This window comes from Centropristis striata, chromosome 6 (assembly GCF_030273125.1).
Source record: "Centropristis striata isolate RG_2023a ecotype Rhode Island chromosome 6, C.striata_1.0, whole genome shotgun sequence".
Lineage (NCBI taxonomy): Eukaryota > Metazoa > Chordata > Actinopteri > Perciformes > Serranidae > Centropristis > Centropristis striata.
In genome coordinates this window covers 16,616,156-16,718,998 of record NC_081522.1, presented here as the reverse complement: position 1 = coordinate 16,718,998, position 102,843 = coordinate 16,616,156, and the positions used below count along the sequence as shown (strand labels likewise).

At 40.4% G+C, this 102,843-nt stretch overlaps 6 protein-coding genes across 16 annotated transcripts in view; all 6 read left to right on the top strand.

Moving 5' to 3' along the window:
- Positions 1-1,673, top strand: part of LOC131973021 (uncharacterized) — a 7,547-nt gene extending 5,874 nt beyond the window's left edge. The window contains exon 9 of the mRNA XM_059334857.1: positions 1-1,673. This exon is cut by the window's left edge and continues 1,567 nt beyond it. The gene's annotated coding sequence lies outside the window, so the exon portion shown is untranslated.
- An 18,414-nt stretch (positions 1,674-20,087) lies between these two features.
- Positions 20,088-36,859, top strand: bmal2 (basic helix-loop-helix ARNT like 2). 7 transcript variants are annotated; one of them, XM_059334592.1, is made up of 18 exons: positions 20,088-20,907; positions 22,778-22,858; positions 26,432-26,561; positions 26,665-26,718; positions 26,920-26,958; positions 27,069-27,226; positions 27,639-27,718; positions 28,032-28,124; positions 28,803-28,920; positions 30,709-30,858; positions 31,031-31,274; positions 31,477-31,583; positions 31,692-31,842; positions 31,941-32,011; positions 32,131-32,245; positions 32,417-32,507; positions 33,397-33,493; positions 33,578-36,859. In XM_059334592.1, the coding sequence occupies exons 1-18, from the start codon at positions 20,850-20,852 to the stop codon at positions 33,733-33,735; spliced, it is 1,995 nt and encodes a 664-aa protein (XP_059190575.1). In that variant the 5' UTR covers positions 20,088-20,849; the 3' UTR covers positions 33,736-36,859. The 7 variants fall into 7 exon arrangements, with proteins under 7 accessions (XP_059190575.1, XP_059190578.1, XP_059190577.1 ...); XM_059334591.1 differs by lacking the exon at positions 20,088-20,907 and adding an exon at positions 20,996-21,594 and having other exon boundaries at positions 32,134-32,245; XM_059334590.1 differs by lacking the exon at positions 20,088-20,907 and adding an exon at positions 20,998-21,594 and having other exon boundaries at positions 26,435-26,561.
- A 996-nt stretch (positions 36,860-37,855) lies between these two features.
- Positions 37,856-41,657, top strand: si:ch211-245j22.3 (uncharacterized protein LOC563798 homolog). The gene is made up of 5 exons (XM_059335914.1): positions 37,856-37,926; positions 38,749-38,881; positions 39,527-39,676; positions 39,906-40,011; positions 41,123-41,657. Exons 1-5 carry the CDS (start codon positions 37,856-37,858, stop codon positions 41,257-41,259), a joined length of 597 nt encoding a protein of 198 aa, XP_059191897.1. The 3' UTR covers positions 41,260-41,657.
- Positions 41,658-42,818: 1,161 nt separating this feature from the next.
- On the top strand, positions 42,819-66,386 carry ppfibp1b (PPFIA binding protein 1b). 5 transcript variants are annotated; one of them, XM_059335109.1, is made up of 28 exons: positions 42,819-42,955; positions 48,540-48,621; positions 49,779-49,984; positions 51,404-51,493; positions 51,595-51,708; positions 52,081-52,212; positions 52,983-53,075; positions 53,648-53,740; positions 54,438-54,555; positions 54,748-54,792; positions 55,983-56,044; positions 56,133-56,217; positions 56,835-56,974; positions 57,478-57,575; positions 58,382-58,442; positions 58,736-58,922; positions 60,328-60,360; positions 61,008-61,149; positions 61,280-61,411; positions 61,634-61,784; positions 61,877-61,988; positions 62,160-62,248; positions 62,618-62,740; positions 63,419-63,544; positions 63,636-63,824; positions 64,184-64,348; positions 65,159-65,224; positions 65,329-66,386. In XM_059335109.1, the coding sequence occupies exons 2-28, from the start codon at positions 48,558-48,560 to the stop codon at positions 65,410-65,412; spliced, it is 3,000 nt and encodes a 999-aa protein (XP_059191092.1). In that variant the 5' UTR covers positions 42,819-42,955; positions 48,540-48,557; the 3' UTR covers positions 65,413-66,386. The 5 variants fall into 5 exon arrangements, with proteins under 5 accessions (XP_059191092.1, XP_059191094.1, XP_059191093.1 ...); XM_059335111.1 differs by lacking the exon at positions 53,648-53,740; XM_059335110.1 differs by lacking the exon at positions 60,328-60,360.
- An 889-nt stretch (positions 66,387-67,275) lies between these two features.
- endouc (endonuclease, polyU-specific C) lies at positions 67,276-71,106 on the top strand. The gene is made up of 8 exons (XM_059335606.1): positions 67,276-67,372; positions 67,597-67,653; positions 67,737-67,836; positions 67,917-68,028; positions 68,111-68,232; positions 69,816-69,928; positions 70,079-70,229; positions 70,598-71,106. The coding sequence occupies exons 1-8, from the start codon at positions 67,362-67,364 to the stop codon at positions 70,871-70,873; spliced, it is 942 nt and encodes a 313-aa protein (XP_059191589.1). The 5' UTR covers positions 67,276-67,361; the 3' UTR covers positions 70,874-71,106.
- Positions 71,107-78,101: 6,995 nt separating this feature from the next.
- polr3b (polymerase (RNA) III (DNA directed) polypeptide B) lies at positions 78,102-102,409 on the top strand. Its single transcript, XM_059335756.1, has 28 exons — positions 78,102-78,334; positions 78,646-78,678; positions 79,026-79,082; positions 79,161-79,225; positions 79,344-79,419; positions 80,071-80,171; positions 80,757-80,848; positions 80,946-81,063; positions 81,701-81,809; positions 82,532-82,654; positions 87,381-87,497; positions 87,579-87,713; positions 88,898-89,059; positions 89,389-89,589; positions 90,570-90,732; positions 91,920-92,073; positions 92,567-92,641; positions 92,730-92,828; positions 92,948-93,075; positions 94,191-94,400; positions 94,603-94,761; positions 96,011-96,128; positions 96,272-96,414; positions 98,672-98,775; positions 100,249-100,415; positions 100,616-100,729; positions 100,814-100,987; positions 101,735-102,409. Exons 1-28 carry the CDS (start codon positions 78,266-78,268, stop codon positions 101,862-101,864), a joined length of 3,396 nt encoding a protein of 1,131 aa, XP_059191739.1. The 5' UTR covers positions 78,102-78,265; the 3' UTR covers positions 101,865-102,409.
- The last annotated feature ends 434 nt before the right edge of the window (positions 102,410-102,843 follow it).

Here is a 102,843-nt window from a genome sequence, read left to right as displayed (position 1 = left end):
TTCAGTGATGATGATCCAAGAATAACACTGCGCAACAAAGTATTGCATGCTCAGCATTGCAATGATTTGAAGGCAGATCCTACACTGCCATCAACATTTGGAGTGAAGCGAACATGTTTACTCAATGATCTACAGTACTTTGATGTTTCTGATAACTATGCAGTAGACATTATGCATGACATATTGGAAGGAGTTGGGCAATTTGAGCTGAAGTTGCTTTTTGGTTATCTCTCAGACAACAACATCATATCCAAGACAGATATTTGTAACAGGATATATGCATACAATTATGGCTTTGTAGAGAGAAAGAATCGACCAACCAGAATCAACTTAGAGCAGAATGGAAACGGAATTGGTCTCAATGCCATTCAGACATTTTGCTTGATCCGGAATGTGCCCTTGATATTTGGAGATGTTGTCCAAGAAGGAAATGCACATTGGAGACTCTTGCTGCTTCTGCTGCAAATCATCAACATCATATTTTCTCCTGTCATTACTGATGGCATGACAGTATGTCTGAAACATCTCATTCTTGAACATCATAAACTTTTCAAAGGGCTTTATTCACATCGCAAAATGATTCCCAAACATCACTTCATGATTCATTACCCCAGATCCATTCGAAAAATAGGTCCAATTCTTCATGTTTGGGCGATGAGGTTTGAAGCCAAACATAGGTTTTTCAAGAACACAATAAAAAATTTCAAAAATATAACAAAGTCATTAGCTAAAAAACATCAGATGGCTGTGGCATACCACTGGGAATCAGTGCCATTTAAAAGTATTGACTGTGGTCCAGTAAAAACTGTTCAGCTCAATGCCTTGGCAAATGGTGAAATAATTGCTGAAGAACAGCAGGTTGACTTGGACTGTGAAGTTGATGTGACACCTTGGATCACTTGTTTTGGGACAGAGTATCGCCCAGGTCTTCTGGTTTGTTCAAACATAGAAGAGGATTTCCCAGTATTCAGTCAGATAAAAGACATTGTTGCATTTAATGGAGACTATTTTCTTCTAGCAGAAGATTTTGAGACACTTAGTTTTGCAGAGCATTTTCATTCTTTTCATGTCAGACAGGGATTTTCTGAAAATGTTTCCCTGCTGAAAGTTGATGAGTTGCTCATGTTTAAGCCATTTGATCTGCAGACAACGTATGGTTTTGACAGAGAAGATCAATATGTGGTGCCTGTGCATGTTTTTGTGTAAGAAATGTGTTAAGTGGTTGCACGCTGTTTTTCATCTTGGCAATTATATTTGCAAAAAATTATTATTATTATTTTTTGCACCACGGCTCCATAACTTAAGACAAGTTTTACGTCCTTGTAACAACAGTTGACTGTTCACTTCCATAACAAGACAAGATACTTGTTAGAATATATGGTAATAACTATTATAACAATAAATTTGTTATGTTTTGGTTTTGACAGAGATGATCAGTATGTGGTGCTGGTGCACGTTTTTGTACAAGAAATGTATTACGTAAGTGATTGCCCCCTTTTTGTTTTTCATCTTGACAATTATTTTTGCAAAAATTGATTTTACAGGGGTTTTTTTTGCACCATGGCTTCTAACATAAGATGTTTTATGTCCTTGTAACAAGAGTTAGCTTCCATAACAAGACAAGATACTTGTTGGGATGTATTGTAATAATAAAGATATTATATTTCAGGAAACTTTTGTGAGGACTACTAATTCTTTAAGTGTTAACAATTCACCTCAAAAGTGTTTGGTGTACACCAGTCATAGAGTACATTCTCACTCTGAGTGTTAAATAATCAGCTCTGCAAAGTGCTACAAATTACTAAACTAGAGTATATATTTTACTCTCTGGGAGCTTTAGGATTACACTGCAAGTGTCACAAAGCACTGAAGTAGTGACTAAAAGTACCAGTGACGGAGTACAATTGTACTCTCAGAGGGTTCAAATGTAACTCTTTATTTGGAGTATATGTTTTACACTTTTGATGGAGTTCAGTGAACACCAAACTCTTGGACCTATATAAGCACTGAAACTGGAGTTAAATGTACTCTTATAGAGTACAATGTACACTGGGATTTTTGCTGTGTAGTTGAGCCAGCTTTTAATCACCCGCAGGTGTGAAGCCAATTGGTAAAATCTAAGATTTGGTACATCTAGTCCACCATCAGAACCTGCCATTTGAAGTTTTGTCATCTTGAGACGGGACCTCCTCTTGCTCCAAATGAAGGAGCTTAGCCAGCCTTCAAGCACCTTAATAACCTTGTTTGACAATAATATAGGAATCATCTGCAGTGGATACAGCAGTCTGGGCAGGATGTTCATTTTTATAAGAGCCACCCTCCCTAGCCAGGAAAGAGGGAGAGGGGCCCAGCGGTCTAAATCAGCCCTTATAGCATCCAAGAGGGAGGGGAAGTTGGACTTAAACATCTGACCAAAAGTAGGTGTTACATGTACTCCTAAGTAAATAAAACCGGCGGGAGACCAGCGGAACGGAAAGGGCTCAGTCATATCTGGAACACAAGTTAACGATCCCAGGGGCATTGCTTCGGATTTTGCAAAGTTAATTTTATATCCTGAGAAGACGCTGAATGACGAAATGACTTTAATCAAGCAGGGAACAGAAGTTTGGGGTTGCGATAGATGTATTAAAATGTCATCAGCGTATAAGGTCATTTTATGTTCCCTTTCACCAATGAAAATACCAGAAATTAAAGTGTTTTGCCTTACTGCTTGGGCCAGCGGCTCAATAGCAATATCAAATAACAAGGGGCTGAGGGGGTCGCCCTGCCTATTCCCGCGGTGGAGGGGGAAATTGTCAGATCTCAACCCGTTAGTGAGAACCCTAATCCAATTCACAAAATTATCACCTAGGCCAAATTCTTCCAAAGCATAGAACAAATACGACCACTCGACCCGGTCGAATGCCTTCTCGGCGTCGAGAGACAGCACGAGGGCCGGGTCCTGACGGCTCTGGGTTAGTTGGATAATGTTAAGGAGCCTCCTCAGATTATCACAGGAGTTCCGGCTCTTAACAAAACCGGTTTGGTCCTCCTTGACAATATGGGGCAGCACCTTCTCTAAGCGTGAGGCTAGAATTTTGGATAGTAGTTTTTGGTCAGAGTTAAGTAGGGCTATTGGCCTGTATGAGGCACAGCTTTCGGGGCATTTTCCTTTTTTGAGGATGAGAGAAATGTTGGCCTCCCTGAGGAACTGAGGTAGCATACCATTTTCAAATGAATGATTGAGCATAGACAACAAAGGATCTAAAAGAATATCACTAAACTCCTTATAAAACTCACATCCAAATCCATCTGGCCCCGGGGCCTTACCGGATGGCATAGATTTCAAAGCAAGTAGCGCTTCCTCTCTAGTAATTGGAGCATTAAGTTGTAATTTTTGATCATCTGTAGCTTTGGGGAGTCTCAAATCTGCAAAAAACTGACGCATAAGGGTTAGAGCATTGTCAGGCTGTTCAGAACTATATAGGTTGGAATAAAAAGATGCAAAATGTTTATTAATGGTTCTAGTATCAAATGATCTAACACCATTAGGGTCAGCAATAGAGACTATATTTTGAGAATCTGCCCTCTTTTTGACAAGACTGGCAAGACATTTTCCCGGTTTGTCCCCAAACTCGTATAGTTTCTGCCTGGCTAATTTAAGGGACTGTTCAGAGTCCTGAATCAAAAAAGTATTCAATGCAGCACGTGCAGATAACAGTTCCTTGAGTAAATCAGGACTCGGGCTAGATTTGTGATTTTTCTCCAATTCAGTTAGTCGGGATTCGAGAAGTTTACGCTGCTCATTCTTCCCACGTCTTTTGGATGCGACAAAAGATATAACCAGTCCACGGGAGTATATTTTACACGTCTCCCAGAGGACAGAGGGATTGTCTGTGGATGGTGAGTTGATAGAGTAGAAAATCTTAAATTCTGAGGTAAAGTAGGAGATAAATTTGTCATCTTTGAGGAGATAAGGCTGAAATCTCCAGCGCCGTGATAGTGCCCTGTCCTCAGCGAGAGAATATACCAAATAAAGAGGGGCATGGTCTGATAACACGATGTTGCCTATGGAACATGATAAAGCAAGAGATATTTTTGATGAGGGGATGAAGATGTAGTAGTGGGGCGGATTAGCTCAATATTTTACACCAATCGTTCACTTTGTGATAAAAGCATGAAATTTGGTAGATGTGTTGGTGAATATGTTTCAAACAAATCTGGATATTGGGCCACCTCAAAAGCGCCCCCTAGTGGCCGTGGCAGGCATTTGTTATACGAATAAATCAATGATGAATAAAAACTGCCCTTTTAATAATACCAACTGGTGATGAATTGTATATTGTTGGAAAGCCTGATTAGTCACCTTTACAACGAGGTACAGCTTGTAAGGATCGTGCATTCATGGAATGAGCAACGGGGCTAAACGTGTGGGTAGCACCCCCCAAAAATGTGCATCCCCTGTGGGGCGGATTAGCTCAATAAATCACAAGAATTGTTTATTTTGTGATAGAAGCACACAATTTGGTGGATGTGTTGGTGGATTTGTTTCAAACAAATCTGTATCTTAGGCCATCGCAAATTCCAAGATGGCGGCCATTTTTCAAGATAGCCGACACCTTAGTGGAGCAATTGAATGATATAATGGTTTATTTGGTGATACAAGCATACAAATTGGCATGAGCAGTATCTGTGGGTCACTTGACAATAACCCACCCACAGTTACTTGAAATTCCAAGATGGCGGCCATTTTTCAAGATGGCCGACACCTTAGTGGAGCAATTAAATTATATAATGGTTTATTTGGTGATACAAGCATAAAAATTGGCATGAGCAGTCTCCATGGGTCACTTGACAATAAGCCACCCACAGTTACTTGGGTTGACAAAAAAACACTCCCACTCCCCCTGGATCCTCAAAAGATCAATTTTCTCATAGAAATGTATTGGAATTTAGATTATTCTGGAAAACAAGTTTTAAAACATCATAATACAGTTGTGTTGATTTGTTGATCATAGACAGATTAGACAAGAGTGAGTATCTGCACTACCAGGGCACACTGGTGATATATGACTGCTGTTAAACTCAGAGTGGGGTTCAATGTCAGCCAATTGTAAAATTAATCAAAGAAGAGACGACAACTCTCTGAGTAGTTTGAGTTAACCGGGTGGTGTACAGATCGTACAGGGTAAAAATGGCATTGGATGAACGATTGGACTAAGTGTAGGGTTAAGGCATGAACTTAGTTGTATCCCATACATCAAAGTGCTAATTAAAAGGTGGTAAAAGGATAAACCCTCGGCCTCTGCCTTTGAATTTGCTGCAGACATTTCAGAAGCCATCACAACAGTTGAGAAAACAAACAGCAGGACACCAAGATCATACTGGTTATAATACCATTGCAAGAAATGTTCCATTATTTCATAAAATAAATGCTCTGCCTATCTTACATAGTCCAACCCGACTAGATGAAGGTGATGGCATAGAAAGCACATTGACAAGAAACAGAGCAAAATATCATTCAAGCTGTAAACCTATTTTCAACAACACACAGCTGGAAAGGGCACAAAAGAGAGCATCTACTGCTGCTAAAGACACTAAAGATACCAAAGATATCCATGTCAAGAGGTCAAGAAGATCCCAGACTTCTTCTGAGGCTGGATATGTGTGGGGACAGGCATTGAAGAGACATCCACAAATGCCGAGCCCGTCCGACTGGGGATGGGTTAAACAGGACAAGGAGTGGAAAGTCTTCTGGACTCCACTTCCACCTATTGCAGAGAGTTGTTGGGAGTTGACAAAATGTGGGTGCACCAAGGCTTGTACTGGAAAGTGTAAGTGCTACAGATATGGACTCAGTTGCCCCTGCTAGAACTTATTTGCTTGTTTCTTTTGCCAGTGTTATTCCTTGTTGTCCTTTGTGTTTTTGTGTAGGCCTATGGCTCGGCTTCCCCTCGCCACATCGGCGCATTATGTTCTATTTTGTCACCAGCCTATTACTGTGACATGTTCAGTTTTTACTTTGTAACATTGCTTTCACATTTTCAGTTTAGTTCCCTAGTATAGTTTCAGATACTGTTCCGTGTCAGCCAGAGCTGCTGTTACCTCTGGATCTGTCATTATTGCCATTATTTCAGTATTAACCATTGCTCAATTATTATTTTGGAGCACTGTCCGTTCAGCACCACAGCTGTGTTTCCCCACCCCTGAGTATTTATTTGGCATGTTTAATGGCAGTAGTAATGGTTAGTTATGAAAAAAGTAATTTAAAAAAGTATTTAAAAAAGCCCTCATGGTAAGGGAGCCTGTGTACCTCGGTGAACCCGGAGACCTACGCCGGTGGGAGGGAACTCCTGTCAGGTTTTACCTTTACCTTATTTAACTTTATTACAGTCTAATAGAAAAGAACATTAACTTTGTATATAAATATATTAGTATGTAAATAAAATTTAATATTAGTAAATATTAAACTGAAAATGTGAAAGCAATGTTACAAAGTAAAAACTGAACATGTCACAGTAATAGGCTGGTGACAAAATAGAACATAATGCGCCGATGTGGCGAGGGGAAGCCGAGCCATAGGCCTACACTTGAAAACACAAAGGACAACAAGGAATAACACTGGCAAAAGAAACAAGCAAATAAGTTCTAGCAGGGGCAACTGAGTCCATATCTGTAGCACTTACACTTTCCAGTACAAGCCTTGGTGCACCCACATTTTGTCAACTCCCAACAACTCTCCGCAATAGGTGGAAGTGGAGTCCAGAAGACTTTCCACTCCTTGTCCTGTTTACCCATCCCCAGTCGGACGGGCTCGGCATTTGTGGATGTCTCTCTTCAATGCCTGTCCCCACTCATATCCAGCCTCATAAGAAGTCTGGGATCTTCTTGACCTCTTGACATGGATATCTTTGGTATCTTTAGTGTCTTTAGCAGCAGTAGATGCTCTCTTTTGGGCCCTTTCCAGCTGTGTGTTGTTGAACATAAGTTAACAGCTTGAATGATATTTTGCTCTGTTTCTTGTCAATGTGCTTTCTATGCCATCACCTTCATCTAGTCGGGTTGGACTACGTAAGATAGGCAGAGCATTTATTTTATGAAATAATGGAACATTTCTTGCAATGGTATTATAACCAGTATGATCTTGGTGTCCTGCTGTTTGTTTTCTCAACTGTTATGATGGCTTCTGCAATGTCTGCAGCAAAGGCAGAGGCTGAGGGTTTATCCTTTTACCACCTTTTAATAAGCACTTTGATGTATGGGATACAACTAAGTTCATGCCTTAACCCTACACTTAGTCCAATCGTTCATCCAATGCCATTTTTACCCTGTACGATCTGTACACCACCCGGTTAACTCAAACTACTCAGAGAGTTGTCGTCTCTTCTTTGACCAACTTTACAATTGGCTGACACTGAACCCCACTCTGAGTTTAACAGCAGTCATATATCACCAGTGTGTCCTGGTAGTGCAGATACTCACTCTTGTCTAATCTGTCTATGATCAACAAATCAACACAACTGTATTATGATGTTTAAAAACCATCTTGAAAAATGGCCGCCATCTTGGAATTTGCGATGGCCTAATATACAGATTTGTTTGAAACAGATCCACCAACACATCCACCAAATTGTGTGCTTCTATCACAAAATAAACAATTCTTGTGATTTATTGAGCTAATCCGCCCCACAGGGGATGCACATTTTTGGGGGGTGCTACCCACACGCTTAGCCCTGTTGCTCATTCCATGAATGCACTATCCTTACAAGCTGTACCTCGTTGTAAAGGTGACTAATCAGGCTTTCCAAAAATATACAATTCATCACCAGTTGGTATTATTAAAAGGGCAGTTTTTATTCATCATTGATTTATTTGTATAACAAATGCCTGCCACGGCCACTAGGGGGCGCTTTTGAGGTGGCCCAATATCCAGATTTATTTGAAACATATTCACCAACACATCTACCAAATTTCATGCTTTTATCACAAAGTGAACGATTGGTGTAAAATATTGAGCTAATCCGCCCCACTATATAGCTTTTATGTGGCGCTGAAAAAAAAGTGAACTCAGAATCAGTAGGGTTAAGCTGTCTCCATACATCAGAATATTCAATATCATGACATATATTAGCGAGCACCTTCGCTTGCTTAGAGGGGGGAGAAAAAGCAGATGGGAGTTTGTCAAGAGAGGGATCAAGGTGACAATTAAAATCTCCTCCCACAAAAGAATCCCCTGAAGCAAGTTCCATAAAAACTGCAAAGGTTTTGGTGAAAAAATCAGAGGAATAGGCTGGGGGACAGTATAGATTCATAAACGTTATCTCTTTTCCTGCGAGTATTTCTTTAAGAATTATATACCGGCCCTGGCAGTCTATAAGACAGTCAAGAGACCTGAACGCCAGATTTTTACTGATCAAAATAGCTACACCCCTACTGAAAGAAGAATATGAAGTAGCAAAGACCTGCCCCACCCAACTCCTTTGCAATTTAGCATTATCCTTATCCTCCAGGTGAGTCTCCGATAGATACATTTTCCTTTTTCAAAAATGATAATACTGCCGTCCTCTTGGCGGGTTTTTGGAGGCCACGGATGTTCCAAGAACAGATCTTGATATTATATAAATTAGACATGGCCTTAAGATACTATTATCAAATCCACAGGACAGTTACATTTAGCAGGGACAGAAAACGCCACACTGATAGCCCACATATAACTTATTGACATGTCAGGTCCTGAGCTGAACACATGAACTACATTGAACAAACACAAGAAATGTACAACAAAGAAAAACAAACTGAGGGTCTTTCCCCAAATAAACGGGGACTGTTCACCATACAAGCACCTTTCAAACTCACCAAGAGCGAACTGACAGCTGATGAATAGCGTGCAAAAAAAAAACAAAAAACTAAAAGAGTCCTCCCTCTCCCTGTGGGAGTGATAAAAATAAGGTGGAAACGCAATACTCATGTTACGAGCAGCCGTGCCACTCGGTTAAACAATGTTCAGAATGTTCATTAACAACCAGCATAAGTAGAAAAACTACGGCTGTTGCAGAGTGTCCCAAACCAGACAAACGAAGCTCCGTGCTCCGCAAGGGTGTCATCCGGGCAAGGATTCAATGAAAGCGCGCGCCTCCTCCGGCGTGGAAAATCTCTTTTTGGAGCTCCCGTGTGTCACCTGTAGAGTAGCCGGGAACAGCATAGCATACGGCATCCCTCGCTCTCGCAGCCGCTGTTTCACCGCATCGTATGCCTTGCGTTTCTTTATCACCGTCGAGGAGAAATAGCTGTAAAAAGAGACCCTGGCTCCATTGAAGATTAAGCCACCGTCCTGGCTCATCCGGCGCGCCGCTTCCATGACTCTCTGTTTGTCTCTGAACGCGTGAAATCGCAGCAACAGCGACCTGGGGCTCCTGTTCGGGTCTGGCTTAGGCGCTAGGGTGCGGTGGGCTCTCTCCAGCTTGATGCGGCCAGCTTTCGTGGTCATATTTAGGACGCGAGGTAGCCATGATTCTAAAAATTCCACCGGCTGCCCAGTCTCCGTATTCTCCGGCAGGCCGACGACTCGGATGTTGAGGCGCCGGCTGTAGTTCTCGGCCATGTCCAGACTCTCCGTGAGGGCGCTGACCTGCTTTTCCAGCTCCACGATCCTCGGCTCTTGTGTCGCGGCGGAGTTTTCAACTGCTAATAGCCTAGCCTCTGCTTCATCTAGCCGCTTGCTAGCGGCCTGGATCTCCGTGGCATTCTTGTAGATGGTCTTGGTCAGAGGGCTGAGTTTTTCATCAATAACTTGAATAATGTTGCGGGTCATTACACTCAGCTTTAGCAAGGGCAGGGTCAAGCCCCTCTGCGGCTTCAAATTCGGCCTGGTCGCCATTATGTGTGTCGCCGTCGGGCTCGGTCGGGACATCTTTTTTGTCTTTGTTTCCTCTGGTTCTTCCCATATTGTCGAAAGACTGTGGCCAAAAGTTTTCCAAGGACATAGCCTGTTGTGTTCATAAGAAAATTGCCGGTTGTTGTCAGGATAATGACAAAATTGGCACAGAGTGGGACGGAGCTCTGGCACAAGCGTCTGCTCAGCTCACCGCCATCATGTGACCCCTCCCAAGCCCTGGTTGTCCCACTCACCTATCCAAGCCCTGGCTGTCCTGCCATACCCGTCAGCCCACTCACCCATGCAAGCCCGGGCTGTCCCACCAGTGCTGACGGGACTGGCAGGACCGTCAGTGCTTGGAAGGGTTAACAGGCTTGCGGGACAGTAGGGGCTTGGACAGGTGAGAAGGCTGACAGGGCTAGCAGGACAGCCGCGGCTTGGACAGGTGAACAGGCTGATGGGACTAGCAGGACAGCTGAGGCATGGACTATGGAGTGGGTTGGCAGGAAAGTCAGGGCTTGGTTGGGTGAGCAGGCTGATGGGACTAGCAGGACAGCTGAGGCATGGACTATGGAGTGGGCTGGCAGGAAAGTCAGGGCTTGGTTGGGTGAGCAGGCTGATGGGACTAGCAGGACAGCTGAGGCTTGGACCAGGGAGAGGGCTGACAGGAAAGTCAGGGCTTGGTTGGGTGAGCAGGCTGATGGGACTAGCAGGACAGCTGAGGCATGGACTATGGAGTGGGCTGGCAGGAAAGTCAGGGCTTGGTTGGGTGAGCAGGCTGATGGGACTAGCAGGACAGCTGAGGCTTGGACCAGGGAGAGGGCTGACAGGAAAGTCAGGGCTTGGTTGGTTGAGCAGGCTGATGGGACTAGCTGGACAGCTGAGGTTTGGACCAGGGAGAGGGCTGACAGGAAAGTCAGGGCTTGGTTGGGTGAGCAGGCTGATGGGACTAGCAGGACAGCTGAGGCTTGGACCAGGGAGCGGGCTGGCAGGATAGCCAGGGCTTGGATGGGTGAGCAAGCTGCTTGATGCCTGAGAGTGTGCTCTCTCCTTGTGGCTTCTCCTGGTGTGCTTTGTTAAACTTTGTTAAATAAACTTTTTTGTACCTTCATATTTACCGCTGTCCAGAGTCTGCTTTGGGCTCCAGACTAACCCATATAATGTAATGTTAAGGTTCCCTTAAATGTCCTTAAATGTAATACATTTATAATGTGACATATATATATATAGCATTTACAAACACATTGCTTAAAAATAACAAGACTGTAGAATATGTTGCTACTTGATTAAAACTGGAGGTTAAACTTGTCTTGTTTAGTTTGTTCTGCTTAGAAGGAAGACGGTATAATGTAGTAGATGTTGATGGCAGTTAGGATTCCCCCGTAGTCACAGTAGTCAGAGCCTGGATTGCAGATGACAGTTAGGATTTCCCCAGTAATAAGTATACCTACAGTGGTGACTCCAATATGCCCCGGCTGTCCCGCCAGCCCACTCCATCTGAGCCTCAGCTGTCCTGCCAGTCCTGTCAGCCCATCCAATACCTGGTTATCCTGCCAGACAGTTCACCTGTCCAAACACCAGCTGTCCCGCCAGCCCATTCACCCCTCCAAATACCAGCTGTCCTGCCAGCCCACTCACCCATCTAAGCCCTGGCTGTCCTGCCAGCCCGCTCTGTCCAAGCCTCAGCTGATCTGCCCGTCTCATCAGACTGTACACCCATTTAGTCCCAGGTTGTCCTGTCAGCCCGTTCACCCGCCCAAGGCCTGGCTGTCCTGCTTGACCCGTCAGTTCATTCACCCACCTAAGTCCCAGATGTCCCACAAACCTGTTTACCGGTCCAAGTACTGTCTGTCCTGCCAGTCCTGTCAGCTTGCTCACCCGTCCAAGCCCTTGCCCCACCTGTCCCATCACCCATCCAAGCCCCGGTTGTCCTGCCAGCCCACTCATCCGTCCAAGCCCTGGCTGTCCTGCCTGATCTGTTCACCCATCCAAGTGCTGGCTGTCCTACAAGCTTGTTAACCCATCAAAGCACTTTATTGACAGTCCTGTAAGCCCGCTCACCCGTCCAAGCCCCAGTTGTCCTGCCAGCCCGTTCACCCCTCCAAATACCGGCTGTCCCGCCAGCCCACTCACCCGTCCAAACCCCTGCCCCGCCTGTCCCATCAGCCCGTTCACCCATCCAAGCCCCGGTTGTCACGTCAGCCCACTCACCCGTCCAAGCCCTGGCTGTCCTGCCTGACCCGTTAACCCCTCCAAGTGCCGGCTGTCCCACAAGCCTGTTAACCCACTGACCCGTCCAAGCCCCTGCCAACGATGTCCCATCAGCCCATTCACCCATCCAAGCCCTGGCTGTCTCACAAAGTCAGCCTGTCCCCTCTGGTTCAGTCCAGACCTTCATCCAATGCTGCTTCTGCACCTGGACCATCTTTTGCGCTGCTGGCCATTACTCCACCTCAGCCCGCTCACCCGTCCAAGCCCTGGTTGTCCCGCCAGCCCATTCACCCCTCCAAATACCAGCTGTCCTGCCAGCCCACTCACCCGTCTAAGCCCTGGCTGTCCTGCCAGCCCGCTCTGTCCAAGCCTCAGCTGATCTGCCCGTCTCGTCAGACTGTTCACCTATTTAGTCACGGGTTGTCCTGCCAGCCCGTTCACCCGCCCAAGGCCTGGCTGTCCTGCTTGACCCGTCAGTTCACTCACCCACCTAAGTCCCAGCTGTCTCACAAACCTGTTTACTGGTCCAAGTACTGTCTGTCCTGCCAGTCCTGTCAGCTTGCTCACCCGTCCAAGCCCCTGCCCCACCTGTCCCATCAGCCCATTCACCCATCCAAGCCCCGGTTGTCCTGCCAGCCCACTCATCCGTCCAAGCCCTGGCTGTCCTGCCTGATCTGTTCACCCATCCAAGTGCTGGCTGTCCCACAAGCTTGTTAACCCATCAAAGCACTTTCTTGACAGTCCTGTAAGCCCGCTCACCCGTCCAAGCCCCAGTTGTCCTGCCAGCCCGTTAACCCCTCCAAATACCGGCTGTCCCGCCAGCCCACTCACCCGTCCAAACCCCTGCCCCGTCTGTCCCATCAGCCCGTTCACCCATCCAAGCCCCGGTTGTCACGTCAGCCCACTCACCCGTCCAAGCCCTGGTTGTCCTGCCTGACCCGTTAACCCCTCCAAGTGCCGGCTGTCCCACAAGCCTGTTAACCCACTGACCCGTCCAAGCCCCTGCCAACGATGTCCCATCAGCCCATTCACCCATCCAAGCCCTGGCTGTCTCACAAAGTCAGCCTGTCCCCTCTGGTTCAGTCCAGACCTTCATCCAATGCTGCTTCTGCACCTGGACCATCTTTTGCGATGCTGGCCGTTACTCCACCTCAGCCCGCTCACCCGTCCAAGCCCTGGTTGTCCTGCCTGACCCGTTAACCCCTCCAAGTGCCGGCTGTCCCACAAGCCTGTTAACCCACTGACCCGTCCAAGCCCCTGCCAACGATGTCCCATCAGCCCATTCACCCATCCAAGCCCTGGCTGTCTCACAAAGTCAGCCTGTCCCCTCTGGTTCAGTCCAGACCTTCATCCAATGCTGCTTCTGCACCTGGACCATCTTTTGCGATGCTGGCCGTTACTCCACCTCAGCCCGCTCACCCGTCCAAGCCCTGGTTGTCCCGCCAGCCCATTCACCCCTCCAAATACCAGCTATCCTGCCAGCCCACTCACCCGTCTAAGCCCTGGCTGTCCTGCCAGCCCGCTCTGTCCAAGCCTCAGCTGATCTGCCCGCCTCGTCAGACTGTTCACCTATTTAGTCCCGGGTTGTCCTGCCAGCCCGTTCACCCGCCCAAGGCCTGGCTGTCCTGCTTGACCCGTCAGTTCACTCACCCACCTAAGTCCCAGCTGTCTCACAAACCTGTTTACCGGTCCAAGTACTGTCTGTCCTGCCAGTCCTGTCAGCCCGCTCACCCGTCCAAGCCCCTGCCCCGCCTGTCCCATCAGCCCATTCACCCATCCAAGCCCCGGTTGTCCTGCCAGCCCACTCATCTGTCCAAGCCCTGGCTGTCCTGCCTGATCCGTTCACCCATCCAAGTGCTGGCTGTCCCACAAGCTTGTTAACCCATCAAAGCACTTTCTTGACAGTCCCGTAAGCCCGCTCACCCGTCCAAGCCCCAGTTGTCCTGCCAGCCCGTTCATCTCTCCAAATACCGGCTGTCCTGCCAGCCCACTCACCCGTCCAAGCCCCTGCCCCGCCTATCCCATCAGCCCATTCACCCATCCAAGCCCCGGTTGTCACGTCAGCCCACTCACCCGTCCAAGCCCTGGCTGTCCTGCCTGACCCGTTAACCCCTCCAAGTGCCGGCTGTCCCACAAGCCTGTTAACCCACTCACCCATCCAAGCCCCTGCCAATGCTGTCCCATCAGCCCATTCACCCATCCAAGCCCTGGCTGTCTCATAAAGTCAGCCTGTCCCCTCTGGTTCAGTCCAGAACTTCACACAATGCTGCCTCTGTACCTGGACCATCTTTTGTGCTGCTGGCCGTTACTCCACCTCAGCTGGTTTACCAGTTCAAGCCCTGGTTGTCCCACTCTCCAATCCAAGCCCTGGCTGTCCTGCCAACCCCGTAAGCCCACTTACCCATCCAGCCCGGGCTGTCCCACCACTGGAGCCCATGGAGTAACAGCCAGCAGCCGAGTGAAAGCCAAAGGACAGTCTAAATTTGTGAGACAGCCAGGGCTTGGATGGGTGAACGGGCTGAAAGACACCCGGGGCAGGGGCTTGGACGGGTGAGCGGGCTGACAGGACTGGCAGGACAGTAAGGACAGTCGGTGATGGATGGGTTAACAGGCTTGCAGGACAGCAGGGGTTTGGACAGGTGAGAAGGCTGAAAGGGCTAGCAGGCCAGCTGCGGCTTGGACAGGTGAACAGGCTGATGGGATTAGCAGGACGGACTAGGGAGTGGGCTGGCAGGAAAGTCAGGGCTTGGTTGGGTGAGCAGGCTGATGGGACCAGCAGGACAGCTGAGGCTTGGACTTGGGAGCGGGCTGGCAGGAAAGTCAGGGCTTGGGTGAGCAGGCTGCCTAATGTCTGAGAACTTCCATGTGCTCTCTCCTTGTGGCTTTTTTGGTTTGCTTTGTTAAACGTTGTTAAATAAACCTTTTTGTACATTGATATTCACCGCTGTCCAGTGTCTGCTTTGGGCTAACCCATATAAAATATCATAACTATAAAATGATAGAATGAATAATATATTCATGAAATAGTAATGAAATGTAATACTATTTCATCATTGTATGCAATGTAGTAACAACCAATATTACAAACGGGTACTGGATGGGTAAACGGGCTGACAGGACTGGCAGGACAGCTGAGGCTTGGACGGAGCGGGCTGGCAGGACAGCCAGGGCTTGGACGGGTGAATGGGCTATTACTTATCTTTGTTGTCCTTAAATGGAAAACACATGATGAATTTACAAACACATTACTTAAAAATAAGAAGAACCTCGACTGTAGAATATGTTGTTAGGATTGAAACTGGAGGTTAAACTTGTCTTGTTCAGGTTGTTCTGCTTAGAAGGAAGGAGGTACAAGGTGATAGATGTTGCAGTAGGGCTTTAGCGGGCCAAGCGAGTCACAGAAGTCAGAGCCTGTATTGCAGATGGAAGTTAGGATTCCTCCAGTAATAAGTATACCTACAGTGGTGACTCCAGCATGCAAAGCTACCTTCAGTAGACTTTTAGCATATCGACGCCACAAACTTTTGGTCTGAGATTCACCAGCAGGTGCCTCCAGGAGACTCCTGTGCTCCTCAGGTGCTATCTCAAAGGAGCTGAATGAGCTCTGGCCACCTTGCTCCTCGAGTGCCATCTCAAAGGAGCTGATGGGGTTCTGGCCACCCTGCTCCTCAAGTGCCACTTCAAAGGAGCTCTGGCCACCCTGCTCCTCCAGTGCCACCTCAAAGGAGCTCTGGCCACCCTGCTCCTCAAGTGCAATCTCAAAGGAGCTCTGGTCACATTGCTCCTCAAGTGCCATATCAAAGGAGCTTTGGTCACATTGCTCCTCGAGTGCCATCTCAAAGAAGCTCTGGTCACACTGCTCCTCGAGTGCCATCTCAAAGGAGCTCTGGTCACATTGCTCCTTGAGTGCCATCTCAAAGGAGCTCTGGCCACCCTGCTCCTCAAGTGCCATTTCAAAGGAGCTCTGGTCATATTGCTCCTCGAGTGCCATGTCAAAGAAGCTGTGGTCACACTGCTCCTCGATTGCCATCTCAAAGGAGCTCTGGTCACACTGCTCCTCGAGTGCCATCTCAAAGGAGCTCTGGTCACATTGCTCCTCGAGTGCCATCTCAAAGGAGCTCTGGCCACCCTGCTCCTCAAGTGCCATCTCAAAGGAGCTCTGGTCATATAGTTGATGTTGAACTACCTCGTTTAGAAGTGCCTCCTCATAATCTTCCAGTGTTTGCCTCAACTCTATGATAGCTGCCTGTATTTGAGATTCAACATCGGTTAGCTTCAATATTACCCCATCTTTAGCCCTGTTGTCTTCCTGAACTTCTCTTAATTGACTCTGATGATTACACACTTCTGCCAACAGATGTTCAATAATTTCTTGTTTTTCCTCTTTCAGAGATTCAAGATGGGCCATATTGGTAATCAGCATCTGGTTCTTCTCAGCTATGATTTTCTGAACTTCTGTTCGCAGATTTTCATTCTCTACCTGTTTTTTTTCTGCCAGATATACAAGCAGGACCATCTTATCACTAAAGTACTTACACTGCTTGTTCAGAGAGTCCTCTCTTTCCTCATGATCCTGCACTAATGCCAACAGGTTGTTGATTTTTAGCTGCATTGTCTCTTTCAGGTTTTCATGTTGGGCCACCTTCTGTAATAGCTCATCTTTGTCTTGCGAATCATCAGCCATATTTTCATTATTCTTACCCAAAACCAAATTTTCTTCTTCAAGCTTACCTATGCAACTTTCCTTTGTGGCACTTTGCTCCTGTACTTCTAACTCTACTTGAAGGGCCCTTATTTCTGATTCCAGCAATTTTTCCTCCTCGTTTAGTTTTGCCAGATCATTTGTAACACACGTTTGCTGTGCATTCATTTCCCTTTCCTGCAGTGTTTGCTTCAGGTTTTTGTTCTCTATTTGCAAGGTTTCTGATTCTAGTGTCTTATTCTCCTTGCTTAGTTTTGCAAGCTCAGTGGTAATACTGTTATTATGCTCATGCAGAAAGATCTCCTTTTCCTGCAGTGATATCTTTAGATTATCATTCTCTATTTGCAAAGTCTCATACACACCTTTAAGCTGGGCCAACTCAGCAGTGAGACTTGCATTCTCCTTACTCAAACCTAACTTCTCATCTTCCAACTTACTGTCATTTTTCTCATGAACACAACCCCCCCCTACTTTTTCTAACTCTAAACGAAGCATCTCTATGTCTGTTTCTAGCATCTTTTTCTCCTCTATTTGTTTTGCCAGCTCATCTGTAACACTCATATTCTGCTGTTTCAGAAAGGTTTCCTTTCCATGCAGTTTTCTGTTCCATGAGTTTAAGATCTCATTCACACATTTAAGATCGGCAAGTTCAGCAGTCAGATTTTCATTCTCCTTACTCAAACCTAACTTCTCTTCTTCCAACTTACTTGTGTCATTTTTCTCATGAACACTCCCCCCCCTCACTTTTTCTAACTCTAAACAAAGCATCTCTTTGTCTGTTTCTAGCATCTTTTTCTCCTCTATTTGTTTAGCCAGCTCATCGGTAACGCTCATATTCTGCTGTTTCAGAAAGGCTTCATTACCCTGCATTTTTTCGACCCATGTATTTAAGATCTCATTCACACATTTAAGATCGGCAAGTTCAGCAGTCAGATTTTCATTCTCCTTACTCAAACCTAACTTCTCTTCTTCGAACTTACTTGTGTAATTTTTCTCATGAACACTCCCCACCCTCACTTTTTCTAACTCTAAACAAAGCATCTCTTTGTCTGTTTCTAGCATCTTTTTCTCCTCTATTTGTTTAGCCAGCTCATCGGTAACGCTCATATTCTGCTGTTTCAGAAAGGCTTCATTACCCTGCATTTTTTCGACCCATGTATTTAAGGTCTCATACTCACATTTAAGATTGGCAAGTTCAACAGTCAGATTTTCATTCTCCTTACTCAAACCTAACTTCTCTTCTTCCAACCTCCTTTTGTCATTTTCCTCCTGAACAATCCTCCCCCTCACTTCTTCTAACTCTAAGCAAAGCATCTCTTTGTCTGTTTCTAGCATCTTTTTCTCCTCTATTTGTTTAGCCAGCTCATCGGTAACGCTCATATTCTGCTGTTTCAGAAAGGCTTCATTACCCTGCATTTTTTCGACCCATGTATTTAAGGTCTCATACTCACATTTAAGATTGGCAAGTTCAACAGTCAGATTTTCATTCTCCTTACTCAAACCTAACTTCTCTTCTTCCAACCTCCTTTTGTCATTTTCCTCCTGAACAATCCTCCCCCTCACTTCTTCTAACTCTAAACAAAGCATCTCTTTGTCTGTTCCCAGTACCTGTTTCTCCTCTATTTGTTTAGCCAGCTCATCGGTAACGCTCATATTCTGCTGTTTCAGAAAGGCTTCATTACCCTGCATTTTTTCGACCCATGTATTTAAGGTCTCATACTCACATTTAAGATTGGCAAGTTCAACAGTCAGATTTTCATTCTCCTTACTCAAACCTAACTTCTCTTCTTCCAACCTCCTTTTGTCATTTTCCTCCTGAACAATCCTCCCCCTCACTTCTTCTAACTCTAAACAAAGCATCTCTTTGTCTGTTCCCAGTACCTGTTTCTCCTCTATTTGTTTAGCCAGCTCATCGGTAACGCTCATATTCTGCTGTTTCAGAAAGGCTTCATTACCCTGCATTTTTTCGACCCATGTATTTAAGGTCTCATACTCACATTTAAGATTGGCAAGTTCAGCAGTCAGATTTTCATTCTCCTTACTCAAACCTAACTTCTCTTCTTCCAACCTCCTTTTGTCATTTTCCTCCTGAACAATCCTCCCCCTCACTTCTTCTAACTCTAAACAAAGCATCTCTTTGTCTGTTCCCAGTATCTTTTTCTCCTCTATTTGTTTAGCCAGCTCATCAGTAACGCTCATATTGTGCTGTTTCAGAAAGGTGTCATTAGCCTGCAGTTTTTTGACCAATGTATTCAAGGTGTCATTCACACATTTAAGATTGGCAAGTTCAGCAGTCAGATTTTCATTCTCCTTACTCAAACCTAACTTCTCTTCTTCCAACTTACTTGTGTTATTTTTCTCCTTAACATGTTTTTCCTTCACCTCAACTAACTCTAACCGAAGCGCCCCTATTTCTGAATCTAGCATTTTATTCTCCTCGCTTTGTTTCGCAAGCTCAGAGGTAACACTCCTATTTTGCTCATGCAGAAAGTCTTTTGTTTCCTGCAGTGTTAGCTTCTGGCTTTCATTCTCAGTTTGCAATGTTTCATTCATACATTTAAGCTGGGCCACCTCAACAGTCAGATTTTTATTCTGATTACTCCAATTTAACTTCTCCTGTTCTAACTTACTTATGTATTTCTTCTCTCCAACACTTCTGTCCTTCACTTCTCTTAACTCCAACTCATACGCCCTAATTTTTGATTCCAGTAGCTCCAGCACCATGGCATTCTCAGCCTGGATGTTGGGTAGTTCCAGTATCTTCTTAACCAACTGTGAATTATTCTCCATCCACTGTGCATGGAGTCTACTTAGCTCTGTCTGGGAAAGCTCCTTCAGCTCATGAACCTGTCGTCGAAGCCCCCGTGACTCCTCTGACACATGGAGGTAAGCTGCCTTGTTCCTTGTCTGAGGTTGGCCCAACTCAGCAGTAACATTTTCAGATTTCTTACTACAACCTACCTTCTTCTCTTCCAGATTTCCTATGTCAGTGTCAAGCCTCCTGATAGTTTCAACTGATATTTCCATTATCTTTTCATCAACACCTTGTCTCAACAAGGGACCTTGAAACTCCTCTGAAATACTTCCTCTGAGGAGACGTTCTTCATCCATCTCTGGACAGTGCAGAGCAGATTTGAAATGATCTTGAGACATCCTCTCACACAGTAGTTTGCTGTTATTAAAAACAATACGCCTATATTCCAATTTTTCGAACCTGAAACTTGGAATCTGATATGGAGACAGCTCTATTCACTGATGTTGGTTTGAACTTGCGTGATGTCACAAATGACATCACGCAAGATCAAAGCAACATCAGGGAATAGAGCTATTCCTTGATGTTGGTGATGTCATTTGTGACATCATATGCAGTCTAAACGTGTCATTCGATAATATGACGTCATGGCATATGCACTGACGCTTGCGCAGTAGAATTGTTTTTTTAAGATGCTCATACGGGTCACACAGGCTTGACTTTTGCACTTTTTAGTTGACTAAAATGTTTTTTTTTAATTAAGAATACAAATTGTTTTGGGCCCTATTGGTAAATGAAAAGTTGGAATGTAAAGAAATTACAGTTTCATTTTTTTAAATAATTTTCTTGTCACAGCCACAGGGAGCCGCAGGTTGCCTACCTCTGGACTAGAATCTGTAAGGATTTGGAGTTTAAGAAATGACCCATGGAGGGCAGCAATACGCCTTTGCTGCATCTAGTCTACGGTAAATGTCATAATCAGAAGAAGAAGAAGAAGCGCCCTCCCCCCTTCCCCCAAGGAGCGATGAAGCTGCAGCGGTGACTCCGGGTGGCGGTAGGAGGAGACCGATTGTACCGTGTCTTCCGCATTTCCAACACCGTTTCCAATCCTGGTTGCACCGCACACAGCTAAGTTACCTCGGTGCACGCCTGTGTGCCCTCTCCCTCTTTTTTCCTGGTATAAGGAAAAATAAAACACTTATACACAATTCTGCTGCCATATCGGCTGCCCCACAATCTGTCCTATTAACACAGCAACATCCTGGAGTAGTCCACCGCATCATCCATGCATTGGAGTCCCGGGCCCCAGCGCACCGGCTCCGGCTCAAGCCATGTCGGCCAGGAATGCTGCGGCTGGCGGCGGTGACAGAGCGGGAGGCGAACCGGCAGGTAACAGAAACACTATTAAAGTTATTCACCAGTTTAAATGCTCACACGGGTGGCCCAGCGCATGTGCGGCAATGAGATTTACCAACAAAGAGTGAAGCGCAGTGGTGTGTTTATGATCATGTCTTACCGGTAGACCATAACTTTGCGCTATTCAAAACTAGGTCAGTAGATCAGTAGAGCAAACTCATCCTCTGCGCCATTTATGAAACACTACACGACATTTGTGCTATGGCCAGCGTATTGTGCAGAATATGACTAACGTTATCTCGACATCTCATCAATCATAGCGTTAATTACATTTATGTTTAGTGTTTGCCAACGTTACCCAAAAGACTGAACCAAGAAAATGTTAGCTTAGCATTGGTAGCATGGCCTGTTTAGCGGAGCAACGGCTTCAAATCAATAGTCTGTTAGACAATTTGTTCTGACAATTTAACGTAAGATATTTGACACATTATTAGACCATGCTTTCCGACTGAAATGGTGTCACGGTGTGTCAAGCTTTTTAGGCCTAACGCAAGTTAACGTTAGATAACTGTATGGTCGCTCGCACCAACGAACGTCCTATCGTTAATGTAACGTTTATGTATGTATGTGTGATTTTCATGGTGTTTTTACACAGGGACTGCACCTCTGTACATGTCCACAATCTACTCCGCTGCCATGTAAATCTAACTACTAAAATCAGTAAGTCAAAGACCAGTTTCATCTCACCTGTCAAAACAAGCACGAAGGTTGTAAACAGCAGGGTTCGTACGGCTGCTTGAAATTCTTGAAAATGCTTGAATTTTAATGTTGAATTTCAAGGTTGGAAAAGTGCTTTGATTTTGGATTAAGTGCTTGTAAATGCTTGAAATTCTTACTGTATTTCTCTTGCAATCTGACTATAGATAACCACATTTTGAATGGAATAATATATATAAACTGAATAGCCTGTAGCCTATCTGAAATGAAGACCGTCTCGCCTGCGTCTTCTTGTTTCTGAGATGTTTCTTGTTGCTCTACCCTGTATCTTCTTACTGAAGGGAGTTTTTGAAATTCATAGTGGATGTGAGAGGTCCTGAAGTAGGCCCATTTGTGAGGCTGATGATTTTTGTGAGCTCACTTTTGCTCCTAGCTCCTAGATTCCTTTACCAGTATGTTTTATGAGATTAGCAAACTACTTTTATTTGTTAAAAGTGTAATACCATTGCTGGTGGTATGGTTAAGTGAAATTATCCCTTTTAGGTATCAAAGTACTCATCTAAAACATGCCATTTACAACCGTTGAAAGGTACTGGAAAAGCTTGAAAATGGACCTTGAAAGTCCTTGAAAAGTCCTTGAATTTGACCACTGAAAGAGTGTACGAACCCTGAAACGGTGTCAGCAGTGTCACCGGTCTATCAGGACCTATTTGTTGTTGGTACAAAACAAAATGGCAAACGATTGTTGTTTGTTGTTATGGTGACAACATATGTCAGTGGGTCCTTAAAGTGGGTGATCAGACTGAGATGGAGACAGCCCTAGTTTTTTGTTTTTTTCCCCCCTATTGTCTATGTGTGTTGTTTCTATCTCTGTGTCTTTGCTTGGATATGAACATGAATGGCTGGTGGCAAGTTAGCATGTTAGCACTGCAACCCGCTTTCCTCCTAGTGAAAGAATCACCTAGCTAGAGGGAATGAGGCTGTGTGACCGAACCATCACTGAGTGTTCTGTTTAGCCCATTTTCTGTAACCAGTGTAGCAAGAAAGCTTGATGGATTCAGCATCACTAGTTCAAGAACACCCTTTAGGCTTGCCCTACACATGAAGGCAGTTCTTTCCTTTTGTCTGTCTCTTGTTGCTACTTGTTTGAAGCAAATAAACCCAACAGTCTTTAATTCCTCTTTAGCAGGGAGGCCATGGAAAAGCAACTCCACAAATGACACCTCTCCATGCTTCGTAGACTCCACTGCTGCAAAACATCACCTCAGTGAGTTTGCCAACTTGCAAACTCTATGCTCACAGTTCTTTTGAGTGGCTATGGTTCTTGTAATAATGGCTGTCACTCTGATCATTCTGCTATTTTGAATGCAAATTTATTTTCTATCCTTACTGTATTTGTATGGTTTTTGATAAATGCAGTTTATGATTAATGTAACCTGAGATAACCATCAATAAGCATATTTTAGACGTGCATATTGGATTCATAAATGGGTCTGTCCAGTTTTGAGATACTCCGCCCTGCCTGAATGTTTCATGTTTATTTAAGTGTTTGCCAATCAAGCTATTGTGTTGGCAACAGTCAAAGACTGTTGACGTCCTGGGCAGGTCCCAGGTGTTTGTGTGTGGGTGTATTATTTAATTTATCAATGTGAAGTAGGATGGCACTGGGTAGCTCATGAGTTTGACTGCACAGTTCACCATTGTTGCATAGATTTCAACACTTTGAATTAGGGCTATTGATGCAATTGAATAGTTTATTGTTTTTCTGTGGAATCACATTGTGATGAAACCACATATTGAAATATTGTAATACACAGTGTACGTTGTGTTATGTTGACCAGCACATACTTACGCTAAATTAAACAAAATCTGATGGGAAGTATTTATTGGCAGTTTCATTTGGAGCTTTTTTTGTTTGTTTGTTAATTTGTTTGTTTTTATGTGAGAGACTACATTACCACACAGTTTAATGCAATGAACAAACTGTACTCCCAGCTGGCAGCCTTCCAAGACCTGTGTGCCAGATTTTCTTAATTAATTCAGCTTTGTTTAACTCCATGTCTACACCCAATGATTCAGTTAATGGGAATACCCCAATTTGATTATTCCATATTTGTGTGCATGTATGTACAGAGTCAATGTATAGCTGGAAGTATTTTCTTTCCTCTATAATTTCACTTGAAGCTATTATGTTAATTTCGCACTAAAGCTCTTAAATGAGAACATACTTAGCACTTCTGATTTGTGAAGTATTTAATTTACAAAGGCGCATACAAAAAAAATAAGCTTTTCCGTGTGTTTTTTTTTTCATATTTATAAAAATGACTAGAAAACATGCTATATCCTGATATATATATATATATATATATATATATATATATATATATATATATTGTTATTGTTATTGTTATTGAAATATTAATGGGCCTATATTGGGTTAGAAGATTTTGGCAGCCCTACCTTGAGTAATATAATATACGTTATTTGAATTTTCTAACATGGAAAACCAATCTGCCTTTTTCCTGTGCTGCTACAACTGTGTGACAAAGTGAGTAGGCCACTCAGCACAGCTCGTGGGGTTATTTAGGTGCCACAGATGCTCATTCATGGATTGAGTGAATGAGCAAGTTAATGAACACGTGAGAACAGAAGAGTGGGATTATGGGACTTGGCAGAGGGATATCTAAATGGCCTGATGTCCAGTCATCTAGCTACCTTCACTGTGACCCTGTAATCCATCAGATCTTGACAGGGGGGGGCGGGATTAAAAATCAGGTTGTTGCTGATCTGTTAATGGCTATTTGGGTCACAAGGTCTGGGGAGCAGAGTTGAAAATAGGTGCAATGGGTATCAACCCCATTTGGTCTGCCTCGTGCCGTTCTCTGGAGTTCCTCTCCCACACATACACTGACAGTCTTCTGATGGCATGATTCAATCACAGTCAGACACATTTGACCAATATAGCAGATAGGCTGCATAGAGAGGTAGACGCTGATGATTTGTCTGTAGTCTCTGAACATCTCTACCACAACAGTTTGGGCTTTATTAATCTCTATTAGCACATGCATACACAATAGATACATCCATTAGAATAAATACATCTGTAGGTCGACAACAAATATTCAGGCATCTGCAGCATGCACGTTTCTGTTTAATCGTTGACTAGCACTGATGGGTTGCTTTAGCTGTGGTGAGATGTACGGATGAAAGGATTATTTGATTAATCTGTTAGACTTGAGGCTTTTGATTAAAGAATCATGGAGAGTAAGGTGTAAAGTTTCCATTACAGGTGAGATGGCAGCAGGTGATTTCACTGATTAACAGTCCTTCAGGGAAACAACCTGCTGTAGTGTTTGTCTGGCCTGATGCTTAAGTCTCCATGGCGCATGAGAAAAAGAGCATGGATTAGAAACAAAGCTAATTGTAGACCCCTTTACAGTAATAAATACTAAATTATTATGTTGGTTGCAATAAAATATGAGGATCTGGTTTTCCATTTTATATATTGTAAATGGGATACTCATGGATGTTTTAGCTGCTTTCAGAAAACCCGTGCATTGCCATAAGTATGTATTCATACATTACATGCCACACTACAATGTCTGCAACTCCATAATTCACTTACTTTTCATAAGGTACGCACACCATCCAGCACATACACATTGAACATTGATATTCACTGGAAACTATTTAAATATTATTGGAAAATCGAACCTTGTAGCACACTTTAAAACTCAGAAAGATAAGTAGGCTAAATAGACTTAAAGTTGAGATGAGTCAGGCATGGAAATCCAGAGCGAAGTGGAGCCTGCGGCTTAATTTGACTCAACACGGTAAACCTCACCCGGCCCGGACACGGAAAGGATTGACAGATTGATAGCTCTTTCTCAATTCTGTGGGTGGTGGTGCATGGCCGTTCCTAGTTGCTGGAGCAGAGCTCCCCTAAAAGGCGTCCTATGGGAAACCGTGCGATGCCGCAACACGTCCTACGTAAATAATGATATTTTGAAAAATGAATGAAAAAATCTTCAAAATCGAGGATGCACACCTTCGTGCCAAGCATGCACAAGCCACATACGAAATCTGAGGTCAGTCTGACTAACGGTCAGCGAGAAATGCACTAGACACACACACACACACACTCACACAGTTTATAGATGGATGGATAGCAAAGTGATATTGTCCCTGGTCACTTGTGATGTTTGTTTTAATGCTAATCAATTAATTAAAAAAATACATATATAACAATAAAGTTACCTGTTATTCAAATTCATATTAGAATGTACTGTCTCTAATTAAATACTCTATAAAAAGCTTCCAATTGCATCATATTATCGGCATAAATAAAGAGCCAATGTCAGTACCCACCAGGCCCTCAGAAGAGCGCTTGGCTTTGAAGCCAATTTTCATTGTGGCGAAATGGTGAAATTTATGGGTCCTTCACATGATGCTATTAGGCCCCCAAAACCTTGCATTACTAAAGAGATGTCTGTTAATCAGTGGATACATTTATATGAACATCACAACCCCCCAAAAATGACTCCTTTCGCAACCAGAATTTGATTAATTTGGTCCAAACACATTTGGAAAGTCTAGAAGAGCTGGTGAAATAATGTGTCAATAAACATTGATTGCTGTGGGTATAAATTTATTCTGTAAACATTATTTTTCACATTAGTATTGATAGTAACAATTCAAATGTTGTGATAAAGGTGTTGTGAGAAAAGCTGTACAAATCATGGAGAACGTACAATCTGAAAGATTTCTAGCATTAAATGCAGTAGTGCAAGTCCCCAGTCCCTATTACCAGTTAGAGATCATTGTGTGCTGTGTGTTTCAGAAGATCTGCTGGTTGATGAAAACCAAAGCGGTTCTGTGTCTTTGCCCATCCTGATGACCCCGTCCTCAGCTGTTGGCATGTCCTTGAGCATGGAGATGCCCCGGAAGCGCAAGGGTAGCATGGACAACCTGTAAGTGTTGTGATTGCTTTGATTTGGCCTGCATAAAATCTCTAAAATCCGGTGACCTAAATTGTTGCTAGTTGCTATTGAAAGTCATGATTTTCTTTCATAGGGATACAAAAACTGCTTCCATCCTTGACGCAGACATGGAAGATGACCAAAACGGGTACTGTGTGCTAATTAGGCCTTTCATTGCTGACCTATTTATTTTGTGCATTTGCATAATGTTTCCTGTCATGCATTCATATTAGGTTTTGTACATTGCAAATCATTACATTATTTTGCACAATATCTTTGTCTTATTGTTAAGCTCATGTAAAAGGTCTCGGTCTGTCTAAATGTCAATGTGTGTTTTTCTGCTCTATAGGTCAGATGATGACCAGCATCTCAAAATTAAATGCTTCAGGTAGGTTATATTTGACACCTGAACATTTCACAGATGCAGATACTATCTGAGGTGAAAGGAGAAGTCCTCTTTGAATCTTCTGAATTTTTTCTTATTTAATATGTCTGCAGGGAACCGCACAGCCAAATTGAGAAGAGGAGACGGGACAAAATGAACAATCTCATTGACAAACTATCAGCCATGATCCCTACTTGTAACCCCATGTCCCGTAAACTAGACAAACTCACTGTGCTCAGAATGGCTGTACAGCACCTCAAATCTCTCAAAGGTACCATGTTAAAAATAATCTACTCTGATTTTGTTATCACTGATGTATTCACTATATTTAGGTATAATTCTGGTTTATTGCTACATGGGTTTTATTTTACTAGATTATTGTTATTAGTCTCAAGTAGTTTTTTTTACATACAGCAGTTAGTTAGATTTTTTTCTAACCATGAAACATCCAATCTGGCAACAAATAAGTCACATTTTAGTTCATTGCATTTGCCATTGATCTAATTACTTAATGAGAATGTACATGGTTGTTCTTTGTAGATAAACTATAAAAGACCCTTTAAAGACCTATTTATGGCAGGTATTACATAGAGGATTAGCTTTGAGTTTAAAAAGTATGCAGCAACTCTGATTAAATCCAGGTTTGAATAAACTGTAATTAATCTTTTATCTGTTTTTTTTAGGTTCAGCAAGTTCTTTTTCTGAAGCCAGCTACAAACCTTCATTCCTTCCTGACGAAGAGCTCAAACACCTTGTCCTCAAGGTAAACGTACCCTTGACAAAGCCAACTATACTACAAGGCTAAAATTCTAGTGACAATGCCCCTGCTATGCTTTGGGTTCTGTTCAACCTAAAGTGAATACAGACAGATCATCAACATTCTCATATATGTGTTGAACTTTGAGTTTGAACCATTGTCTATGCTATAATCGATGCATTACATTTTCATGATAATTGAAATGCTTTTCTTCATTTAAAGACTATATTAAATACAATATAATATATAAATCTTTTGTTTTGACCGTGTCATCATATTTGCTCCGCCTATTTCCCCCCCATGTTTCTTTGTTGTGCAGGCTGCAGATGGGTTCCTGTTTGTAGTGGGCTGTGATCGTGGGAAAATAGTTTTTGTCTCAGAGTCCGTCACGAAGATTTTAAATTATAGTCGGGTAACGCTTTTACATTTGTTACTGTATCTGAAGCTTTTTTGTTCATGTAAAACCCCGAACACACCAGATGGGTTGTGTTGTCTTGGCACTTGTGGTGATGGACTAGAACCAACCAATGTGTGTGTGGGGGCTGTTAGCACCATATTTGACATTGTGTGGACAGATTTCAGAGTGCAAAATTGATGCTCATATTTTTATCACGGCATTAAAAAAAGCACATCTTTATATAAATGACTGTGAATTAAATCTAGTTATCTAGTGAAAAATGAAATGTATTGTAGTTTTTCAGTTGCTTCTGCAGATTGTAATCAAATTGTAGTGTCACTAACAGTTCATTTAAAATCCTGATTTTATAAAAATTACAATTCATTACAGTCATTGGGAGTTGGAGCACAGCATAATGTAAATATATCATTTTTGCTTACTTCACGAAAAGGACATTCATATGGTGTCCTTAAAGCTGTTGCTTTTTCTGCCTCGTGCTTACTGAAATCTAAATCTGCTCCATCTCTGCCCCACACAGTATCTGGTGTGCTCTGGGGTCAACAGTCCACAATCATTTTAATTTGCTATTTGTCAGCAGGAACTGTCTTAGATGCAGAATGGTTTTTACATTTCTTTTTATCAGCATGGGAACTGCTTTTAGCTCAGTTTGATAAGCTTTTTGTTTTCATACAGACGGAGCTGATTGGACAAAGCCTGTTTGACTACATACACCCAAAGGACATGGGAAAAGTGAAGGAGCAGCTGTCAGCTTCTGAATTATACCCTCGTGAACGGCTAATAGATGCTAAAAGTAAAGCTTTGTTTGTGTGTGCGTGCGTGTGTGTGTGTGTGTGTGTGCGTGTGTGCGTGCGTGCGTGCGTGCGCGTGTGTGCGCGTGTGTGTGAGAGACACTGGCCAAGAAAGCAACATAAAACATGACAAGTTACAACATTTAAAACACAGTTAACAGCCATCACATCATCAATGAAAGAGCCTCAAGTAGAGACTCATACAGAGCAGTCACACCGACCAAGGGAAATTATTTCTTTATCCTTTAGAATCGATTTAAATTCTCCAATTGTGATCAACTCAGACAATTTCAATTCTTTTTGCAGAGTGGTCCATGATAAAGTGGCGGCGTAACTAAAAGCTTTCTTACCTAATTCAGTTCTCACTCTTGGTACCAGCATCTGTACAATATTTTGTGAGCGTAGACCATGTTTGGTTTGGTTTCGACACATGTATGCACACAGGTAAGAGGGAAGCAGTCCAAGAATACATTTATAGATAAAAACTAACCAATGAGACTGCCTGCGAACATGTAAAGATGGCATTTCAGCCGTGGCATACAGAGTACAATGATGTGTGCGATTTCCCAAGCCAGTAATGAAACTCAGAGCACAATGATCAACACAGTCCAACTTCTTAAGGCTCTAAGTTGTTGCTTTCATGAAAAGCAGATCACCATAATCCAGTAGAAGCAAAAAAGTTGCATTAATCAAATATTTCCTTGTCAGATAGGAGAAACACGACTTGTTTCTAAAGAAGAATCCTAATTTTAGTTTTAGTTTTGTCACAAGGCTTTCAATTCAGCTTCTGACCAATAGCGATCCCTAAATATTTGTAAGCCGTGACCCTTTCAATTTCATCACCATGTCCCGTTGTTATACTTGGCAAATTGGGTGTCAAGTCTTTACCATTTGAAAAGATCATAAATTTAGATTTCTCCGCATTCAATACCAATCTAAGTTCAGCTAGATGGGCCAATTGAACCAATCAAAAGCAGATTGCAGGTATTGAAGGGTCTGAACTAGTGAAGAGGATGGACAATAAATGACTGTATCATCTGCATAGAAATGAAACGAGGCATTTGATACATTATCACAAACATTAACGTACAATGAGAACAAAAGAGGACCCAGGATCGAGCCATGGGGCACACCTTTTGTCACAGGGAGGAAGGCAGACGAAGAGCCAGAAACCTGGACAGATTGTGTTCTCGACAATAAATAATTGGAATACCAACCAACAGCATGTTCAGAAAGACCAATATTAAAAAAGTTTGTTTGCCAAGACGTTATGGTCTACTGTATCAAAAGGCTTTTGATAAATCAATAAAAAGGGCTGCACAATATTTTTTGCAACCCAGTGCCTGGATACAATCACTTTTAAAGCTGCAGACTATGTACTGTGCCGTTTTCTAAAACCTGATTGATGTTGCGATAAAATACTGTTTGTGTCTAAAAACTCTTTAAGTTGCTCACTTACCAATTTCTCATTTTTTTTTTACTAAAACACATAATTTAGGGATTGGCCTATAATTATTAAGAACGATGGGGTCACCTCCTTTCAGCAAAGGAAAAACAAAGGCAGATTTCCAAATAATAGGGATCTCATTATTGGAGAGGGTAAGATTAAAAATATGAGTCAGTGGGTCTGCAATAAAATCTGCAGTAATCCTGAGGAAATGCGGGTCTTTCATATCAGGACCAGCAGATTTGGAAGGATCCAGTTGCTTTAAAGCTCTGTGGACTTCCACCACAGTCAGAGGGATAAAATTAAATTACAATAAACATTTAACACATTGTCATGTCTCCAGCCGGTCTGCAGGTACAGGCTGACCTTCCTGTTGGTGCAGCACGGCTGTGTTCAGGCGCACGCCGCTCATTCTTCTGCCGCATGAAATACAACAAAATTTCTGTCAAAGTAGAGGAGAAGGAATTCCAAGCCAGCACCTCCAAAAAAAAAGGTTGGGGAAAGTAAATCACTTTTGTCCATTCAGGGTTTGAATCTATTTGGTATCATGTTTAACAGCTAAAAAAATCAGGAATCCATTCACATGAAGTCTTTATGTAGACTTAGTCAGACTTTAAACACCCCTCGTACTGTACATTTTGATTTGTGTCTGCATGTGCCTGCAGAGACCCAGAAGTACTGCACAGTTCACTGTACAGGCTACATGCGCAGCTGGCCGACCAGTCAGTTGGGAGCAGATGGGGAAGGTGAGGCAGACAAGCAAGACTGCTCCCACTTCAGCTGCCTGGTGGCAGTGGGACGCGTGCACTCCCACTCATCTCCCCAGGTTAATGGAGAGGTCCGAGTTAAACCCACAGAGTTTGTCACACGCTACGCCATGGATGGAAAATTCACCTTTGTCGATCAAAGGTAGAACTGAATCTGAATTAAGGGGTGGTAGAGGGTCTGTACAATCATTGAAACATTTCAAATATCCTCCATTGATATGTCTAATATCTTTGATACAGATGAAAAGAGAAGACATATTTACAACATATATGCAGTATTTATATACAGTGTTCACACTAACATGGTAGACTTGTTTGATTTTTTTCCTCCTTTCCTCCCACAGAGCAACGACCATTCTTGGTTACCTTCCCCAAGAATTGCTTGGGACATCGTGCTATGAGTACTTCCATCAAGACGACTTACCACATTTAGCAGACAGACATCGAAAAGGTACATTTTCAGTGACCTCACACTGTTTCTTCTAATTCTCTTGGATCCTTTATTAATTATGTAGGCCTATTTAGAGCAAAACTCATCCTCACTGTTTTTCTTCCACAGTGCTGCGGAGTAAAGAAAAAATAGAGACAAACTGCTATAAGTTCAAAACAAAATATGGGTCTTTCGTCACTCTGCAAAGTCAGTGGTTTAGTTTTGTAAATCCATGGACCAAAGAAGTAGAATACATAGTGTCAACTAACACGGTTATATCGTGAGTACATGTTTCAGTCCCTTGTATACATTACCTAGATCATTTTGTTCTGAGATAGATAAGCAGTATATTAACCAGTTTTCTCATCCTGTGACAAGGTATGATCACAGTCGCACTAGTCGGTCGGGAAACAAGTCCGAACAGTCGAGCAATTCCAAGACTTCTGAAGGTCAGTCAGTCTCTAAAGATATTATCTCTGGTACCGTGTGATAATTGAAAAGACAGATTGGGTAGCCATTGCACACTGTAAAGCATGTTATCCTTCACTTCCCTTCACTTTTCTGTTAGAAGATGGCAAGAAGTCCCTCCCTGTTATACCAGGCATCTCCACCACACCTGGAGCTATGATTTATGCTGGAAGCATAGGGACCCAGATCGCAAATGAGCTGCTGGATTTTAACAGGTGTGGCCTCACAATAGAACAAGCTTTATACCTTTTATAACAGTGACAGGGATAAATGAACCTGATGGTTGAGTGCAAAGACTGGATTCAGTCTTTCTTGTTTAACTACTATTGCTGTGCTTATCAGTTGTTATGGACTTTACAGTTTTAAGTTGTTCTGTATGATTTTAGGATGAACTCATCACCCTCCAGTGGTAGCGTCAGCCCGTTCAGTCTACCACAGGATAAGTGTCCGCAAACTCACAATCAAATCGGCAACAATGTAAGTTGGTGTACCTTCATATCTTTGATCATTTGTACCTCTGTCCCAGTAATGAATTAAAGGGGTGGAAATGCTTTCCTATACACAAACCTGCATGAGGCTTTTCCGACTAGCCCAGCCCAACGAAGAAGCAAAAAAATAAATAAAAGGGCACAAGCACACAGAAAGTTTCCTATAGCATGAAGGGCAGCCTACAACACTGCACTGCATCCTTTCATTTTTTAGGCATCTGTAGAGGGCCACTCTCATGAGTTTACCAGTCACTAAGTATAATTCATGAAAATACTTTAATTGTCCATAACTGTCCTTAACTTTCCATAATTTAATTAACCATGAATACTGACAGGGATGATGACCAACATTAGTGTATTTTTTACATAGTAAGTAAAAATAAAATAACTCATATTACATATGAAGTTATTTAGTCAAACAACTTATTGAAATTACACCAAATCAGATTTTAATTATAATGAATTTTTATATCAATTTGCAAGGGATTTGCAAAAGATATGAACACCTCTCTACTGATGTATACAGCTGTTCATCCAGAAATGCTGATAATTTTTTTCTCATAATTAAACCATGCAAAATATTTTCAGAGTAGAGAAACAGTGACTTTCATCATATCTGACTTATTTTTGCAACCAGTGGAATTGCACCATGCTGGCCATTAGAAAAAAAACGCTTTAAGGTTCACTTAAAGGCATCACTTTTCTAGCCCAGAGGTTCCAGCAGAATGTACTAGAAATGTATCTTACATTTTTTTTCAAAAGGTCCAAAGGCATAATATAGGCTTCGCAGATTTGATTCTTTCCTCTTTTTCCCCTCATGATTAAACTGTTGTCATTTTACTGCTAGGGCTATAATTTGCTCCTCCTTTGGTCTTTAGGTGCCAAATGGAGAGGCAACTGACATGGAGATTCCAGGAAAATCCAGTTCAGAGGATGAGCCCCAAGGAGCTGCATTTTCAGGAGAATCACTCATGGGTACTCTTTCTGATCCTTTTGATAAGCTTATTTATAAACTATAAACTCTTATAAATCTGATAACTTGTATTTTTCTCACCTCAGGGGATAATTCCCAGCTGGATTTGGACAGTGTGGTTGGACCGGGCCTTAGTAGTCTTAGCAATGATGAAGCAGCCATGGCAGTGATCATGAGCCTCCTGGAGACAGACACAAACTTGGACGAGGCTGTGGACTTTGAAGAGATGCACTGGTCTTTGTAGGATCTGCTCTTATAGTGTGATAACACTGAAAAAACACTTGGACCGTGATTTTTGTGATGAAAACTGCTTGAATGCTTACTCAGAGACAGCATTCCTTTTTGTTAAAATACTTTTTTTATTTATAAGTTACCCTTTTCCACATAGGCTGTGTAGTAGTTGTGTGGCTGCTCTAACAGGGAGCAGGAGTGACGACAATAGGGGACACCTGCTTTCCCTCTTCAGAAGGAGGATGTGCCCCTAAAGCCTTACAGCGGTCTGCCTGCCCTGAAACGCTGTTCCTAACTGCTTTCTTCACATCTACTGTCCTCCTCTGTCTAACTGAAGAGGCCTGACAACGTTGAAGAACCCTTGGACACGATGACAGTGACATGATGTACATCATGATGGCTCGATATTTTCTCCTCCACCTCCATTTGAACAAAGGTTGGGAGTGACAATGCAAAAAAAAAATTGCACTGAATTGATTTCATGTTTTTTAACGGTTGTGATTTGATTAGGTACTGTACGTTTAATTAAAATTCAAGGAAGACACCTTGACACCTGGCCCATCTCTGTGACCCCCTCAGGATCCAAGCCGTAGGTAGCCAGTGTACCACGGCAGACCACACTTCCATAACCTCTAACTTTGAGAGTCACCTCTCGGTGTGCCGCTCAGAGATTTTCTCTTGTCAGTATCTGAACATTTTCCATGGAAACAGCCCAGCAACCTCCTCTCTTGTGCAATGACTTGGACATACTGTATATGTTGGTAAGATTGCAAACACCATGTCTTCAAGCCATATCTGTCTTAAAGGGATAGCTCGCGTAGGAAGAATATTTTCATTGTTTAATATCTACCCTTCTATAGACCCTTAGCCCTCAATTTGATTTGCCCAATTTAACATTTCGTAACAGAAATTATCTATAAGCATGACATTTCTGCTACATGCAAAGGGAAACACCTCATTTCAGGTGCTTAAATGAAAGTTTGGTAGCAGAAAACCCATTTCTGTGTCATGTTGATCTGAGTCTGACAGTAGAAGTGATAAATCAGGCTGTGATGGAAAAGGAGCTGCCCTCCAGTTTAAGGTTTAACATACTTGCTGACATTAATACAGAGTCTGCACTTCATTCACTTTGCAATATAATCTTGCAAGTAAGCCATATACTCTTAAGCACTGACAGCCTTTCACAAGACATATTATTGTGCTTGTCAGTTGTTTTGTAATGTAGAGCTTTCGTTCCATAAAATTGAAATTTAAAGGTAATGTTCCCTTCTCTCTCCATGTAATTGTCACTCCCACATTGTGTATGACTCAAAAACCTCACAAGGCATAAGACTATACTGCTGACTATTAATATCCCATCTGTTGTTGAAAGCGATCGTATGATGATCTATAGCACTGATTACCTGTTGGAATTTTGATTATTATTTGATATTAAATAAAAAATCATAAAAAAAACTCACAGGATAAGACCATGGACCTGAACACTAATTTCACAGGGACTTCCTTCTCTGCTAAACGGCCGCATCCTGCATTACAAAAGTAAAAACAATGGCCAAGTGTCACTGAATTTGTCAACAAAAGAATCCTAAGTATGTATGATTGAACAACAAGAAATACATAATACAGAGAACTTTATTGAAAATTCTAATTTCTGATGCAACACAGAAATGTGCTGCCCACTTCTCCTAAGCATGGTGTGTTCACTGGTGTGTCAAAAGGATGGGTTAAATGCAGAGTTTGAATTTCCCCATTGTGGGACTAATAAGGGAATCTTAATCTTGACATTCAGAGGACATAATCTGCTTCTTGCTGTTTTTGCCTTCACTATTTGGGTTAATTGTAATTATTAGTTGTTCTGTCCTATTATTGTTTTGCATTGGATATGATATGAAACATCCATAAAATGTGTCATTTAATCAGGGGTCGTCAGTATATTCAATGAAAAAGATTGGAAACCACTGATCTGTTTGTTAGTGGTTGCTGCTGAGAATCATGTGGCTGTCAGATGACCTTTTGGGTTGATGTAAGATTAAAAAATGTAGTTACCCAAGCATGTAAAATTATTGTCACTCTGATATTTCAAAAGATCGGCAGTAAAGGCCTTTCTGATGCCAAATAAACAGACATTCTATTTTTACATACAGATTTTAGAAAATTACGGTTTTGGCTTGTTTAAAAAGTGTAAGCACTTTCATATACTACCCTGTTATGAAAAGAAAAGTCGAAAGAACTGAAACCCAGCAATGTTTTCAGTTGCCACATTGATTTTATGACTATGTTACATTTATTACATTTCTTTTACCTGAATAATTTTGAATGTCGTACATTACTGGAGTCTCAGTGAAAAGAGCAAAGTCTGTGTGTGTTGGCTTGAAGTTTCTGTGAAGTGTTTGGACTGTGTATCTGAATCTTACCCTATGTCATTATTAGTACCTGAACCAGTCAGTCAAATATACTGCCCAAATATAAAATATATAGAACTGTGTAGCTTTTATACCATAATACCATTATAGTCATCTCATGAGGACTGTTAAGTATTTTCCAATAAGAACACTTGAAACGGTTGTTGTGAATTAAGAAGAATACTGTTTTTTCTCTCTGATGCTTGAATTACGAGAAGCCAGTGGATGGAGCAGCTGAACTCAAAAGGACCCTCCTGCCTGTGTCCGAAGTGCCTTTGGGACATATCTGCTCGGACATTCAATAAACCTGTGTTACAAATGGAGAACGCCTCACACCTGGCAACCTCTGCAGACTGAAAGGAGGGATAAAATGTATCATTGGATTATCTTGACGCATACAGTGCACATCGTGAACGAAGCAGAAGCTTGTTCACAGATAAAACAGGAGTTGTACATGTTGGCTTCAGCACTCACTACCTAACCAAACAAGCAGAGCTACAGAGTCATGCCATAGACACAGGCTGGTCTTTTGTTAAAGGCAACTAGTCCATTTTTTTTTTTTTTTTTTAGGGTTCCTGTCCTTGTTCAGTCATTGCACTGTTGTAGTTGTAATTTTCCCACGAAAACTAAAACTTTGCTCCCACTTCAGCTGATTTGGTCGTAACAGTGATGAGAGGTCACATGTTTTTGCTTCTGTCTATGTTTGAAATAAAACAGATTTTGTATACTAGGGAACATTATGTTTTGAATTTATGCTCTGTGTTGAGTTGCATGCAGTTTTTTTTTTTTTTATAATTTATTGTTAGTTTTTGTCATGGTTTTCATCTTTTGACTCAGCACAGCAGGAAGGACAGTAACTTGGTTTATATGGGCTGTTGGGAGCTCGTTACTGCCAGCATTGTACCACTACCTGCCATTTCATACAGTCATTTTTGTTTTTCGATTTGTCTCCATTGGAAGCACTTACTGTATTTGTCTATTGCTGCTACAATCTACATGTCTGTGCAGTCTTTCCAGGTTGTCAGGTTGTTAAATAAATATTAGTTTACTAAACCCTCAACAATAACTTTGGGGCATATTTTATATATATTCAGGTGCATCTCATTAATTTCAATATCATAGAAAAGTTTATATCAGTAATTCAATTAAAAATGTGGAAATAACACATTACATACACAGAATGAAACATTTCATGTCTTAATGTATATAATTTCTTCTCATTATAATGATTATGACTTACAATTATTGAAGACCTAAATTTCAGTGTCTCAAAAAATTTGAATATTACAAAAGACCAATTTTAAAAAGTATGTTTAATATGGAAATGTTGGCCTCTGAAAAGTATCTCCATCTATATGCACTCAATACTTGGTTGGGGCTCTTTGACTTGAATTTCCATGATATTCTAATGTATTGCAATGCACCTGTATATACATAGCACACGTTACAGCCACACTGAATCAAATGTTTCATGAAGCTCTTGCCACTTTTCATTCAGCAGTTTTCTGTCTATAGCAGTAAGTAAGTATAGCTGCAAGTAATTCCTTTTGCCCTCTACTGAACCTACTCACAACCTTCTTTTTTGTCCCCCACTTTGATGAGATTAGCTTTGAGTAATTTGTCAAATGTGATAAAGCAGTGGTTGTTGCAATTAAGAAAGCACTGCATAATCTGGGATTTGTTGTGTATATAAAGTCAGTGGTGCATCCCGAGCTGTTGCTCCTTTACAGAATGGGCCAAGCCGCTACCCTGCCTTGCCGGAGAGGGGGGTCTTATGTTACTGAGCTGTACGAATGGTTCAGGTAAGAGTTTCATTTGGCTTTTAAACTTTCAGCAAAGAAATTGTTCTATAATTTCATGAATTATCTGTATTTAGATATAAGCCTCTGAGTGTGGATCTTTAAGGATCCTGTCTGAGCTGTGAAAAGTTTGAACACAAAGCTGCAACATAGATTCATCTTAAACTTGCAGATTTTGCCAGGTAGCTCCATTAGGGAAAGCAGTAAAAACTTAAGTATTAAAAGACTACAATAATATAACAAACATAAGAACTATATAATACATTTAAGGGATATGGAATATAATAAAATATTAGCAATCAGGTAAAGAACTCAAGCTAAATGGTGGCACATTAAGTTGGGATAAAATATTTTTTAACCTCTTTCCATTAAATGATTGTGACATTGTGTTTAATTCTTTACATATAAAGTGTAAATCTTCTCAAAACTTTTATTTTTTATTTTTTCAAAAAATTCAATTTCTTCCAAACTACAATTAACAGAGGATTGTGTCTTAAAAAAAAATAATTTCAACTTTATGGGCGACTATTTATATACACATTTATATAATTTTAATTCATACTCTGAGGCAGTATTTGGCCTAATTGTCTTAGCACTCAGGTCCCAGGGTGTAAACAAGCTTTCAAACACGTGTAATCTCCACAGAGAGGGGTAGGTTGACCTTAATTCTCTTAATTCTTAATTGAAAAGACACGTTTCTAGAGCTAAACTTCTGACCCTTAAACCAAACTGTCTCCATATGTTTTCTTGTGTATTATAACAACTGACATTGTCATTCTATCTTTATTCAACAAATGTGTTATTTGTTTGTTTTTTTTGTGATAGAAAGTTTATTAATGAATGTCCAAGTGGGCTGATCACTCTACATGAGTTTCAAAGGCATTTCTGCAGTGGAACAGTGGGCAGTGAGTCAGCTGAGTATGCAGAACAAATATTCCGCACATTGGACAATAATGGGGTAAGAAAACCATGAATTACTTTTTTTAATGCAAAAATAAAACAGTTGTGACTTTACAGGAACAACAATGACAGGAATATGGAAAAAAATACCCGTGGACGGATCAAGGTGGAATATAAAAGTTGATAAGATGAGATAAAATAATACATACATACATACATACATACATACATACATACATACATACATACATACATACATATATTTTTTTTAAAAGCAAGTTATCAATCTGGAAACAAACGCACATAAACAAGATAACATCAACTAAAAATGTATTTTAAAAAATCTTAGGTAAATCATTATAATAATAATAACATCTTGCTTCTTACTTAAACTATTAAATATGGCATGTGTCTTATGTGTATGATTGTGCATATGTGTTTGTGTAAGAGAGAATAAATAAATCAAATAATAAAAAAGGAAAAGAAACAAATACATTTTTGAAAAAGTGTTTGATATTTAGAAGTATCAGCTGTAACCGTGTGTAACTGTGACTTTACCCTGTGTATCTGAAGAGTCCTGAGGGAAAACTTTTCCTACAGCCTTAAGAGGAAAATAATAAATGCTCTGCTATTATAATAATGCATCATAAAGTTACAAAAATGATGAGCAAACAAAGATGTTAATGAGAAAGCTTCTCTTCAGGACGGGGTGGTTGATTTCAGGGAGTACGTCATGGCCATCAGCATGCTTATTGAAGGTTCGGCTGTGGAGAAGCTGCGCTGGTCGTTTAAACTCTATGACAAAGATGGAGACGGAGCCATTGCAAGGGAGGAAATGCTGGAGATTATGCAGGTGTGTGTGTTTGCGTGTGTCTGTGTGTGTGTGTGTGTGTGTGTGTGTGTGTGCTTTTCTGTGTCTGAACTCTATCTCTTACTGTACTTATCATGAGATGATGCCACAGATGCTGCGTCTTTAAGTCCAGCTGGTGTGTGTGTGTGTGTGTGTGTGTGTGTGTGTGTGTGTGTGTGTATGTGTGTGTGTGTGTGTGTGTGTGTGTGTGTGTGTTTCCATTTGTTCACAGGCTGTGTATAAGATGAGTGTAGCAGCTGCTTTAACGAAACCCAACCCACTTACAGCTGAAGAATGTACAAACAGGATATTCGTGCGATTAGATAAAGACAATAACGGTGAGGACGTGATTTTCTGTTTTCTGCTTGAAATCTTGTTGTAGTGTAATTTCAACACATAACTGAATTTACAAATAGGTTAACTCGCCCTCAAGGTGATAGGGCACTTTGTGTGTTCGTGGCTATATTTCTATAGATAAAGGTAAATGTACCTATAAAATACCAAGTATATTATATGGTATTTACACTGTAAAACCATAGTGAGAAAAAACTCTGAATAAAGAACCTACATTGGCTTCTAATCTGTTCACAACCCAATTATGTTCAAACCACAAAATATATATATTTTAATGGTGGATTTCCTCTCTAAGTACAATCACAAATCATTAGAAAAAAAATAAGAATAAAAAAAAAAAAAGTCAAATCCTTGACAAAAACACAAGTTTATTCTTTTTTTGTTAATGGTTCACTCATGAATAAAGTGTTGCTTTAAAACTTATTGTTTTGACGGGGGGGGGGGGGGGGGGCATAGCCTACTAAAAAGTAGGCTATGTTCGAAGTCTTCTGAGTTGTACAATTTGAATCTTTAGGATGTACTATCAGCTGATTGTATAATTAGAAAAATCCAATCAAAACAGGCAGAATAAATCAAAACAGTATTTCCAAATTCACTTTACTTTTCTAATTCCCAATTTCCTTTCCTGTAACTTTTCTTAAAATTATATTTTGGCATTATATCTCATGTTGGCTTTAAACACAAGTTATACACAAATGACGAACTTGTGTACAATATCACTAATAAATGTAAAGGTTAATAAAGCTTCCTCATTGTCTCGCGGTCAGCCATGTTTACTGACAAAGGGGGTGTGACTCTAATGCAGTCCCCTATAGATGATGTGGAACACTGGGATTGGTTTATCCAGTTAAATACATTTGTGGGTTTGGTTGAAATTGTGAGGCGACACTGATGTTTAAACTAACGATTTGACTGACTGATTTTGAGTGATCCTTTAATAGGCAGTTTTATTTGAGTTACCTAACATTAAAAGCATTAAGCTGTTTCGCGCTAATATCAACACTTGCATGCAGCATAGTCAAAGATGGGAACTGAACCAAATGATACTAATAGAGTTTGTCCTTGACTCTTTGTCTGTCCCTGTTATGTCTGTAGCCATCATCACTCTGGAGGAGTTCATAGAGGGAGCGCTGGATGATGATTGGATCAGGGAGATGTTGGAATGTGACCCCACCACTGTGAAGGTGGAGAGGCCCCTGAGGAGGGACACCGCTTTGGGGACCCATGGTTGACCCCAAGTTTGGTATTCTGTTCACTGGGATATTAACCAGTTGATGTTTCAATTAAAATATCCAAGAAATGTTCCAGCAACACTTCCATTGTCCAATGACATATTATATCACAGTGACATAGAGGTAGAGAGCACTGGTAAATTTAGATATTGTTTTCATAATATGAAAAGCATTCCTTTCTGCATTGTTGTTTTGTTTTGTCTCATTTTTCTCCCGTGACTTGGACCAGTTGTTTTGTGGATATTTCTCCATTTGTTGCATTATTGGATGTAGTTTTGATTATTTCTGGCTTTCTGTTTTTGATTGCATCTCCTTAAAGAATAAATCATGGCTATGAGACAAAATAAATTGTACTTGTCTTTCTCATTTACATTATTAGATATCCATTTGGATACCTTGTGGCCAGAAGTGTACCAGGTGAATGACCCTAAATCAATTTGAAGTAAATTTATTGTCATGTTTGCTGTGCCTCTAAGTTTACCTTGACTACCCGAGGCCCTGTAACATCAGCATACCCTTAGTATTTATTTATCAGACAGCTTTATCCATTAAATATAATATGGAATTTACAAAGATCCATGCAGCATATTCACTATGTTTACTTTTAATTACTTTTAACTTAAGTAGGAAACACCCTGTTGTGCTTCTGTTCGTTATTTAAATAATACCTTGATTTTATAACTCTTACTTCAATTGATTTTTTTTTTTTGCACAGTAGTGTTGTTACTTTGTAAGGATAAGGGATTTACTTACACCACTGACACTTTAAAAAAAAAAAAGTTTTATATATCAAACAGCAATACAATGCACAGTTACAAAGAAGAAGACATGAGTTTCAGAAAGATAAACAATGCAAAAAATAAAATGGAAGTAAATAATATATTGTTTAAATAGAAGAATAATCAAATGGAAAAGAATGAAACAAAAACAAATAAATAAAAAATAAAATAAACAGATGCAAGATTACATGTTAAAGACATCAGTGCAAGTGCATATGTTGGAAGTCTTCACAGCTTTTTTGTTTTGTAGACAGGAGAGAGTTGAGGTGTACTGTTTAATCTCTGACTTCAACAAAAAGAAATTTGTTTTTTTTTACTTGAAACCTTACATTTGTGTATGTGGTATTTGGCAAAAAGAAAAATTAAATTTCCACCACTGACAATAATACACCACTGGATGTCGCCCATGACACAGAGGTGCCCATCAGACTTTCAGGAATATGCTGCTTTCATGGTGCAGCACAAACATGGAAAATCCCCTTTGTAGTTAAGTGCAACACGTTTAGGCCCATGAAGCGACAGTTGATTGTGGTTGTTTCCGATCATTTCTCGCACAGATGAATTAAGATCCTTCGCATTTAAAATAATCTCCACATCCTGTCCACAGCTGACCTCGAGAGAGCGGTTATACACAACAAGAGTTTCCCATCTCCCGTCTTTCCAATGCAACAGTGAATGCACCAGAACTCCCTGCTCCCGGACCAATCCCGGCAGCAGCGGGGCGGGATTTTCCACCCATGACGTCCCAAGTTTTCCAGCAACTCTGTCACTTCGACATCATGGCGTAGCGATGTGGACGGACTGGGGTCGCAGTTGCGGGCACGGAGAAGTTCAGAAACCAGGCATTGTGGACTTTTTGTATACAATTGAGGAAACATACTAACGGAAATCCCTATTTCTCGTCGAGCAGAGATTTGGTAAGTGAGTCCACTGTGATTTGTGATTTCCACTAACTTCTGGGTCGAAACAAACGGCTGTTGTGGCTCACGCATTTACACGTTAGTTTTTTCCACCGTGAAACTATATTAAAATGTTTTAAAACAGTCCTGGGACTTCGGGAGTAATGTTTCCTATAGGGCATCCCAGCCAGTAAACAAATTAGTTAAGCTTTGCAGGTTATATTTGATTTGTATTCTTCTTGTTGCACATTAGCACGACAAGAAAGCATTAACGGCTTTTATGTTTCACTTACTACTGTCACGTTTAGCCCAACGTTACATTAATAATAGTTTAATCTGGTCAATACAAGACTGATGGGGGTTAAGTTAAAGGTTTCTGACGTGAGAAATTCAGTCTAACGCTGATTTATGACTTTGCCACAGCTCCAGACTCTGCCAGACATTGTGGTTAGTTACTCCCAGTGCCTGCAGCCACGTCTTTTTTCTTAGACTGTACACTTCATCTGGTTTGATGTTGCCTTGAGGTGGTGCTGACTGGTGAAATTAACTTTTGTTCCAAATATGATGGAGTTATCCAAGCAGAAGTGACCCAGATTGCATTAATTAAAGGAGTTCAGAGTTTACTGTCTACGTTTTTTAAGCTATGAAATTTGATCAGCTGTTGTATTGCCCTCCAGTCGACCTCTTTAAAAAGTTTGGCCTTACTTGCTTTCCTAAACAACTGAAAATCAGATACTAGAGAGGTAAAGATTCTGCCCAGCACTCACTATCATATACCTATCAGTTCAGTAATGTTGGTCTTCTGTCACTCTCTGCAGTGTTGAATACTTTTTATGAAGTGACACAGTCAAACTTAACTCTGGTATTATAAATGAGATTTTGTGGTTTTACTCTGGGGATTTCCTTCAAAATGTTAATTATTGTTCATGTTTTAATGAAATCTCAAGGGCACTTCATTTCACCTGCTTCCAGTCTTTGCAACAACAACAAAATCCAGGGAATTTATTTAAGAAGGCTGCTCAATTTTGAAGTGTGCCTGTAAAACTGCAACAAGCACCTTTGTTAATTTTCTCTGTTGACATGAAGTGATGCTGCATAGTATTTTACACAGCAAAACAACAATTGTTTCAACTTTAAGCTGGTTTGATCTATATAGCACTCTTTACCAAGAGTGTACTGCTAAGTGAAGCCGTGAGTAATATGAAAAGAATGTGTGCTGCTGTCCAATATTAATGAAATGCAGCTATTATCTTTTGCATACATATGGGCAGGAAAAATTCCTGCAGATTTTATCACTTGGAAACTCTTTATATCTAAAACTCAATTTCCATCTTTTGTTTGGTATGTTTACACTGCATCATTCATGGCACATATGCCCTATTGGTTTCATTTTTCTTTTCTTTTTTTAAAGTTCCAGACAGTTTAAAGAGAGAGAAAATGCTCCTTTGGCTTTGCACCCACGTCTCATTTTCATATAGGCCTTGTTGTTTAGAGGTGTAAAATTAGTGGTGATGTATTCTGCCTGCTCACTCAGGTTGGAAATAGCTTCAGGTTATTCCAGAGCAGCGCCCTGCAGGCTACTGGTGAATGCCCTGACTGTCTACACCCAGTGAATCAGCGGACACACAGCCTACTTACTGCAGCTCTTAAGTCCATGCACCTTCAAACTTGTAGACAATAGCATAAGCCATGTCACAAGACGAAATCACACCAGATAGCCTGCTCATATTACAGCTATTTTAAGCATTTTGTTTATGGTGCCCAAACACACCTAGATGATGTTCAATGAAACTTGCCCTTGTTGCTCTTAAGTGCTTTTCAGAGCTGAATAGAGCATTTGTGGTTTGAGGTAAAACAGGATGAGGTATGCAAACCAGAAATAATCTTTTCTCATGGAAATATTGTTTCAAAGTAAAGAGAGAGTCAAGGCCAGCATGACTCAAGACATGGAAAGTGTCATTATGTGGTGGGACTTGGATTTATCCCCTAAATGTTACCTGGATAAAAAAAGAACAAATAAAGCAAACAGCTGTGTGATTTATGCCTAGATTGTAAATTCCTCTCTCCCAGGGCCTTTTTACCACCAGTGCAACTCAACACAAGCTGTTAAAGCCAGTTGCATGGCTGCTGTAAACACTTTCTCCCCTCAGAGACAAGTGGCCCTGAGGCTTCTATTTTGTTTTCTATTTCCTGTGTGTGTAAGAGTATAGAAGACTGGTCATTTGGGACCAAGGATTTACAAGATCTTCTCTTTTTTTCCTTTTTTTTCCAGGAATACTCTCTGTTGAGTGACTTGTGAGGATGGGTTATGATGCTCGTCCCTGCCTAAAGGGATCAGAGCTGAAGGATTTGAAAAGCCATTATAGTGGTCCACTCTCCCTCTTGTAGTCATTATTCTCTGCATGTCTCCATGAATTATATGGTTGTTTTCACCAAAGGGCAGGATTGCTTTTTGAATGCATATTTTTTTCTTCGGGTCTGAAAAGAGTATGCAGGCAGGTGTTGTTGCAAATGTCATGTGTACTTTAGCGTAGCATTGCAGGTTTTTTTTTTCTGTCTTTGTCTTCTCATGCCTCTCAGTCAAAATACCCCACTACCATGAACAATAGCCTTCTCTGTGTGTCTTATGGTTGGTGTAAGTGGTGCTTATAAAAGGGCAGACAGTGAGACTTTGTTTTGGAGAGTGATGCATGCTTGTTGGGATTTTTGAGATGTCTCCTTTGATAGCAAGCTTGTACAAATGGAATACATACTAAAGGGTCAACACAGGTGCAGATATATCCTCCAATATGATCTAATATATTAACCAAAAATTATAACACTCTAGAGCTTAAACCATGAGTGTGTTGACAGAAAATAAATCTTGCCAGGGATGAAGATTTACATTAGGCTAATAAATGATCAGCCAATAATGGGAAATGTATATTATTATGTATTATTACACTAATTAAATAATAGCCAATAAATGATACAAATCCAGATTGCTCTATTTGATTTAACAAGCACAGTATTTGGTATTTACCCACATTAATTGGGGGGTACGCACCTTTCAAATTGGTTTGTGATCCGCCAATATACACAGAAGAATAATAACAACAGCAGCACGCAATTTGCAGTATATGTTCCACAAATATTCTGAGAGGAGGGGAAAGTATAAGTTTTAACACAACTAGTTGTATAAGTAGTAAGTCTATAATATACTTTATTTTATGTATTGAGTATTTAACACATTGACATTGTGTCTAAGCATTTCATTTAAATTCTTAGGCAAAATGCTTTATAAAAAGCAGTATGTTGGAAGATTTTTTTAATGTACTTTACTAGAAGAATAAATTGACATTTGAAGAGTCAGAACTGTTGTTTGTTTTTGTTTTGATGTCAATACTGATGTCAGTTAAAGTTGATTAGGTCTGATCAATGCAATATAAATCATTCATCTTTGCTCACTACACCTTAGGCTTTCTTAATCTCAGGTCAGGGTCTTTTTTTGACATTTTTGACTAATCAAGAATTAATCAAGAAAATAATCATTTATTGCAGCCCAGAAACACCACACAGCTTGCTAGAAAACCCACTTTGTTTAAATATCACTAACACACCATGGAGGTATCCCAGGACTTGAGGACAGAGTGCACTTCTCTGTAATTAGGCCGTCTTTGTGCTGATCTTTCTGGACACTGACTGCAGGATGATGCCATGGCAGTGCTCAGACAGTGCTCTTTACACTTGTTTAGCATTGATTGACACATGGACAGCAGGTTTCTGAGCTGTAGGTCTGGTCTTGGCCTGATCTTTTTGAAGTCTGTTTGCTGAATGCCATGTGTTAGCCTTACCCGTATTTGCCTTTTTGCAGTGAGAGAAGAGCTGACTCAGGTTTTTGAGGGGGATGCCCCGCAGGCCTTCATTCCAGTTTGACTCATCATTATCCAAACTCTGTCTGTGTTACCTGCAGTGAAAGACTGGCTTTCTGCTGTGCATTTGTTGTTTAAGTGGGCATGAATTTTTTTTAAATTTCCTTCTAAAAATGAAAAATTGAAATGTCATCTTAAATTCGTCAAGTAATGCAAGTACATCTTATTATTAAACATTTTAAAAGGCAGCATTTCAGGGCAATCAGGACATTGTAAACTCTTGTCTTGAAATAACCGTTATTCTACCTTTTTATATCCCATGTTGTACGTCTGCTTGTCCCATTTGTACAAGAAGTGAGAGGTGCAGTTACTGTAGGCAACCTGAGTGGAACATTCAGAAATTTACTGTTGGAAACCACTCAGCAGTTTACTATGGAGCTGACCAATGGCCTGCTGGTTCTCATCTCCTCACAGCCTACTGTGTGTTGTGACGATTCTTATGTTTTAGTGCATGCTTATTTTTCACATAATGGAAAATGTGCCCACAGGAATGCTAAAATAACAGTGTTAGGTCTGTGGGTGGTTTCCATAAAGTTTGTAAATGGTCCTACGTCCCAGTGTCGGGCACTCCCAGGATGTGAGGCAGCTGATTTAAAGGAAGAGGTGTGTGTATGCGTGTGTATGCGTGTGTGTGTGAGTCTGCGTGTGTGCAGATGACTGCCTTTGTATTTCTGTTAAAGCATGCGTGAATATACAGCAGAGCCTTTTGATTAAATGTCCAAAGATAAAGGGTCTGTTGTGCTGCTTAGGCAGATGTCCAAGACTGGGACACTAAAATGTATCTGCACTCCAAACAGAGTGTCTAGTGTCCTATTGGCAGGACATTCATTGTGCCAATATTTTCGGTAAATGGCCTGATTGATATTCCAAAATGCATTATTCATCACTTGGTCCGACAAAATTTACATAAGATCCTATACTATCCTTTCTTTTACTTGTTTTTGTTTCAGTCTCATTTTTTAGCAGCCACAGATCCCTGGACTGGTTATCATGTAAGTTTAAACAGGGTACTTTTCTTACATATCGCTCAGCTTATCTGTGTCTTTACAGTAACTCCCGTCTCACAAACATGGCATTTTAGCAGGCAATGTCCTTTTTTAGGCATTGAGAGTTATCCAGGATGTTCTGCAGTTTCAGTCTAATTCCTGGGTGGGAACCTTTTGTAATCACATGCTTACCGCCAACTTTACTGCACTTTTTTGCCTCAAGAGCGGACCACCACTATAACCAGTTTGCAGGATTCGTCCTTTTCCTACGCTGGCGATATCCACGTCTCAAGCACATACAGCAGCTGCCACAATGAGTTGCTCTACCATAGACTAAACTGTGATTATTATCTGTCATGCTGGTGGGTTGATCGTCACAATATTAGTGGATGTTTTATTTTTCTATTTTGTTTTAATTTCCTCTGTTTAATATGCGTCCTTGTTTTGGTTGTATGTGGGGTTTTTTGCTCGGTATACAGATTTTCATAAAGCTTCTTTATGAATAAAATATTACTTAAATGCACTGCTTCACATGGTTTTTAATTATTGCACCTTTTTGTGTATCATCAGTACAACATCTGTATTCTGATTGGTTTTGAGAAAAAAGGAGACAATATATACAATGTCTGCTTTCAAGATAACTGAATTACAGTTCAGAAGCAAGTTTTAAAAGAACAGCTTTTTACATTTCTTTGCTCCTTCCAGGCTCATCAGTGATTAAAGATGATGGCTGATGCCAGCGACATGTTGGCAGCTGCCCTGGAGCAGATGGACGGCATTATAGCAGGTAAAGTTCTCCTGCACTGTGAAACACCAACATCATATTTTATCACTACTGTAAACATTCATGTTGTGAATATTTTTTTCTACTCTTGTTTTTGAGCATAAAGCAGCAATGTTTCTGATGTATAACTCTTTCAGGTTGACTTAACATTGATAAGAGTTTTTCTCGTGTTGTGGTTTGTTGCAGAGCTGACATTTTGTTTGTTTGTCGTGGAGGCTTTAGCATTTATTCTGTGCCTCTTAAGGCTGCGTGGCTTGTAGACATATTCACTGGTGTTGGCATATTGTTCCATTTTTTTTTTTATAAATACCAACTTGTATTGTGTATAAAAAGACCATTCTACATAATTTTCAAAAGCCCTACCAATATGGGATTTTTGGGAAACGACATATTTTAAAGGGTAAAAATTCACAGATTACGAATGTAGGAGTTGATTTTTGAGCTGGAATGAAAATTGACTTTTTATATTTAGATTGTGCACTGATATTGCACCAATATGACTGCAAAGGTACTCAAAAGGCAGCTAAAGAATGTTTTACATGAATATATGTCATACATACAGTGTATTGCGTTGTCAACCAATTTAAGGAAATAAAAATTGAGAAAATGAGGGCTATATAAACATCAGTACTGTATGTTCAGTAGAAGTCAGTTGCTGACAATTTATGTAAAGGATAGATAAAAAATAAAATAAAAAGCAAACACCATTTATACATCACCTGGAGCATCCCTTACTGAAAAAAGGTCTTATATTGACACATATCAGACAACATTTATGATGATTTCAGTACAGATATGTCTGATAGACCAGTATTGGCCACTTTTATTAGCAGACTGGTGCTATAATTTCCCCATACTGTAGTGTTGTAAAGGATGTCAGAAATACAGGATGTCGCTCCAGAGGATCAGATCAAGGCTGCCACACATAAATAGAATTATTTGTAATGCGTTAAAAAAATGGTTTACATTTTGTGCTTCATGGAACACTGAATTGTTACTATGTGTAATTTAATTACTCACTATTCTCCCAGTAATTAAGTGAGTTAAACCTGCCAAAATAATTACTTTTTAAAGTATGAAACAGTATATCTTTGTCTTTCTTTGGATTTTAGTTCTTCTTAATGTTTGCCTCTCTCCTCTGTTGTGTTTCTTGACATCAGGCTCCAAGGCCCTGGACTACTCCAACGGGCTGTATGACTGCCAGTCACCCACCTCTCCTTTCATGGGCAGCCTGCGGGCGCTTCACCTCTTGGAAGATCTCAGGAGTGTCCTGGAGTTAATGGACACAGAGGAAAGGGAGAGTCTACGCTGCCAGATCCCTGACTCCACAGCTGATAGTCTGGTTGAGTGGCTCCATGGTCACCTGGTAGGTTGTACAGATTAATCGTCAGCAGTCAAGAATAAGAAAGCCTTTAATTGTAACTGAAGATCATAAAATACAGTCACACTGACATTTTTCCTGAATAGTGTAGCCTCACATCACGTCAGTTTTACTAGTAATGTCACATGACTGCTTTAACTCGAGAAAGGAGCACTTCAAATTAGGGATGCAAATTTGATTTTTTTTTCTGACCGATAGTTGACCCTCGTTAATCGATCATTAACCATTTACAGACAAGCAAGCGACTGAGTCCTACTGAGAGTTTAAACAGCTGTGACGGGTCCAAGTCTTCACCACTAGTTTAACTGTGATGTTGTCAGCTGTGTTAGTAGGATGGCCAATGTAACCTGCTAGTTTTCATCAGTATAGTGGCATGTGTCAGGTCACTCTTCGTTGTTAGTGCCAGCCAGCACTCGGTCATGAGAGCCAAGAATTCAGCAGAATTAAAAATAGCTTAAAATGCACTAGGAAACGTACTTGTCGGTTAACAGTTAACTATTGACATCCCTACTTCCAGTGTCTGAATCAGTTTAAGTTGTGCAACCATGGAGGAGGTTTTGTCTGTGATTGTTGGACAGAATGTGCTTCAAACAAGCTTCAGCACATCTGGTTTGCTTCTGGTCGTGCTCCCTCTGTGTGCTACATTAAAACTCGAATGCAGGCAAGTGGGGGTAAAACTGTCCTGTGTGAAAGTAGACAGTCGACCTGTTTGCTAAGCAAAAACATGACTGTTGTTAGTGTGGCTCCGTCTAGTTTTACTTTCAAAACACACACTTCAATTATGGAGCGTGAGGATGTAGTTGACGCATGTCTTAAGCCGAAAAAATTCCACAGTTTCTTTCTTATGGTTTATTGAAAACCTTTCGTTGGAGTATGACAAACAATAAACTGCAGCAATCCAAAAAATAATAGGCATTCCAACAACTTCAATAAAGAACTATGAATCAAATCTGAATTATTTAGCAACTTCTCCACAATATACAAAATGGCTCTAACAACTGTCTTCCTCTGCCGAGTTCTCAGAGAATGCAAGTTGAAATGCTGGTGTTGTCAATGTCACAGCCAGTGTGCTGCAAGAAACACGCTGACTTCTTGGGAACCAGAGTGGTGTTTGGGAGAGTGATGGGCTCCAGGCCAGATAAATGCCAGAGTTTTTGTGTAATGCTGTAAGTCACTCTGTGCACAGCAGTCTGAATGTGAGCCTTCTTCTCAGCCATGTAAGGTTTTGTTTGAGCAGTGCAGCCAGACACACTTTGATGCAAAACGTTTCATCTGAGATTATTTCGCACCAAAAGTTTAAAGGTTGTTACAATCTGCACTATAATTTAACTTACCTGTACCATTTACCCATGTCAGTGGTTCATCAGTTCTTTGTCTGATCCATGTTTTGTTCTGTCTCTGCAGTCCAACGGGCACATCTCTCTGAGCGGGGGTGACCACTACCAGGAAAGACTTTCCCGAATAGAGAGCGATAAGGAGTCTCTGGTTCTTCAGGTACCCATCTTTCAATTCTTAGATAAAGATTCAGGTCTTAAATACATATTTATATTAAGAAAATCTCTGAAAAAAAGGAGTGACTTCTTTGTTCCACGCAGGTGAGTGTGCTGACAGACCAGGTTGAAGCTCAGGGAGAGAAGATTCGAGACCTGGACTTGTGTTTGGACGAGCACAGGGAGAAACTCAACGCCACTGAGGAGATGCTGCAACAGGTGCGTGGGTGCTGTTTCATACGTGATATAGCTCAGAACAAAATGTTTTCACACAAGATCAAGAGCCACCCAGTAGTGAAAGCTACATGTGGCTGCCATGTGTGAAAGGGACTTTAGATCTGAGTTCATGTCCTTCTGTCAGCAAACATCTGCTGTTCTGTTCATGCATATTACCCATGTGTTCAATCCACAAGTGTAAGGTGTGTAGGAGGGGCTTCTTTTGTGCTTTGTTGTCAGCTTTTTAGATTCTGCTTGCCATTTTGAATGAAAGCCCTGAATAATCTTTATCATTTTTAAATATTATAATAACAAGAATGCCCTGCCAATGCAACCACTAAGTCTTTTTGTAACAATCTTCTTTTATCATTGTAGGAGCTTCTGTGCAGAACTACACTGGAGAACCAGAAGCTAGAACTGATATCTGAAGTGTCCAACTTAAAGCTGAAACTGAATAACATGGAGAAGGACAGACTTGACTTTGATGACAGATTTAGGGACAGCGAGGTATGTGAGCTAATTCTCCGGACAGAAATTCTCTTTGTTTCTGTCCTTTCTCTCTCACCTCAATTCATACACCCTCGCAGACACACCAAACAAACCCTCATTCATGTTGTCTGACACCTGTGTGGGAATGGGACATCTCATTTTGTTGTCAGTCTCCAAGCAGCTGTGTGTTGAGAAAGGAAAGAAAAGGCACCTCAAGGAAATGTCAACATTTAGATGGCCTGTCCATGGGAAATATGCCTGCTGTGTTTGTTGCGATTAGAAAAACCTTACTGTGTAGAGTGGATTACCTTTTTGGTTTTAACCCGATTAGAATTTACTGCCCTCTAGTCAAAGGCTTTCCAAACATTAAGATGTCAATCGTTTGTTTACAAGAGATTGCATGGTTCCTCTGGGAGCAGAAATCTGCCAGAGTACTTGGAAAGCTTTCAAACACGTCATGTTATTGTTGTAGCAGTGCGGTCGTCTCTTCCACCCCACTGAAACAAAAAAGCTGCTGTCCATGTTCCGCCTCACAGCACATAAATCTCTTCTTTCTACAAGCAGCTTCCTCTTGTTGTATCACTGCTGCTGCTTTGAAGCATTTACTCTCAGAGGAATTCAGTCCCATCAAACGTATCTAGAGTTGCTTTATATGAAGTTGAACTTTTAGCTGGAATTGTAGAATGTGAAAGCTGCCATAAAGAAATTCATCCAATAGTATTGCCAGCATTTTGAGTTTGCTTCCTATATTACAACCAGCCTGTTATATGCACTTTCTATTCTTTCAGGATTTGATTCTTGAAATTAATGAACTTCGGTACAGACTGACAGACCTGGAAAGTGAAAAACTACAGTACGAAAAGAAACTTAAATCCACAAAGGTGAGTTGTTACAGGCAATTTTACACACCCGCAGTGTTTCTATGAAACACTCTTCACGGATAAAAATCCTTTCCTGACTGTCCAGGAACGATATTGTTGCTTTGACTGTTGTTGCTTTTACAAAATATGGACACAAAGAGATTTTTGGTTATAAAAAAAGTAATGTGGGTAAAAGCAAATAACAAAAAAGCTAAAACAGTCTGTTAACTTCTGAAAATTGCGTTGCATTGCGTAATGCAGAAAACATAACACTTATTACACTATATTACGATATCAATAATCTAATGCAATGTCTGGTCTCCACCTAGTTCAGGAGCTGTCGCCTCCAGTCAAACATTTTTTAAATATTTTTTATTTTGAATGGAACCCTTGTGTTCATTGGCTGTTTTTAAGGCTCTAAATTGATTTATATATCTGATTGTTATGACTCAGTTTGATCGTGAGGGTCTCTTTTTATACATTAAATATCTTGATTTGAATCTTGGGTATTCCATCTTCTTGAACTCCTTTTATCTTTCACTTCTTGCATCTCTATTTTCTCTCTCTTCCTTGGGTTTTCTCTCTACTGCTAGTCGCTAATGGCCAAGCTTTCTAGCCTGAAAATCAAAATGGGCCAGATGCAGTATGAGAAACAGAGGAAGGAGCACAAACTCCAGGCTATGAAGGTTTGCTTTTCTCAGGATGTCTGTTTTGCTTGCTGTATGATTATGGTTTTTGACCTCTCCCTTTGGCTCCTCTTCTGTTTTTATTTTTGAGGGTAAAAATAATTAAATCTGATTTGCAGCTGTTTTAGGCTGAATGATGTCACTTTTTGCAAAAAGTGAAATCACTTAGTTTACTAAACCATGCAGCACAGTAAATTGCAAGAAAGTCAGGTGTAATCAGAAAAAACACTTCTTTTAAAGTCTGCATCTAGAAGGCACCAGTTTAAGCAAACATTCACATTTTCAAACCACAGGTATGCTTTAATTTGGGGGTTTTCAAGAGTTGGCAGCATTCTGTTTCTCTGCGTCTTTCTTTATCCTTCATTGCACTTGTCCTACTCATTTCCTATTTTCTAATCATCTTTATTAAAAAAAACCTCTTTGCAGTTTAATTGGTCTGTCTCCATGCTTGATTCCTATTGTGGTCACTTAAACATGTATTCCTTGTATAATATATTTATTACCTCAGTCCTCCGAGTCATGAGTGCTTACCAAACTTCCTCACATGTTGCCCTTCAGAGCAGGTGTGGCCTGCGTGCCTGATCGCCACGTAAGCGTATGTGAACCCCTGTGTTGTGGTTTGTTTGTAGTGTGGGGTTGGGGAGGGGGAGGTTGTGTCTGTGAGAAAATATCCTCACTGTTGTCTTCTGTTGGACAGGAGGAGCTAGCCATGCTGAGGAGGCAGCTGGAGGGCAGAGACGGAGAGATGAGGAGACTACAGGACGAGACAGGCTTCAAAGCCATCGCCCCGAGCAGTTCAGATCCCTTAGAGAGAGGTGTGAAAGCCAGTCCAATCACAAGCCTTACTGAAGATGAGCATGCATGATGTTTAAACTCATGTTCAACTTGTCATGTGATTAAAAATGGTAATATCTATGTATTGTTAGCAAAGCAGTAGGCTTAGTTCTACAACAAGTCAGAATCTGCAACAAACCAGTTTTTGTTTTATAATTCTTTGTCCTGTTTAGTCTCTCATCCAGATGAAACTCTTAGAAAGAGGCTGAAAGAGAAACGTAAGGGGGGTTTTTATGCTTGTGTTTATATTGCACCACTGCTGCACCCCTCTCAACCCCTGTTTGCATGAACGAGCATGAGCCATCCAAACTCAGCTTGTCCATTATAACCCATTGGAGTGCTAACACCCAACCACAGAGCACCACATTACTTAGTCAACTTTGAAGGCCTGTAAAACTGAACAAAACCAAGGTCACCCAAAAGAGTTTCTGTGTTTTTACTGTCCGACCTGGAAAAGCAACAAGGAATGTCTGCTTTGTGATTTCAACAGGAATGAGGAATGAATTGTGTTGTCTGTCATAACCATTCAGGCTGCTCACTCATCCTCCTGCCTGATGTCCTCCAACAATAATCACCCTCTGTACCCGTCAATATCTCACCTCAAACTCCTCTAAATCTTCCTCTGCTCACACCAACAGCCGGTGTGTGCCCTGCTAACCTGTAATGTTGTTGTGTCAAAGTGTCTTTGTTGTAAGTGCTTACTTCATATCTGTGCCTTTCCTCATCAATTGTCTTCCATTTATGTCGAACAATTTCATTTTTCATTCAGTCCCCAGACTCCCTTAACATGATTCTGTACACACTGTACAACCTACTAGTCTAGACTATTAGAATTGGCCACTATAGAATTCCTTAATCAAACACTTAAATGTCAGATTAAAGCTGGGGTAGGCATTTTTCTGGAAAAGGACAAAAAACATAAAACAAAACATTAGAATTTGAAAATGAATTACAGAAGAAGTTTTTTGCCCAGTGACACCAAAAACAAACTGTCTACCCCAGCTTTACTATTATAAATGGCATACATTTTCAAACAAGTTTAAAGCATAATAAACCAGTGGGGAAAAGGCTTAAACTACAGAATATCCCCAACGTTGAGGGTTGACTGCTCACAGAGCGTTGTAGCAGTGTGTTCTGAAAAGTGAAAATGTTCTATCAGAGTGTAATATGTGAAACACCTGCTCACACAAGGGCATGATGTATCAATTTGAAGGGGGAAAAAACAGAATGTGTCTGTGATGTTACTGTCGTGATGTATAGTATTGTTGCACTGTGTATGGTCTGAATGTCTTAAAGTTGCACCCTGTGTGTTCAGGCTTCTTATCCATCTCCCTGTTTGTACCCTCTTCAGACTTGACACTATCAACACTACAGTTCTTTGTCTCTAATAATTTTCTGTCCTCACTAGATGTGGAAGTGCAGAGAATGAAAAAGGCAGTGGAATCATTGATGGCAGCCAATGAAGAGAAGGTACATTTGCCAAGTTGATTCCCTTTGTGTCAAATCCAGTGTTTCATCATTAGATTCGAAGTGGTTTCAATTGTCTTTTCTTTTGCAGGATCGCAAGATTGATGAACTAAAGCAGTCGCTGCTGCGGTATAAGAAAGTTCAAGAGATGGTGATGTCAGTGCAGGGAAAGAAAGGTGAGAGCTCTTCTGTCAGAGTGAATTAATGCATGAATATTGGTGATAAAGAAGAACAAAAGTAAGGATTTTGCATGGCTTCTCTCATCACCCGCGTACAGTGCATGCTTTACATACACAATACAATAATAATAACCATTTTTTCACAGCATATCATAGGTTTTATTGTGATTTCAGACTTTCAGGGGGCCACTGGCCTTTGTTCAGTAAATTACAAAAATCGGCTTGCAGATAGTTGAAACTAGAGCAAGTGATAATCCTCCACAGGCAGCACTTTATTTTTCTCAAATCTATGTGGTTGAGGGAAGGGACTGCTTTGAAGACTGCCCTGAACACTCTTACATTTGTAACTTGAGTCAGCTGCAGACAGAAACCTCCTTTTATCTAGCCTGCTTGTTTTCCTACAGGCTTCTTTGTATTGCCCCGAGCTTGCGGTTTGCTGATACACTCAATTATACAACCCTGTTCTGTAGGTTTCTGTAACACATTTCAGTTGACTCTGTTTTCAGGCTGTTTTGTAAGATCTGTCTTTCTAGATATAATACTGTAGATGAGATTATTCTTCTCAAAGAAACAGAAAAATCTTTCAATTGCATCTTATTCATTGTCCCCTCCAGAGAAAAGCAAAGATAACGAGCAACTCGAGAGTTTTAATGATGGATCCATCGTGTTGTTTTCAAACAAACCTGTGTCTGGGGAGTTTGAAAAGTATGAAGTAATGGATCTTGAACAACTGAAAAGGAGAAGCCCAGATGAGGTTTGTATAGCATATATTTTATAATGTGTAAAAATCAACTAACCATCACTTCATTCTCCAATGAAGTGATGGTTAGTACAGAAAATAAGATGTATTAGGACATAATGTCACAAGCAATTATAGTGTAGGATGTTTAACAGTCTTGATGAGAAATCCCACATTATTTTTGATTGTGTTATTCTAATTTATCGCTAATAACTCTCGCACTGTTAGTTTTTACCTTTTTTTTTTTACTAAGACAACTTCAAATGTCATTAAACTCTAACATGCTCAGCAAAACGCTAATCATCCACATAAATTTCACACTTGTTAAATGAGTGTTGACGGGCTTGACGTCCAATTAATTGAATAACATCTCCTGTCAGTTGTGTGCGCAGATTTAGACTGTGCTGTGTTCTCATGGCCGCAGGAGAATATGTTAAGTTAATCTTTTAAGACAGTGCATACTTATATTTTTAATGAAAAACTTTCTGTCTTCTTTTATTGCTGTGATCCGTGCTTAGTTGGAGAGCCTTAATGGACTGAGTGACGAGCCCTCTCCCACACCCAGTCCTTCAGATCCAGAAGGAATATCAGAGTCTGGACCAACAGATGTAGAAAGGTGAAATGGCGAAGACTGTATCCACTGTCTCGTACATTGATTTACAGAAAGTTTGTTGTAGACTTTAACCAATGTTTTTTTAAAGTACATATCGTAGATATTTTTAATTTCTACATTATCAGCATCTTTTGTGCCACTCCACTCACTTTCTTTGAATGACACATTCAAAACACATTAAAAAACCATTAAAATCAATTATTTTATTCATTGCCGTATTAACTAATGCATAGTAATAGTAATATTTAATTTAATAACAATGGCAACATGTCATTGTTCTCTGTCCTTTATATTGTTTCCTGTCACATTCCACTGCTAAAATTCATGTTTTCATCAGCATAAGGCACAGTCGTGGGGAAATAATAACAAGCATTCTCAATCAACCCGCAACATAGGGTTGTTCATCGGCTATGTACGACTGGACAATAAGTAAAAGAAGTTTCATAAAAACTCATCATTAAGTTTCTTAGTGATTAGAACAACAACAGACTCATGTGGGTCTAAAAGTTCAAACATTAATGGTTGAAATCTCCAACCCTAGTTGTCTTCTTTTTTGTGGTTTTCCTTCACTTCTGATGTGGGGTAACCATGTTAAAACAGAAAGTATTTAGCTAAAAGTATCTTTTATTTATTTTTTACATATATTAAAATGTATCAGTGGGAAGACTTATGAGATACATACATATGAGAAGAATGTGTGAAAGAGCAGTTTATTACTTGTAGCCCCACACTGCTGCTGTTCCTGACCATGTGAGACAATGTTACGCTGCCATGAGTAACGTGTGCGTTGTTATCATTTGTCATTTCAGCAGCCAAAATGTCATAAAGACTGGCAGCCAGGACCAGCTGGATAAGAGCAATAATGAAAAGGTAGAACATTAAAACCATTCATTTTTTCCATTACTTCTCAGAAAGCTGCTGTTTGTTGTCTCATAAGTCTGTGAAATGCTCCATAGTAGCATATGCATCCATAGTATTTATAGCCTATAGAATATCCTGCATGTTGTGTGGCAGTCTACGTCCCCTTTTTCATGGTAAAAGTGACAATATTTCCATTCTGAAGACAAATATTTGGCTATAATAGTGGCACGGACAGTATGTATAAACATAAGTCATAAAGTAGTTTTTGTTTAATTCTACAGTATTTTTTTCTGTTCTCTCAGAATACAAGTGAAGAGATCAGTAACCTCAGTGAAAAGCCACCCATAGGTCCCTCAGCCACCTTGCCTCCCACCCTGCCTGCCCCCACAGAGGATGACAGCTTTGGCTCGAGAAAGGCTCGTTCATCCTTTGGGAAGGGCTTCTTTAAGATCCGTGGGGGCAAGAAGACATCCAGCACCCCTAACCTCGGTAAGAGAAACCACACGATTCAGCAGCTGCAGCAGCTTACATGATATTTTGACTTTAAGCTAACTGTGCAATTGATTGGTTGTTTACTAGAGAGTGAGATGTTCTTGGAGATTTTTCTTTTACCGTGGATTACTTTTTTATTTTCCCAAGCCACACCCATGGAATATACTATATACACCAAGACTATAATTTGCAGCCCACACAAACTGTCGTCCCCATTTAATTATGGAAGTCTGTTTCTGCGCTGTTGTATTTGCTTCGTTCTGTGCAGAAGTGGGTAGAGTAGCCAAAAAACGTATTCAAGTAAAAGTACTGGTACTTTCCAAAAACAAGTACTCAAGTAGAAATAACAGTTATATATAACATGTAGAGTATAAAACATCAGCAAACTAAATTTATTTGATGTGGATATGACTGGAATTACACCACAGATAGTGGTCCTGAGGTAAATGTAAGGAAGCGAACATACAGCTTTAACTTTTGTGATGAAATGAGGAAATTATCATCTCCTAAATAAGAATACCTGCCACATATACACCAGGTAATATTTCCAGTCATTTATCCACAAGTGTGATCATACAATTTACATTAAAATGATCCTATATTAAATACACCAGTATGTATTTTTTTAAATAAATTATTTGCTTGTTTATTCCTGCTATATTTTATATTATGATTGGGCAAATAAATCAGCAAATTATGTGCATGTGGGTAATAAACTGTGTCTACTATTACGTCAGGCCAAAGCAATTAGCATGATGAGTTAAATGCACATTGCACCCTGCTCATTGGTTAAATATTTACATAACATGAAAAAGCAGGAGTTCTGAGGCATGATAAATTGTGTGTATATGCTATTAAACGTATAAGCATTAACACAACAGACACACTTACTGCTGTCTATCAACTCAGTGTCGGCATGGTTCTCTGATGCATATATTAACTTCAGACAAACATTTACAGCCGGAGCCTGCTGCTCGGTGCACTGCTAATTTGTCAGTAAATATTAGCTGCTCATGCTATTTGAAAGTCACAACATTAATGTAGCTGTAGCTTCAGCCTCCTTGCTTGGAACAGGGTCATGTGGGCAGAGCACCAGCAGATCATCAGTCTCTTCACGGTTTATGCATGCATAAGATAATAAATAAAAGTAGCGTGATGAATGCATCAGAATGTAACTAAGTAATAGGGATGATTTTTCCTTTACAACTCAGGTGAAAGTAAAAAGACTCATTACCACCCACCTCTGGTTCTGTGTATGTGCTTTTTGTGTGTATTGTACACGTGTATGTCCCTGTTTGTCCCACCTCTCCAACCCTGTTCTTATTTCTTTCATAATGTCTGCCCTTTGTCTTTTTTCTGTTGGACCCTGTCGTGTGTTGTGTGTGCTTTGTGACACATGAAGACCGCAGCCGGAGTGCAAGTGCGCCTATGCTAGGTACAGTATAGACCACGGGTCATTCTAGGGTTGCAGTAGTTCTCTGAAGAAAACAAAGGAAACTACTGACTATATCCTATATCATTGTACGCCTATGCCTTTTCTAAACTCATCCATTTAGCTGACCTCTTTTTATCATCTCACGTTTCAGTGCTTGAACAGCCACGCCCTTGTCACTACCCACTGTTGCACAAGTGTTTCATGTCCAACATACAGAGTCTGTTGCGTATGTTGATTTGCCTGTGTGCCTGCATGTATTTGTTTAAACTCTATTGTTTCTGTCAAACACAAACTCTTTCAAGATCCAGATTATCAGATTAATGATTTATTTGGATCTTGAGGGCCTCCCACTAAAAAAACCTACAAAAGGACAACTAATAAGCCTTCTTTTTATCTAATAAAATCATTTTATTCCAGTCTTTCTGAGACATCAGCTGTATCTGACGCATGCATACCAGAGAGGGTTTTTGATGCCCACCGCTGTGACCTCTCATTCTGTCTAGGTTTAGGAGACGTCGTGTCTGTCTGAGTGTTTTCTGGGTCTCTGCACTGACCCTTTGCAGCAGGTCCGTCTCCACCGATCTGTGCATGGCTCGCCGATGAAACTCATGATGCTGACGAATTTTTGTGGGCATTTGTTTGTTCAGCTGAAACAGAGCGACAGGGCACTGACCATCTGGATCTGGCCGGGCTGCCACAGAGATCGGCCAACAGCGACAGCACCCACACACTCCCTACGACCCCAGAGGGCAAGAAAAAATCCAAAGGGATAAAAAAACTCTTTGGGAAGTGAGTAGAAAGCAGTCACAATACAGGAATATGTTGAAAAGTTGAACATTTATATTCAATACTATTTTAAGCCACAGGGAAAAAATGTGAGAATGTTTTTAATAAATACTGAATGTCATATTTTTTTAAGGCTAAAAAGGAGTCAGTCCACCACATTTAACCTGGACGACAACCTACCAGAGGGAGAGTTCAAGAGGGGTGGAGTGCGAGCCACAGCGGGCCCCAGACTGGGTTGGTCTCGTGACCTCCACAGAGCCAACAAGTAAGTCTGTGCATTCAGCCTGAATAATGAGACTCAGAATGTGGTTTGCTTGTTTTGAATTTCTGGTGTACAATGAAATTCAGTGATCATGTGATGATTTTTTGGACAAAGTAGTCTTTGTTCGGATAACAAAGACATAAAAAAAACCCATGCGCTATACTCACATATTGTATTTGTTTGCTTTGGTTTGAAAGTTTTGACTTTTCTGTTTCTTTTTCTTAGTGATGTTGATGCTCCCTTTGCCCGCTGGTCAAAGGATCAGGTGTGTGACTGGCTGCAGGGGCAGGGTCTCGGTCTTTATGTCAACATGGCTCGTGTATGGATCTCCTCTGGACAGACACTGCTACAAGCCTCACAACAGGACCTGGAGAGGGTGAGATGAAGCAGAAGAATTTAATAAGTTGAGGAAACTTGAACAGTAACTCGGGGATGTTGTGTGTAATGCTTTGTCATGTGGACTTTTAGGAGCTTGGCATCAAACACCCGCTGCACAGAAAGAAGCTGCAGCTGGCTCTGCAGGCCCTTGGCTCAGAGGAGGAGGATAATAAGGGAAAGCTGGACTACAACTGGGTGACGAGTGAGTATCGGCTGCCAGTCCAAGACCCGAACCGAGTTATCAAAGGAAATTTGAGGCCATTTTGTGTGCTTTTTCTTTCTTCTTCTTCTTGACCACTTTAAATTTGAATTATATTTGACTGTCAGCTTGACTTCCTTCTCATGACACTTTGCTCTTTGCCGTTCCTCTCAGGATGGCTGGATGACATCGGCCTGCCCCAGTATAAGACCCAGTTTGATGAGGGGAGGGTGGATGGTCGCATGCTGCACTACATGACAGTGGTGAGTGTTGGCGAGACACATGTGCTCCCTCCACAGACCCTGCAGATAAGGAGGTCTGTGGACTCCAGTGTCATCTCACATTAGGATTCATTAGATTCATAGAGACTCTGATGAGCTGGACTGAAGATGACCTGGTCTCACCCTCCGTATTCAGGACAGTGCTGTGGTCCCAACAAAGCCTCTGTCTCTGCTCAAACTGTGATTTATTTACAGAAGCTTCTTTGCCAGGGAATGTTACTACAAAAGTCTGTTGTGTTTTTATAATTTATACTTTGTTCCAGCTTCAACTGAACTTTGCTTTTATTGTTTGAATTTTGCATCAGAGTACAGAACAGTATAAAGTCATTGATGTGCAACTTTGTCCTTCAGGATGATCTGCTTTCTCTGAAAGTGGGGAGCGTCCTGCATCACCTCAGTATCAAGAGAGCTATCCAAGTGCTCCGGCTCAACAACTATGAGCCCAACTGCTTGCGTCGTAGGCCGTCTGACGAGGTACATTCACTTTGACATCACCCAACCCTGTTCTACTGTTTGACATACAGGTGCATCTCAATAAACTAGAATATCATAGAAAAGTTTATTTATGTCAGTAATTCCATTAAAAAAGTGGAAATAACACATTATATGGACTCATTACACACAGAATGAAACATTTCGTCTCTTAAATTATTTAATTTCGTCTAATTATAAATATCATGGCTTACATTTAATGAAGACCTAAAATTCAGTGTCCCAAAAAAATATATATTACAAAATATGAAAATGTTGGCCTCTGGAAAGTATGTCCATCTATATGCACTCAATACTTGGTTGGGGCTATTTGACTTGAACTACTGGAAATGGACTTCTCCATCATATTCTCTTTTTTTTTTTAAGATATTTTCTTGGGCATTTCGTAGCTTTTATTGACAGGAGAGATATAGAGAGTGAAAGGGGGAGACAGAGGGGAAGACATCCGGGAAAGGGCTCCAAGCCGCCCGCTTACGAGGACTGGGCCTCTGTGGTATGCGCTCTACCAGGTGTGCCACCGGGAACGCCTCTTTTCCATGATATTCTAATTAATTGAGATGCATCTGTACCTTTTTTTATAATGCACAGCTGTGTGTAAACATACCCCAGCTTTTGATTTGTGTCTTTTTGACATCCTGTTTTTGTGCTTTACGCCCACAGAACAATATTTCTCCAGCAGAGATATCCCAGTGGACCAACCATAGGGTGATGGAGTGGCTGCGGTCTGCGGACCTTGCTGAATACGCTCCCAACCTGAGAGGCAGCGGTGTGCACGGAGGCCTGATGGTGAGGCAGTCCAGCGTTCTGTCTTCCTTGGAAACTGAGATTCTCTCGTAAAAGTATCCACTCCTGATGCATCTGCTCTCTCTCCCCTCAGGTTCTGGAGCCACGGTTCAACGTGGAGACTATGGCTTTGCTGCTGAACATCCCCCCCAACAAGACGCTGCTGCGCCGCCACCTCGCCACACATTTCAACCTGCTCATCGGCTCGGAGGCCCAGCAACTTAAACAGGAGTGTCTGGAAAACCCAGACTACACTCTGCTGACTGCCACCACTAAAGTCAAGGTAGCTTGACTGTGAGGGCAGACTATGTGTGGGGTTTAAAGTAGAAAAAAAAAATTACATGTAACTGATAGCTCTTAACTTACAATGTTTACTTTGGATTTTTACATAATTAAGTTTTTTAAGATTTTTTTTACATGAAGATGAACATTCTAATAAACATTTAATTCAAATGAAATAGTTTTGAGAGTATACCCTTAAAATGTATTTCCATTATGCTGCAATTGTGTTATTTAATAAACGGTATCGATTTTTGGACTGAACTCTGAGGGATGTGTGCGTTTCTCTTTGCATATCTAAATGTAGCTTTGTAAAATTAAAACACTGTATTTCTTTCTCTTCTCTCTCCTCGTTCATACCAGCCGAGGAAACTGTCATTTGGTAACTTTGGTAGTCTGAGGAAGAAAAAGCAGGAGGAGAGCGAGGAGTATGTGTGTCCGATGGATGTGGAGATGCCAAAGGGACGAAGCTTTCAGAAAGGTTTCGAGCTCCAGATCTACGAGGACGACCTTGACAGGCTGGAACAGGTGAGCTTGTTCTTCTAAGGATCTGTTGATATCAATTTAAACATGAACAATTGCATGTACAATATATCTGACATCTACTTATGTCAAAGGCATTTTTTTTGCATTATATGGAAAAAAAAACTTTGTTTGGTCTTATGTTTTATTGTGTGTAGTCTAGGGCTGCATGATATATAATTTCGCAGGATGTGTGACGTCAAGAAAGGCAAATTAACTCAAGCAAATTATGCCACCACTTTTTTCAGTTTGACACAAAATGAAAACTTATTTTGTTCTCATCTTTCATTACTAATCCAGCATTTTGTTACCTATAGTCTACATAGATTGGCCACATTTTCATTATGAACTGAAAAGATTTTGCACTTTTCAACAGGTGGGATCCACACAGTGTATCTGGGGGATTTAAATTGACAGGTTAGGGACAGTTGCTCAGCATGGGAGGATTCCCCTGTGAGACCTCCTTGGTGCTGGCTCTCGTATGGCGTATTTCCTCCTTGGTGGAGCACTGCGACCGGCTTTAGATTGGCTTGGAAAGTTCACCCGATTCAACTTACAAATGTACAAACTTTTGTTCAGGTGGAGCATGCCCCTAGACCTTTCTCAAAGATGAAAATTCATGGAGGCGATTTTTTCACTTTACAATGTATCACAGAACGTAAAATCATTTTAGTTTTCTCCACCATATTTCAGTGCTAATTGTCACCAGTGTTGCTTTGAAGATGACACATTTAATCAGCAGAAGTATCTGGTCTACTTTAGTTTCTTTGCTCTATTGGGCTGTCTTGAGTATGAAAGCTGCTTCTTGTTTCACAGATGGAGGACTCTGAGGGAACTGTGAGACAGATTGGAGCTTTCTCTGAGGGCATTCAAAACCTGACGGTAAGAATCTTAACAACGAACCAGACACATGGCACATTATAACTTATTGATAATACAGCTTTAAAAGTCTAATATATGTATTTCTACATTGTGCCTTTTTCCAGAGCATGCTAAAAGATGATGAATTCTTCAAAGAGGCTTCAAATTCACCGAACCCCAGTGTAACAGACGATGACTCCAACGCATGAGACTGTCAGCACCATGAGACCTGGTCCTGCTGTGAATGAAACTCTGTGCCAATTCTCTCCACTTGCACACAGACTTCTCAACAAAAACCCCAAGAATGCTCCCACATTTCTTTTTGTAGTGTTACATTCAAAGATGAGCCAAAAGTATTACAGTGTCTCTTTTATTTCAGTTTTCAACGATGGTGTTGCGTCAGCCTTCAGTCCAGTAGCCACTATCACTCCTGAACTTTGTCTCCATTACTGTCACCTGATGACAGAGGGAACTTTTAGGGCAACACCACTGCTTGCCTGCCAGCTGGTTTCTGGAGAGATTTTATACTGTGTACTGGCATATTTCTATTTATAATAGAAAACAAGTGTCAACCAGCAGAAAAACATCTGAATATGCCAATATAGATTTTAATATATGTCTTTTAAATTGTCTTCTGACTGTAGAAATAATGCAAAAAACGAGATCATTCAGTAGTGATATGCTGAGAAGATTTCCCCATTTCTAGAAGTTGGTGTAAAGTAACTCAAAAACAGCTGCTATACTTTCTACAGAGTTAACCACTGCTAATTAAGTGGGAACTGTCATATATTTTATCCCACGCTGAACATTTTACAGGTTTTCACTCAACAGTAATATTCTACACGTATTTGCACCAATACATATCATACAGTACACATGAATATCATTGCAAGGTATTGGAATTCAACACATTTATGCAAGAGGTTGTTGTTTATTTTATTGTTACCATAAAATTATTTTTAATGGAACCCAGTTGGCTGACTCAAAGTTATTTTTGAAAAAAGTGTTGTGGAATATTTAGATTTGTTAGATAAGTCAGTTTCCTTTTTACCCCAAAATAATAATGTTATAATGCAACCCTCTGCCATACATGAGAAGTTGAACAGTTTTGTTGGGTTGTGTTTACTTTGTTTGTTTTTTTACGTTTATTCATTTCTAAGATCAATAAAGTAATTTAAATAAATTTGGATTATCGTCATAAATCTTTATCACAAACAGGAAAAAAGAGATGATGGGAATGTGGCTGATTCATCGCTAACTGATTAAATATGTGTTGATTATTATATAATATGTATAATTGTGCTTTTTTTTTTACTATGGATAAAGATGATATCAGCTGCACTCTTTTGTATTCATATTATAGCTCAACTTTGATCATACTGACGTGTTTTGGAGAAATCTGCACTCGACCTACAAGACAAGTTTATTTAAGAGATAAAGGAGAACAGAAAAATAAAGGCTACAGCAAACAGCTCAGATGCACCAATCTGACTTTTTCAGTCCCAATACTGACACTGTGCCAGGCCAGCCTGATACCACTGTTTATTAATATGCTGTGTGCTTCACTGTGTAAGTGAAGGCATCATGCTTTTATATGTAAGAAAACATTCAGGTAAGGTGCCCCCAGAAAATTATATTTCCATGTATTTAGTTTCTTTGCTCCCATTCTTCACTAACCTGTTGTGTCTCCATTATCACAGAGTCTTCATTTTTTGTACCTCTTTTTTATTGGAAACAAATTATAAATATTGTGAGCAAAACACTTTCCAGTGAAAACTGCGGACCCTGCCCTCAGAGTTCCTTCTGTTCACCTCTGTTAGGTATTTGCTGCCCATCATTTGATAACCGTGAAACAACCAGAAATAATTAACGTAACTCATGCATTTATGCACTGATGCATTACTATTAGTATATTTGTAGTTTATGAGCATATTTTGCAAAAGTGCATCAGATCAATGACACACAGCGCCCTCTGGTGGCTGTACAAACACAACGTTTATTAAGAGTTTGTTAAGGTTTGCCCATGCGCAATTAATGGGACACAGCCCCAACGTCTGCAGGGTCTGTATCGCGGGTGGAGACTTGACTTGACTAAAAGAGACAAGAGAGAACTCTGCTGCAGTCTTCGCTGAAGGAGTGGAAGCTTGCAAGAAGCATCATGGCTGCAAGGTGGGTATTTTTATGAAAAGTATTTTCATATAAGTAGTCATGTTCAGTTTGGCTTGTTGGAATTTAGACTGAGTTAAAGTTGTCTTTTATGACTTTACAACAGCAACATAAATATGGAGCCTAATTATATTTCTTGATACTAGACTGAAGACTTAATTATGTTGGAGTGATGCTGTTTTTGTTTAAACTTTTTGATGTATTTACAGTTAATGTGTGATGTACAGGTTGTGTGGAGTCCTTGCCCTCCTTACTGTGTTTCTCAGTGGACTGAACGCATCAAGGTACAGTAACCATTAAAAAAAAAAGTGTTTATTATTATTATTGTTGTTTGTCAGTCTCCTAGATGTTCTTCTTTGTGTAACAGACCAGCTGTAAACCAGGAACTGTCCAACCTTTTCAATGAGCTGTGGACACTGGATGTGAATCGCATGACGCCTGGGATAGATTACACAATCTCTGTTCAAGTATGCAGCAAATCCTCATTCAGATAGCACTTATCTTCTTTTTTTTTTACAAATATGTAATCTGTGTTTAAACTGTGCAGGGTAGAGCCAACTTTGTGAACCAGGGCAGCCATGTTGTCCAGGATCGCGCCTCACAGCCTCTGTTCTCCAATGTCAACGAAGAAAAACTGAAGAACATGACCACCTTCTCCCGTAAGTGTCTCTGTGACAACAAAAAAAATCCAGCTCATTTTGCAGACTTCAGTGTGATAAATGTGATTTACTTTGCCTGCAGTGTTAATGAAACTCCTGGACAACTATGAGGTCTCCACAGGTGTGGCTGAACGAGTCACAACAGAGGAGCTGACTGAGATTAATCTCTTCCTGGATGCCGTCTTACAGACAGCAGTCATGAAGGTACATTTGACATGTTACAACCAGTTGCCTCTTACAAGCAAGGCTACATTTTCACAGCCCCACATCTCTTTCCTTACACCTATTTGTTTCAGTCTGGGCGTAGTCTCAGAGTAAGATCATGTATATAAACTATACATATGTATATATGTATGTAAATGTATATAAACTATGTATATGTAATGTATATAAACTATACTATAAGTTATTTTGTTCCTCACTGACTAACAAACTGGTCCCAGTTTGATGTTTTCCCATCCCAAGTTTTGTGGTTTTTGAGACTGCAGCTAAACTCCAGAGGGAGTTTTCTCACTTCCTGCCTCACTGCAGCACAAAACACATTACTGCAGGATGTTAGAGAGAGGAAAAATATCTGAAACATCTGTGTGCAGCTGTGGTATGCTGTGTTGGCCTCAGCTGCATGGTCTCCCCAAATAGGATCAGTGGAAAAATGTGGACATGCAGTACTTGTTGTATTTGGAAGAAAAGCATGTTTGTCAGGACGACCTGATGGCTGCTGTTGACTAAAGTCTTATCCAGAAACAATTACATATTATAGTAGTCAGTTCTATCTGTTAACCCATTGACGCCTAAAACTTCCTGTAAAACCTCTGGGCGATTTTAAAATAAGCCCCAAAAACCTGAAGTTTTTCTGGAAATTCAACAGAAGTGTCAACACTTCTACTAAATAATAGATTTTTCAGCCTCTGTAGCAGATAGAAATGAAATTCAAAAAGTACTTGAGAGCTTATACAAATACTACAAAACGACGTATCCGCTTTCCAGGCTTCAATGGGTTAATCAAGCTTGTTAAAGCATATAGGAGCTTTCCATACAAACTTTGTTTGTAATATACACAGTCATACACAGTAAGTACAGTTAGTAGTGACATACCTAATTACGATTTCCTTTGGCTGGGGGTGGGGCCCAGGGAATCTTTAGGGGGAGATAGCAGGTCAATAATAGATGCCCAAAGCTCAGCCCTGTGTGTCAAATTGTTTTAGTCATACATCTTTAAAAGCACATATTTATTTTTATGTTATATTAAATAAATTGTCAAAATGCTACCTATGCTTCCTATGCTCAGCTATAAGTATAGATATGGATTTATTAATATGGTCAAAATCCCTCCAAAATCCCACTTTAAGACACCGAGGCCTGAAAGAACACAATAGAAAAATCCATTCTGTGACTGTGTCATAAAAAAACGTTAGACATGTTGGTGATTCCTGCAAAAATTACATTTTCAGTGATTGAATGTACCCCCCACCACCCTATTTTAAAGTTACCTATGAAAGTCAACCCTCTTATGAATGCTCCAGTTATCTAGTTTATGGCTGTAAAGTGTCATGAGGTTGTGATTATCCTAGAGGTCACAACAGGTCATTTTATACAGTGAGGGCAAGTTTAAGAAAATACTCTCACTACAATGAAATGCTGCTATGGGGACCTTTCACTGGAAGATGTAACATTAAAGAAGTGTATCATAAAGTTTACAATAAATATATGTAAGAATGTATCTGAATATGAATGATAGTTTTGTCCATAAGTCTTGTCTGTGTGTATAAAATGTGATTTGCTCACAGCGGGCTCATAAGTACCTGGTGAGCAAAAGACAGTCCAGCCAGGACCTGAGGGTCTTCAAGAACCAGCTGCGTTTGATCTGGTTCCACCTCTACCACAGACAGAGAAATGCCGGGTGAGCTTTGGAAACATCAGCAGACGATCATGTCTAGTTCATCATTAAATCAGTGTGTGCAGAAAGCAATCAAGGGATTGTGTAAAAAATGTGTAATTGTTTTTAAGTAATTTGTTTTGTGTGGTTTCTCCATACTAAAACATTCACCAGCCTGGACTCATGCGGATTCGAGCATGTGTTTGTTGGAGAGACAAAATCTGGAACAGAAATCATTGGTTTTCATAACTGGGTCCAGTTCTACCTGCAAGAAAATAGCACAAACTTGGACTACAAAGGATACAAAGCCAGGATCCAGGACTTAGTAAGTACAACAGTTCATCAGACTAAAGAGATGCAGTCCTTAATGTAACAACATTGTAGTTACTTTCTTTAACTTTATTTATATAGTGCCTTTCATGCAAAATTGCAATACAAGCTGCATGGCAATACAATGAAAATACAAAGTACAATAATACAGGGGAAAAATGCAGAAGTGATAACAGGAAAATCAAAGAAAATTTTTCTTTTTTAAGAATTTCATTTTTTGTACATTAAAAATTTCTGTCCTTTCCAACTGGCAGAGAATCTGAACACAAGAAACAACCTGATAATAAAAAATGAAAATAAATAGTCTGAACCTCAACCCCTCTGTCTTTTTATTCTGCTAAGTTCACATGTTTCTGTCCACAGCCCGATCAAGACGACCACGTTCTGAACCTCCAGTTCAGCTGGCACGGTCTGGTGAAGCCCGTTGGCAGCGCCTTCATCGGGACCAGCCCTGAGTTTGAGATGGCGATCTTCACCATCGTGTTCCTCATGAACACTGAGAGGAGCACCACGGTGCTGGTCAACATCGACCAGTGTCAGATGGAGCTGGTGGTCATCAGACACGGACGCTCCCTCGGGACGGCGTACCCCAAACTGCTGAGCAGCAACAGCAGACACATCAGGCAGCACTCACACTGATGTGGAGCAGCTTTCATACAAAGTGATACTCACACACTTATAATGTTCATGCCCAAGAATCAAATGCACTGTAGTTTGGTTAAAAGGGCATGTGGGTCATTTTTTATCAAAACTGTAAACAAGGTTAATTTGTCATAAAAAGCTACTTCAATAAAAGTTATTAATGCTTTTTTAATACACATATTTGTTGTGTTTATGAAATGTGCTCAACAAATAAAATGATTTTCATTTAACTTTTGCAGTTCATTTAAATTACTTCTATACGCTGATGTAACGAATTCAAATTGTATGTGGAAATAATAATTATTTATTAGTGCCAATAACGTAATGAAGTACTTAAATAATAAACAATTATATTGCTGTATTGTACATAATTGGCTCAGCAATGTTCTCAAGTATCAAAAAAGTTTTACATTACTAATGTACAAACAGTATTTTAGTGCTAAAACTGGTCTATACAATATCAACAAATGCTTTAAAAAAATGAAATGCTTCTTTGTTAGAAATAAGTTTTACTCCGGTATCTGACTACTGGCCACTGACCAAACATTTAATTTTTGATGGAGAACACGTCCCTTCAGTGCAATAAATAAATATAAATTAGGTGTGAGGTCATGCAATGCCTGTCTCTCCCTGTCCTATTTATCTTTGTTGTTTTGGGGTTTTATTGGGTTAAAACTTTTGCTTCTAACTTTTTAGAAACTCAAGTTTGAAGTAAGTCAAATCCCACAGCAGTCAGGTCACGGTCAAGCCTAATGTCCTCATTTTTGTGACTTAAGTCTGATACGGCCTACAGCTTTTATTCTGTGTTTCTGGAGACACATTTCTGCTGAAACCACCCTCTTCTTGAGGAGGCAGCAGAAGTTTCAGCAGTGGATATCTAAAAGCCTGGACAAATATTAGATAATATTTTTAATTTTATTGCTGTGGTTGGATGTAACTTAATACTTTTAAAAGTACTGAGCTGGACTGTTGGCCATTTTCAGTGCTTAAAACAATACATTCTTACAAAATTTAAATTGACAAGTAAAATACCAGTACTTAAACATCACAGTGACTGTTTTTGAATGTATCACTTCTGTATGAAGGAGGAGTTTGTTGATGTCCATACTTGCTTGATGATCATATCCATAAACATACATACATAAATACAGCAACCACGTTTTCACCCCAACTGATCTGCTTTCTGCCTCTGATCCTGAGCCTGTCATCATCCTCTTTGCTCTTAAAAGTGGAAGCTTGCGCATAACTTTGTTGCATTATATTGAAACTGTGTTTCAGATTAATTCAAATACGAGAGGTCATTGTTGTGATTGTGATTATTTTATTATATGTGTGTTCTGGTCATTTGAGCATGATTAAACATGCCGCCATTTAATATGGCTATAAAAAGCTTATTGCATTTTTTTTTTGAAGGTGTGGGGGATTGGGGGTGCATCAAACTGGTTGGAACATAGAAGAGGGTTGCAGCTAAAAAAAAGTTTGGGAACTGCTGCTCCAACCCATATGACCACACAGGACCTTTGTTCGTAAGGCAAGCGCCCCCGACTGGTGGGAGGCAATCAACACACCCTCATACCTCAGCACTTTAAAAGTCATGTGTAATGTTGTGAAACAGTTGTACTTTGGTTAGGTTTAGGCACCAAAACGACTTGCTTATGTTTAGGAAAATATTTGGTAAAATTTATAATAATAATAATAATAATTCATTTTATTTAATAGGGCGCCTTTCAAGGCACTCAAGGTCGCCTTACAACATGGAAAAAAACAAAAAACAAGCAGAACATCATACATATCATACAATCTAAACAAATCAGAATATTTACAAATACATTACAATTAAGGAGGGGAGTTTGTGCGGAGGATCAAATGGAGTGAGCGAGTCTGAACAGGTAGGTCTTGAGTTGTGATTTGGTTGAGAGATGTGATGTTGCGAAGGGAAGGGGGAAGGGAATTCCAGAGCAAGGGAGCAGAGCGACTGAAAGCTCTGCTCCCCATGGTAACCAGACAGGCAGGGGGGACAGAGAGGTGGGTGGAGGAAGAAGATCTGAGTGGGCGGGCGGGTGTGGCAATGTGGAGGAGGTCAGAGAGGTATGGAGGGGCGAGGTTGTGAATGGCCTTGAAGGTGAGCAGTAGAGTCTTGTACTGGTGGGGAGCCAGTGGAGCTGCTGGAGGACTGGTGTGATGTGGTGACTGGATGGGGTCCTTGTGATGATGCGGGCTGCTGAGTTCTGTACCAGTTGTAGTTTGTGAAGAGTTTTTTGCGGAAGTCCAAACAGGAGAGAGTTGCAGTAGTCAAGACGGGAGGTGACGAGACTGTGGACCAGGATGGCAGCTGTGTGGGGTGTAAGAGAGGGGCGGAGGCGGTTGATGTTACGGAGATGGAGGTAGGCTGAGCGGGTTATGTGACTGATGTAAGAGGTGTATGAGAGTGTGCTGTCAAGGATGACACCCAGACTCTTTACCTTGGGGGATGGAGAGATGTTGGAATTGTCTATGGATATTGTGAAACTGGGAGATTTGGATAGGGTGGTTTTTGTGCCAATGAGTAGAATTTCTGTTTTGTTGCTATTCAGTTTCAGGAAATTGGATGAAAACCAGGACTGTATTTCTAGGAGGCAATATGGGTAAAACTATTACATTTATGTTACTTTACTTCCATACAAAGTTGGGTTTGTGATGTAGAACGTAATGGAGTTACATTAGTTACACAAATACATTAAGTTAAAATAACTCTTTTTGGTTTCATATGGGACACAAGCAGCGTTCTTCTGGGTCAAATCAAAGTTTTTTTGATCCATCCATTCACACAGCATTCCCTCTCTGCGGACTTTGTAACTCTTTATACTCCAACTACTTGCCTCCTTTGCTCCCATCAAAAGTATAGACTGGCTGAGGGGGTTTGGGTGAAGAATCATGAATCCTTGATCATATCTTGAAACAAAATAGGCTAAGTATGCAGTTAGGAAATAGAGTATGATACAGGCAGTCCTCAATACTGAACAATAACTTGCTTTGACCTGGGACACAAACAGCGGTTTCCTGGTTTGAAGCCCAAGTTTGTTTGACCCATCCATCCACCCCGTCCTTCTCTGTCTGCGGACTTTGTTGCTCTTTATACAACCCTTGACTTCTCCTTTTGTTTCTTGTACTGGCACTAGGGGATGCTACCTGACAATAAATATAAATATCGTTGTAATAAGCTGCTTTTTGGGAGGACCACAGTCTCTTACCAGCTTATGGAAGCTGTGACATGAAAGAAAAAACTTGTCAGTCACTCTGGTTTGTATCATGAATCCTTTAATCATATCTTGACACAAAATAGACTTAGTGTGCAGTGAAGAAATAGAGTAAATAAATACCCATCCCTTTAGCCTAGCCTCCTCCCTCTGTGGACTTTGTCGCTCTTTATACTACCCATAACATCTTCCTTTGCTCTTGTACAGCCACTAGGGGGTGCTGCCTAACAATAAACATGAACATGTTTATAATAAGCTGCTTTTTTTTGGGAGGACCACAGTCTCTTACCAGCTTATGGAAGCTGTTAATTAGCTGTAAATTAATGACACACACACACACACACACACTCAGTTCATTCACCTTACCTCGGATGAACTGGTCCATAAAACATCAGCAAAATCTGGTATTCCATCATTGACTATTTCATTTTTCTGTGCAGCAGAAGTGGTTGAATTTCTCAAGAAATTAAGAATGAGGAATTAAGCCATTTCATAACAGTATACTCCAAACTAAACTACTCTAAAAGTCAGAAATACTTAAAAATAAACACAAAACTTACTCAGAATTAGGTTATTCTGCCTGTGTGGTTTATTGATTATACTATTATTTTCTTATTTTATTGTCTGTTTGTGACACAATGCAGTAAACATGTCTGCCATTTTTTCCAAGATGGCTGCTATTTCAGGAGAGAGGAATCATTTAGAATTTTAAATTAACTTTCTTCTGTTGATTCTTGTTTTTCAACATCATAATTCCAACCCTCCTCCTTTATCCGGGCTTGGGACCGGCGAAAGTGACCCAAAGGAGACACTCTGGCGGAGTTATTGGGATTTTTTTTTTCTTGAGTTTTTTTATTTTTTTGGGTTTTCTTGTTGTTGTTGTTTTTTTTTTTGGGGGGGGGGGGGGGGGATTTAATTTATTATTTTTCTTAATTGTTGTTTTTTTTCTTTATTTTTTTTTGGTTTTCTTGAGTTTGTTTTTTTTCTTGAGTTTTATGAATTTATCTATTTTAATTGTCTTAATCTGCATGTCTTACTGACTTGTGGGAGAATTCAGGGCATCCCGGAAGAAACCCACAAAGTGATGTTAATTGATTATTATAGATGTTCTGTTGTTATTGTAGATGTTGTTGTTGGTGTTTTTTTAATGTGTTAGTCTCCTGTTAATCTTCAGATTTACGGGAGAAACCGGAGCACCCTGGAAAAACCCCCAAAAGTTATGATGATCTGTTGTTATTGATGTTGTGATGATGTTGTTGTTGATGTTGTTCAGAATTTTTCATAGATGACATTGTGACTTGGGTGGTGGGAGGGAAAGGTAAGTTAGTCCAGGTCCAGGTCCTTCAGGTCCCTGTTCCTCCTCCACTTGTCTTGTCTCCTCACCCCCAGATGGCAGGCTCTTTTCAGGACAGATGGACTGGGAAGGGACGCCTCCTGCTGGCGCGGCTCGTCGTCCTGCTGGTCCTCAGGTGGGTCTTCAGTCCTGGGCCTTTTTCTCATGGGAGGAGTATTGTCTGGTCCGCTGACGCCCTCTCTGCGTTAACCTGGATTTGATGATGGAGCTCATGCCGAAGGAAGGTCGCCTGCTGGTTGACTGCGACCACATCAGCTTCATACTTCAGGCTGAGCTCGTGCTGTGACTCTTTGGCCTTCTCCAGTTCTTCTTGGAGAAGCCTGTTCTTGTCCTTCTCCACATGGAGTTCAGTGGTGAACTTTTCCTGCAACATAATATGTGCGACTCTCAGCTCCTCATAATCCTTGTGAAGCTCCTTCTTCTTCTTCTGCCTGAAGGTCTCCCTCACCTGTGTGGCAATCCTTGCAGTGCTTAGAGTTGCTGGATCAGCGTATTTCTCGAGTCTTTCCAGGTCATTCTTGGTCTCTTTCCCCCTGTTGATGAACATTTCCTTCAGGCTTTTCTGACGAGCAAGCTCTTGCTTCGTTGCGTCTAACTCTTGGCTGAGTAGAGCTGACCTGTTCCTTTCGTGGAAATGGCCAGCACTCTCTCTACCCAGAAGGTTCTTTAGATGTTGAACTTCTTGGCGAAGAGCATACAGCTCTGTCATGTTGGGGTATGGAGCCGGACGGTTGAACTGCTGTCTAAAGGCTCTTTTTCCTCTGGGGTCCCTTGTTGGCTGCATTTTATAAAAATGTTTGATCAGATGTTGTCTGTATCAATGGTCTGCTTTGGTTTTCTAGCAATTGGTGATGACATCATGGAACTAATTCTCTGATGTCCTAAAATTTAGGACATCAGAGAATTAGTTCCATGATGACATCATCAATGGAACCATGGAACTGCTCTACAGATCAATAGAAAAATAGAATGAAACATCAAAGCAATACTTGATGATGTCATCATGACATCATCAGTTCTTTTAGGACCTAAAAGAACTGAGCAGTTCCATGGTTCCATTGATGATGTCATCATGGAACTAATTCTCTGATGTCCTAAAAGAACTGATGATGTCATGATGACATGGTTCCATTCAAACATTTTTTTTATTTTCAATTGAAACAACTTTATTTGTATGAACAAAACATGTTGTTGACAAAGAATATTAAAGATGTATATATTCCTTAGCAAATAAATACAATACAATATTTCTTCATACGTATATTTTCAAATGTAAACACAAGCACTGCCCCGTTATGAATAGTTGTAAAATAACTATAATCTACACACAGTAGGAACATTGTTTTTAATGGGTTAAGAATTACAAAATGCACCATTTTCATAAAGATGTCTCTAGCCTGTCCTCTACTATGGGTCGTGTGCACAAGCAGCGAAAAACAAGCTATATTGACGTATGTCACCACTGCAATGCACCCGCCGCCATGTTGCTGACGTAGTAGTGATTGACGGCGAACCAGATTTAAATAGGCAGATTTCCAACTTCGGTTGGAGGAAGGGTCAAACAAATGACAGAATTTCACCCAGGAGAGATTTTACAACAGAAATCCACAGAAACTGCAGCTTTTTTTACAACCGCGGACCGTACGTGTGTGCTACTTTAAACTTTTTGTGCTGCTGTTCTTTGAAAGTGAGCCGCGATACCTACATACGTGTCGTAATGTGTGGTACTGACACACAACATATTCTGTCGTTTAGGTTGGAGATCTTGTTCCTGTTAGAAAAATTGCATGAGGAAACCTTGAAAATTGAATAATCTGACACCAACAGAGACCTCACCATTTTTCTCTGCGCAGTCGTTGATGGGGAATGATGAGCAGAAGATGTCCAAGTTCTCAGTTTAACCAAAGTTTATTACAATATGTCAAAAAATGTGCAGTTACAGAGCTCTGGGTCCAAATCTACAAGTCCCTGATACACACACAGACGGGTTCAGTTCGTGAAGTCTGACCACATCTAATTTCCCTGAACCCATTAAATCCTCACAATTGTTTACAAAACATGCTGGTTGATTTCTTCCAGAAAGTTCCTCCTTCTTCATCCGCTGATTTGACAGTTTTAATCAATACAAGGGCACGTCATGCCACCTGGGCCACAATCTTGGTTGCTGCCCGGAACAAGGCCGTGACATCAAGTCCTGACCTGGCCTCTTCTCCAGAACATTCAACAAAAACTTCCTGTCTTGTTATGTCTTACAGAGATATTATGTCTTACAGAGCCAAAGGATTTTCACTGTCTTACATGGATTCTAAAGTCTAAAAAATATGAAATATAATATATTCTTTGTGATTATAGAATCTTAATCAGTTTAAGCAAATGAAATATATGTAATCAAAGTAAATAAACTCAAACTCAAACCTCTCCAAGGTTAAGTGAATTATGCATACAGTGACCTGCGTTACGCACAGAGACAGACAACAGAGACAGACAAAATAGAAAAAATAATCAAATTATTTTAACAATTCCAACTCAGTCATATTGCAGATTAAACAATTGGAATAAAAAGCATGAATTTTCAAATCTCAATATCTATTTACTCCTGTTACATTTTATTTATAAAATGTTTGAACTTCCCTATCATGTATGTACAAAAAGAACCTTTGTCTTTTGTTCTGCCCGCACGGACCAGTAACAGTGGAACACACGAGAGGGCGCATGTTGGAGCGACTTCCGATTCATTATAACAACAGTGACAGCATGAGCTGAGTTTTATGTGTTTACTGTTGAACAGTATTTAAAAACATGGAAGCACTTGGAGAGTTTTGTGACATGACTCCTCAGGAGCTGGCTGCTCCTGTCAACACTGTAGCGGTGAGTTTAGAGGAAATAAAGACGCAAAGTTTCACACCACGCGTTCAGAGAAGCTAACATAGCTAGCAGCACAGAGAAACATAAACAGCGTTAGAGTGAAGAGCAACACAAAGCTAAACTACAGACAGCGTCAGTTTCAGTGTCACATTTATTTACATTTTATCGGTGAAACTGTCAGCTTGAACACATTTTGACTAAATTAACTTAAAATTAACTAATTACTTAAAATTACAGTTACAGAATAAAAAAATATTTCAAATAACACTGCTTGTTGACGACAGAGTTGAATAAAAACTTTTCTTTCTTTTCAGGAAAAATGGAAACTGTTACCAGCCTTCCTGAAGGTAACACAACGCACCTTTATTCACCTGCTGTGTACCCGAAACATTAACTGAACTGTGTCCTTTATCTACTCTGGAGATCCTCTGTTATTATATGTAATTTTATGTTGTGATGTCGATTTATATGGCAAATTATTGCATTTTCTGAAGAAAACTGTTTATGGATAAAATAATCAGAGGACAGAGTTTTATTTAATTTAGTAAAAAATAAATATGAATTTATGTAACAACTGCAATTATATGAAACTTAAAAGTTATTATCAAATTTTTTGCTCCTATTTTTCTGTTGATCAACAACCAGTTTTTTGTTTCCTCGTCAAATTTGATCTGTTGTTCAATCTGTTTTTCAGGTGAAAGGACTGGTGAAGCAGCATATTGACTCGTTCAACTATTTCATCAATGTGGAGGTAAAACACGACCCAAACATTTGTTTCAGCTGGGTCTTCATGTTAATATATTTATGTTACTTATGTCTTGTTTCCCAGATAAAGAAAATAATGAAAGCAAACGAGAAGATCACAAGTGATGCTGATCCGATGTGGTACCTTAAGTAAGTCACATCAACCTCATTGTTTGCATTAATGCAGATAATCTACAGACACACACTACATGCAGCAGCTTCTAGATTTAGTTTTGAATTGAAATTATTTAAAGTTTCTATCTTCCAGATACCTCAATATCTACGTTGGCATGCCTGATGTTGAAGAAAGCTTCAATGTAACCCGACCAGTATCCCCCCATGAGGTTTGTTGTGTAATTTTAAAGAAAATATTATGAACACATTTTTTGCAGTAAAGTTAGCGTAGCTGTAGTTCAAAATATTTTTTAGTACGGACTGTTAGTGGGGTTTTTAAATTAAAGGCAAATATTTCAAGTGACACTAAATTAATCGGCAACAATTTTCATAATAGGGGAAGCAAGAAATTTCCCTGTTTCACATCATGAATTAAATATTTTCGTTTGGATAGTAAAATCAATGTGGGTACTAGAAACTTCCATTTCAAAGCTATTTTTTCACTCATTTAATTTAATGGATTAGTTGATAACTAAAAATGAAACTATTATGCATCATTAATTTAACCCATTAAAGCCTGGAAAGCGGATATGCCGTTTTGTAGCATTTGTATAAGCTCTCAAGTACTTTTTGAATTTCATTTCTATCTGCTACTGAAGAGGCTGAAAAATCTATTATTTAGTAGAAGCGTTGACACTTCTGTTGAATTTCCAGAAAAACTTCAGGTTTTAGGGGGGTATTTTAAAATCGCCCAGAGGTTTTACAGGCGTTTTAGGCCTTAAAAAACATTAGTAGTACCCCTAACAGAAATATTTGGTTAAAATTTAGACCTATGATGACATCAACGTGAGAACATTTCACTCATCTGTTTGTTTCCACAGTGTCGTCTCAGAGACATGACGTACTCAGCACCCATCACAGTGGACATCGAGTACACTCGTGGCAGTCAGAGAATCATCCGCAATGCGCTGCCCATCGGAAGGTAAGATGTAACATCCTGCCTAGATGGCCTAAACCCTGATCTTTGTAGTCAAAACTTTAAAAGACAAGCTATTTCATCAGTTTGGTTCTAACATCTTTCACTTACCTTTAATGCTGCCCTTCTTTGACTCATCTGAACTCTCAAAGAGCCTGTTACTTCAGTGGTCTTATCATGGCCAAGGTCACGTTTATTTCTAGAGCACCTTATGCACAACCAAGGTTGACCAAAGTGCTTTACATAACTGAATAACAGCAAAAAAATCAAAAGATACATAAATTAATAACAATCAACTCAAAATTCAAAATATAAAGACAATTTCATCTAATAATATATGACATGAGATGTACAATACAACACACAGAAACAACTTTCTTCTCACGCAGGTTTGAAAGCCTGGGAGAAAAAAATTTGTTTTAAGAGAAGATTTAAAAAATTTTCAAAGTCTTTGACAACCGGATATGCAGCGGTAAACTGTTCCACAGCTTAGGGGCAGCCACTGCAAAAGATCGATCGCCTTTAGTTTTTAGCCTGCATTTAGGCACATCCACATTCTCTTCTTATTAATCTATGTGACTCTTTTCTCAGGATGCCGATCATGCTGCGGAGCTCAAACTGTGTTCTCACAGGAAAGACGCCCATGGAGGTTTCTAAACTCAATGAATGTCCTCTGGATCCAGGTACACGAAGGCTGACGCAGAATTTAAGCAATAATACAGTATAACTATTATCGATTCATGTGCATCATAGTGATTTGTATGTCATATTTCTTCACAGGGGGTTACTTCATCGTAAAAGGTCAGGAGAAAGTCATTTTGATCCAAGAGCAACTGTCCAAGAACCGAATCATTGTGGAGCAGGACAGGAAGGGTGCAGTCGGAGCCTCAGTTACCAGGTACAGCAAAAACGTCTTCACTAACCTTTACTTTCAGTGGCTGAGGTTAGGAATGATGACTCAAAACTGAGTTTTTATAATGATCTGATTGGTCAGTGGTTTGGGTTAATTTGCAGCCATGCAGCATATGATTACTATGATGATGGTTAAAGTTAATCCAATCTCACTTATCTAGTTTTGTGGTAAAGGCCCCTGGAGCAACTAAGGTGCTTTTTGAGAGTTTTTTGTTTGTATTCAGTACTTCTCACCAAAACACACTGGGTATCTTCAAACTTTAACAAAGTTGTTGATTCCATTTCTTCCTCAGAAAACGTTTACAAAGCCAGTTTAATATGTGTAATCTACCTCCATGTCTGTAGATAAGTGAAATTATATTAAACCATTAACAAGAAAGTATATCAGAGAGTGCACAGGAAACAAAGTAGCGACTCATTCATAAAAATGTTTTTAAAAACTTTTCAGTAAAGCGACTAAAGTTTAAAATCTCCTATAATGCCGATTGTTTCAGTTGAAAGGAATATAGATATGTAACTTCTGGTCTCATTAGTTTCCAGTTGTCATATTCTAAAACTGTTCGCTTTCGTTGTCGAGTCTTCAGTTTCTTCATCTGCTCTGATATTTGTTTCTTCAATTCCAGCTCCACTCATGAGAAGAAAAGCAGAACCAACATGATTGTCAAACAAGGCCGATTCTACCTGAGACACAACACGCTGTCAGAGGACGCCCCCATCGCCATCATATTCAAGGTACAAGAGCTGTTGATGATTATAATGACACCAAGCATCCAGTAGGGGGCGCCACAAGACAGCTGGATGCTTTTGGATGAAGTTGTTTTCTGATGTAAGCTTGTTGGTTTCCAGAGCAACTTTTTCTGATGAAATAACTTTTTAAGTTTCACTCTGTTTAACTGCTGCAGCCTCCTGAATTGTCTGTAATTGATCATTTCAAACAGTATAAATACCACATTTATTTAGTGAGAGATTTTGAGGCAGGTTAGTTTTGTTTTTCTTCATCAGATTCATTTTAACATGTCACCCTTTGCTCTCAATGAAAATGTCCTTTAGCCAGCTGGCATTATTAACTTCTTTTCCCTCTGAGGACAAATCCCTCCAAACATGTCAACTTGTGAGTGTTGAGTGTTTGGAGCTGAAGTCTTTATCCACAGGACACAGTTTGCATGTTGCTCTGTTTGCTGTGCACTTGTATATCCTGGGTGACTTTTTCCCCGCCTGTCTCTGTGTTTGGTTGCAGAAAAAACAACCTCAATCCAGTGTGGGACAGACGGATCAGTTCCCACAGCTTCACATTTCCATAAGCAAATGTCAAACAACCTTATGACTCCCAGTTCACCTCTCCCTCTCTGTACACACACTAATGCCTCCTGGCTCACCTTGTTTACTAGCTGCAGATAGCTACTTTCTGTGCATGATGAATCACGTCACACACTCTTTGCCTGCCATTCACACAGGGTATGGGCGTGGAGAGTGACCAGGAGATAGTGCAGATGATCGGCACGGAGGAGCACGTCATGGCCAGCTTCGCTCCGAGCTTGGAGGAGTGTCAGAAGGCTCAGATCTTCACACAGACTCAGGTGGGCAACATGTGCCAGAGCCAGTTGATAAAGTTGATTTCATTATTACCTAATTAAAGAAATACTCAGCTGATTTCACAAGTTACCCCAGGCGAAGAACCATATTTGGTAACTTCAGCGGATATCCAAATTAAAAAATAAAAACATTTAGAGAAAAAAGTTGCAAATTTACTAGATTAAAGTGGCAGATCTACATGAAAAAAAGTCACAGATTTAAGAGAAAAAAGTGGGGGGGAAAGCAACTTTTTTCTCGCAGATTCACCACTTTAAATCTCGTAAATCTGCGACTTTTTTCGCGCAGATTTGCCACTTAAAATCTCTTAAATCTGCAACTTTTTTTCTTGTAGATTTGCCATTTTAAATCTCGTAAATCAGCAACTTTTTCGCGCAGATTTGCCTGTTTAATCTAGTAAATGTGCAACTTTTTTCTCGACCCCATTTTGATATCCACTGAAGTTACCAAATATAGTTCTTCGCCTGATAAAGGGTTAAAGTCAGTTGGGCAAAGGATGAAAATACATCTGGTAGATATAATAGATAATCATACATAAATAAGAAGTAAGTACATAGAAATTAGTTATATTTATTTACAAAACTATGGCGATACAATTTGTATCATGATACAGGGGTTATGAGGAATATATCATAGTATAAAGGACATACCAGTATATCCATAAACCTGACTGAAAAGGTTTACTTTTTATGCAATAAGAACAATGGGAGATGCATTTGCATTTTTCACAGTCTCTGTAGCATCCAACACCGTCTGTCTGCTACCATTCTTTGCACAGAAACTATCAATTAAAAGTCAATACAGTATATAATTTCACAAAACATGATAATGCAATACCCATAATATTTTCTTACGCTTCTAATAGAAATGAGAGAACAAAGACTAAATGCACAAGTACAACAAAAAAAATTAGTGTGTAGAACCAGAACTTTAAGGTTTGCCTTGTTAAATTCAGTTCACAGCAGAAAAAAAGACGGGGAGCTTATGAAGTCTGATGGTATCACAGTTTTCTTCGCCTGAACTTGAGACATTTAACAAGCCTTTGTGCTACAAACTGTTGGTGTGGGGACTGAGGGGATTCAGCATTTACCAAGCAAGATTCAATTTGTTGGTTTATGGGAAATGTAGGAGCCAGCATTTTTTTAAACTTGGCCCATGCAGGTGCTCAACATCAGATTTTGTCGACCTCGGGCATTAATTTTGAGAAAACCTGTTTGTTGAAGAAGTAAGTCGACATTTTGGGAAATTGTCGCTGCTTGCTGTCAGAAGACAAGATTGTTAATATAAATTTACAGCCACGTAGCTTAGCATAAAGACTTGTAATACTGGGAAACAGTTAGCCTGGCTCTGTCCAAAGGTTACATCTGCCTACTAGCACCTCAAAATATCACTAATTGGAGTCTCTGTTGGTTGTCTGGCAACCTCAAAGGCAAAATAAGTCACATAACCCACTGTAAAAAACCCCACAAAACTTATGGCTCTTACCCTTTGATTTTTATATAGATTAAACAAAAAAGATGTAGCGGATCGATGAGGATAGGCAGATTTTGATACCTTTGGACAGACACAGGCTTACTGTTTCCCCCTGTTTCCAGTTTTGTGCTAAGCTAAACTAACTGCCTTCACATTGAGTGTGCAGACATCACAGTGGTCATCTGATCATCTGAGTCTCAGCGAGAAATAAGCACCTCAATAGAATAGAGACAGTCTAACCACTATTGGAATAAAAGGGGGCTCTACATGCTTTACAAATCAAACTATTTACATTTGGTAGCACTTTACAATAACAACTAAGTGATGTTTATAGATGGTTTATAAACCAATTATTAACCATTTACAAAGTGCTATACATATTTAATCTTTAAATGTTTTAAACCAATGTCTTAAAGGTATATGAATCATTTAAAAATCATTAACATACCTTAATATGGTGGTAAAAATGCTAAAAATGAGTGCAACTAAAACTATTGATAAACTATTAATTATAATTTAATTGTTTGTTAATGGTAAAGTAACTATAAACTGACATTAATATACCATCTATTTGCCATTTATAAATGATTTAGTTAATTAAACATTAATAAATGATGTATTTACCATTCTAAATGGGCTATATACGGTTTATAAATGATGATTAAACATTAATAAACTATCTGTTTACCATTTATAAATGATGGTTATTGTAAAGTGTTACCTTACATTTTTACAACTTCTACTTAAAACCTGTCTTAGCCTCTTTTTCATTTTGTTACATTTCTGTTTTTGTTTTTGTTTTTTACAGTTTCTAGCTTTGGAGATTTCTTAAGGAAAACATCCTTTTCAAGGATCTTTTTCATCATCCTTTACCGGTGGTGGAATGTAACTAAGTACATTTACTCAAGTACTGCACTTAAGTACAATTCTGAGGTACTTGAACTTTACTAGAGTATTTACATTTTATGTAACTTCAATTTGTCCTCGGCTACATTTTGAGGCAGATATTGTACTTTTAACTCCACTACATTTAGCTGACAGCTTTAGTTACTTTTCAGGTCAAGATTTAACATGAAAAAAATCGACCAATTAAAAGTTTTTAAAATGAAAACCCATAAATTAAAGTATAAGCTTATTAAGTAGTTAAAATGAGCCATACCTTGAGGAAATTAAAATGCTGCTTACATAATAAGATTACAATTATATATTTGGAATATGTATATGCGGATGGAATATGCATAATAATGAGTACTTTTACTTTTGATGTTTTAAGTACATTTTGATGCTGATACTTTTGTACTTTTACTTAAGTAAGTTTTAAATGCAGAACTTTTGTTAGCACTTATCATTACACTACTCACCATAGCTTTTATAAAAGCTTGATCTGTATTTACATTTTACATTTTTCATTTAAACTACTGCCTTTTTTTCCTGTAATTTATATTCATACCTTTTGCTTCTGTTTTTGCTGCTGTGACAAGTGAATTTCCCTGTTGCGGGATCCAAAAAGTATAATCTAATCTAATAAACCATGACTAAACAGATGGATGTTGAAAGCAATAACGATTCCTCTGTTTTCCGTTACACGTGACTCTCCAGCTTTTGAAGGTTTTGTGTCAAACAAAAACATAAAGAGCTAATACACAGTGTACAGTGTATTCAGAATAATCAATGACATATCATTGATGATCCTCAATAAGCGATGATGTTGAATGATCAGCCAGCCCTAATGTGCCTATTAACTCCGTCTGGAGAGCCGGACGTTGTTGTTCTGACACAGAAACAAGCTCCTGTCTGTTGACAGGAGCTATTTTCTTTGTCTCTCTGTGATCAGATGACTAAGGTTTTGTCTTACCAGTCAGTCAAGTAATGCTTTGGGTGGTTTATTCAGGAGGCCCGCGTGTTTTCTTTGACATCTACAGATGAATGCGATCGGCCAATTTGTTTTTCATAAAGATTATGTTGTTAGAGGAGCCGCTGATGCATTGATGAGGTCATATTTGCTTCCTAGCAACCGGTCTCCGCAGCTCTCATGTCCCTGTGTCCGCCAGCCTCCATGATGTCTTTTCATGGTATTCATTGGGTCATTGTATTGTGCACAATGAGGCCTAAATCTATATAATTAAAGGCAGATAAGGCTTAAGAAACATTGTTATCAGATTATGATAAGTAATCTGCCTAAACCAAATTTGACTGTCATCGTTTTTTTTCTAGTGATATATACTTAGAAATCAGATTTGATGACACGTGATTTTATCAAATTATATATGTATTTTAATATGTCTGAATTAGGCAATAATTACTTGTTTTTCTACACAGTTGCCCCAAGGCTATTTGAGTTTATTTATATCTAGATTTATTTTATATATATTTTATGTATTGCTGAAGGCAGGGTGGGTGGTCTCGCAAAAAAGTCTCCAGCCTCATTAACCTTTGACCTTTTCTATACTTCAATAGAGGGTTCCAGAGCACTGACTCAGGTGTGTGTGTGTGTGTGTGTGTGTGTGTGTGTGTGTGTGTGTGTGTGTGTGTGTGTGTGTGTGTGTGTGTGTGTGTGTGTGTAACTTGACCTCCCATAAACCTGACACATGTGTTTCTCTTTGCTCTTTTACCAGAAAATTCCACACGTTAATCACAGAATAACTTTCACTTCAAACACACTAAAATGCCTTTAAATGTAGTTTAAATCAACACATTGTGATAGGACATTTGACCAGAGCTCAGTATTGAAACTCAAAACCTTTAGGTATGTCCTTCCCATCGAGTATCATTATCTTTTGAGTATCAATAGTTTGCAGGTCATCCTAGTGACTGAGGGCTTTGAAACTGGGACCATATAATCGCAACTTCTCCTGTTTGGTGATGTTTGTTGCATGTCCTTTCCCCTTTCCCTCTCCTCATTATCTGTCTTTTCTTTTTTTTTTTTTTTTCTTTTCTACCGTCTGGTTAAAAAAACAACTGATAAGAACAAGAAAGTTTGCATCAAATGCCTGGTCAGAATCAAAATCATGTTCACTTATTTTTTCTTTGACCTATTATTTCCTGAGGTGTAAATCAAAGTGTATTTTATAATGCCAAAATGTTTTACTGATGCATCCACTACTAGCCAAAAATTAAGGTATCAAAAGACTCTTATTTTGGTGTCTGGAAACTCCGATATCTCGAGTATCTGAGCTTTTTCCACTCAGCTCTCCTGTTGACAGCTCCTTGACCTTTCCTTTACCTGCTGCTGTGTTTCAGGCTCTGAGGTACCTCGGGAATAAAGTGCGAAGACAGCGCATGTGGGGGGGGCCCAAGAAGACAAAGATGGAGGAGGCCAGAGAGCTCTTGGCATCTCTTATCCTCACACATGTGCCGGTATGTTTACAGACAGAAAAGAATCAATGACTTACTAAATATGAACCACAAAGTATAGTCATTTTTGTGTTTTTCCTGTAGGTCAAAGAGTTTAACTTCCGGGCGAAGTGTATTTACCTGGCTGTGATGGTTCGGAGGGTGATCCTGGCTCAAGGGGACAACAGGGTGGACGACAGAGATTACTACGGCAACAAACGTCTTGAGTTGGCTGGACAGGTAAGCCTCTCTGCACACCATGTGGTCTCATTTATTGCCTGTATAAAGCCAAATTTGATTTGGTCAGTCCTCTTAAGTTTCACATTACATGACAAAAACATGCAGGTCCATTCATTTTATTTGTCAGCTGATCAGCAGGAAATTGAATTGAGTTCTGACATTAAAAGGCGGCACCCTGTTGAACTGGTTGTTTATAACTGAAGGGTTGTTTTCTTTCCTCATACAGCCACTAGAAAACTAAACAGACTTGATGCTTATTAATAATACATGTATAGAAAAGAACAAATAATGCTCCCATGCTTTAGTGCGAATGGATAACAGCACTGGAGCAGAGGACAGCGGCTGTTCCAGCCCTGATCTCTCACCTGCATCTTTGTTCCTGCCTCGTTCTTTTAATAAGACTCTCATTATTTTCCCTCAGCTTTGTTTTTCCCTGTTTTGTTTTCGCCCTCCCCTCCCCCTGTATTTCAGCCTGGCTTTGTCAGGAGAGAGATATGCGGTGGCACCAAAATCCAGAGGCTGTGGAAGCATGGGGATTTTTCAGCACCATGACAATAGAATTGCTGCCTTGACTGGAGCGATTGAGCTAATCCGCAGGCCCGGCTCTGATAATGTAATTACTGCTGTCTTAAGGCCTTTAATTTCCCCCCCAACCTGCTCTGTATAAGGAGCAGGAGATGGGAGGAGGGGGGGCGCAGAGCCCTCTTTCAATAGGGGGCTTACACACTAACAACGCCAGCAATCTCCTCACTCTCCAATTATGGTTCCCTGACATTCAACTAATTGGCCTGGCTGCGCAACGGAAGCTTAATTTCTTTATTAATTTTAAGCAGCGCTGGCTGTTTGTTTTGATGTATGCTAATGCACCGGGTGGGTGGGGGTTGTGAGAGCGGTTGCCTCCTGTAGGCCTGGCGGCGGAGGACAGGGACCTGGGACGGAGGCCAGGTCAGGCTTATCAGTGAGCCGGCCCACCTGGTTATTAAATGTGACTGTAAACGAACCTCAGCTCTGATTAAAGGCAGCAGCAGATGTGAGGTGCCAGTAGCTCTCAGAGTCAGAATGTGTGAAGACACAACAACGACCCTGAAATTGTTCTGAGTCAACATCTAGTTTGGAGGCTCAACAAGTGATAATATTAATCAAAAACATTCTGACTGTTAATGGTGTCTCTCTGTCCCTTTTAGCTCCTATCTCTGCTGTTTGAAGATCTGTTTAAAAAGTTCAACTCTGAACTGAAGAAAATCGCCGACCAGATCATCCCCAAGCAGAGAGCAGCTCAGTTTGATGTGGTGAAGCACATGCGGCAGGATCAGATCACAAACGGCATGGTCAATGCCATATCCACGGTGGGTGTGTGCAGGTCGCAGACCATAAATATAAAGAAATAATTCAATAGAAAGTAAGCACATCTCCCCTGGGGGATCCAGCTTTAAAACCACATGCCAACAAACATCTGGCCTGCTGAATAATCTTTGAGCAATAGGGTCAGCTGATTGTATTGGAGTCTATGAGAAAATGACCCTACTTCTCACTTGATTTATTACCTCAGTAAATATTTTCCTAATTTTCTAATAATAGTTTATTGTCTCAATCCCAAGTTTCAACTCTTCTTCAGTACAGCATGAAATGTATGAATAGGCAGGGTAATAAAGAAAAGGGAATTTTCTGTCCACAGGGAAACTGGTCTCTGAAGAGATTCAAGATGGACCGTCAGGGTGTCACCCAGGTCCTGTCTCGTCTCTCTTATATTTCGGCTCTTGGCATGATGACCAGGATCTCCTCCCAGTTTGAGAAGACCAGGAAGGTCAGCGGGCCACGCTCCCTGCAGCCGTCACAGTGGGGCATGCTGTGTCCGTCTGACACCCCTGAGGGAGAGGTGAGTGAGCTGCGGCAGCAACACCTGATCTGCTTACTGTTGGTTATACTGAGGTGCCAAATCAGGCGATGTGGCAGAAATGCCAGTATTCCCAATAAGGGGGGTGTGCCATATCGTATCGTTCACAATAATATCGGTATATTTTTTTTATGGTTAAAAAAAAATGCATATCATGATATTGGCAATGTTCTTACTTCTTGATGTAGTGGTTAAAAAGCTACTTACTCCCTGTTGCTAAACACATGCAGCTTTCAAAATAAGAGTACAGTTTGTTAAGAGAATCCACCACAGAATTTTCAAGAAGACTGTCAAAATAAGATGCCTTAAATAAAACATACAAGAACCTTTATTCTCCTTTACAAAATTTCATTAAAATATGCCCCTGGAACCCCTAAATGTTTTTTTTTTATTATTTGCTCATACTCAATAGTCAAGAGTAAATGTTTTTTTATTTGGCAACTGTTGAGATTTGCACTTCACACTACATTTTTAATTAATTTTGATTTTTAATTATTTATACAGACTAAAAAACAATCATATTTTCTATATCTTTTTAAGTATTTCTTAATATCGTCAAGAATATCGTTATTGCAAAAATAGCCTGCAATATCGTGATATTCTTTTAGGGCCATCGCCCAGCCCTACTTCCAATTATTTGAGTGGGAGTGGTGTGTTTGGGCTGTGGAGCCACAGGGCAGGGAAAGTTAAAACAGACTAATGTTCTGGAGAAACATGGTCTGACTCCATGCTAGGTTGGCCAATCACTGTTGAAGTGTTGGGAGAGTACAGTTAACACCCCTGTCTCTATAACTGCCATGGGACAACAATGAGAGTTAAAAAAACAATATATTGTTGTAGATTGATTTGGTGTAGTTTGTACAAAGACCTATGGAGCAGTTAATGTTATTCGGCGTTAATACAATAAATCAACGGCTTCTATATCAAATATTATCTGTTTATATTATTGTTCTGGATTGTAGGCTTGTGGTCTGGTGAAGAACCTGGCTCTGATGACCCACATCACCACCGACATGGAGGACGGTCCGATCATCAAACTGGCCTTCAACCTGGGGGTAGAAGACGTCAACCTGCTGTGTGGAGAGGAGCTCTCCTACCCAAGCGTCTTTCTCGTCTTCCTCAATGGTAAAAACTTAAAATAAATTTAAAAAAACAACCACAAAGAGAATTACCATGCATGCTGTTGCTTTAGATCACTTGAAAAGAAACTTTAATCCTCCATGTTGTGAATGCATTGCTTATGAACATGAAGGGAAAATATTCTGTTTAGTTTACAGAAGGCAATTCTGTATTTTGCAGCGAGGCTGATAAGTCATTAATTTCATGGCAGCAGTAGGTATTATTCTTGAGTCAGAACTTGGCTCCTTAATTACTGTATATGTTTGTCTCGCCACTGATAACTGTCAAATTATATTAGCTGCCATACCATTTAATTAGTTGGTAGCAGCAGGTGTCAAAGCCCTTCAGAGTGTGTTCACTGCAAATGTGCCCTCACACAGAGGCGGAGCACAGTGTCTCCTCTGTTCTCCAGTCATTTGTCTGTCAGACTTGATATGAACAAACCCCTGCAGGCAGCCGGAGCGCCGCTTTCACCAGTCGTGGAGGTTCAGAGTACACTACTGTATATGCATGCTGTTTCTCTTTTTTCTTTCAGTTTAAAGTTTGTGGATTTGAGGATTTTTTTAACTTGGAATTTAACCCAAAAGTAGAATCTGCTCACTGTTTATTACTCACTTACAAACTTTAATAATCTGGTGCAACTTTTTGGTCCATTGTGGATCTTTCTTGAGAAAAAGACTGAAACTCTATTCGAGTCCTTTTTCATTTCCTGTTCCAGCTTCTTAAATGTAATAATTTGCTGCTTTTCTTTTACTTATATGATATTAAACACAATATCTGAGAATTTCAGTCTGTTGGTCAGACAAAACGAGTAATTTGAAGAGGTGACATCTTAAAATTACCTGGGCTCATGGAAATTGTGATGTAATGACTCATTCCCTTTTGTAAAATAAGGTGTTAACACATATACAAAAAAATATATGGAAATGTTATTGATTGTATTTTATACACAGGAATTCGAATACCACTTATAAATTATGCAATCTGACTAAATTGTGATGGCAATGCTTTATTTTTTGTTGAGTTGAAGAAATGAAAAATCCTTTAATCCTTGTAATAGCTACAGATCTATTGTAGCTATATCATTCCTAGACAATTGCTCAAGGGGAAACACTGTAGCAGGTAACAGTACTTGAGTATGTATTTACGTAAATATGTGCATCGTCTCTACAGTCTCTGTATTATGTCAACAGGTAACATTCTCGGTGTGATCCGAGATCATCACAAGCTGGTCAGCACCTTCAGACTGATGCGCAGGGCGGGTTTTATCAATGAGTTTGTGTCCATCTCCACCAACCTGACTGACCGATGCGTGTACATTTCCTCTGACGGAGGACGTCTCTGCAGGTGGGAGGTTCAAACCTGGATGTTAATACGAGAGTACAAAATGCATTGAAAATAAGTGCTATAACACACAGTTTCTCATCAAAAGTTAGTACAACTATCTAGTACAGCGAGGTCTTTCTACAACACATTATTCAAATTAGGATGTTGATTCTGTCCTGGTTGTGGAAGCCAAGGGGATGAGGGTGTTTGGATTGGGGGTCTCAGGGCATTGTATCGGACTCTGCTGAAAGGGGTCAGTTGAGATGGTTTTGGGATGCCACCTGGGCGCCTCCCATTGGCGGTTTCCTGGCATGTCCAACCATCAGGAGACTCCGGTGTCCACCCAGAACTAGCTGGTGGAAATATATATGTTGTCTGGCTCGGGAGCACCTCGGGTGATGCCTGGTGTCAACATTAAATTATCTTTCACATGTTTTCTTCCTTAACAACAAAGAAAAAGTCATTAGTAGTTTGACAGCGTTCTGCTTTGTTCTGTGTTGTTGCTCTCCATCAGGCCATACATCATCGTGAAGAGGGGACAACCGATGGTGAAAAACAAACATATTGAAGATCTGTCACAGGGCTACAGGTGAGCCTGCAAGTCAGCATGCACTATCTATTAAAATGGCAAACAATTTGTTACTTCTGTAACTTAAAGATACTTTCCATGACCACAGAACCTTTGAAGACTTTCTGCACGAGGGCCTGGTCGAGTACCTGGATGTCAATGAGGAGAATGACTGTCAGATCGCCCTTTATGAACACATGATTAGCAAGTGAGTGGTGCTTGATTCCCCTGACACGTAAAAAACGGATAAATCTCCTGATTTCTTTTTGTCATTAAACAAGCTGGTTTCACTTCCTCTATTATTGATTTTTCTTTTTTATTCTGTAGAGACACAACACATTTGGAGATCGAGCCCTTCACGCTGCTCGGGGTGTGCGCTGGCCTCATTCCCTACCCCCACCACAACCAGTCACCCAGAAACACATACCAGTGCGCTATGGGCAAGCAGGCCATGGGTAAGACTCAGCTGAGCAGGTAGCTCCAGTCAGCAGGCAGGTCAATAAACTGTGAAGATCCCAAATCCTTTCTCAAACATCCTCCACACAGCTGCAGTGTTTACTTCTGTACATGCATACACACAAACACAGATACAGACAGTAATTTAATCCCACATCAAGACTATTCTTAAGCCTCCTAAATCTGCCGGTTCAGAGTTTTAGAGTTTTATTTGCACAAGTTAAAATCATACAAAAGGACATTAGAATAACAAACACTAAAGATACAAGCAGCCCGCTGCTTCGTCTCCCCCAATTTCTGCTCCTGCTCTACTTCTTGTCAGAATACATTTGTATGTGTGATTGAGTGTTTTTCTTATGTGTGTGTGTCAGTGTGTGTATGCGCATGGACATCAAACATAGGGCGCTTGCGTAGGTTCTCTATTGTGCTGTGTGTGTGCGGAGGCCCTTTCCCTGCCAGTCACCCAGAGTGTCATTAGCAATTCATTGTGTCTGCTCTGGCTGTGCTCAGGGGGTCAGTGTGCTCAGCTGCGAAAGACCACAGAGTGCGCACCCGCAGCTCCTTGGTAACCAAAACTTCCCCAAACGGCCCTGCTAACATTCGTAAGAGCCGCGGTCACCCCCACCCCACCGCTTTACCTCCGTCCGCCCCTTCCTCCCCTCCCCCCATTATTACAAAAACACAGACTGGAACTATATTTGGCCCAATATCCTCTGCCTTGTCTGTTTTGTGTGGATAGCCCTATACATGTGCAAATCTGCCTGTGTGGCTCGGGCCTATTATCACAGACTCTGTGCTTGTAGCCTGATTGTGAAGTAATAGCATCTGACAAATGTCAAGGCTTCCAGGGAGGCCAGGCTTTATGCCATAACTCACCCTGTTCGTCCACTCCGCTGCTCTGACATGGTGCTAACCAGGCCAAGTCGGGACCCACCCAACAGGAGGATTAAACACCTTTTAATCTGCTCATAATTGATTTATAGACAGATATACACATTGTGTCCATTTTGCTTAACAAAATAATACACATGTTGTCAACACAAACAAGATATTTACATATCAAAAAGTGATTCATAAAAAGCATTAATCTACTCTGCATGGCTCCTCTCTTCAGGTACTATTGGCTACAACCAGAGGAACCGCATCGACACACTGATGTACCTGCTGGCTTACCCTCAGAAGCCCATGGTCAAAACAAAAACCATCGAGCTGATTGACTTTGAGAAGCTGCCAGCTGGTCAGAACGCCACCGTGGCCGTGATGAGCTACAGCGGATACGACATAGAGGACGCTCTGGTCCTCAACAAAGCCTCGCTTGACAGAGGTGAGAGCTGTTTGTCTGAAATTACATTCTTACAGTACTTTAGCAATTTGATCTAAAGTTTTCATTTGATTTCACTCAAGCCAAGGTGAACATCGGTTGATAATGGCTCTGGATGTTACTTTAAAAAGGCTTCTGTCAAAATGAATTTGCACATCACGAACGTGTTCAGGTTGCAGATACTTCTAGCTATGTTTCTCTCCAGGATTTGGCCGGTGCCTTGTCTATAAAAACGCCAAGTGTACGCTGCGGCGTTACACCAACCAGACCTTTGACAAGGTGATGGGGCCAATGCTGGATGCTGCCACACGGAAGCCCATCTGGAGGCACAGCATCCTGGATGCTGATGGCATCTGCTCCCCTGGTGAGTACCAGCAGGACTGGATAAGACCCAGCATGCATTGCTGCTCTTTACTAGACTCAACTGCTCCAATAAAGGTGACTGACTGTATTATTAATTATACACAGGATTTATCTAGACAGTGAAAAAAAAGGGCCTGAGGTCTCCATTTATAGACTTCTCTATAATTCTTATACAAAAGTCTAATACTAATGGAGTAGTTTTTTTTTTATGTGTATGTTTGTGCATTGTCACAATGTTGGCAAGTGTGCTGTGAAATGCAGCGGCTAGAACCCAAAGACAAACTTTTCTACGGGACAATAAAGTGTATATTTATCGATTTCTCACCGTTTCAGTTTGTGTTGACATACACGCACCACCACCCAATGAAGGACACTGTCAAGGTGGAGTTAATAAGCACACATCAGGTCCTTGCCTACATTTAAAGCTGGGGTAGGCAGTTTTTCTGAAAAAGGAATTTAAAAATACAGCCCTCAGATATCTGCACACGCTGTAACGCAGTAGCGGTCAATTCTTTCCATCATCCCGATTATGATTATGATCCTGATGCTGTTATGTTGCCACAATTCCATGAGAATTGGCATCCTTTTTTCTTTGCAAATTTGTTGTCCCGTAAAGCCCTAGCTCCTGAATAAAACTCATATAAATGTCGGCGAGATGCAGGGAAATATTGCTAATAGTTTAGCCTTCTGCTAACTGCAGCCAAAGGCTAAACTATTGACTACATTCTCTCTCCATCTCTGAAACACTTAAGTAATATTGCCATGTTGCAATTTCCTTTTCTGATAGTTTCAGTCTTCCTTTTTGGTTGACTTTGCAGTGTAAATAGTTGTTGCCAATGCTGGAATAACCCTAACCCTGCCATTGAAGGCATTTGCTGTCTGAAAGCGCATCTGAATTTGTTGAATAGCCAACATCAACTCTGTTTGAAGTGACCTGGGTTTGGCCAAAGGCTCCCATCACAGGCTAGATATTTTAAAGCCTAAAAACAGCCAAAAGGAGATGTTGACGTCTATTTTTCTTCCAGACCACATGAACTACAATACGCTACATTTCCAGGTAATGCTCAGGTAGCTTCACATCCTGAGGGTTGGCTTTTTAAACGAACCAACAAATGAAAAAACATGGCGTCAGGTTAAGGGAGAGAAACTTTTTGGTCAGATAAGAGTCACATTATACAAGAGCATGTAATAGGATGGTCAGGTTACTCTAACACTGTGATGACCTGCGTTGTATCTTTTTTGTGGCACAGGTGAGAAGGTTGAGAACAAGCAGGTGTTGGTGAACAAGTCCATGCCAACTGTCACCCAGACACCACTGGAGGGCAGTACCCAGCCAGGGCAGCCCCAGTACAGAGACGTGCCCGTCAGGTGAGTGCACTTCAGCTCCCAACACTACACCCACCCACCTCGCTGTGGAGCCACCTGTTTAGTGTCTGCATGTAAACAAAAAACATAGCTCAACATTTTGATTTCTTGCAAAAAGAAAATAACTTCCATTTTCTTTTCTGCAGCTATAAGGGCTCAACAGACTCGTACATCGAGAAGGTCATGATCTCGTCCAATGCTGAAGATGCTTTCCTCATCAAGATCCTCCTGAGGCAGACCAGGAGACCAGAGATAGGAGATAAATTCAGCAGTCGGCACGGACAGAAAGGTGCCCACCTCAGCACTGTCACACCATATTCTGTCTGAAAAGGTTGCGCTCAAAGAGGCCTGCATTAATATTCACCACTTTGAACCCCAAATTTGAACCTGTCATGAAAGATTGTAAATGACTGGGAAAAAAAATTTGTTCGTCTCCGTGCCGGAGCATTTGTTGAGTCAAGTCCCAGTAGCTGTTGCTCTGTCACTGCCCCCCTGTCCTCATCTTTCAAGAGCTCTTTTCAATTAATTGGCTCTTTGTCCTGTGCCAGACTATGCAAATTTATTACACCCCAGCAGTATTCTGCTGCTACTGGAGAAAAAGTGTTTACAACCTCCATTGTTTTGCAGCACCTCCCCTATAGAGGGCTTGTATGATGTTTTAATCAAAAAGCTAACTGGCGCCATGCATAATTTACTCTCCTCATTAACACGGTGGCCACTGGGCGGTCAGCTCACGATGGGACAATGTCTCCTGTCTCAGATAGTGACGAAGAGAGAGGGGTCGCCGGGGGGTTAGCTGGAGATCTCGATGGAAAATCCCAGATGTGCAACTGATGTACGGCTGGTTTTTAAGCAGAGCTCTTCACAGTGGTGTTGAGGGGTTCAGGGCAGCTTTGAAATTAAGAAATGCTTGTGAAAATGATTTTTTTTCTTGCTCCAGTGGGGTTGTTTTTCTATGTACTATTAATCACATTTTCTTGTTTTACAAGTATTTCAAACTGAATCCTAAATCAAGGTTTCATTTTTTAAACAGAAGTGAATTTGGCTGCAGCAATAGATCTCCCAGCTACTCATGACTAGTCTCATAAGTCCTGGTCAGCAGAGCAGAATAAGTTAATTATTTACACACACACACACACACACACACACACACACACAGCTGTGGAGGTGGGGGGGAGGAGGTGGAGGGGTTGTCAGTCGTAGGGGCCCATTGTGCGAGCCGCCAGCGTGGGGCTGTATGAGCTGTGATGGAGGGCTCTGGACCCTTGCTGTTGTCTTGCCTTTCTCTGCTGATTTCATGCCTCTTTTATCATTCACTTTCACACAAAACAAACAACACCGAGGATGTCTGCTATGGGAACTAGTGTCTCTCTCTCTCTGAATCTTTCTAATCACCTTCTCCTCTCTTTCCTCTTTTATTTTACTTTTACCCTGATATTCAAATTTTTCTCTCTCTTTTTTTGACTGCCTTTTCTTTCTTTTTATTTTCCCCTTTTACCTTTTCTTCTGGCTCCGCCGAACTAGCCTTTTCTCTTTCCTTTTCACCTTCTTCCTGCTCTTGGATGACTTTCCAGCAAATCTCTGTACTTGTTCCCAGTCAACATCCTGTTACTACATCCTGAATGGCATCAACAGTCTGCTGTGTCGCTGACTGGTCGGCTAATAGTGAATTTTTCCCACGTGCACGGATTCAATTTCTCCTCTCCAGTTGATCCCCTCCACTTCCTCCGAGTTAAACTGAAAGTCATGGATGTGTAATCCCGGTCTCCCTGTCAAGCTAAGCACCTTTCTCCACTTCCTGCTCTCCTTCTCTTCTCTCTTTCTCTTTTTTTCATTTGCAAATGGGCCTACAATCTGTTTACCCTGGCCAGGGAAGAGTGCTTCGGCCCCTCAGCAAACATTTGCACTCACACTTAAACTCCTGGCTACCAGGGCGCTTGTCCCCCACATCATGTGAATCAAAAGAGGACCCTGTCTGTCCACACCAGTATGGAAATGTCATACGTCGCCAGAGGGCAACACCAAACCTCCCTGCAGCACAAAATAAAACAAAACAATAAAACAAAAAGTTTCACCAAAAGTTTGCGGAGTTTTTGGTTGCAGTTAGATTAGTGGGCAAAGCTGCTTTGATAGGGGTGCAACTAACAATTATATTCCTTTCTTTTATATTGTTGTATAGTATTTTCTTATTGAAGTTCTGAGAGTCCAAGTTTATGTCATCAACTTGCTTTTATTGTCCAAGAAACAAGTTATTAGATTTACAATGGAGACAAACGGAAAAAAACATATAACAATTACATGCAAGAAGCTGAAACCAGAAACAAGTGAGGCCTTTTTGCATAATAAATGGCCTAAACATTCAATTCAATATTTAAATAATTTTTTTGAATTATTACTTAATAGACAAAATCTTGCATTATTAATTGAAGACACATCACTTAAAATTCCCGGTCGGGCTTCGTCTGCAGTGTCTGTAGAAGTCATACTGTTGTGTTTACATTGACTTCAATAACTTTTTCTTTTCTCTGTGTGTTTGTGTGTATCAGGTGTTTGTGGCCTCATCGTTCCACAGGAGGACATGCCGTTCTGTGACACAGGCATCTGTCCAGATATTATCATGAACCCTCACGGATATCCCTCCAGAATGACGGTACAACTCCACTCAGCTGAAGAAGAATGAAGAACATTTTGTTGGGCTGAAACTAAATAACTATTTTCATTACAGAGTATTTTCTCAAGTAGTCAGGAAATAGTTTAAAATGCTCATAACAATTGCAAAAAGAGGTGATGTATTCAAAATGGGGCTGCAACTAATGACCATTTTTATTGTGAATTAATCAGGTGATTCTTTAGTCATTTGGTCTATAAAATGTCAGAAAATAGTGAGAAAAGCCTTTTGACATCCTCAGATGTCTTGTTTTTCTGATCAACAGCCTAAAATCCAAAGATATTTATTTTCATATCATTTATTAAAAAGAGCAGCAACAAATGATCAGATCAGATTTAAAACCCCTCAAAAAGCGATTTTTTAAATAGTTGCAGATTAATTTTCTGTCAATGATTTTTTAAATTGAACAATCATTTGGTGTTTGTCACATTTAGAGCTGCTGTGGTGAGTGGACTCATTGAATTCTTAAAGTAATTTTTAATGCAAAAATAGGCAGAAAATGCTGTTTTCAGCCTCTCAAATATGCAGATTTCTGCTTTTCTCCATTTTAGATCATATTTAAATGTCTTTGGACTGACAAAACAAGACATTTAAACTTCGAGAAATGGGGATTTCTCACTTTTTTTCTGACATTTTATATACTAAATGTTAAAGAGAAAATATCTGCAAATAAGTCGATAATTTAATTCTATATATATTCGTTTTTTGTCCTACAGATCAAATCAACTTTTATTTTGGTAAACATTTTGTAATTTGACCCTTTTTTTAATTCAGTCTGAATCACCTCAGCCTGACTGTCGCTCTTCATAAGTTTGTGTCAGCTCTTCTGAGACAAAACCCTCATTATCCCCGCTCCTTTCCTCTCTGGGTTATCATTGGCCTCCAGAGCACACGTCCATTGACGCCGCTAAGCAGCAATCTTACTGTTCACAAACAGATATTTGTTGCTGCGGAGACGGCTGGCAGCGAAGCCGCCGCCTGTAGCAGCGTGTGGAAGTTTTATCAAACATGCACAGTACATCTGAACTGTAGTATGGTGCTGAATGTGAATGACATGAGACTTGGCTCAGTTTCTGCCTGCGTTTTGTCCCCAACACTGTAAAAACTTGAATGATCTTTACTGCTGAAGTCGTCAGTGCCAGTGTGTTTGCTCGCTGTGGTTGTCATGGAAAAGTCCCAGAAATGTTTGGCTCGGGAGGATGTTTCTGTGCCCTGAGAGTGAAATGAGAGTAGGTGTTTTCTTTTATGTGACGGGGTCAGGGGTCCCCTGGGTGCGACCTCAGTGGAATTGTTGAAATCAGTCATCCTTAGACTGCTGGACCCACCCCAAAGGGTACATGTGTAATCTAATCTCACCCACAATATCAACATTTGGTGGCAGGAGAAAGTGTTAGACACAAAAGATGTATGTTATGAACAGAGCCATTGTTACATGTGTGTGTCTGATTCTGTCAGGTGGGAAAGCTGATTGAGCTGCTGGCTGGGAAGGCAGGAGTCCTGGACGGACGGTTTCACTACGGTACGGCCTTCGGAGGCAGCAAAGTCAAGGATGTATGTGAGGATCTCATCCGCTATGGATACAACTACCAGGGCAAAGACTACGTCACCTCAGGAATCACTGGGTAATTAAGAGCTCATGTTTCATCCTATTAAACACAACTCATGCACACATCACAGGACTGGTTGTTGTTGGGGGTTTTTTTGATCAAATTTTTATTTTATTATCATTCAGACACAAAACAAATAATGATGTACAGCCACTGAACATACCGTTAAGGACTGGTTGTTGTTGTTATCTTTGATATCTTTGTATTTTCCTCAGGGAACCTCTGGAGGCTTATATCTACTTTGGACCAGTGTATTATCAGAAACTGAAGCACATGGTGCTCGACAAAATGCACGCCAGAGCCCGAGGCCCCAGAGCTGTTCTCACCAGGTAAAATCAGCGCTCCATTCGTAAGTACATTGAAATGATAAAAATTGAACTTACTCTAGTGATATTCTTCCGTCCCACCATCAGGCAGCCTACAGAGGGCCGCTCCAGAGACGGAGGTCTGCGTCTGGGTGAAATGGAACGTGACTGTCTGATCGGCTACGGAGCAAGCATGTTGCTGCTGGAGCGCCTCATGATCTCCAGCGACGCCTTTGAGGTGGACGTGTGCGGGCAGTGCGGCCTGTTGGGATACTCGGGGTGGTAAGCTGGACTAAGTTGTCGTACTGAGGGAACATGACACTTACCACCAGAGCACCAAAGAAACAGGAAGAAATACTAGCCCCTATCAATCTGTTTCCCAATATCCCCCATATACAGGTGCATCAATATATTAGAATATCATGGAAAAGTCCATTTCCAGTAGTTCAAGTCAAAAAGCCCCAACCAAGTATTGAGTGCATATAGATGGACATACTTTTCAGAGGCCAACATTTCCATATTAAATATACTTTTTAAAATTGGTCTTTTGTAATATTCAATTTTTTTTTGAGACACTGAATTTTAGGTCTTCATTAAATGTAAGCCATAATCATTATAATTAGAAGAAATTAAATAAATTAAGACACAAAATGTTATCTATATAAAGTTTTATTTCCACTTTTTGAATTGAATTACTGACATAAATAAACTTTTCTGTGATGTTCTAATTTATTGAGATGCACCTGTATGTTACATCCCCAAGAGAATCCAACAATACAAAATTAACCAAGAGAAGAAAGAATCAAGGACAACCGAAGTGTGTGGGCAAAATATAAACAATGTACATAAAATGTTTCCAAAAGAGTACTCTCTAAAGTAGAAAGTAAGTCGAGGCATTGGTTTTTAGATATTAAAACTACAAAGCATGAGTGATTTATTCGACTATAGAGCCTGTACGAGTCCTCAGTCCTGATGGAAGTCCTGTCCTCTGGTTTGTCTCTGGTCTGATTCTCAGTTTCTGTCTTCCAGGTGTCACTACTGTAAGTCTTCCTGCCACGTTTCCTCCCTGCGTATCCCGTATGCCTGTAAGCTGCTGTTCCAGGAGCTGCAGTCCATGAACATCATCCCCCGACTCAAACTGTCGCGTTACAACGAGTGACCGAAACAGGGACAGAAACAGTCTGTGAGTGAAAGGTTTATAGCTAGACATAATTTACAAAGTCTGAAACAGTTTGATTTGTGTGAATGAGCAGGAAGAAACAAGATAAAGCTCTTAAAAAATGAGTATTTGGACATTTTTGTTGGTGTTCACCAACCAAAACAATGTGAAGTTTCTCATTTATGTTGATACTTTTCCAACTTTGTTTTTGTATGTGTATATAATAAACACAAAAGAGAATTTCATAAACAGCTGTTGTGTGTGGTACTATTTGGTTATTTCAACTTTTTCTGTTTTTTTTGTTTTTTATATTTAAATTGATACTTTACATGCTAAATACAACTTTTGATTAAGCATAAATTAAAAATAATGCAAGGAAAACAAGTACAAACAGTCCATGAACAATTGATCCGTCCCTAAAAGGTTTTAGTGCACCATATCAATGGTGTTTTTATGTATTTTAAGTAAAGCAAAACCAAATGAGCAACTGTTTTGTTACCCTTGAGACACCAAATGGCTACCACCAGTTTATCGGTCTGCTAACTTCAATGGGAATGGGACAGAATTAATCAAATTCTGATAGTGAAATGAGTCATTTCTTGGGGGTTGCGACACTCAAAGAAATTGAATCTGCCAAAAAGTTTCTTTCCCACTGTAAGTCTATGGGGAAAAGTATTCTTGGGCCCAATGGCATCACGTGACGCTATTCGGCCTCTACGAAATCTGGCTTCAAAGGCTTCCCGGGGTACTCGGTCACACCCCTCATGCACTCTGTCTTTTCATTTCCTGCCTACAGGTGCATCTCAATACATTAGAATATGATGGAAAAGTCAATTTCCAGTAGTTCAAGTCAAATAGCCCCAACCAAGTATTGATTCATATAGATGGACATACTTTTCAGAGGCCAACATTTCCATATTAAACATACTTTTTAAAGTTGGTCTTTTGTAATATTAAATTTTTTTGAGACACTGAATAT

What these genes read in the sequence shown, in the direction of transcription:
- bmal2 (XM_059334588.1), top strand. Translation starts at nt 21,447, where the DNA reads ATGGTCGCTCGCACCAACGAACGTCCTATCGTTAATGTAACGTTTATG. An exon ending in TGCTGCAAAACATCACCTCA is followed by an intron (nt 22,859 to 26,431) that starts GTGAGTTTGCCA and finishes TGTGTGTTTCAG; the next exon opens with AAGATCTGCTGGTTGATGAA. An exon ending in ATGGAAGATGACCAAAACGG is followed by an intron (nt 26,719 to 26,919) that starts GTACTGTGTGCT and finishes TCTGCTCTATAG; the next exon opens with GTCAGATGATGACCAGCATC.
- si:ch211-245j22.3 (XM_059335914.1), top strand. Translation starts at nt 37,856, where the DNA reads ATGGGCCAAGCCGCTACCCTGCCTTGCCGGAGAGGGGGGTCTTATGTT. An exon ending in GCACATTGGACAATAATGGG is followed by an intron (nt 38,882 to 39,526) that starts GTAAGAAAACCA and finishes GCTTCTCTTCAG; the next exon opens with GACGGGGTGGTTGATTTCAG. An exon ending in AAATGCTGGAGATTATGCAG is followed by an intron (nt 39,677 to 39,905) that starts GTGTGTGTGTTT and finishes ATTTGTTCACAG; the next exon opens with GCTGTGTATAAGATGAGTGT.
- ppfibp1b (XM_059335109.1), top strand. Translation starts at nt 48,558, where the DNA reads ATGATGGCTGATGCCAGCGACATGTTGGCAGCTGCCCTGGAGCAGATG. An exon ending in AGGAGTCTCTGGTTCTTCAG is followed by an intron (nt 51,494 to 51,594) that starts GTACCCATCTTT and finishes TGTTCCACGCAG; the next exon opens with GTGAGTGTGCTGACAGACCA. An exon ending in ATCCAGCACCCCTAACCTCG is followed by an intron (nt 58,923 to 60,327) that starts GTAAGAGAAACC and finishes TGACACATGAAG; the next exon opens with ACCGCAGCCGGAGTGCAAGT.
- endouc (XM_059335606.1), top strand. An exon ending in AGTGGACTGAACGCATCAAG is followed by an intron (nt 67,654 to 67,736) that starts GTACAGTAACCA and finishes TTTGTGTAACAG; the next exon opens with ACCAGCTGTAAACCAGGAAC. An exon ending in CACAGACAGAGAAATGCCGG is followed by an intron (nt 69,929 to 70,078) that starts GTGAGCTTTGGA and finishes AACATTCACCAG; the next exon opens with CCTGGACTCATGCGGATTCG.
- polr3b (XM_059335756.1), top strand. Translation starts at nt 78,266, where the DNA reads ATGGAAGCACTTGGAGAGTTTTGTGACATGACTCCTCAGGAGCTGGCT. An exon ending in GTCGGAGCCTCAGTTACCAG is followed by an intron (nt 81,064 to 81,700) that starts GTACAGCAAAAA and finishes CTTCAATTCCAG; the next exon opens with CTCCACTCATGAGAAGAAAA. An exon ending in TGGTCAATGCCATATCCACG is followed by an intron (nt 89,060 to 89,388) that starts GTGGGTGTGTGC and finishes TTCTGTCCACAG; the next exon opens with GGAAACTGGTCTCTGAAGAG.